This window comes from Sinohyriopsis cumingii, chromosome 3 (assembly GCF_028554795.1).
Source record: "Sinohyriopsis cumingii isolate HCF-2022 chromosome 3, ASM2855479v2, whole genome shotgun sequence".
Lineage (NCBI taxonomy): Eukaryota > Metazoa > Mollusca > Bivalvia > Unionida > Unionidae > Sinohyriopsis > Sinohyriopsis cumingii.
Window position 1 is genome coordinate 51,309,135 of NC_142963.1, and position 144,179 is coordinate 51,453,313.

Consider the following 144,179-nt stretch of genomic DNA (forward strand, 5'->3'; position numbering starts at 1 on the left):
ATCTGGACTCCATGAATCTGGGTCTTAGAGTGGCTTGATAGCATTAATTTAAATATCTGGACTCCATGCATCTGGGCTTTACAATGGCTTGATTTAAATATTTGGACTCCATGAATATGGGCTTTACAATGGTTTTATTTAAATATCTGGACTCCATGAATCTGGGCCTTACAATGGCTTGATTTAAATATTTGGGCTCCATGAATCTGGGCTTTACAATGGCTTGATTTAAATATCTGGACTCCATGAATCTAGGCTTTACAATGGCTTGATTTAAATATTTGGGTTCCATGAATCTGGGCTTTACAATGGCTTGATTTAAATATTTGGGCTCCATGAATCTGGGCTTTACAATGGCTCGATTTAAATACCTGGACTCCATGAATCTGGGCCAGACAATGGCTTGATAGCATTAGGTTAATATTCAACTTCTTGACCTATTAAAATCTTCCCATGCCTTTTGACTCTCCCTAATTTTCAACTTAATCATTAAAGTTGGTGTGTATTTCAATGTTTCGGTATCCCATCGGTAACTCCAGACCAAAACAGCATAAAAATATCCCATCAGTGTAATTCCAGACCAAAACAGTGTAAAATGTCCCATTTGTGTAACTGCAGACCAAAAGAGCATAAATATATCCCATCTGTGTAACTCCAAACCAAAATAGCATAAACATTTAGAAGAAATTCTTGGCTACAGGATGTATTGTGACAAATTTCAGCTGTGAAGCACTGAAAACATAAGAAGAAAAAACAGAGACATAATGCATTTTTATCAAATTTACTATATCATGCAAAAATGAACAACATGGCTCATTATATTGGTTTAGGCAGTGTTGAAAAAATTTGCAAAGGACATGTTGCTGTTCTAATAAATGGCAAAATTGTCTTGTTATGGATTCACACAAAAGAACTGCACATAAGCTTTGCAGTTCACAGTACTTGTCTGACAACATGAAAACAACAGTCAGTACATGTCTCTGTGTGTGCATGGCACTAAATGCTGACACTTCTAGAATAAGCTTTTCTTTAATCAACAGAGACTGACCAGACCAACATCTCATTAGCTAGGTTACATAAAATGTTTTGATCATTTAAAGCAACAACTATGACATTTTTGTCTTGAGCAGCCTTTCAAAGCAGCATTGTATTTGACCACATATGACCAGACGATTTTTTATTGTTGGGTATGACTTTGACTTGCAAGATGTCAGTGTGCATGCATGAATATTTTTTAAAAATAACATACAAGGGGGAAATCACTACATTGTAACATTTTTATGAATTTTGTATTTTAAAAGTTCATGTTCTTTATTTTCCCAATTCTGCATTTAAAAAAATTATATTATGACATTTTTCATGGTTCAAATTTTTTAATTTGTTATATCATTATGCATATAAACGATATCAAAATTGCCCAATGAAGCAGTCTTCCAAACATTACTAGGTTCCATTTGGTTTTAGTCTGTATATAGAGGCATTTTTTCTTTCTTAAACTGTGTGTGATGAGCATTCTAGACTTTCACCCAGGTATAAATGCCTGATAACATTATTATTAGTAAATTAGGTTAAAATACACTCATTTGATACAGTATAAGGCATCATATTTAAACTAAACAAATGAGACACGTAAAGGTAAATCTAAAAGGTTCTTGTATGTACATCTAGCTCTGAAATTCTGTTAAGAAGCTTACATTATCCTTCAAACTTTGCACTTTGTCCCAAAAATATGCACATATAGCAATAATTGTGAATTAAAAATGTAAAGTACCAGTGGGCAATAATGAGTTATTATGATATCAGACTGCTGAATTAGTTAAATGCATAAATAAGTCATTTTTGCAATCGATTCCTCAACTCCATATTTCTAAATGTACAGGTTGCTGTAACTTCATATTAATTTTTCAGAATGATTGAATTTCCAAAATTGTGTGGGTTTTTATGTAAAGCTTTTCAAAATTAAAACAATAATTTTCGTAATTTTGTCTTTAAAATGGCAATCATTATACTGATTGAACTTAAACACTGTAGTCACCAAAAATATCAAAAAACAGACTTGTGCACAGCAAGATAAAACCTCCTTTAATCAATAATGCTGTTTTTATGAAAATATTATATTTATGGATCATATAGTAAAACCCTACAAACAGTCATTATCTGAAAAATGGTCAAAACGATCAAATACATTCTTGGTACACTATAGCATGACAACTACCTACTGCAAACTATACAGCTGTGCCTTCTTGCCTTTTGATCATATAGTAATTTTTTGATTTGTTGCGTAACAAAATATCATCATCACAAATATTTATCCTAGTATTGTTTATAAAGTTAGGAAAGCACTATATCACATGACAAGTCACTGCCATTCACTATAGACACAAGTATATTTCTTTCACATTTAAAAACATGGATAACATACTCTGATATAAAGAGAAATAAATAGGGTTTGTAAATTATTTACGATCACAAGACAAAAGCATTCACATGCTTCTTACATTGGTTTTTCAAGATTAATAACCAATGAGGATGAAAAGTGAAGAAAAAAAAAACAAATTTATTTTCTCACAGCTTTCACCAAGCTGAAAAAAATTAACTGACTGATGGTAATTCTTTTTTTCTAATTGATATCCAATTTTAAAGAAAATAGATTTTCATGATTAAAACAAAAAATAAACTTAAGTGGAGTATAATGTATTATCAAATCACTTTCACGTGATATATTGTAATTACCATATGTATTCATGTATAAGTGGAGCCAAACTGCAAACTGCACAGACCCAGATCTGCCATCACATAATGCACCTTAATCTGTGCAGTTCATTAGAAGTAATCTGTAGAACAAAGAACACAGATCCTGATCTGCAAGTGAATTATGCTAGAACAGATCAGGATCTTTGCTGTTTGCAGTTTGACTATAATAATTGTAAGTGAGTATATATAGTGCTGAATAATCATAGAAATCATTTCAAGATTTCTTCACGATGACATTATCTTCCATAGTATATATAACAATGCTTTAACCTTAAGAAGCATTCAAACTAAAACAATTTTGTAATTTGGTTCTCATGTATTGTACAAACTTGGTCTTGCAACCAAAATTTCCAATTTTCCAGAACACTGGAAAAAGTTAATTTACTAATTTATAAAAGTTCATCTTTTCATCCATTTAAAAGATAAATAAGAATGCATTACAAAACTTTCACTTTTAGGTCCCAATTAAAAAATAAAAGAATATGCACAGAAAATTACAATACATTTCATCACACAACCCCCACAACATGAAAATCACCTTTAAGATTGAACTTTTTCATGATTGGTTCTTTGAGATCATGTAAATCTTGCATGCCATTATGAAACCCCTCCTCATGAGGAAAATTGTGGTCGCTTAAGTTTTGAGATGAGACATTCATATCCTTATGTAAATACTTCATGGTGTTCAAGACCTTTGAATTGTCAATTTTGACGTTTTCGTACAGAGCACCAGGAGTTATTCTTCCTGACACAGATGAATCTAAATCAGAACAATCCTCTTGTTTGTTTGGGGACTTATTCAACACTTGTTCCTCCCTGATATGATTGCACACAAAATTACCAGAGGTTGGAGACACTTCAGTTCCTGGAATATTCCTGTCTTCCTTGGAATTTTCTGAATTACGTGGAGAGCTGAATCCACTATCAGCCAGTGTTAGGTCTTTTGTCTGCCTAATTAATCTCTCAACTGGTCTATGTATCATTGCCTTTGTGTTAATAACTGTCCCAAAACTTAGTTCACTACTATCTAATGTACTGTCCACAACTGATGTTCCTCTTCCTTGACAAAAAAGTGACCCTGTAGCCTCTTTTTCACTTTCTTGGTCACATGACATGACCTTTACACTATAAACTGGCACTCTTTCTCTTTCCACTGTAAAGTGAACTGATGGCTTATGAGCCTGGTCAACATTTTTAACACGAGCTCTTCTTATATCTGCAGATGATGGGTTGTCATGGTTACATCTTCTTCGACCCTGAACTTGACCTACTGGTAATGGCTGTTGCCATGGCATGTGAATATTTGTGTAAATATGAGTGTCAGCATTATCAGCAAAAGGGTCTCCTGATTTTGTCCCATTATGGGACACAAGATGACTGTGTGAAACAATCTTAGACCTTTGATTTGATACATGATGAGGATGCCTTCGTTCAGAGGTATGATGACCTTGCAGTGCATCCAAGCCAACACAATTAACCCCACTATCCCGCGACATACCACAAGTGGAGTTTTTCTTGGGAAGCTTTCCCCTATACTCATAGCAGATATCTGAGTCCTGTGCATTAGGATGACTGGTTTCAAGCTGAGGCAAGTAGCTTGAGAAACGATCTTGGTACGATTTCTTCTTAGCCCGATGTGATCTTCTACGGTTTGAATGCAAGTCCCTTGGAAGTGAGGTGGGTTGTGGATTAAACTGGTCAGTTGTCAAGTCAAAATGCCTATTTTTTTCAGGCAATAAACTTGGAACTCTAGGGGTGGAGCTGAAAAGTGGGGAAGACATGTAGTGATGCTGAACAGAGTCCTGAAGATTATAGGGCTGTGTCTTCTCTAAATCTGGTCTAGAATCAGCTGGTTTTGATAAAGGGACATCGACACTTGCCAAGCTGAAATTTGCAGCATGCCTATTGTGCATGATGTGACATTCTGATGAAGATGGGTTGTCTTTGCTGCCAGTGTGTTGAGATTTAATCTTGCTCTGTCTAGAGCTGGGAGCACCATTTCCTCCTGTATTACGTCCTGGAAGACTTAAAGCACGCTCTCTGAAGCCTGTGACTTGGTTATCCTTGTGTTGCTGAATGGGTTCAGTGGCTCCCCCAGCTGATGAGGGTGCTACCTGGTGCCTGATTTTAGGGGTGGTAATCTGCTGGTGGACCCACTGCTCAGTGCGCCACTGTTTCTCCAGCTGCTGCTGGTACCATGTCCACTCAGGAGGAGGAAACTGTGCTGAGAATGTGGCATACTCTACTTCCTTCTTGGGTTGTGCTTTCTTCTTTCCCCAACCGAACAGTTTTGCCCAAAGAGACACCTTCTCTTCTGCAAAGAAAAATTATATTACATATATTAATTGAAATGAAAGAATGCCATGATAGAAGGACATGAGTTAAAGAGTGTCCGATGAAAGGAATAGACTAAAGGTTTTCTAATTGTAAAAGACATACAAAATGACCTACAAAAGAAACATTCGTACTTAAACCTTTATATACTGAAGGAAAAAAAACAGAATCGATCAAATTTCCTGAGAAAGAAAATCCACATACTGTGGTAGCTGCCAACTGAAGATAGAAAACCCATTACATTAAATTATTTGTAAAAGAAATACTCCTTAATTGTCTAAAAAGACAACAAAGCAATATACCCGGTAAAAGACAGCAAAATATAAAACTACTGTCTGCTTTGGGTGGTCTTCAATGTAGAGGACACCACCTGGTACTCACAGAATCCACCATGACTGGAGAATCACTGTACCAGACAATAATACTAAGGACCACAGGGATGCAGTAATTTTGAGTGCTGATTTATATTTTGCCGACTGATGAACATGTACACAGTTACCAACAAATACATTTGGCTGTGGCTGTTATGATTATTTTAATAATCAATTAATAAACAGATACATGTACTAAATAGATTATCGAAAAAAGTTAGATAATTGGTGTTTCAAGTAGATATTTAAATGGTATTAATATAACCGTTTTACACTAAATTTAGAACTATAATAACTGATGAGGAGTAGCAATAACAAGATTGTCAAACTTGCCATTATTGTGGCCATATTGTCTGTCATTTTCATTTAGACCCAACTAGACACTGTAAGAAATCTTATGGTGGAAGCCCCAATTTTTTTAGGATGGCAATAACAAGATTTTCAGGATGGCTACCATGGTGGACATATATTGGCTCTCAGATCAACACCATTTTCATTCAGGACCAAATTGACATCACAATTCTTCTTGTGAAATCCCAATGTCAACATGACTATACACCTATGTGGCTAAACTGGATGTCAGATTGGCACCTGTTTCATTTTGAAACAACCTAACATCACAAGTCTTCTCATGAAAATCCAATTCAGTATGACCATCCACCAGAGAGTGGTACCAATAACAAAACTGTCAAGATAAACACTGTGGTGGCTATACTGGATGTCAAATTGGCACCATTTACTTTGGGGACCATCCTGACATCATATCAAGTCATCAAGTGAAAATCTCATATCAATATGGCCTTCTATTTAAAAGCAGCAATAAGATTTGCAAAATAGCAGCAACGGTGGTCATATTAGATGTCAGATAGCACCATTTTCATTTAGGACCATCTTAACATCACATCATTTTAATCTGGGGCAAACTTGACATCAACAAGTCTTCATGTGTAAAAACACAAAAAAATTCAAGACGGCTGCCATGGTGGCCATATTGGATATCAAATTAGCACCTTTTCAATTTCATTTATGTCCAAGTAAACATTAAAAGAAATCATTTAATGAAAAAAATAACACAATTTTTGAGAAAACCATGATGGCAGTCATGTTAAATGTCTGAGCAACACCATTTTTGAGGCAATATTAAAGTCTTCTGAAGAAAATCCCATGTTGATATTTTCTGTATTGGAGGAAAAGCAATAACAAGATGAATACAATGAAGGACATATTTGTTGAAGAGGCTTCAGGCAAAGTAAGAAGTCTCCTTGTTAAAACACCATGTCCATACGAATTTCTATTCAGTGCTTTTCAATCTGGCCACCATGAAAGTCCTAGTGCATGTCAGATTGGCACAATTTTCCTGTATATATACCTCGTACAAAGACATTTAGTGAAAACCTGATGTTAATATGACTACCGGATAGCAGACCATCCCATAAGCTATTCTGATCTACCACCAAAAGGAAATGACAATTTTATGTTTTATCATACCATACAGAAGATAAGATGGCGATTCGTGACTCTGTTCTCGTCTTTCCTGTACTGTTTGATATTATGTTAGATTAACAAATCATTGGAAAAACTGCAACATTAAATATTGTTACGACTACATGAAGCCAAACATCTGTGGTGACATTCAAAAGGATCCTGGTGTACAGTATAGGATGATTTGGTGACATTCAAAAATGTTCCTGGTGTACAGTATAGGATGATTTGGTGACATTCAAAAGGTTCTTGGTGTACAGCATAGGATGATTTGGTGACATTCAAAAGGATCCTAGTGTACAGCATAGGATGATTTGGTGACATTCAAAATAGTCCTAGTGTACAGTATAGGATGATTTGGTGACATTCAAAAGGATCCTGGTGTACAGTATAGGATGATTTGGTGACATTCAAAAGGATCCTGGTGTACAGCATAGGATGATTTGGTGACATTCAAAAGGATCCTGGTGTACAGTATAGGATGATTTGGTACACTCTGTAGGCACATCATTGCAATTTAAGTTCACTTATCCACTCATAAAGTTCATTTGACTACAAAATCAACAATCCCAAGTTTCCATTCTAATCATGCATTCCCTTGTGAGGCAGAATTTTTTTGAAGTGTCAGTTTGATGAAGATGATTTCTAATGATACACCAACTTGAAATTTATCTAGATCTAGGTCTGTGCAATTGGAACAGACTTATAAGCAAGTACACATGGTACATTTGTTGCCAGCTCTACTGAGGACTGGTTCTGAAAAAGCTGTTGTTCTTTTTTAAATATCAAATATCAAAGAGCAACAACAACTGATATGATTATTATAGAATAAAGGCAACTTCTCTATAAAACAAATTTTGTAACTACTTATGGCGTACACATTGCATAAGCCCCTTAACAGATAATTGTTTTTATCAACTAGAAGGGACATGTAAAAATATTTTAAACAAAAAATTACAACACAATGAAAAATATGTTAGAATTACTACAAGCCTTTGTGTTAAAAAAATAGCACAGTAATGAAGGACAGGTGGTTAGAAACACCAGAAGCCTATGTGTTAAAAAAATATTACATTGATGAAGGATAGTTGTTTTGTTGTTGTTTTGGGGCTTAACGCCATTTTTCAGCACACGATAGGCTATACATGGCGGCCAGTATTAATGGTGGAGGAAGAACCCGGGAAAACCCCGGAAAGAACCACCGACCCACGAGAAGCTACTGGCAAGCTTTCTCACATACCCACATTGGCTGAATCCTAGACTCGAACCGCCGCAGACAGAGGTGAGATGGCAGTGATCCGTAACGGAGAGCGCTTTAGACCACTCGGCCACTCGGGGCCCCCGATGAAGGATAGTAGGTTAGAAAGGCAAAAAGTACCCCTTTCATGATTTTTCAAAAAAAATCCCAATTTTAGGGGCAGGGCCAAAACTTGTATTGTTCTAATCATTCATGTACATGTATAGTACTGTCTTTACTCGCTTATAAGTCAACTGGAAAAAAACAATCATCCTGTTCTGTCGTAGAATAATGCCAGTAGATCAGGATCTATGTTATTCATTTTACTGATTAATGCTAACAAAGTGCATAGATCCAGATCTGCTAGTGCATTATGCAACAGCAGATCTGGGTATGTGCAGTTTGCAGTTGGACTCGACTTATAAGTGAGTATATATGGTACATCTTCAATGGTGCACTGCTTTGGAATATTGTCACAAGTGGGAGGTGATAATCATAAACTTTTCTGAAATTTACTTTAAAAAAAGTTTCACAACAACATATGTATTTCAATAAAACCCGTTATGAAAGACTATTACTATGACCTGTCTTTTAAACACCTGATGCTCAATGTAAGAATTTACTGACTGTGAAATGAATGATCTGTCACAAGTATCCATGTCTTTAATGACCATGATTTTCTGGCAGAAAGGGTGGTCTTTCAAGACAGGTTCCATTGTATCTGTTATGCTGTGAATCCTTGATTATTTAATTACACTGGATTGCACTCTGTTGAAATACTACTCAATTACACTTGATCCACTCCATTTATCAGCTTTATAGGTCTCCTGTAGCTATAGGGGTATCTGCAGTTCATCAGGTCTAAATTGAAGAGTAATTGACTGTGACAGTATAAACCTGCACAGCCTGGGTTGTTTCCAACAGTCAGGAAAAGTTAATAGTTGTTATATACAGTATACCTTAATATAATAATCATCTTCAATTCATTTAAATGTACACTGCTTTGCTCAACTGCTGATTTTAATACAGGGATAGATGAAAATACAATATATATATATATATATATATATATATATATATATATATATATATATATATATATATATATATATATATATATATATATAATTTTGATCACTGTAAGGTATTTCTGTTTATAAACACTTAAGATATTTTGGGAATGGAAATTGGTGAATATTTTGGTTTAATTTACACAAAAAAGCATCCTTGTTTCAAAGATTCCTAATAGCTTTTTTGGTTTAAAAAGTGAGATACAAAAATGAAAAGCACACCTTGATCAAGTGCACTTTTGTTTCACAAGAACATCAAAAGTTTTTTGAATGTATATCTGATTTGTCAATTAATTTTAATATATTTTTACTCAAAGATGTACCATCAAGTTTCCTATGATTATCATGTTCTTAATGACAAGCCTATCCCAAACTTGTATCCAAATTTTATTTCAGAAAGCTATCATCAAAAAGGAAAAACAACAGTCTACACTTTTCAAAATCTTTACAAGATGGGTCATTTCAGGGCAGTTAGCAACCCTATGTCATTATAAATCTAACAATTTACAGCCACCTGACCCACACAAATGTCTGTCAACTTAATGTCACAGCAAATAAGCCACCTTTTTCCATGCCCCTGCAAAGTGCAATGTAAAAACTATAGAAAGCCGATTAAAACAGTTGAGGTGTAATAGGTTGAAAGCTCTAGTAAATATGGATGCAATACAAAAAAGAGAATATGAGCACACACACACAAAAAAAAAACAGCAAGGAGAAGAGGGAACAAAATCTTCTTGGTTGGCCACTGTTGCAGTGTCATAGTGTGCAACTACTACTACTATTACTATGACTACTAATTATATTTAAAAATGGTGAAAGTTGCATGGAATCCTCACTGTGGCCCTCTATTACACGTAAATGCATAATTACATATAATACAGTACATGGCTGTACATAAAATAAAGAAAGGCACATAAAACCCAATTCTTTCTATTTAAAAAAAAAAAAACAACAAAAAATTAACAAGTTACATTTATAAATGGACATAATAAACAAAACTTTTTATAAGAACATGCTCCAATTAGGTACATTATGTACATGGCCTCACCACACAATTAGTTCCCCTCGCAGTTGACAAAAGTCAAGAAAATAGTTAAACAGTGTGTTTCACAGCTGACTTGTTTTGAAATGTCACAAGCTACGCTCACAATAGCAGTTCAAAGTTTACAGAACTGTCTTAAAACTGCCTGGTCTGCAATGAAGACACTGATATGTAAAATGTCACTTAATTGCTTGGCAAAAAACATTTTTGTTGCTTCCCTTGAGCCAATCTGTTTTTTGTGTGTGTCTTAATGGAAAAAATGAAGCCAGTCAACCCATGATGAAGCATTCTGAATGTTCATGTAATAACGTGAATTAGTATGCACAGGAAGTTACAAAAGTCTATCAGTTATAGTAAGGAATGAACAATAATGAATTACAAAGACAGAAAATAATTGTGGCCTGGGGCCAATAGAAAATCATTGTGATCGGCGCCATATATCATATATACTCATTTATAAGTTAATTTAAACTGCAAACAATGATCCTGATCTGCCACTGCATAATGCACCTGGAGATCACGGTGAATGTTTTTTTGTTCTACTGATTATTCCTAACAAACTGCACAGATCCAGATCTTCAGGAGCATTATGTGATGGCAGATCTGGGTCTGTGCATTCTGCAGTAGAACCCATCTTATAAGCAAGCATATGTGATACCTGAATTACATCATAATTAAATGCATTTATATTTACACTTTCTCCTATCTTAGAGATTCTGTTCCAAATTAGCAGCCCCAAATAAAAACTTTTCTTGTTAGTTGTTAGCTGAAACTCATCTTAAATTGGGTTGTCTTGTTTTCATGAAGGAAATAGTTCCTTGGGATATAATCAGGCCAAGTATTCATTCACTTAATGTCAACATTTTAATATCACACACTACATTTGGAATGTTTATATTAGGATGAGTCTGCAACTATTTTTTCTAGCAAATAATATGCAAATATTCACATCAGCAGTGTTTCCTAAGATAGCATTACAGTAGTCTAGGTATGGCTGCATATAGCATTTGTAACATATTAACCTATATTTAGTTGACAGATAATGGCTTTACTTTCTAAATAACCTGAGACATGAACTGACCTTATGACATGACCTGAATATGTTTATTCCATTGCAAACTTTTGTCAGTTATCACCTAAAAGATTTTGTTGTGGGTAACCATTTAGTACACTAATTTCATTAAACTTTGGACTTAAACTGAATTTTTCCCCACTTTCCCTCTTTTGCTGGGTAGCAATCATTAATACAATGTTTGCTTTCATGCCAGTTTCCTTACTCCAGGAATCTAACTGAAGTAAGGTAATCTGAAAATAGACCTCTATTGAAATCTAATATATAGGTCTGTAGATGAATACAATTGCCTATTTTCAGTGGTATATCATGTATGAAAGCAAATAAGAGGAGTGGCCCCAAGATTGATCCCTGTGATACTCCATGCCTAACTGATTCTTCTGTAGAATTTTTTTTATTTATCTGACCCACTGTTATCTCTATCCTACATATTATGTAAGCCAATCAATTATGTAATTTTCATCATGATAAATGTAAAATGTATGAATAAGAATATCATATTCAACAAGGTGAAAAACTTTTCTATGATGTATCTTGCATAGATCTAGTATGAATCAAGCTAATTTCACTTGACCCATGGCAGTAATCATTCCAGTTATCATAGATACCAGGCTGTCTTACAGGAGTGGTTTTCTGTGAACTCTGATTGGTTTTGGTGAATTAAGTTAAAGATCAATAGGTACATCATTTGATGGTCATGAACATGTTTTTAAAGTAGTTTGAACAGAGTTGGTAAGAATATGGGTCTGTAGTTACTGACATTTTCTTTGTAGAGTTATGAATGGGAGTAACTTTGGCCAATTTCTGTGTCTGTGGATTGACTACATATGCACTGTAAGCCGTGTTATCAGATATTATATTTGACGCAACTGTCAGAAGACCAGTTTCAATATTATCTAGACCTGTTGCTTTCACTGTCTCATTATGCAGTTTGCAAAAACTTGGAACTTTTGTTTATGTGATGCTGTAGAGCTACAAAAATTGTGGGTTGGCAAGAATGTTTAATGATCAGAAATTTATTAGTTCAATGTAATTGGAGTTGTTAAATGTTTTCTTAATTTTGGAAGCTAAACTGTCAAAAATTCATTAAATGTATTTCTTATTTTAACCTCCTCATCAGTTATCTGGCTTTCCTGGGGAAGCTGCTGGGGTTTGGATGACCTTGTGAAATGTTCACCTGCATCTAATTTGTTAACAAACTTTCCACATGGAATTGTTACAGCAAAAGCTGACTGACAGTAATTCTTCTTTGCCCCATAGATCATTCTGATTACTTTATTTCAAAATGTTTAATATCGTACTCATTGACCAACAGACTTGAAATAACCATGAGTTTTCACAGCATGCAGACCATCTAGCGCTAACCAGTCAAGTTCTTTTTTAATCTACGTGTTTTGAAATGTACATGTTTATCTACCACTAGCATCAAAGTTGGGTCCACATATCAAAGGCTTCGACTACATCATGAAGAATGAGTACCATACTCCTAGATCAGGGGTGCACAACCCCTGACCCACGGGCCAGATCCAGCCCGCAAACATGTTCTGTCTGGCCCTCAGGGCAAATTAAAACAACACAGAAATTTGGTCTGTGAACAGTAATTATATTAAAGAAATTAGTGTTTGCAGCCCTTGAGTAGTCTTAGAAAATGCAATCTGGTCCTTGGCCAAAAAAGGCTGTGCACCCCTGTCCTAGATACATTACTGCGATCTTCCAGAACTTTGTTTTTCATCTTAAATGACCAATACATTATGGTTTTATGAGTCTGGAATTTTATTTCTCAGATAAACAGGGGAGTGGCCAATAAGACCTATCCAGGTCGTAATTAATGTTTACACATATTCTGTACAGTATAAATAAGATTTATTAGAGTTTCTGAGTGTCAGTTTTTCATGTTGGTTGCTATAGTAACTGTTTCATGAAATTCAACCAATTTCTGTTCATCCGATTATCCTTATCTTATATCCTTGCTGAATTCACCTAAAATATACATTTATCTAGTTGATTTTCAAAATGCCCATTCTACCCGACCTTCTCAGAAAGAGGACCTATAGACAAAACCCATGCAGGAATGGCTTTGTGTTTGATTGATTTACCTGGATCCATACAGCTTCAATCTGATCTGATTCTAGATAATTTTTCCTTTCAACTGATAAAACATTTCTTCCATCTACACTCCCACCCCCTTAAGTTACCTCCTACACATGATTGGTGTACCATAACCATCAATAAACAGGATGGTATCTGCATGATTGCCATTCAAGTTTATTTCTGTTAAATCCAGAATATGTACATAATTGACTTTCAGTGAAAAGAATAAATATAGTTGGTCAAACTTATTCATGCCTTGTGTATTAATATGCCCAGTGTGTAGAACATTTCCTTTAATTCCCAGATCCATCATGCTGTTAAAGCAAACATTACTAGGAGGGTCAAACAAGAAGGTTAGTACCACCCTGATATATAAAAAATTTCTTGAAGCATGCATGTATTGGAATGTTAAATGCTTTTACAAACACTTGAGAAACTTCCACATTCAAACCATCCATCACACTTAGGTTGAGAGATATAATGTTTATGTTAAGTCCCAGAGGAAACAACATCATTACCCAGTAGTGTTTCCAAGGCTTGTCTTGAAATGGGGAAAACTATGTCTCAAAAACAGGGCACTATCTTCATAGCCATTAACCCACCATAGGACACAGGGTTCTAGTGATAGGAACCAGCCTGGAAATGGGTGAACATAAAATAGAGCATATATGGGTTTGGCTGACCAGGATTGGTTAATAATGTAAGTTATGGTGTAGGAAAAAGAATATAAGACTTATCCTAGTTGTAAGTGATTTTTTTATATAGAGACATTGTTTTATTAATGGAATTTCAGTCCTTTAACAGTCTTGAGTTTGGAACACTCATTACTAAAATTAGCACCTGACTCTTTGGTGCAGAACTGAAAGCACATGTTTCAAATGCATGCAGGTCCCGAAAATACCGTGACTCATGTCCTTTCCTCTACACTGAAGCTGACATCCAGGTTTCATCTATACTGATAAATATAGGCTTGATCATGAACATTCAGAAATTTTAAGCTATTGAATTTTTAAAATGCTGTTTGCATAGGTTTACTATGGGATGGGAACTGAATTAGTACTGTGAGTCCTGTAGCACCTGTTGCTAGGGTCAAACATTTCGGTGTTTTGCTTATATCCATATTCCAAATAGTCATGACATTTAAAATTTTGCATGAATCTTAAGACATTGCCTTGGTTAAAAGCACACTGTATCACCTCCCTAGCTTGTCTAGTTTGCTGAAGGAGTTACTGTGGTCATATCTTTGGTACATTTATTTGCTTTTGAGTTTTAGAACATGTTCATTTATTGCATACAAAATGTATGAAAGTCCCTTTTTGTTTAAATGGGTTCTGTCCATACCTTAAGCCTTGAGGTGTTCCAGCACCAAGCAAGACAAATCCATTTTCGATGCTGACCATTCTGTGATCCCATTCACTGCATCACATTCATTAAAGAAATGTTGCAAATGAACACCTTACAAGCTGAGTTGTCCAAGTCAATCTTGTTTAGACTGGTCTTCAATTTGTTTGATATTCATGTTGTTAAGACAAGGTGCTACATAGATTTCCCAGCTATGTGTTTCTCTCCATAACTTTTACAGTGATTATAAAAGAGCTGCACCACTGGCAAGCTTCCAAATAAAATCTTTATTAGGTATAGCGATATTTTCTGCCATTTAAAAGCACTTTCTGAATTTATGTTTATGTAGCCATGGTGAAGATACTCAAGTGTCTTTGTGGTGTAGGGTGAGGGCTGGATATACATTTTTTATTTACAATTTCCCACTTGTCACATGCTTTTTCTCTTTGCATGTGTACTGAATACAGTTAAGATGTTTACTTTACTCTTACAGTGAATATTATTTACATAATATTTGAATGTTCAGTATACAATCCTGACAGTGAATCGCAACTTAAATCATCTGTCCCTTGTGTTGACAGTTTAACTCAAGACAAATCTTAGTACAGCATTTAACAGTTACGATCTAAGCCCCACAATTAAAACAACTGAGTATATGCATGTACTTAGATCTACCAAGAGTTTTGTTTGAGAGCTTTTCTGTTATGAAGGGTTGTATATAATGGAAGAAAAGGAACAATAAAGTAGGTGTCATCAGTCAATGTTTCTTCATGGAAGCTCACAAAACTAATGGCCTGAGTGAGATGTATTGTTCTAAAAAAATAGAAGAAATGTTTAAATCTTGTCAGAAAAAAGCAATAAAATAAAACTAAAGGTAAGTTCTGAATATTTTACTGGACTAATTAGCAGAGTTTCTTGATTGAATAAATTTATTAGAGAGACTCTCCAGGCATTAGTTGTTGGGACTACTAATTTGTTAATATACCTGGCAAGTTAAATAAATGCTGAAAGTAAAAATTTAAAAAGGTTAATATAATTCACCCTTATAAAAAAACAGAGTTTAATGTTTCCAAAATTAGACCAAAATTGACACTCGCCAATCTTGTTGTCAAGAAAAAATAACTTTTGCTGTGTTTATAATGTGGAAAAAGAGAAGCATATGGCTAATTATATTCAAGTACATGTATCAATAATATTTTTATAATTTCTTCATTGCAAATGTTGCAACATTATTGCTTCAATTATATGCCTCCTTTCCTTACAAATGTATTCTAGTCAGCATCAATGTTTTTGTATACAATTATTCTAGTTTGATGGTTTAATGATGTTCTGTGTAAAAGTTTCCATACACCTTTCTCTTGTTGTCCTTAATGATTGTACACTGCACATCATAACATAACCTTGTCGATCGTTGTCTTTGATAACTGTACTTTGTACACCATAACATAAACCTGTCTACTATTGTCTTAATGACTGTACATTATTCACCAAAACATAAGCCTGTCTATTGTCATTAATGATTGTACACTGTACACCATAACATAAGCCTGCTTCTAATGTGTACATTGTACACTTTAACAAAAGCCTGTCTGCTGTTGTCTTTAATAACTGTACACTGTACACCTTAACTGTTAAGCCTGTCTACTGTTATCTTAATGATTGTACACTGTGCACCATAAGCCTATCTATTTTTGTCTTAATACATGTAATTGTACACTGTACATCATATGTACAATAGTGATGGGAATCGGTCCACATATCATATGTGATAATCAGCTGGTAATTAATTAAAATTAGTTACTAAGTACAGATTTTAGTTTTCATCTGTTATGCAGTTTTACCTTTGCTCAAGAGTTCAAAATATTAATAAATGTATAGGAGCAATCTCTTTTAATAACATGTATACTTTAACCTGATAAATATATTACATCTTTTTCTATTGTGCTGAATCATTTTGTTCTACAACTTTGTTAAATGAAAGCATCTTTTATGGCTGATCAGTTTTATGAGACTGAAAAACTGTTGCAGTCTCCCTAAAACCATTCAATTATATGTGATGTACCTATCATTTTTAAAGTATAGGAGAACATGGTTTTTTTGTTTGTCATTTAAAAATACTACTGAACTAAGAATTTTACATTTAAACTGAAATAAATCATCAAAATTTGTTTAAATTTATTAACTTGACAATTTAACAGCTTAATCACGTAATCATGATGATATGTTCCTAATTATGAAAGTTGGCCCTATGGAATACTGTATAGCTTTTAATTTGTAAGTTGAGAAGGGAATACAAAATTTGATCAACTTCAGTGGATTCGAAGTCCTATTACCATTTACACTGGAGTTTTACTAACCTTTGTGTTTTGCATGCAACTAAAACAAAGTAGTCTCCCTTTAAGCACAGTTGATTATGGAGTTTCATAATCGATTATCTTATTGGTCAGCCCAACCAAAAGATTATAATTGATAATCAGAACAATACCATTGCACACTGAATACAACTGATGTATGTACCTATAGCAACAACTTTAAACCTAACTGTTTCTGTTTCTGTACAAATATGTTGTTGTGAGGTTTAACGCCATTTTTCAGCACGATAGGCTATACATGGCGGCCAGTATTAATGGTGGAGGAAGAACCCGGAAAACCCCGGAAAGAACCACCAACCCACGAGAAGCTACTGGCAAGCTTTCTCACATGCCCACATTGGCTGAATCTTAGACTCGAACCGCCGCAGACAGAGGTGAGATGGCAGTGATCCGTAACGAAAAGCGCTTTAGACCACTCGGCCACTCAGGGCCCCTGTACAAATATGAATCTACAGTGACATTAGTTTACATCTAAATGTTTCTATACAAATATATTTCTACAGTGAATTCAGACCTAAAAATGTTTTTATATAAATATATATATATATAGTGACCAGCCTACACATGAATATGTTTCTATAAAAATATGTTGATACTTTCAAATTGTTTTAACAAAATCTTTCAACAACAATATAAACTATGCCAATGCATGAATTGTGAACCATAAATTGCATCATAAAAAATGTGAAAAGAAACAGGCATCAATGCCAATACAATTAGACTCACTTATGAGTTGAGCCAGACTCAACTGCAAACCGCATAGACCCAGATCTGCTGATGCACAATGCATCAACAGATCTGGGTCCATGATGTAGTTTGGCAGGAGTAATCAGTAGAACAAACAACACAGACCCTGATCTGGAAGCACATTATGCTATGACAGATCACGATCTTTGTTGCTTGAAGTCTGATGTGACTTATGAGCAAATACATATCCATTGTTTTCAAGTGACGTCACAAAACGTGTACTTCCATATCTGCCATTTTGAGCCCCTAGCCCCTCTAATCGGCACCTAATAACATTGTTCTTCCTGCATAATTACGAAGGCACGTCTCATTTTGTGCATAATAATATAATAATATAATATAATAACACATCACATTCTGTTGTGCATATCAACTGCACGAGACCAAATGCTTGACTTTTCTACTTGTTTTCTTCAAGTCAAACATTAAATTTAAACCATATTTGTTATTCTTTCATAAACAAATAGATCGATCGATAAACAAACGCATAAACAAATGGATACAAAACAAGTAGAAGCATTTAATGATTTTCAATTTTCATGGGCTGAAATAAATCATTTGGTTATCTTTCAAGTTAAAAAGCTAATTGTTAATATATAATTTCATATTCCTAAAAGCATTTCAGGAATACTTCGTTTTGACATTCGACACAAGTCATGTTCCGTTCTGCACGTGTTTCGTTTGAATACACTGAAGATGAAACGTCTTTTTGAATGGTTATCGCTTTCATTCAGTATCATCCTATGTCATTCATCTCCACAACAAATACAATATTTGACCATACTAATTAAACTGGTTTGTCAACTGTCTTGGGCACAAACACCTATTGTCGCAAAACGTATTTGTACATACAAGTTCTGGCATGAAACACATGATATGAAAGTGTAATTCGTAACTGATATTGTATCCCGAAAATCATTGTCCGGAAATACTCTTTCAAGATGACAAGCTTAGGGATATGATACGACACACTTTTTAAAAATGTCAATATTGTAAAATAAGAATGCATTACTATTTGATAGTAATATACATGATTACGGTTCAGATTCACTATTCTGTATTTCGATAAAAGCAAGGGAACTTCCAGCCTTAATTTTATTTTCGTTCTATAGGGCACATAATTTCAAGTTTAATCTACGTATTGTTTCAATGAAGTAAATGTCCTTATCGACAGTTAAATCAGATTATTATCTTGAATATACATGATGACCAATGTTGATAAAGGTTTGTTAGAGACTCAAGATGACGGCACAAGGTGTGCGCGCATTGCATTGTGGGGATTTGCATACTCAATCGTGACGTCTGTGAAAACAACCCATAGTACTAATAGGTCCTGGAAAGATTGTTTTCACTCAAGTTATTGCAGACACACACATCTTTATTATTTAGGACTACTGATGGCCTTTACCCTTGGCATTCACTGACATAATAACTAATGAATTAAAACCCTGGCCTGGGAGTCCCGACACTAAACAATAAACTCAGTTACAGCAGTTTTTGATATTTGCAACATCAAAAATAAGCATAAAAAATAGAAATGATTTATTTGAGAGACAAAGCTGAGTCAGTACTTACTCCACTGATAGTAATGAAGCATCAAGAAAACCCGCACACCCATTTTAATATAATGTCTTCAATGCATTCAAAGCCTACACAACAAGGTACAAAACTCAAATTATCACAAGCACACGTCAAGGAACTATTCCAACTGGTTTATGGCCCGGGTACATTAGCCATGTGCAATTCAACCCTAAAACCTTTATATGATGTATTTTTAAAGACCCCAAATTTGATGTGCCAGTGCTATGCACCAGTTTGAATTTCAAAAATCCACTTAAATGTTCCACAGACCTACAAACTGCCTGTAACTGATACTTCAATCTGTTGTTGTGAAAAGTGCCAGCAGACGATCATGTATCCATCATTAAAATTAATACACCATGCAGGCAATGCGGAAAATAATACAATTTCTGTAAAGTGGGATAATAAAAACATCTGCAGGTAGTTTTTACAGGCTCATCGGGTTCTCCACATTTTTACAATTGTTCTCAATGTACCGATCTTTAATTGCCATGTACCAGTAGACATACAGGACATATTTTAAACAAGATTTTATTAACAGGCTGAGGTACACATGAAGCATACACATTTAAACAAGTTCAAGAAAAAAATGTACTGAAATGTCCATCAAATATTGTTGTAATGAAGGTCCTTATAGTGAGGGTGAGTGTGTGTGTGTGTGTGTGTTTGTGTGTGTGTGTGGGGGGTGTTTTTGTGTGTGTGTGTGTGTTTGTGTGTGTGTGTGTTTATTTGTGAAACTTATATAAAAAGGCAATGTAACAAATGGTAACATAAACTAAGAGTGACATACCTAACTATTAAATGTACTAGAAAATGAACCCTTCATCCAAGCATCTGTGAAGGAATGAGGGGCATTATTGGAGGCTGAGCATGTATACATAGCCAGTTACTATATCACTGTGGGAAACAGGCACTCTTCAAAGAAAAGGAAACTTTTTTATCAGTCACATGATGTGTCACCTGAAGTATCCTATATAAACAAGCCACCTGCACAAGGTATCTCATAGTTTAATGTGAAGTGTTTTGTTGTCTATAAAATAGAGGGAGGGAAAACCCCATTGAAGTAAAACCTCAACATGCAACAAAGAATGGGTGGGTGGGTGTATACAGGCTCAGCCTCTGGCTTTACTCCAATAATGCCCCTCATCCTTCACAAATGCTTGGATTAGGGGTTCATTATTTTCCATAAAACCTTCGGGCTCACATAGCATCTTTAAAGGTTGACAACAAAACATCTGCTAAAAACATCAATAGGAAAAAGAAACAAGTGTTAACCTGTAAATTATAATCAAACAAATTTTTTTATATGCTATTAGTAACAGCTTCAGCAAAATCTTTACTATTAGTCTGAATATCCCTTAGATGTGAAAAGTCTTTACTGATGTCCAGTCTGCTGTTTTCAAAATACTGTGCAAGGAACAGCCTTGTCTGAAAGCAGCTGATGCTGCAGCAGTTCTGTAAGAATGAGCTTTGAATTTAGACATAAATTCCTGATTGTTCTGAAACTAATTTTAACCATCTTGCAATAGTACTAGATATCACGGCTCTATAGGAACAATAAGATAACAGAACTTGAGTAGATTTCCAAAGAATTTTAGTCCTGTTAAGATAATGCAAAAAAGTATGTGTAGCACAAAGCTTCCCAACCTCATAATGTAGCTCCAAATGGAAATTCTCACCTTGTCGTGAAGTTTTCAACAAATCCAAAAAATTTGAATATTATTTTATCTGCCATACAAGTCATGTATTGCAAAATCAAAGATTTGAGAATTTGTGCTCTTGGAGCTGTAGATAAAGAAACGAGAGCAACCAGCTTCATTGTTAATAACCATAAAGATATAGTTTCCAAAGGAAAAAAGGTACACAGGTATTTTAAGACTAGGTTTATATCCCAAGTGTCAATATATCTTGGTTTTGGTGGACTTTTGTTAAACAGTCCTTCCACGCATCTATTAATCAACAAAGGGTTGAGACACCATGCATTATTAAACATTCTCAAAGTAGTAAGCAACATTGCCTTTTGAGTATTCACAACACTATAAGACTTACCTTCAGTTACCAAAAAATCTAAGCATGAGATAACTGTTACCTCAGAGACACAAAAGGGATTCATTTTCCTGATCTTACACCAAAAGTTCCATTCCATCCATGCCAAATTATATTGTTTAGTTGTTCCTGGACTACATGAATTGTTAATGATGTCCACAGCTGTTGTTGAAAGTCCTTGGTTTTGGAGGAATCGCCTGATACAGTCACTGCGATTAAAGATAGGGTCTTCCCTAGAGGATGAGTTTGGCCATTGTGTGGAAGAGTCAGTATATTTTTGTCCATTAGAATTCTAATTGGAAGAGGAATTAAACATGACAAGAATAAAGGAAACCAGGATTGTGATGAATCCTACACTTGAACCCACGTAGAATGAGGTGAGATGGCAGTGATCCGTAACGGAGAGTGCTTTAGACCACTCGGCCACTCAAGGCCCCAGATTCTGATGTCTAATGTGGAACAATTGAGAGTGCTTTACTAACATTATCAACAATAATTTTATTAAATATTTTCCCAACAAGATAAAGAAAGGGGGAAACATTTATGGGATTAAATCATGCCAGGAGAAAGAAAAGGCATCAATTTTAAAAGCACCTGATTCTGGGAACCACAAGGTGAACTTCTTTAACTTAAAGTTTAAACTAGATGCAAAAAGATCCATGTCTGGGACAAAAGCCTGTGCACACAGTTTCTGAAAAATTTCTTTCTTGAGCATCCATTCAGTAGAGTCAAGAAAAGTTCCTGGACAGAAAATCTGTGTGTATATTATGTTTGCCAGCAATATGGACTGCAGATATGAATATTTCCCTTTCCAAGCAACATTCCCAAATCTGTCTGTCTGCCATTCCACCCATATTATTAATATACAAGATAGCACATATGTTGTCAGGCTGAATCTTAATATGGACATTTCTGTGATCTGAATGAAAAGCTTGTAAGGCATAAGAAATTACTAACACCTCTAAGTCATTTATGGAAAAAATGGTCTCACTCTTGTCCCATCTAACAGAGATTGATTTGTTTGAATCAAGTGCATAAGCACCCCACCCTTAGAGTGATGCATCAGTTATCTTGTCTTGTCTGATAGTTTTCCCATTCCTGTCAACAACATTTATATACCACCATTTAAGTTCCTAGATACTTTGTGGAGATAAGTGTATTGTACTATCAAAATTTTTGTTTTCACTAAGGTCTTTTATTTTATCATGTTTCAAATACCTGTAGTGCATTGGGGCTTCCAGGATTGCATAAAAGGTATTAATAAGCATATCAATAAATGATGCCAACTCTTGTACTCAACATACTTTCTATCAATGAGCTTGTTGACAAAGACATGGATCTTTTCCACTTCTCCTCAGTATGAAAAACCTTCAACTGTACAGAGTCTAACACAAAACCCAAAAAGGTGATTCCTCTGAGATGGAATAAGCACTGATTAAGGGTACATGTAATAGCATCTGAAATTAGGATCTTTGCTTTTTCATTAGTAGCAATCTGAGACTTTAGTAATTCTGCTAATTGAACAAATGGTATAATGCTTGCAGCAACAAGATTTTATATATCCCTAAAGGCTCTGTCATAAGAGTGAACTCTAAGGTCATTCCAAATTTCTTGATTGACAAGTGGGGGACTCAACTTATCACAGTTTTCTGGGATCTTGTACTTTTGTACAATTTCATCAGTTGCACATAAAGAAGTGCATGCAGTATTAATCAGTTCTGCTAAGGATTTAGGTATAGGCCCTCCTTTTTGGGGGAGTTTTCAGTTTGGGTAACTGCCACATATTATTAGCATTGGTAGTGGAATTACAGTTGTAATTAGGTTGCAAGACATCAAACAATGCCCCATTTATTTTTCCACTCAAAGAAATTAGCTTGAGTTGTCTACTTGCATAACCCTCTTCTGGGGTAACATCAACATCGCTATATGGCCCTTCAACTTCTACATGTAATTCAGGTAAGCGTTCACCAAAAAGGGCATCAATTTCATTGTCATCTGACATAACAGGCTGCATTTCATTTAGGCCCAATTTTTTCTTCAAAAGCTCAATACCTGTTTCAGACAGGTTATTTATGTCTATGAGACTGGATGTCCTCGGCTGTCTGACATGAACAGGCTTGCGTTTTGCCACGTTCTGAACTTTTGTCTCTTTTCTGTTGTTGTGGCTTCTTAAGCTCTATCTCTTTTGAGGAACTTGCCTCAACCTCGCAAAAAGCTGAAATATCCTCACACCCAAAACCCAAAAATTCCGATTCAGTTTCGAAGTTGTTAATTGAGAGGATTTTGTCCTCTTCACTAGTCATTACAAACAAATAAAAAGAAACTATGACAAATAACACGTTTAGCTTGGACTACGTCCTAAGCTGGCTACAACACCACCTCAATACCAAATGTGTGCCTATTATTGAACTTATTACTCCGCTACAGTGCCAGAATAACTGAGATACCTCGTGCGGGTGGCTTGTTTATATAGGATACTTCAGGTGACACATCACGTAACTGATAAAAAAGTTTCCTTTTCTCTGAAGAAAATCTGTTTCCGCCAATGACAGTAATATGCTATGTATACATGTGAGGCTGAAGGCTTTACGGAAAATAATGCGTCATTTTCATATTTTTTGCTGATTTGGTATTTAATTTTTCAAAAATAAATACAATCCGACTTTGTAACGCTTATTTGTAACATTTCTGGTAAAGTTGGATTGTGAAGTTTTATTTGATCAGGACCACAAATAAGTCTTGGAGGATGATAATAAAAGGTAGTTGTTGCTGCATCTTTTTTTCATAATTTGGTCCATGGCTTCACATATTTTGTTCTAATGGTATTGTGTGCTGACACACTACAATATAAACCACAAGGTGTGAGAGATTAATATGATGTCTATACAGGTACACCACAATATCCATTTATTCACTCTGTGTTTGGGGCCCTGAGTGGCCAAGTGGTCTAAAGCACTCTCCGTTACGGATCACTGCCATCTCACCTCTGACTGTGTGGGTTCGAGTCTAGGATTCAGCCAATGTGGGTATGTGAGAAAGTTTGCCAGTAGCTTCTTGTGGGTCTGTGGTTCTTCCCTGGTTCTTCCTCAACCATTAATACTGGCTGCCATGCATAGCCTTATCTGTGTTGTTTTGTTTTTACCTGGCCAGCCACAAAAGATGTGTAGCTGAAGAATGACAGTGGAAATGATCTATGCGCTATTTGTCATAAAAAGACATTTTCCTGGACTCTTTTATTTAACATGGGCAGAATAATGAGACCTTCAATGGGTGTGTGTTGATTCAGCAGTTAGGTAAAGGACTATACTGAATCAGGGCCATTTTCTGCGCCCTCTCCAAATGTCATACATATGAAATGGTTAACATTTATTTCTCACATCAGTTTTGTGTTCTTGTGTCCATTGCCATGGTTACTGGGCATCAAAACACTATAAAAATAAAGACATGAAAAGTAGTCATCTTTTCCATTTATTTCTCATAAATACTGCTTTACCATGAACTAATCACTCAGTTTCAAATTTGCAATATGCATTTTTAGTATTTAAGTGGTAAATAAGCTCCATAAATAAAGATTAGTTCCTAAAACTACTCCAAAACGGTCCATCGAAGACAAAAATAAAATATCGAACTTATATATCAACAGAAAACATTGACAAAAATGGTACTAAATCATAAAATATAAAACTGTTCCTCAGTTAAATATTGTTCAATATTATTGAACGATGTTTAATATTATTGATTTATTTAAATGATTGTTGATATTATTGAATATGACTGTAAAGGAGGCATTAATAGATGCATGTATGTTAGCTTCTTCGTTTAATATATGGGTTCGTTACCTTCGATGGAAATGACAAGTTCTTTTTGTATTTATGTAATTTTATCCTTTTATTTTCATGGCTATAACACACACACACTACTGTGTTTCACTCTTTAGAAGAAAAAAATAAAAATAAATTGTCTTTCACGCCCCTTGAGGTAATCAAACTATAACCTATTTATAAACTATATATTCATCCGTAATAAAATATAATATGGACATTAAAAAGCGATGAACTTCTGAAAAATGTGAAATAGGTTTTAGAAGTAAAGGCATAGAAGAAACAGAATATAGGTATTGTACTCTCTAGACCTTTTGCATCTATTTTTAAATCAGCATGGGAATAGTGCATTACACTGACTGCATACAGTTGTCTGTGAAATGAGAGGATGTACACGTTCATAAAGAGCATATACCAATAATGTGCAAATGGCAAACACAATCATTTTATTATTCACTTTGCAAGTGCTATATACAGTGTACCACCACTTATAGTCTGCAAAGATGGTGATATGCATTGTACAATATTTGGGGATTTATAGAAAGAATGCAACTTCCAAGGAATTTTTGCAAAATGCAGTTCTAACTTAACATGTAACGATAAGTAGGCAGGTACTGTGCAACTGGGGAAAGAAACAACAACTTTACAAAGACTACAAATCAAGAATTATTTAGTATTTAATGGTAGCGCAACCGTGCTCCCATAAATTAATATGAGAAGAAAAAAAAACTGTCACAAGAAATACTCAGTCAGTAGAAATTCCTTCTTGGAGTGATCAGCCTGCACTCAGATTTTATCTCTAAGTTGCTCAAATGGAGCATTTTGTGCTCAATTTCCCAAACCAGCCCATATTCAATGGTCATGTTTTGGTAAAAAAAAACTAAATTTATAAGCATATTTTATGTTGAAGAGTGTAAGATGTTTATTTAATAATACAAAGAGTCAGATAGTAATGAAAGTTACAAGTAATTATTTTTCCCATAAAAATTGGGACAGAAAACAACCCTTATTAAATACAGTCCTTTAATCCTTATTGGTTAAGCTAAATAAGGCGTGTTTCCCAGATGAAATTCGATGTTTTGTTTCACAAGCCGAAATTCAGTGTCCTAAGTATTCTCTCTCTAACAATTAGTCAGTCCAAGTTTTTCTTTTGGAAAGGGAATATCTTGACTCTGGGGGAGTAGAAAGATTCTCCTGTTATAAGGGTCAGGTGCCTGGAGGTTTGAGGGTCACAAAACTTAGAGGTACAGAGAGATTCGACTATGTGGATGCTAGCAAGTCTTGGAAAGTACAAGGTAATGGTCTCAGTCTCGTGCAATTTTTATGATACTAGTTCATAATTACATTTTTGAATTTATTTCTTTTAAATTATATACATCAATTTTCATTTCATGAGTTCAGAAGATAATTGTTTGCATTCATTTGTCTTGTACGTCATATGACTCATTCAAAGAATTTGTGCAATGCTTTTCTGATACAACTTTGCGAGAATTTTATGAATTTGTATTAAATTATATGAATCATGTATGCTAGGAATCAATATTACTATGTGTGGATATGTTATGACAATGAAGTGTTAGTTAGCAAATACTGTTGAGTTAAGACATGAAGTGAATTTCCTTAATTCAGTTGTATAATTAAGATACAAATTTTGTTACCTGGAAATCAAGAGTATTAGCAATATGAGCTCCTGCCAGCCAACATTTTGTGCAGTTAGTGATTTAAAGTCCACAGCAGGGTGTAGTAATATTTTGTGAAGAGATCTACATTATGTTATAGTTCCATTAGGGATGCTAAATAGCCATTAGGGACAGTTAGTGATGTTGAATAGCCATTAGGGACAGTTAGGGATACTGAATGGCCATTAGGGACAGTTAGGAATGCTGAATAGCCATTAGGGACAGTTAAGGATGCTGAATAGCCATTAGGGACTGTTAGGGATGCTGAATGGCCATTAGGGACAGTTAGGGATGCTGAATAGCTATTAGGGACAGTTAGGGATGCTATATAGCCATTAGAGACTGTTAGGGAAGCTGAATGGCCATTAGGGATAGTTAGGAATGCTGAATGGCCATTAGGGACAGTTATGGATGCTGAATAGCCATTAGGGACTGTTAGGGATGCTGAATGGCCATTAGGGATAGTTAGGAATGCTGAATGGCTATTAGGGACAGTTATGGATGCTGAATAGCCATTAGGGAGTGTTAGGAATGCTGAATGGCCATTAGGGACAGTTATGGATGCTGAATAGACAATAGGGACAGTTAGGGTTGCTGAATGATCATTAGGCACAGTTAGGGATGCTGAATAGCCTTTAGGGACAGTTATGGATGCTGAAGGCCATTAGGGACAGTTAGGGATGCTGAATGGCCATTAGGGACAGTTAGGGATGCTGAATGGCCATTAGGGACAGTTAGGGATGCTGAATGGCCATTAGGGGCAGTTAAGGATGCTGAATAGCCATTAGAGACATATTAATCTTCTGTACTAGGGTTTGTGTATCAGCTGTCAGGCTGCAAACTGACCCATATTAACCTTAGTTTCTCTTGAACTGTGATAAGATATCTGATGTCACAAGCAAGTAGGTAATGTTCAATCCCAGAAGTAAAAAAAGGGACAAATATTTAAGTTATTTATTTTAAAAAGGGAAATAGTTTTATATAAACAGGGTTATTGGCAATTTTCCTTTAAAAATTTCAATGTTTTTTCAAGGCTTTTCAAGGTTCAAAATCATGTTCTTCAAGGTGCATTCTAACATTAACTGTAAAGGATACAACAAATAAAAATGTATGTAAACACAAGTTAACAGTTACTATTACTTCATACAAGGAACATTTCTTGCAAATTTATTCCTAAAAAAACATGAAGTCATGATTATTATTATTATTGATATCATTCACCATTAATACTAAACATACTACATCTGGGCATTAAAATAATGACTGTTCATTTTACTCTGTCTACACTACACTATTTACAAAGTCCAAACTATTTTAGAGGGAATTTTTCAGTTCTTGTAGTTTGCCATCAAGCTGCTTTTCAACAGCTCCAAGTTCTGCAATTTTGTCCTTAATACCTTTCCTCAAACTATTTGATTTTTGTTGTTGTTGTTGTTGTAGGGTTTAACTCCATTTTTCAGCACAAGATAGGCTATACATGGCGGCCAGTATAAATGGTGGAGGAAGAACCTGGGAAAACCCCGGAAAGAACCACCAACCCACGAAAGCTACTGGCAAGCTTTCTCATATAACCACATTAGCCGAATCCAAGACTCGAACTCACGTAGACAGAGGTGAGATGGTAGTGATCCGTAACGGTGAGCGCTTTAGACCACTCCGCCACTCGGGGCCCCTCAAACTATTTGATGATGTGATAAAGGAAATTTTCCAATTGGTATCTGCTTTCAATGCATAATCACCAGCAGCAGCTGCCATTGTATCAATGTCTTTTTCAGTACCTTCCTTTCTTCTTCACCCACCTCCATACTGCCCACCATGTTTTTTTTATATTATCACTTTTTTAAAAAGAGTATGGATATTTTAAATTATTTCTTATCAGATATATTAATATTTGTCTCAGCTTAGCTGTATTCTATACTTTTAGATTTATTGTGTTCATTGTAATTAGTGTCTGTCCTATTTCCATTTAATCCAAAAACAGGGCCAGTGTTCACAGACATAATTTTGTCAAATACGATTTCATGCTGAAGGCTTCCTGTTTTGCTGTATTAGCTGCCATAATAAGAGCTTTGTGGGTTTTTCCAGCTGCATGTGACAGTAAAGCACTCTCTTCCACTGCAGGCAAATCAATATCATTGTGGCATGATTTGCATTTTGCAAAGCTCTCTGAGAAAGATGTCATAATCCAAAATTTACATTTTTCTTTGTCTAGCCTTCGAAGTTGGAATTGGCAGCCAGCCATTTCAAAGCATACAAATGATTCAAATTTAAACCATGGCTTTGTACAGCTGGAAATTCAAAATGAACAACTGTGCAGTGGCCAGTTGTGGAAATGTCCATTCTGGCACAAACTTTGCAAGATATCGTTTTTTTTATATATAAAAATTCCATTTTATTTTATTTAAATCTGTAAAACAAAAAACTATTTAATAATTCATTTTGTTTCAAGAAAGATCCAGGCTTTTCAAGGTCCATGGACATTCTTTTGAATTTTCAAGGTATTTTCAAGGCTTTGAGTTACAAATTCATTTTTCAAGGATTTTCATGGAGAAGACAACTAATTTACATTCAAGGACCTGAAAGCAAGCTGTAGAGAGAGAGAGAGAGAGAGAGAGAGAGAGAGAACAGGAAAGAATACATTGAATCAAACCTGTTACCAATGTTGAATCTGGAAGGACCAGCAACCAACCAGATTATGCAGTCATGCTGGGCAATTGAGTTTAATCATTCATTAGATTTCATGATGACATTTGTCTTATCAGTAAAAACAATGGACAATTGTATTCTTTCTAAATTTTGTAATTTTATTTTTATAAGAGAGTGTATTATTCAAATGTCATTTTCAATTTCATTTTGTTTGCAAAATTGATTAAACTTTTATGCCACATACATAGACTTATGCAGTTCTATTCTCTCAGGCCTGTTTATTCCCACCATGAATTATTTATTTTATTGCTATTTACTTGATCCAGGTAATAACAATATAGATCATGATAACCAAACCACCACTTAACACAGCCATGTTACAAAGACATCATAAAAGAGTATGACTTGATAATCTGACAGATGCAAGCAAATAAATAAGCTGTTGATGTAGCATATATGTTGAATTTACCTCATACAATGGTGAGAACAATTTTTAAAATGGTATAAACTGTGCTTTTTTTACTACTGTACTTTACATTTTTCAATTGAAATTAAAACTATAACACTCAGCTTTGTTTTTGTCTCATCTAGTTGACTTTTTGTTTGCCTGTTCCCATGTACGTATTTTCACCTTATGTTACACTTTTGATGCATGCATGCCTGACATTAGGCAGTGTATACTAATTTTGTTAATAATGATTTTAAACCCAATTGTCACCGGCATTGTCTATAGCCAAGGTTCTGATATGTTAACCTTATCTACACCTTGGCAGATTGATCAGATATTTTGCTGTTTGTCCTTGCAACATCTATTGCATTTCATGAGTTGCCTCCCTTAGTATGTAATGCCAACTAAGTAACAGCGTGTAACAGTAGTGCATTGTATATATGCAGAAAATGGTGGAGGCAATTGACTTGAAAAAGATGCTTGAATCTAACATGGAAAGTATGAATATGTACTAAAAAGAGGTCACTGCATGTGTATTTGAGGGAAATGGTGTATCTGTGCAAACATGTACTGGCAATGGAAAATTCCATTCCAGATACATGTATGTGGTCTCCTCATCTAGATCATGTAGGATCAGTGTTCAAATCTGAACATGATTTTGATTGGATGCAGTGGCTTGAGACTCGAATACACCAAATTCCCAGTCATCTTTCAATAACATACTGCCTAGTTGTGTTAGAAACATCATTTTTCATTGGCTATTTGACTCGCGCATGAGCAGAAGGGTAAAAGTTGGACTTCTTTTTTTCTTTCTTTTTTTTTTGCTAAACGGAGCCATTATTTTTGTATGGAGACCACTGTTTATTCCAAATGACCATCTTATCCTACTTTTTGCAAAGGCTCATCTGTCTATTTGCAGTTCATACCGGTCTGCCTTAGATGTGTGACCAAAAAGTTCAAAATCCGGATACAAAATGGGATTCTGACCATGGGTGAATTTTGCGTCAAAAAAAGTCAGGTCCAAAAATGAGGTTTTTCTATCTGTATTTTGTAGTGCAACTAGATATTCCAGTTTATTTGGTATCATTGTAGAGCTACATCTGTCTACCTTTCTATAATACTACCCACTTTAGTGTATCATGCATGACCATGACGCTACAGAGCTCGGCAGTAGGCTACTACCTCCTGCCCCGTAAAGTCATCGCTAGGGGTTAATGTGTTAACATATCAGAACCATGGCTAGCAAAGATGTGTTGCCAGGAGTCCATATCAGTTATTTTCATGTTTTAAACCAAATGGCAGATAAATATTCCCAAAACAAAATTTGACAGTCCTGGGTGTGCAGAATTCAGAGCTGTCCATCCCTGTGAGTACACAAGCTTAGTCAGCGACACCTTTCATTGACCATCTGACAAAGAAACAATATGCAACCTATTCACCTCAGAATCTTTTACTTCATTCTGTGGTTTTCTTACCACTTTAATCAATAAACATATGAAAGACACATTGATATAATGATATTAAAGACCTAAAGCTGTCTAAATTTTAGAAAACTTCTACCCAGTACCCATAGATCCTAACAATCAATTACCCAGGTACCTCCTCAAAGGGAAAGGAATTCTGAATGTTCAAACCTGAAGTAAATTTTTTTGTAAATTCACAGTATCCAATAAATATCACTAAATATTATGTCATCCAGAACAAAATCCAAGAATTCATCCTCATCTTTTGATGAAGTTCTGAAATCCTCCATTGTTGTCTAGTAAATTATTGTGGTCTAATCATAGTTTTGTTCCGATTATCAATTATAATCAAACAGCAGTTGGATTGAGCAACCAATATAACTGACTGGGAAACTATGGTGGCACTCTTCAGTTTCACATTTTGCATAGGGTTAGAATTTTAAAGAAAAAGAATTTCCCTGGCTTTCCTAACTGGTTATACTGGCCATTCAAAAAAGACCATGTCAATCTTAGGTATAATTCAAAGAACCTTTAATTCCCTTTATTTTGGTGTATGATTGATGGGTGTAATATGGGTTATAGATTATACAAATTGGCCTTACTCTAGATGTGCACCTTTCAAAAAAGTGCTAGCTCCACTTGGTCATTTTCACTTCCTGAAGAGCCAATAACTTTTTTTTACATTTTATATATTTGGTAATTCATTCATTGCTCTTTCAGAAGCTGGTATTGTCTAGTCTGGCAAAATTCATTTTCCCTATTTTATTAGCTGCTATGGACAGTGTACTTTAGACTAATTCAGGCTGATTTTTTTTAGCACATGGGAGCATTCATTTTAGTTAGCCGTGTGCTTAGATCATGTACAACTTCCAAAAGTACAATATCCAAAGAAATATCATCCACATTACATTAATGTAGCATAGAGGTATGCCAACATTCTCTCCATTCTGCATGTTTTAAATGCAAACAACTTCACTTTACATATGTCACTCTCTCAAACGTACATAATAACTGGTGAGCGCCCCATATATAATAAATTGTGTAGAAAGGGAGTCTACTCTGAAGTACTCAGCACAATCTAATTTTTTCCCCCTTGTGTTTGTGAAACGTATAAAAAAATATTAAAATTCACTCTTAGTAATGAATTTTAATCAATTATCAGTTGGTTAAGTGGAACCAATTATCGATTATGAAATTCTTACTGATTCCCATCACTAATTATAAATATTGTCTGACTCCCTTTCATACTTTGCCCTGTTACATTTTTTTCTTCATTTTCTTTTAGATAGTACTGATATTTCATCATATGTAATTTCTCCCTCAGACTGAGAAATCCGGCCATTTTTCACATGTGTATGAATTACTCTTATTTATGTTGGATTGTTTTCATCCCAAGGTCGCCCTTCAAATTATTCCTGTGCCACAGTTAATCACCAATAATTTGCCCAAGTCTTGTATTTATCTAATGCATGCTTTTCCTTCTCAGATCTGTTTAAGAAAAGCAGGCCTGCCTTTCTTCATTCCCTCCTGAATCAATTTTGCAACACATGTGAATATTGTTATTAGATTAGTCACTAATGGAATTTGTTGAATTTACCACATCACATTTTTTTAGCACTTCCAAAAAGGAACTGAACTGTGAGTGACTTCATGGACTGAATTAAATGGTGGCACCACTTAATTCTAAACTGAATATTGTAAAGTCATTTGAACCTAACATCATTATTAGTTCAAAAACGGTCTACGTCAGATAACTTTTCTTAACAAATCATTTCCTTTTTTTCAATGATTGTAAGAATGGTGAAATTTATGATAAACGGTGGCATTGGGGCCTTAAAACATGGCAGATTCATATGCAGATTGTCATGGATGATCATAAGGCATTGAAACATGGCAGATTCAAATGCTTTACAGATGAGTCTATGTTTATTTAATACCCTTGCATTTTCCTGTGGACTGAAATAAAGACATGTTGACTTTCTTTCATTAATTTACATGTAAAGTGTGATTATTGTGCCATGTGACTTATGTGATAGTCCAATATTATATCTGTTGGTTTGGATGCTTGTTTTTTTTTCTTCTTCAAACACTGAATGAAATATTTTAGTATATTACTGCAAAAATTAAAAAGTACAAATTATTTTAGTCACCTATAAATATGCTGATAATACAAAAGTTGCAATGGAATTTATTGTAATTGCTAAATTAATTGTTGTGGGCTATTTTTCAGCACATGATAGGCTATACATGGCAGCCAATATATCTGGTGGAGGAAGAACCCAGGAAAACTCTCAGAAGAACCACCGACCTACAGCAAGCTACTGCTATGACCCTATGGTGTCAAAGAAACAGAAAAATAGCAAAACCTACAATTTATTCCCCTAAAATACAAAGTGAAAATTTAATAGGAACTTACAATGTTGTGAATTAAATCCCCAAAAGTCCTAAAGTTTTATCATAAAATCCAAAAGTTTAGAGCCTTCTTTATGAATTCCAGTGGAATGTGCTGATGTACCAGTAACCCAGAATGTGCCAACTGTCTTGATGTATCACAATGATATAACCCAGAATGTCTTTCAATGAATTCACAATTATTCCAATACAGTAATTTATTCCCAAAGTAATGAGCACTTTGTAATTTCAATGAATAATTTAAATAAATAAATCTTCTCAAAAAAAAACTAAACACAAGGAAAAGACTGATTTCACTACAGATCATAAGATAGGATTCTGTTTATCACTACCTTTATATAAAAGCTAACACATAATAGGGAATCTGGTTGGTGGTAATTTTTCCAGCCAATGTGTCAATAACATCATGTCTGGAAACTTCCTGGGTCAAAAAAGCCATGTAAACATTTTTACCAAATTATCTTGATGTGCAACCCACAATCATGGAGTTATGTAATGTTGTTTACAAACTGACCCTTACAATCTATAATCATAAAAAAAATTAAATACACAATACTGACATGGACCACACTAGTGACAAGCTTTCTCATATACCAAGGTTGGCAGTGCCTGAGACTCGAACCCACAGAGACATAGGTGAAATGTCAGTGATTAGTAAAGGCACGTGCCTTAGCCTACTCAGCCACCCAGGGCACTGTTGAATTAATTAAGTAACAGCCAGAAATCCAACATTGAGAATGAATTTGCTGCAAAACCTATAGAACCAGAAGAAGCTACTTTATTAGCTAAGAAGCCAATTCATGGTAGACCTGTCCAGTGGCATAAAGGTTAGAGCATCCTCCTCGGAGTGGGAGGTCATGGGTTCGATCCCCAGCCGAGTCATACCAAAGACATTTAAAAAAAATGGTACTAACAGCTGCCTCACTTGGCACTTAGCATTAAGAGGTTAGTGTTAAGACTGGTCTGCCTGGTGTCAGGATAATGTGACTGGGTCGGACATCATGCTATATGTCTGTGGTACGATGCTCAAGTGCCAGACATCACTGTAAGCTGCCACACTGCAGACATCGTAGTGATATGACTGAAAAATTGTTAAAGCTACATTAAAAATCCAAATCATACACACACAATTCATGGTGTCAAATGTATTCTAATAATATATTGATAGCTATATCAATTACCTTTCTTTTTGTCTTTGTTGAGATTGCTTTTCTCCATATTGATGTCAAGAGCTGAACTTTTATCCTTTGCAATTCTCATGGACAAACTCCTCTGGAACTTTTCCTTTTTTCTTCGTGGTCGGCTTGTACTCAGGCTTCTGATCAGTCTAGGGTGAGGTAACTCTCTGTCATTACTGCATTCTGAGTGATGAGAAATATCTTCGCTGATTGTCGGCATTGGCTTGTCAATGGATGACAGCAGTGGCTTATCATGAGAGACCTGATCCTCCACATTGACTTGACATGAAATGGAGCGTGTCGGAGCCCTTGGCTGCTGGGAGAAGAAGGCTGGTATGTACATTGGGTGGAAATGCATCCATGTTGTACTCAGAGTTGTGTCTCGTGGATCATCAGTTGGTAGCCGAAAGGTATCTGGTGTCACCACAAAATAGCCACTACCTGAAACCAAATGGGTATATATATATATATATATATATATATATATATATATATATATACTCTCTCACCAGTCTTATCTGATGGCAAATATTCTTAAAATATACAGATGAAATCACTTCCACTTCGAGGCAGAAGAGACACTTGTCAATTGGCAATCAAGCTTGCAGATACCAGACAATTTGAAAATGTGATTTGCTAATACTTGTTTATATGTTGGATCCAACCACAGACAAAACATAATGCACCTGCAGGTCTGGGTCTATGTCATTTGTTTTCTGATTAGTCTTAACAAACTGCAATGACCCAGATCGGCCAGAGCATTGTGTGATAACAGATCTGGGTCTATGCAGTTGCATCAAACTTGTATACGAGTATAGAAGCGAAACACTGTGTGCCATCAATCATTTGAAATAATTGCCTGAACATTCAAATCATAATATTTATCTGCAAATATTCACAAAGAAAGTCGGTACTCGAATATCTATTCATCTAATTAACAAGTCAACTACATGCTGTAAAAGGAACAAACATGACTAAATGAAAAACATGCAAAGTATAATTAGTTCAAAATGGAACAACTTCAAATCTGTGAAATCACCTGAAATTCAAACTTGCACTCACATGGTAATAATAATGTCAAAATTTTGAATATTAATATTGTTCTCAACATCACCATTTCTATGGACTATCATTTGGGTCTTTCTGAAATAATTACATGTAAAATCATTTAAGTAGTTGATAAAGAACATGGCACACAATTGTTCATATTAAAGTCAACATAGCTTTTAGGTATCAATCAATTTACCCAAATTTAAAGTGTGTGTTCATTGTATGCAAATCCCATCCAATTTTTAAATTTTTGTACACAGTATCAGCATTTAAAATAACCAGTAATTAAGAGTTCCTGCCACTCATTATGTATAGCCAGTCTGTAGCACTTAAAGAACAAATCTGGCCATACTAAGCTCAAAGATAACAAAAAAAAAATAAAAAAGAAACTTTTCATTCAATTGATTTTAATGTGAATCTCCAAAAGCTTTACTCCTGACCCTTAAAATGTCATTTAATTAGATTTAGAAGGCCAAGAGATATAACTGTTTTCAATGCAGCAAGGCGGATAGCAGTTATGTAGCAATTGACTATTGTACACTACTAACTGCATTGCAAAGGAAGCTGATGATTGGACAGCAGCCATGAAGCACAATGCAACACCATATGAGAACACTTTGAATCGCATTCCTGGGAGATAAAAGGCACAAAGCAAACTTGACATCAATAATAGTCAAAACTGACACATTATCATTTTCAGTACTAATAGCTATGATAGTCACCACTGACACATTACCAAAATTTCCAGTACCAACATCCAGAGTGAATATGAATTTTGTTCATTCTTTGAAACTTTGCATGTTTAAAGTTATTCAGAAGCTTCAGTTCTCAAAAGTTTACCATTAAGGTTTTATTACTTTTCCCTTATATATCTCGAGTAATCATGCAGGACTAAGTGGAAGTAAAAAGTGTTCTCTTGGTTTTGATAAATAAAGGCTGCATAGTAATAGACAGTATCTTGTTTTTGCTTTTGCAAACGAGGTCTTGTTTAGCACAGTTTGCATGAAACTCAACCCTGAGTACTCACTCAAGTTCATTTTTTTTTTTTATAGCTGTCACTGGAAATACTGTAACTAGCCTAGTGTTCCAAACAACCGGTCATAACATTTTATTGAGATGTACAAATCTGAGTTGTAAAAACAAGAATGTATCCAAAATTTAGTTTCTTTTTATATACATGTAACGTTTTAAAGTTTTTAAAATCATATTACTAAAATGTCTGCAGCATGGCAGTTTATTGTGATGTCTATACTGGGGGATTATGCTGCAGACATGTAGCATCATGTACCAGCCTTACATGCGAGAGTTCGAGTCCAAGGCTCGGCTAGCATTAGTACGTGGGAAAGCCTGCCAGTAGCTTCTCGTGGGTCGATGGTTCTTCCCTGAGTTTTCCAGGATTCTTCCTCCACCAGTTATACTGGCCGCCATGTATAGCCTATCTTGTGCTGAAAAATGGCGTTAAACCCGAGAACAACAACAACAACAACAACCAGCCTTACACCAGTCTTAATGCTGACTGCCAAGACAGGCAGCTGGTATGATTCAGCTGGGGTTTAAACCCATGACATCCCACATTAGTGGTAGACACTCTAACCACTTAGGCCACCAGAGGGTCAGATATTATGTGATAGCTGTGCCAGACTGAGACTGGTAACATAAGTTTCACCATGTACAGAAATATTTTTGAAAACACACCTCAGAAAGTTCTCTCATGTATTCTTCATTTTCATTGGCTGTAACTAATAATGGATGCCAGCTTCCATGGAAATGAATGGGTCAGTATTTCATCAGAAATCTTTTTAAACTGTTTTCTAAAATATCATCCACTCTGCATAAGAGTTATGTAGTTTCGTAAACCAGCAACCTGGAAGACAAGACAAATCTATATATACTGTATGTACTCGCTTATAAGTTGAATCAAACTGCAACCGACAAAGATCCTGATCAGCCATAGTATAATGCACCTGCAGATCATAGTCTATTCTGTTTGTTTTACTGATTACTCCTAACAAACTGCACAGACCCAGATCTGCCTGCACATTATGCAATGGCAGACATGGGTCTGTGCAGTTTGCAGATGGATTCTACTTATAAGCGAGTACATATGGTAAGATTGTTGGCCAAATTTTGATGAAATTCTGTTCTGTAGCTTCTGATTCCACCATGGCAATGACAAAGGTAAATATTTCATAACACCACAGAGAATGTTTTTACATGTACGTGTATATCACTCAAATACATGCAACAAATATGTAACACTGCCCTTAACTTCTTGCCAATTTACATCATGGAGAAAGAAGCAATGGCACTGATCCAAAAACATTTTATGGGTACGAACTAAGCACAACACAAATTAGAACACCATGTGTTTTGAGAAGATGTTAAGGAAAAGCCCCTTTATCGTAGTAAACAACATTCACTATGTAAACAGCAATTCTTGCATCTTAAATGGTTTACAATTATTTTATTTCTAACCTTAAATGTTTCAAGTGAAGGGTTTTTTAAATTATCTTTTTAAATTACCATTTAGATATTTGCAAGAAAGTGTTTTGATACTCTGTCAATTTTAACTCTGTTGTTCTGTATTCCATTTTGATTTTAGTTTACAGTAAAATGTCCCTATGGTTTAATTTTCATGATTGTTGTGACCTGTTCACAAAATGAAAAAACCAAACCTTACAAAAATTCTCTACTCGAAGGGTTGTAAAGAAACAAGATAATTTGGAGAATTTTCAGATTGAAATAATAAATATTTAAATAAATAAATAAATAAATAAATAAATAAATAAACAATCTGTAAACATTAGAAATCTTTGAAAATTTCAGAAAGGGAAAATTGCCCCCATATACATGTACATGTATGTAATGTAAACTTTGAGTCTCTTGATGATAGAGAACATGAAAACCTTGATTATAATGAAGCAACTTCTCTGCACTTGTCAATCATAAAGATCAATGGAATGTCCCTAGGATATACAACTAATTCTTTATTTAACAGTTATCTGAGCATACAATTATGCAAAAAATTTGCTTTTCCAGATGTATGTGGATAAAGCCAAACGAAACAAATGTCTTCTTTTTTAACGTTCCTCTCACTCTCTCTCTCTCTCTCTCTCTCTATGCATGCATGAGATTTTATTTTACATGGTGGAGTGTGTGTGATTTAGATTTTTAATGTAGCTTTAAAAAATTTTCAGTCATATCACTACGATGTCTGCAGTGTGGCAGTTTATAGCAATGTCCAGCATTGGGGCATTGTGTCGCAGACATGTAGCATGATGTCCCCACTCAGTCACATTATTCTGACAACAGGTGGACCAGTCCTAAAACTAACCTCTTAATGTTGAGTGCCTAGCAAAGCAGCTGTTAGTACCGTTTCTTAAATAAGTATTTGGTATGACTTGGCCGGGGTTCAAACCTGCAACCTCCCACATCCAAGGTAGACGCTCTAACCACTAGACCACCGGAGCGTTTTTTTTACATGGGGGAAATAAATTGCTATGGTTAGCAATGAAAAACAGGGAAGGTCAGCTGACTGGAAACACTTTTTCTTCCCCTAATGGAATTTTTCCTACATGTTTGTCTTTAAGATGTACTAAACACTCTATGACTTGGCCTGTATTGGTGCTCAATATTGATAAATTACAACAATTTATCAAAAAAGCAAAGTTTTGGCTCAAAATTACTCTTTGAAATTAGATTGACACTGACAGAGAAAGCTATCATCCTCACAATGTCTTGAATTTTTTTCTGGAAAAAAGTGAGTTAAAAAGCGGTTTCAGAAGCTTCATGCATCCTTTCAATTAGCAAATAACTGAATCAAGTATGTTGAAGAATATTTACAAAATAATGATATAAGAAAAGCAAGAAGACATAATTTAAGTTATATATATATACCATGTGTACTGGTAGTACAAATATATATTTATCTGATTTGTAAATACCAATAAATGTGCTTGAAATAATCTGACCCCCCCCAAAAAAAATAATTAATTTACAAAGAATGCATAAGATCCAAATTTATTAAAGTAGATGTAAAGAGTAACGAGAAACCTATAACGTTGACTTGAGGTATTTGTCATAATGGTGACTTGATATATAATGTTGACTTGATGTATTTGTCATTTTGATATAGACTTGATGTACTCATCATTATAATGTTGACTTGATGTATAATGTTGAATTGATGTATTTGTCATTTTGATTTAGACTTGATGTACTCATCATTATATTGTTGACCTGATGTATAATGTTGACTTGATATATTTGTCATTATAATGTTAACCTGGTGTGCTCATCAGTATAATGTTGACTTGATGTATTTGTCATTATGATGTAGACTTGATGTACTCGTCATTATATTGTTGACCTGTATAATGTTGACTAGATGTATTTGTCATTACAATGTTGACTTGATGTATTTGTCATTATGATGTAAACTTGATGTACTCATCATTACAATGTTGACTTGATGTATTTGTCATTATGATGAAGACTTGATGTACTCATCATTATAATGTTAACTTGGCATATTTGTCATTATGATGTAGACTTGATGTACTTGTCATTATGATGTAGACTTGATGTACTCATCATTACAATGTAGACTTGATGTACTTGTCATTATGATGTAGACTTGATGTACTCATCATTACAATGTTGACTTGATGTATTTGTCATTATGATGTAAACTTGATGTACTCATCATTATAATGTTAACTTGGCATATTTGTCATTATGATGTAGACTTGATGTACTTGTCATTATAATGTTAACTTGGTGTGCTCATCATCATGATGTAGACTTGATGTATAATGTTGATTTGATGCATTAGTCATTATGATGTAGACTTGATGTACTTGTCATTATGATGTAGACTTGATGTACTCGTCATTATAATGTTAACTTGGTGTGCTCATCATCATACTGTTGACTTGGTGTAGTTATCATTATAATTTTTAATTATGTCTGTGGGTTCATGAAATTGTAAAAACCTTTTTATTCCATCACTCCAAATTCTTGTAATTTCTTACAGCAGATCTAGAATTTTTAATATTACTGTTTGGCCCAGTGTTCCAAAAAAGCAGTGAATTGCATGCAAAAAGTATTTTTATCTGGTGTGAACTAAACCAGTGAGTATGGTAGAACAAAGTCTCCAGCAAAACAGTGATGATTTTTTGGGGGTTATTACACAGCAGAAGGTATAATAAATCTCCTCTCCATAAATCCTTTACGCCATCCTTGCCTAAGACTGAACCCTGATTAAAATCTGCACCTCTATTCCCTCAACATGAAGAATGGTTCAACTAGATGCTAGACTGGTCGGCAGACTTCTGCTTTTTTGTTCTGGTGTTTGGTTGCCTCAGAATAAGATATCTGAATACCTGCCAAACTAAGCATATTTTTCACCAGCAAGGGAAATGGTTTTCCTGATAATACCAAAGGCTGCCTGTAATTGATATTAACATTGAAGTCCTGAGAGATATTTTTGTTATCTTGTACTGAGGAGTACTTTGGGAGATAGTTTATAACGAAAAAGATCAGCTAAACGTTTAATAATTAAGAGAAATGTGCCAGCATAACATTCTATAGATTATTTTATGATTAATTAAACACTTTGAAGAAATCAACGGCTAGACAACTCTATATAAAAATAAAAGCTGATGGCGCTTCCATCTTTGAAAGAGTGCCAATAACAAAAGTGTTGGATGAGGATGTCTTTCTGGTTTTTATGAAACACAAACTGAAGAATTTGCAGTTTGAGGCAAGAAAATATTATTAACAAATGTATATGACAGGGAAAATTTTGAGATATCAATCCAGAGGTATCAAAGAAAAGAGATTCACAAATATTAAACAGATACTGAAATTTGAAAACTCATTTTTTTGTTATTCTTTGTTTTAAACTGAAAAAAAACAGATATCGAAACTTGAAAACTCGTTTTTTTGTTATTCTCTGTTTTAAACTGACAAAGCAAGATGACGGAATTATAGGTGAATGTAATAATTAAGTTTGAAATCTTCATAATCAATATTAACCTAAATGTAAATGCAGTTAGTGACATGAATAGCCATGCTCTTCAGGTATTTATTTTCTTTTGAACACGTTTTCTTACATAAAAATTAGCCAGGATAAAGTAGTACCGTATTGCACATCCACACCTATCACATACGTAGCCAACAAAATTCTAGTACATTCTTTAAAGAATATGAAAAGCTGCAAAGATGGGCTCTGTTCTCATGCTATGCCTTTCTGACACATCTAAACAAATGAAAAATGTTGTTTACAATGTTTAAAAATATTTTTGAAGCAGTGCGGGAGAAAATTGCATTGACAAATTTAACTTTCCATCTTTGCTTTTTTTACTATTTGTTAAAAACTGTCTAAAAAATAACATTCTAGCCTACAAAGTTTAAATAAAATCATTCAAATGATGTGGGAGAAGACATAAAGACACAATTCCCAAAATATTGTGGTAAATTATTGAGGGAAAAAGGTAGACTTCAGTGCATGTACACACCTACCAAGTATGTAGCCTACAAAGTTCAAATTCTTTGAAGCCGTGTGGAAGAAGTGAGGATGAATTCAGTTTCCAAAATACTATTTTATTTCACAAATTTTCAACAAATTTCACAAAGAATGGTATTGGGCTAGGAGAACCGTAAAACCTTTTTACATCACATCCACACTTCTAGTCTACAAATATTCAGGTAATCCTCCAGCGCTGTATGGAAGGACGGCAAGCTTTGTAAGGACTACAGTAGGCTACAATATCCCCACTGTTGTTCAAGTATGGGGATGAATTTTTTTTATACTAGTAAGAATGTATCAAATCCTTGAATAACAGTTACAAACTTTAGGTGTATACATGTAGTAACATTGTCCTAAACTTTCATCTGAATATGTCAACTGAACTACAAGTTATCAGACTTTTCTAAAAATGTAATTTGAAATTCTAAGCAACATTGCCTAAAGAAATGTCACAGCTGTTGCTAGCCGAAAAGTGGTACCCATATCTAGCCATTCAGTCTCACACAAGAAACTAATAACAGTCAGTTTAACAAAGGTTTAAGTCAACATTAAACCATCCCCCAATACAACCCATCTTATCAATTACCGGCAGTGACTACTGGTCATAAGAGACTATTGACTCAATATAAGTTGACAATTTTAATTAGGGTTTCCAAATTTAGCTATCATGTACATTTAATATCCACCGATCCGGTGGCTTAGTGGTTAGAGCGTCCACCTCGGATGCGGGAGGTCGTGGGTTCGATCCTCGGTCGAATCATACCAAAGACTTATAAAATGGTACTAACAGCTGCCTCGCTTGGTGTTCAGCATTAAGAGGTTAGTGTTAGAACTGGTCAGCGTAATGTCAGGATAATGTGACTGTGTAGGACATCTTGCCACATGTCTGTGGCATGATGCCCCAATGCTAGACATCACTATAAACTGCCACACTGTAGACATCGTAGCAATATGACTGAAAAATTGTTAAAGCTACATGAAAAATCACATGCACACACACATTTAATATCCCTGAAACTCGTACTGACTTGACATGCTTGTAAGTCAAGTCCAACTGTAAACAATATAGATCCTGACCTGCCACTGGATAATGCACTGGCAGATCAGGGTCTAAGTTGCTTGGTCGACTGATATATCCTAACACTTTATGCAGTTGGACTACACTTATAAGCGAGTAAAAATGGTACCAATATGCAACCAAAAATCAAATTTTGATGAATTCCTTATTTCTGTAAATTTGTGTTTTTATTTTAAAGAATAGCGTATTATAAAATAAATGCAAGTAACCTAAGAACAGTTATTTCAAAGGTAATAAAAGTTTCACATTTCATTGTGAAGGCATTTAAATCAATTTTTATAAAAACTTTGAAAGCGTCAGCCCTCCACTAACTTACACTAAATTCACATTATTCAAATTATCAGTGTAATCAGAGTAAAAGCATTAGTGCTGTTTTTACACCTGACAAATGCTTTTGACCTTCCAATGAATGGAAAATTAAATTCAATATTCATGACACTGATGAAGCGGATAATTCCTTTCAGTGGCCATGTACCACAACAAAAACAGAACACATCTATGATCCAGTGTCAGAATTTTAAGTGATTTGCTAGGGCATTAGAATGTGATCCCTTTGCAAGACACATCTTTTTGTACCATATGTAATTTACACCCAGCAAAAATCTGCAGTTTCTTCCTCATTTTGACATGGTTAACATAAACATTTTTAGGTGTACATCACAAATTTGCCTTTGTACTGTATGTGGCATTTGCTTTGATCATTCTTCTGAATGAGAAAGTGAATAGTTTCCATCCATGTGTGACACTGTACAGTGTGCTGGGAGTGTATACTGATCACTGGTGCCAAATAAACAGTGTACATCCCAATATGCCCTCATACACCATTTTAGAAGGTATGGTGATAACCCTGCCATTCTTCTGAATAATGAAAAATAAACAGCACTGACCCACATCTGCAGGACATAATGGTCAGACTGAGTCTAGGCTGTTTTAGGTCTGATGCAGGTTATGCATGGGGAAATATGTAAAGTGAAATAGTTGTTAAAAGAGATCAAGTTTCTATGGCTAATTACAAGTCAGGACTGGCAAATGGCAGTCTTACCAAGTACTTTTCTTGATTTTGGTGAGTGCCACAAATTACTGCTGAATCAATTACAATGGTCAGATAATACATTTAAAGACTGCTGTCATTAATCAAAGAATAATTGTGACTGTCAATTACTGCAACTCCATACCCAAACTATTTAACGAAAAAAATTAAAACCATTATATATTTCTGCACTTTTCAAATTAAAAATTTGACAAATGATTTTCATACAATCCTACATACAAACAGAAATGTTCATGCCACATTATGTATGGATTCTCTGCTCATAGTTAAAGAACAAATTCCTCTGTGTTGTTTGGGATTATTGTATGGTAGTCACACTGCAGTATCCTAAAAATAGGTGCTTAACAACACCAGATAACAGTCCCTACACCTGCATAATGCTGATAGGTGAACATTTTCAGTCACTGTCTTGCGCAATGTAGGATGTGTTCTGTACACTAACATGCACTGCAATATATTTAAAAAATCTGCAGAAAATGGAAAATGTCATTAAATTAAGTTTGTCTGAACTTTTAACTTATATGAAATATAATTACGTAAGAAATGATTGGGTAGCATCCTTATATGAACATGTGGCAAAGTCCAGGCAACAGAAGACAGATTCCCAACAGTCTGCATTGACCGCTAGAATGGGATAGTGTTGGCAAACACTCAGTTTCTTCCCACACCCTCAAATTTAACATCTGCACTACTTTCATGACAAATGGCAAGGTCATCAATTAAATTTCTATATTAACAAATTTCAACCTAAGCTGATGATTGATTTTGCGGGTTTATTCTGCAACAGCCCATATATTACATCGGATATTCTGTGTTATTTTTATGCAACAGGCAGACTATAATGTGCAGTTCACCCATATTTTGGAGCAGATGCATGTCAGAAATTTATTTTGGGGTTTTAGAACAGATAATAAAAAAAAAAACATTCAAAAGAAACAAAGGCTAAGTCAATGAAACACTCCTACTTCTTGGCAAAGTCAAAATTGTGTTAATACGATTAATAGATTGACTCCAAAAACTGGTACACAGCCAATGAACCATGATACATGTACCAGCAAAATCCATACCACAATATCCTGATATTCTATGAAAACTGAACACCCCTACTCCCAGACAAAGGATAATCTTTGGCAAGGATAATCTATAACAAAAGTCCACCACAGGGACTGACATTCTACTGTGCAACAGAAACTTCCAGAAATTCAAGATTAGAACATTTCTACTTTTTAAGTGCCAAGGGTTGAAACCATCCCTGTTATTCTTAACAAGATTTTCAAACTGGCTGCTGTGGTGGCTAAATTTAATATGACAATCCATTCAGGAGGAAAAGAGACAAGATTTTAAATCGTGACAGCCACAGTGGATATATTTAGGACAAACTAAAGATCATAGGAAGTCTTTTGGTGAAAACCCCTTCTCGATATTAACAAAGTTTACAATATGGACACCATGGTGGCCATATTGAATGTCAGATCAGCATATATTTTATTTTTAAACCAGATGGACACAATAACAAGTGAAAAAGCAATATTTAAAGATTTCAAGATGGTCATCATACTGCAGACAATAAAGTGGACTCAAGTCCACAACCTTTTCAACAATTCGTTACAAGAAGTTATTTGGTGAAACCCTCATGTATACTGGACCATCCATTCAAGACAGGTTGTGTGTGTGTGTGTGTGTGATTTGGATTTTTTAACGTAGCTTTAACAATTTTTCAGTCATATTGCTACGATGTCTGCAGTGTGACAGTTTATAGTGATGTCTAGTACTTGGGCATCATGTCGCAGACATGTAGCATAATGTCCCACCCAGTCACTTTATCCTGACACCATGCCGACCAGTCCTAACACTAACCTCTTAATGCTGAGCACCAAGCAAGGCAGCTGTTAGTACCATTTTTGTAAGTCTTTGGTATGACTCGGCCTGGTATCGAACCCACGACCTCCTGTATCCGAGGCAAAAGCTCTAATCACTAGGCCACCAGAGCGGTAGTAAAAACAAGATCTTCAACACTGCCACTGTAGTACTAAGTAGCCAGTTTGTGTATATATATGTGTGTGTGTGTGTGCATGTGTGTGTGTGTGATTCTATGGTAATCCTATAAGCAGATTAGGGGTAATGATAACAAACTTGTGCAAACAGATGGACCACAAAAAAGGCAAACAGGTCTTGTTTATGCCTGTGTGGCAAGCAATAAATGAGAAATCACCAATGCTGACAATTGTTATCTGGTCTGGTATCTATTATTGGTTTTTGGTTTAACACTATTTTTCAGTATAGGACAGGCAATATAAGGTGGAAAAACATCCGTAAGAACCATTGATGCACAGGAAGCTATTGGCAAGCGTTCTTACATACCTACGCTGACCAAGCCTGACACTCTAACCCAAGCAGACCTAAGATGGCAGTGATTGGTAAGGATGCACTTTTGACCACTTGGCCACCCAAGGCCCCATTATTTATTCAATTTCCACTTGTTTTTTTACTGGTGAACTTGCTTTTCTCACATAATTTTCGCAATTCCTCATTAGACATGACACTGAATCATGTCATGCCCTTACCTCGATTAATGATCCTTTTAATAAGAGAATGCAGTTGCACAATGACTTCAGAAAAACCCTTTTGATTTATTATTATCATTGTGATCAAAACTAATTTTCAATTTTGTTATCACTACTTGTTATTACAATGATTAGCACAAAACAAACATGTGTTTCCTACTGAACTGGTTTTAAAATTAGGGTTGTTGTTGTTGTGGGGTTTAACGCCATTTTTCAGCACGATAGGCTATACATGGCGGCCAGTATTAATGGTGGAGGAAGAACCCGGAAAACCCCGGAAAGAACCACCGACCCATGAGAAGCTACTGGCAAGCTTTCTCACATGCCCACATTGGCTGAATCTTAGACTCGAACCACCGCAGACAGAGGTGAGATGGCAGTGATCCGTAACGAAGAGCGCTTTAGACCACTTGGCCACTCGGGGCCCCTAAAATTAGGGTAAGGTATGTGTTTAAAAAAAAAAAAAAAAAAAAACATAATGATTAGTATATATGATGTACTAAGTGTTTCAAGTACTGGGCAGAACTAGTTCAATTAATTTTCGGATTTTTTTCCTCACAAAGGCTAAAAACGTGTCCATACAAATGGATACTCCCACAAATATGAGGAAACTGAAGAAAGGCTGATTGCATGTGCATGGTTCAAGTTAAGATTTCATCAGCTGGCAGAATGTTTTGATAAAATGTTGAAAATGAAACTTAACCTTGGTCATTCTAGAATCAAGCATTAAAACCAAATTTGATTTTAGTCTGTAAAGTCATTAAAACATTGGAAACAAAATTTGTAACAGATGCACAGTGATGGATGTATGCATGTCAACATTACACAACCAATCAACAGAGAGTGGCATGGACATAATAAGAACCAACTCTGTTTCTAAGTTCAAGTACCTGGTGATATGTTACCTTAATATTTACAACATATAGGTGCAAGTTTAGCTCATTTTGCCTGGTTTTAACATAAATGAAAGCCTTACATCACAGGCTTCATGAACATAAGCAAACAGATCAGATCTGAAGGAGTTGTAACAAGTATCTTGTACAAATGTTCTTGCTCAGTCATGCAAATTTACAACCATTTATCCACCTGTGTATACTAGAAGACAGACATATAAAAATTGGAACCTTTAATGACAGCCATCTTTAAGGCTCATGTGCAAATAACAATAAATCTTCCAGGAGAAGATACCATATATACTCACTTACAAGACGGGTCCAACTACAAACGGCATACACCAAGATCTGCCCTCACATATTGCAAGGGCAGATCTGGGTCTGTGCAGTTCATCAGACGTAATCAGTAGAACAAACTACATATACCATGGTCTGCAGATGTACTATGCAATTGCATATCAACCTCTTTGTTGCTTGCAGTTTGACTAAACTTATAAGCGAGTATATACAGTACATGTAAAGTATACCTGTGTCCCCCAAAAACTGTAGTCTGTTTGGTGTCCCATGACAAACCATTAAAAATTCAAATTTCTTCACATTTTTTAAATTTCAAGACCCTTGTGAGTGACTATTGTTAGGCTATTCCAGGATGAACTTGTTCATACTTGATCATTATTTTGCAGGTATGGTCTAACTATCTCCCAAAGATGCCTTTAAATAACTCTGCAACCCTACTGCCGCTTATATGTGCAGCAGATAACATTTGTCTTCTCCCCAATTTTACTTATATGCCATAACTTTAGGGCTGCCAATGCAGCATAGATACACATCTTGGTCTTATTTAAACTTAATGCTGATTGTCGAAAAATACAGAAGTCTACATATTTTATTATCATAACCAATGAGAGGACAGCTGAAATGACATTTTGATTCAAGTTTGTTATGCAATAAACAAATGATAATATAAATGTCGACACAAAGTAATGATGAAGTAAAATATCTGAAGTTGCTGGCAATTGTTTTTAAAAACAAAGTGACTGCACATGTTTGGTTAATGCCGACCAAAATTGAATGAAATACAATTTTTGCTATAAGGCAATGAAATGGGTGTTAAGTTCAGAACACACAAGAAAAACAAATATAGCCTAAATTTCAGCTAACGTGACAAAACTGATAGTGTCAGGCTTTTAGGTGACTAGAAAAAGTTGTTGTAGGGTTTAACGCCATTTTTCAGCACATGATAAACTATAACTGGCGGCCAGTATTAATGGTGGAGGAAGAACCCAGGAAAATTCCGGAAAGAACCACCGACCCACGAGAAGCTACTGGCAAGCTTTCTCACATACCCACATTGGCCGAATCCGAGACTCGAACCCACGCAGACAGAGGTGAGATGGCAGTGATCCGTAACAGAGAGCGCTTTAGACCACTCTGCCACTCAGGGCCCCAACTAGAAAAAGAATATCATGTCTAATGCGAGGGTGTACGACACTGGCCAGTACAATTTATAAAATGTAAGATATGTTAGATATGTTTTATGGACACTGGGAAGATACTTAGAATTGGCTGTAAACAGTGCTAAGTACATTTATGAGAGAATGTGAATTCAATTAATATTTTATATGCAAATATGTTTACTGGATTTGTTTTGTAGAATTAAAATTACAAATCCATTAATTTATTCTCACAGAAGATGTCAATGTTCTATCTGTATAATTAGTTACAGGCAATAAAAATAGAGAATGCATATTTGAGTGGTACTGGCAAAACTATTTTCTTACATCTGTGAAGCATACATAACCATTCTAAGCATAACCCCACCATTCAAAGCATTTTTTAAAATATCTACAACCAATTTCGTCACCAGTAAATTCATAGACAATTGTTTGTAAAACTAAACTATCTGTGATATTTTTGTTGTAATTTACATGTCGGCTGATCAAAACTTGAGTCTTGTGATCATGGTTGAAGATTCATGAAAGCTAGGCTTGACTGAACATGGGAACACAATTCATAGTGTTCTCATAAAGATCTGTGGTTTGTCAATTGTGGCTGTCAGGTGGTCAGCTTTGTGTCACCACTGTTAGTATACATGTAACAGACTGGTTGCTAAGTGATATTACACAATGCAGAGGCAGTCTGAAGGACTAAATAAGTACAAAAATACATGAAATCCTCTTTGCTAGCCAAGGTTTCAAAATTTTTAACCTAGCCACACCTCGGCAGAATGATCCAATATTTGAGTGCTTTGTACTAGCAACATCTATTGGATTTCATGCGTTTCCTCCCTTTGTAATCCTAGCTAACCAACAGTGCATAACAGCCATACACTCACTGTACATTGGCCAAAAACTGTGGTGGCAACTGACTTCAAAAGGATACCTTTTAAGTTCAATACTGAAAGTCCGACAACAATACCAGATAGAAGCTATTTACAGGTGTATTTGAGGGAAAGGATCTACATCTATTTGTGCAAACACTGACTGGCAGTTAAAAAATGACTATTTATGAGTCAAATTCCAGTCATGTGTATCAATCATAGAGGAACAGTGTTCAAATTTGAACAACTTGATTTTGATTGGATGAGGTGGCTTGGCACTGCATTCAATGAAATTCACACACCCAATTCACAGACCCAATTAGCACTGACATATCTGATCAATCCACCACGGTTTAGGTATGTTAACATACTGGAACACTGGCTAGTGAGGATGCATGAAAATTGGATTTATTTCATACATAAGTAACAGCAGATATTTGAGTACCAATTTCCAATTTGAAAATTCACCATAAAGTAATCTATTTAAAATATTCATTTCATCACTATTCTTGTTATTGGCTGTCCTTTATGTATGACAACTAGATGCAATGAAAGATGATAACAAGAAAGAATGAAACTTTTTTTTACTTGATGTTCAAATTTTTATTATAATGTGCCAGTTTGTACTCACAATTCAACTCAAATAAGCACTTAAAATTTTTAAGTATGTCTTGCACTTTCATAATATTGCAATTTTGTGACCTGCATCACAATCAACAAGATGTTACGATCCAATCTACACAAAGACCATCTGAGAGTGATCTTCATCATCAGGTGGTTTTTAGAAGCAGGTAATAATGTTTTATGTATAAATGGGACCAATGGAACATGGTCATTATAAACAGGTGGTCTTAATATCTAGGTTATCACTAGAGAAAGTTTGAATGTAAATACCTTTACAAGCCCCAACTCAGTTCAATGAATATATAATTTATGGCCTTTTAAAGTCTGTTCAACAATAAACTAATTTTCAGAGCTAGACCTAAACACAAAATAAAGCTGCTCGTTATGCTTTAGCCACTTTGTAGGATATTACTGCCTGACAAATCAGATGAAACTTTGCAGGTTGTTATGGGCCACTAAAATGAAGGTTGATGATGTGCTTGCGTCAGACCAGGTAATTCAATTAAAGCACAGCTAATCTCAAACCTCCTTCACCAGTTAACTAAGACATTATAGGTTTAATTTCATGCAGGAAAGGATGGCAACACAAGGTTTTGTCAAGCAGTTCAAACATCAATGAAAATTTTATGGCCCTTCATGCAAATGCAGATGGAAGGGATGAATGACTCCAAATAAACACAAAAGCAGTTATTCACCAAGCTATATCATAAACACATTTTATCAATGAAAAGCAAATAAGAATAACATCAGCCTTGTAATAATTGATTAAAACGACTACATTTATGAATACACATAAGAAAATGAAAGCGACATTAAGAGCCAGTAGCTAGAAGGTAAGGATTGTTTTTTAAATATTATTATGTATATTTAATTTCGTTCATTATATGCTATGGATAATTTAGACTTGACTTTGTCTAAAAATGAGTTCATTTTTTATCCGACCTGAATCATTTTGGTTCTGTAAACAACATGTTTATCTCAGTCCAAGTCCAGAATATTGTTAATTCCCCATTAAATGCTAGGTCTACCTGCTATTTTAACATATTTTATATCTTAATTTTAGTGACAGACTTTCTAATTAGAACAAAGATTTTATTTTGTTGACATATGGAACCTTCCAGAATGAAATTTTCCATTAGATAATCTTTTTTTTAGATGCTAATTATGACCTTAGGTAAAGTAGAGGACTAAATAATCTTTTTATCTAGGAATTATTCATTCAAACTTGTAAAATAATTATTCATTCAAACTTGTAAAATCTTAACAGAATCAGTTGTATAATTGTTGTGTCCAGCATTTCATCTGGGCTGGAATTTATTTATTCAAATTATTTAATTCAAGTTATTCTTCTCTGGAAATACAAAGTCCTCAAAAATGACATTCTTAGAAATAATGGCTTGGATTGATAGTGAAATACAAATAAGGATATATTCTTGGATTGTATTATTGTGATGCAACAAAAGACTGTTGGCACATCACTATGATACAGGCTTCCAGCATTGGATTTAATCTGGAATACCAGTAAAGTTTATTCAGAGCTTTAATCATTAGGGCTTGTGCTAGAAATTCTAGGATTATTTGGGGTTTAATTCACAATAATGTATGTTCTTCTTACATTTTTCACTTTGTTTTCAAGGGAAATAAATTTTGTATTCTAGGGAAATAAATTGTTTATTGCATTTTATAAAAATTGTTTCTTCTTGCTCTTTTCTGCTGCTTTGTTTAAGACCAAAGAGTCATGACAAAGTACTTGATGTTTTTAAGACCAATGAGTCATGACAATGTTCTTAATTTTTTCAAGCTTTGTATCCATCTTGCAAATCACAATTTGCCAAATTTTTTAAAAGAATAACAACAAAACAGAAAAAGAATCATATGTGGTCTAAACTTACCCAGTATATATAAACAGATAAAAGGAATATGTGATATTCTATCTTCATTAAAATGACACATTTCTGTAATTATTAAATCCATGACCTGAACCCCTGTGATCATGATCAGCCTCACCTGTCAACAGCCCAGAGCAATGCTCCCTTCAAAAACTGACTTAGGGCATTTCAATTTTTCTTTCCTGTACTCTCTTGAATTAAATTAAGCATTGTTTTCAGTGGTGATTTTGTCTACTCTTCTTTGCATGCTCTATTAATGATTCAACAGTGTGCACTTGACTAGTTCCCAAGCTATCAAAACTGGTAAAACCTTTCTGTCAGCCAATCAAATAGCTCGACAAGTGCTTCTATGGCAACCTGCACACTCTATTCAGTTAGTCTGGGATGTATTTCACTCAGTCTAATGTCAATCACACTTATCTTTTTTATCTTTATTTACTTTTGTGTCCTAATTTACTTGGGTCATTTTTGTGCCCAAAGGCACCATGGAGAGAACTTGCCTCTGCCAAAGATGAAAAATATGGGCAACTGGCACAATGTTGCAGCACAGAATTAATCCCCATTATGTAAGAAGCAATATATCAGCCAAAATCCATACACAATAACAAACAAAATAAACTTCCAATATTCAACAAGACATTAATTAAAACAAACGCCATTATATTCTAAATGAATCAACAATTCAAGTTCATTTACTGCCTGTGTTATACAGTGTTGCCATTCCTCACAAGTATGCAACATGTTCCACTGTTCCTTTCATTCCATCTTCCATTAGTCCTTACATTCTATCTACGTGTACTTGTTTTCATTTTGAAATGTACACCTTAAATTCCTTGCCTTCCAAACCAATTACATCCAACATAGCCAATATAATTTTAAAACTACTTGCCAAAATCTCTTTCCAAATTTCAAATTTGTTCATTAAAAGTGGTTAGTTTTTTTCTACATCATAATTATGATGAATATTACATACATCTCTACAGGAAGTGGCTTCAATGACAGTGTGAGACACTAACAATGACTCAAGCCCAAAGCTCAGCAGCCAGTACTTTCCATCAAACCATCTGCTGCACAGTATTGTGATTAAAGGGTTCCTTTTAATTGTAAGCTGCACCTTTGAACCAATGACTCTATTTTTCATCTCCAGTATAAAAGAGAACCCTTCATGGCATCCACAGGGCACATTCTTGTAAGCTACATTTAGTAATGAAAAAATTATGTGTGGTGGAAGTAACCATGGTCAACCTGCAATAAATCTGCCAGTACTAACCCGTGTATGGAATCTACATGCAATATCTCTAAGCCACGAAGTCAGTAATTCATTTTCCTAACCCAGAATATGCTGAAACTATTCATCTTAAACTTTGGAACTAACTTGTCACTCTTATCTTTTTTGTTTGTTTTTTTTTAAATTTTTTTTTTTACCTTGGTCTTTGTTAAATATTTCTTGCTTCACTTACATTTCAAGTTACACAACTCATTTCTCATTTCACTCTGTTAGCAAATTATAAAAAATATACCTGATTACTTGCTTATCAAATTACTATCAGTTCCTTAGAGATCATAATCAGTATGAATTACAAATGTTATAAACAGTGTCCTCACCAGCAGCAGATACATACAAGAGTTAGCTCCCTTTGTCTGAAAGCTCTCCACTTTTGTGGTTCATTTTCTAATCCAAGATCATTTTTTTTATACTAATCTAACCGCAAAATATCAGTAATGAAGGTAGGTCCCAAGATAATTGTGACGATCCTGGTAGATTTTTTCATATGCTGCATCCCTCTCACAGAACATGCTGCAATTAAGACATGTGATTGAATGAGGACCATGTTTGTTAGTGTTTACCAAAAGAGGCGTGTTCACTTATTAAGGCATGTTAAAGTATTATGTTGAATACAGTAGTTGTGCGGTGGCATGGATATTTATGTACAATGTTGGAAGCCCACTATTTCTTCTTTTATAAAATCTATTGAAAAGATAATTCTATGATAATAGGTACATAAAGTTAATTTATACTATCATATTTACTATTCACCAATTAAAACTACTATTTTCAATTCACAACTTAAAACTAACTACTGGGTCGTTTATAAAGCCTATATCAATTTTCTTGAAATTAGTAAAATTATGCTCTGGCCTATAATGTTATAAAAGGTAATAATACAGAGGGTGTATTTTCCTTTGCATATATAATTAGTACAAGTAACATAATCACCATTATTTAAACCTCTTAAATTCAAACAAAAAAATCTTAAAAGCTTTGTACGCTCAAACCTTTTTGTTCAATCAATGCATAGTTTAGAAAAAGTCATAAATTTTTTTAATGTGGGCATGTCGGGTGAATGGTAATCCTTTCTCATAAGGTGTTCCAGTGTCAACATCACAGTAATTTAAATCTGAGGGACTATTTATAAAATGAAGACTGAAATGACTCAAAGCATATTTCCAAATGAATAAAGCACATAAGCACAAAATATATCCTTCACAGAAGGAAATGTTACTGACAGCATGCTGAAATGCTTGTTCATGTTACGCATGTATCTTTTAATTCCGACAGAGTCTATTCTGGGATGCACTACACTGCATGTTTCGCACTACTTTCTACAAAATCTCAATGGAACATTAACCTTGCACCAGACAACAGATCACTACACCTACCGAATCGCATGACATCATGACCTGTTAACCTTTAACAAAACATTCACTATTTGGCAAAGAAGTACATTTCAGTGTCAGTGAAATGTTCATTAAAAAACAATTTTTTTGATCTACAAAATTTAAAATTACCATGTTGTATAAATTATACTGCAGTAGGCAATATTTATGTCTGTATTTGAAGTTGGTATGGTAATAACCTATATATTTTATTTCAATAAAATGTAAAAATCAATTTTAAAACGGCTTGAGAACGTATTGCTGTAAAGGAAATGAAGATGTCAATGGAATTAATATAGTCTTATCTCTATTAATTTTAGCCGACTTTTGTTTATGCTGCATAGAAGTAAATAAATAAAAAATATAAAACAAAGTCAAATAGTTATTGCATAGAAGCATAATGTTAACAATTTTATTTGAAATTCTACTCTGTTTATGAGATTGAATTTGGTATTGTGATCTGTGTCGATGTAATCATGTAAATACCTACTTAATACAGCTGAGGATAAATTTTTAAAACCAATGTTTTTTTATTTCTTTATTATCAATTACAGTTTTCATCCCCCAACCCTACTTCAGCTCAATGTGAAGAGTCACTCAAGAGTCTGAAACATAAGAGGATGAAACATAATTTTTGAGACAAACCAAAATTAACATATCAATTTTCAAACTTTAATGCCATCTGGGATTCATTGTTTTCTGTAAAATAAAAAATTCAACAAAGCCCGAAATAAGGGGGTTCTCCACTCATATTCAACTCATGTTTATTTTGATTACCTTATAATGATTAGTATATATAATATACTAGGCACATCAGGTACTGGGCAAAACCAGCTTAATTAGATGCACAAATAAATTTCAGGATTTGTTTGTATTAAACCATGGGGGGAAAAAGTGCAAGGATTACAATGAGAAATAGAGATGATCGGCCGACCAGAAACATTTTTTCTTGCCTTATCTGGACATTAATTGTTAGAATGGCCAAGTCCCCATAGACTCCTTTTCACCATTATCAAACAAAACAATGAACAATTGAAAAACCAATTCATTACTGCGACAATCTACTTACTGGAGATAAATGGCAGACAAACAACCACTGCAAGTGTGTCTAATTTACGACTACTGATTAGTTAATAAGACGGTGTGATTGACAAGTGGCGAAAAGTGAATTAACCAACTGTGCTAATTATATTTCTTCATTAAATTAAGAAAATGTTCCCCATTTACCCAAATAGAGGGGGAGCTGAGACTTCCACTAATTTTCAGTTGCAGAATAGACCATTTCTCTTTGAAAATTTTAAAAGGCAACTGATTAAAATGGTTGTTGTTGTTGTTGTCAGGTTTCATGCAATTTTTCAGCACACGATAGGCTATGCATGGCAGCCAGTATTAATGGTGGAGGAAGAACCCGGGAAAACCCTGGGAAGAACCACAGACCCATGTGAAGCTACTGGCAAGCTTTCTCACATAGCCACATTGGCCGAATCCTAGACTTGAACCCACGCAGACAGAGGTGAGATGGCAGTGATCTGTAAAGGAGAGTGCTTTAGATCACTCAGCCACTTGGGGCCCCTGATTAAAATGGAATTCTACACATATTTCCATTAGGTACACTGTGACTGAACCCTGTCTTACAGCACACTACAATGAGTATAATATACTGCATTGATAATACAGGACAACATTCACCAGTGCAGGCATTTCTTCACTTAACTATCATATTCAATTTTCAATGAATATCCTATACGAAAAAGTTTCACTGTTCACGTTTCCACAATTGTAAGTGTGCAAATAAAGATTCACTTTGATAAAAGCAGTATATATTTATGGTCTCCACTATCTTAGTTCACTGACAAATGCACATTCTCACCAAACTTTTAGAAGATTATAAATCACAAATTTATAACTAGTTCATCTTACATGATATTTTGCTTATTTGAAGAAACATCCTGCATTATGTTATTATGAATACTAAATCATCTCATTTTACATGCATAACATTTTATAAAACTATATGATGTACTATCTTTCAGAATACTAAGCCCAAACTAAAAAATGTTTCCAGTTGCACAGGTTTAAAAATTAGGGTAGGCAGGCAGTTGTTTTCAAACATTAAATGTATTTGATTTCTTTTATAATATTTTGTTACCATGGGGAAAAATAGTGTTAGAGTCAGCAATGAGATACAGGGATGGCTGGCTGATGAGAAACGTACATATTAGTTTTGGCCCAACCATGTATTCTGGGATTTTTTTTCTATCTACATGACTTTTTTAAGTAATCATATCTTAACATTGTCTCAGCAAGAGCAAGATTGTTGCTTTTCAATGCATACCCATTTAATCTGACACCATTAATCTGGCACTGAATATAGAAGTTCATTGTTATTTTTCTGTATTGTGCACTCATATCAGAACAATTTACATGTTTTCATCGACATCAGCATGTTGATATTCTTAGATGTACCAAACTTAACTGGCATTAATCTTAATGAATTTGGTAGTAATTTACAATGCATAGCTAAAAATAACAAATTGGAAAGTGTAAAAATGGGATATAAAGGGCTGAAAATTCCCTTGCCCTAACATTAAAAGGCAAGTCCTGATTCAGGGCTGTCACCAGAGTTACCTTTCATGAAAAGGATGTTCTAATCTTGAAATTTCATTAGTGTGAAGCACCTTATACTCGCTTATAAGACAAGTCCAACCGCAAACTGCACAGACCCAGATCTGCCGCCCAATAAGGCACCAGCAGATCTGGGTCTGTGCAGTTTCTTAGGAAAAATCAGTAGAACAAACAACATCAACCCATACATGCAGGCATATGATGCTATAGCAGATAAGGATCTTTGCTGTTTGACTTGACTTGTAAACTTCTACATACTATAGTCGGTAAATCAACTGTATTTACAGCTGACTGCAACAGTTAACACCAACTGAAATTCTCTTTTTCTGACTAAACAGTTATCAGCTCGTTTACCTATTCCATAGTCGTACCATTCATACTCACAAGTCAAGTCAAGCTGCCATAGCATAATGCACCATCAAATCTGGGTCTATGCTGTTTGTTGTATTGCTTACTCATCATTCAATGGCAGATCTGGGTCTGTGCAGTTTGCAGTTGGACTTGATTTGTAAGTGAGTATATACAGTACTACTATTCTGATACCAAGTTTATGGCTGCATAAAAGCCAACATGAAAAAGAACAACAGCTTACCGATAAACTGAGGCATCAAGCATTCATAATGTTCTGCACATTTTGTGCCAATAATGAATCATGTAACCATGTACTAACTGTAAGGCTCTAATGGTTACAAGATACAAGTACCATAATTTTTGTATGATAGGCCACAATTTTTTCAAAGAGCTAAATGGATAAGGCTTGTGGGCCCAAAGTGGCCAGGAGTAAAGATGTCAACGGGTACTTGGGTACTCGTGTACACTCTTGTTGATAATAACCCAGGTAATAAAATGGGCACCTGGGTATCCATTAAAATTCTGTAAAAACCCATTTCCAAATTGAGTTCAAAAACATCTGAAGTGAACAAGTAACAGAATAACGATTACAGTTTGAGGCTTGTGTCAAGTGACTACTGGCTGCTGGGATATTCCAAACACTCGAAAAATCTCTTGTTCATTCATATGCTTCACATTACAATAACTTTTTTTATCTACAATATAAAAAACAAAGTGTTTGTAATCTAAATATTCAAAAGAATTTAGAGTTATTTCTTTGTTTTTACCCCTTTTTTAGAACAAAGTAATTATGTTTTATCCACCATTTTAGCAGAATCCCAGCTGCAAGACAATGGTATCATTCAAAACCTGGACGCAGCAATAATGTCTCATCAATACAATTGTCACATGACCTATAACATGTAGCAATACCAGTTGCAATGACAACATCAGCAACAAAAGGGTATATAAACTTCCCACAGCCAAGATAAAGTAGTTATTTGAACAAATGTATCAATTATATCAATTCCCTCTGATGTTTTACAACAGTGACAAAACCAGTAAAGGACCTGGGGTGACTAGACCCACCCCCTGCAGATGGAGGGTATGCATCCACATCCTTTTAGTCATCATTTTCTAACAATTAATATCTAATTGGAAGTGACAGCGACCCTCTACTGGATACATGTCAGACAGATCACAAAACCACCATGAGCCCGATGTATCTCTATGGAAGTGCATTAGCACTTCCATCCACCTCCTCAACAACTGTAATAATTAGAAAAGAACACTAACCAAAAGAGAAAACTGGACATTCTGGACAGCTGGTAGGGATCAACCTCTGTTTAAATGGGAGTTCATGTATGTATATATATATATATATATATATATATACACACACACACACGATTTATAGGCAGTTAATCCATAATGCTGCAAAGTTTCAATGAATTTCTGACATTTCAGATTTAAAAAAAGCATGGAAGATAAAATAACCAACTGTCAAAAATTCAACAAAATTTAAAATTTTGGTTTAATTTTAGGAAATATGGTTTGGTTTGCTATACAATATCATTATTATGAACGACATATACTTGCTTATAAGTTGAATCAAACCACAAAAACATAGATCCTGATCTGCCATATAATAATGCATCTGCAGATCAGGGTCTATGTTGTTTGTTTTACCGATTACTCCAAACCAACTGCACAGATAATGATCTGCCAGTGCATCATTATGCGACAGCAGATCTGGATCTCAGTGTTTTGTAGTTGGACTCATCTTATAAGGAAGTAGAGATGGTGGCATCTGAGAAAACAACACTGCATCTGGTTATTTGATTTAAGAAACATAACCTAGCACACAACAATAAAATAAACACCTGATGCAATGCTGCACATTGAGTACAGGATCACAAGTTTCCTGCAATTGTTTGTCAAAACATGACCTTGTATGCCACCTGGGCACTTTTGTCAGGAAAAAAAAGTTGAAAATACACTCAAATTTTCCTTGAGTCAGTGTCCATCCACACATCCATGTGTGTGTGTGTGTGTGTGTGTGTGTGGTTAGGGGTTAAACGATACCACCTCTGCCATGAATCGAAAGGATTCACGATACACAGCCCATGATACAATATGATACAATTATTAACTTGATGGTCTTTCCATCTTTAGGTCTGTCAGTGGTAGGTGGTACCCTTTAATGTGATTTAATGGTTGTATTTCCAATATGCTGATTACAGACAGATATACACTTAATGTCTATTTGTATGCAATTCTCATCCATGACAAGGTGACAAAAATGCTTCCCAATAGACTACCTGTTAGTTGTAGTGGTGTTTATTCAACATTCTAGGTAATTTACAGCTGCTTCATTTGATCAGATGCATGACTCATCACCAGACAGAGGTATTTTGATCAAATAAATATCTTTACTTCTTGATTTAATTTTCTTTTCATTCTTATTTATTCAGTTTATCTTTGTCCCAATAGGAATATATGGTTTTGAAGTACAAGATCCAGCAGGTCTAAAGTATTTGAGAAATGAAATGAAAATTGCATTCTGCTTTTAGATTGTCAGTATTTTAATTTAGACTGGTATTCTGCCTTTTGTACATTTATTGAAGGGTGATTGACCAGCATGCTGTCTATTTTTGTCCATCCACCATGTACATCAGACTCGTATTTAACTCCATTTTCGGGCTCTAAATCACCCACTGGTATCTCCAATGAAAATGTTCCAGCTCCAATATATCTGATATATCATAACTTAAAAAATTATTGTCATCATAACTATCATCAGCAAGTATTTGCTGAACGAAAAGATCGCCAACTGGAGAAGATGCACACTGGGAGTCAGCCATTTTGGGTTTTCTAGGTAGTCCATATCTTAAATGTGCATTTGTAAATTTGTTGTTGTTGTTGTTGTGGGGTTTAACGCCATTTTTCAGCACATGCTATACATGGCAGCTAGTATTAATGGGAGGAGGAACCTAGGAAAACCCCGGAAAGAACCACCGACCCATGAGAAGCTACTGGCAAACTTTCCCACATACCCACATTAGCCAAATCCGAGACTCGAACCCATGCAGACAGAGGTGAGATGGCAGTGATCCGTAACGGAGCGTGCTTTAGACCACTCAGCCACTCGGGGCCCCTGCATTTGTAAATCTTAATTGATTTAAGGTTCAAACCACAACATATTGCTTGTTCCCCTGCACAATGTTGGCAGTCAAATTTAGTTTAACAACCATTCATGTCAAACAAAAGAGTCCAGATATGTAAGTAGCTGCCTACCTGAAAACAGATGTTGTGACAAGCACTACCTTTACTGTGAAAAGCATTTTGACGGTGAACAGTTAATACAAATTTTATATTGTGCCAAGTACATTTTCATGTGTGTGACTTTCAATTTGTGGCAGTTCTTGCTCATCACAGCTGCAAGTGCATGAATTCGTACAAATATTGTGGTTCGCACACCCTGGCAGCATCGGTTTACATATTTTCCAGAATGATTAATAATGAACTTTTGCACCCAATTTCTCTGTAGTTTTGCCAATACTTCCTGACTGTCATGCAGTGAATAAGCTATCTTAAATGCCGATTGGTGGTTATTGCTTACCCTGGACTGGTTATATATATATATATATATATATATATATATATATATATATATATATATATATATATATATATATATATATATATATATATATATATATAAAATGCAAATGCAGCAATATCTTTCCTTGGTTAGCATGGCTAATTTCAGTCCATTTCTTGTTAGTGATGATTTTTCCCCCACAAATTTTGTCTTTGTTTACCAAAATTGTAGACACTGGACAATTTCCCAATTAAACAAGAAAGTGATGGGTCCAAACCCCATTACCTCTTACCAAAAGAAAAAAAATCATTCATTGCTTTCACATACTATAAATTCAGAAATTGTTTGGACAATTGAGAAAATGTTTTGACACAGAAATGAATGAAAGTAATGTTTACATAATGTTACCAATAACAGTCACATTAAATATTTGATATTTGTTTCTGATATCTTTTGCATTACTTTTGAAGTTTTAATTGTTTGATCCCTATCTCTCTCTGTCTCTCATGTATATATATATATATATATATATATATATATATATATATATATATATATATATATATATATTTATTTATTTATCTGTGTGTGTGTGTGTTTTGAAACTTAATAAATGATTGCACCTTGATTAAAATGACAAGAGACTTTCAAATAGATAAATTCTATTTATTATAATCAAATATATTTATGAACCTGTCAGCGTAAATATATTTAACTCATCATCTGATAGGAAGTGACCTTTTTCTTTGTCGCTGTCAGCAATGCTCAACTTGCACTACCTGGAAACAGTAGGCCTACTCGTTACCTATATGAATATTGTGTCAGTAAATGTTTTCAGAAAGGCCTACGGATAAAATACTATCATTCCCCAAGAGTCCTGAAAATGTAATTATTTATGATTAAAAAAACATCCCTTAGAACTGATTAATTTACATCAACCAGGGGTGAAGCTAAAATTTTCCCAAATGAACACTAAACAGAACTCTGATACATGTGATAAGAAAGCCCAGGTCAGGAAAGATCAGAATATTTCCAATGAGGGATATTTTTAATGATCCAATTTTTAACATGCAAATGGATAAACAATTATAACTACTGAACTAATTTACATTTTTAAAATATTAAAATATACACATCATCAATGCAGACTTTTCTTAGTTATAAATTGTCAAGAATACTCTTCTTCTGTGTGTCAAAATCAGTTTTGGCAATTTTTAGATTGTTAATGATGATAAAGTTGACACTCCTGGTTATGCTTGACCTTGACACTTAGGAGATGATGTGTTGTTACTGGATCCAGGTTTCCTCTAGAATCAGCCTGAATTTTCCTCACCCTCTAAAATGTACTTTTTGTTTCTGCATTGGAATGTGGCAATGTTTGTACAACTACAGATTCTACCAAGAAGTTAAAATCATTTCCAGACTGTTGGTAGATTGAGACTGCTAAATGACTGACAGAACTATCCGATTAAAATCAATCTCCAGTGTCCAACATGAAGATCTGACAGTGACTGCTTAGGGTCATGTTCTGTCGACCTATGTTATTACGATAATCGCTAATTTTATCAGCCAATCAGATGAAGTCTTATACCTATCAATTTGGGAGACTAAGCAGTATGGCTGTGAAGCATCAATGTGAGCAGAACAATCTGATTCACTTTCAAATTTCTAAAAGCTGCAATTCCATTGGCTAATTCAAAAGTCACCAGAACATGACCCTTGCTGTCAGATCTTCATGTAGGACAGAGGAGATGTGAATTTAACCAGATTGCCTGCCAGAACTATTCAAGACTGGTACTGTACTATCTGGGTCTAATTCTAATATTGTTTTAATTTCAGTAATATTCTTCAAATGAAGCATAAATGCATACATGGTACCAATGCACCCTTGTTACTTGAAGCCTAATTTGCAGACACCTTTGTTGTTATCATTATCACTACCATCACCACTCCTTAATTCCTTAATAATGAGAATCAAGTCCAGAAAATGTTTATCAGTCCCTAGTATTATAAACTAAGACAAAGATCCCATTCATCCCAGGCATTACCAATTACAAAAGCAATTAGTGACATATTTTAGTCCATTTTACTTTCATTTTTACAAAGGATTAAATAAAGATCAATGGTGTTTGAACAGTTTTTGTAATGTAGTCATTCATAGCACATATAATGTTGAATGCATATTGTGCCTAAAAAGTCTGATGGCTGGTCATATTCTATGGATGGTAACTCCAGAGAGACCATGTTTGGCTATAATGTTGCCACGGTAAATCCACAGAGTCCATGTTTGGCTAGAATGTTGGCATGGCAACTCCAGAGAGACCATGTTTAGCTATAATGTTGGCAATCAGTATATCAGTATATCTGCATGTCTAACTTCATCTGCATCTGGTACAGATTCCAAAAACATGGATTTCAGTGATGACATATTTGTTGTCATGGTCATGCTTTTATGAGATCAGGATTCAACACAACATGTGATGTCCGTCTTGCCACAATAACACTTTAAAATCGGCCTTACAGGAAGAGCAGAATGCATATTCAAATCCCTCTGAATGTGATTGCAATCAGTCAAATTCCAATTTCCAACCATTATTGGATTTTGTTATTTCTCTTGCAAGAATTCTGGTGTTCTGACATTGGCATGCTTAGAAATCACAAATAAGTAAAACCACTAAGACATCATGACAAAAAAACACCAAATGTCAAACCTACCCCATTTTATGCCACTTGAGCTTTTGAGCTCAAGAGTAATCCAATCATAATCCATTAAAATCTTTAATCCTGTCCAAATTACTTTGGATAATACATAATATAGACTCTAATGCATCACCACACAAAATCAGAACATTTATTGCAGATAGATTTTATTTTTTGTTTTATTGTTTGATGCTGATTGGGTTCTTTCATAATCCAGCCATAATCAAATGTCTTTAATCCCTTCCAAATCACATAATACCCCACCCTGAAAAGCTACAAACAATGAAGCAAGCTGACCATGCATACAGGATCAAAGGGTGAAATTAGCTACTACATGCTCTTGCCCTGGTAAACCCAGTTCAATCATGTAATCACTAGCAGTATTACTGTAAACATACCATACTGAAACCAGAATGTGAAGAAAAAAAAATTAATTTCCTTTTCGCTAATAATTTTGCATACACTGGATATTTCACTGAGCGACAGGAGAGATGGGAGATGCCCCTAAACTCGAGAGAAAAACCCTTGTATGTGGGTGTTTCATATGTATGTACTCTATGGATGTACTTATTTTACACCCAAGGCTGCACAAAGATGTCTAGAATCACTTGCCACCTGACTGATATACTAACACAGCTCACATGTAATATTCCAATTAAACACTTTTCCATCAGCTACTGTAAAATGTGTCAGAACCAATGTTTCATTACAAAAATGACTTCCTTCTGTCAATCAAACTTTGTTATCTTTCGAGGATCTTCTCTATGCAAAGTGACACCTTGACCACTGTCTCCATTCATGAAATTTAACTGGTTATAGCAAATGATAAAAGGTGACACTGGTGTGGTACTGAATCAAGATCAGTCATTATAACAAAAATACTTGTGGTCATTTATATGCTTTTATTATGAACTTCTATGAAAACGTACTTCACATACATTCACTGCTGTACTGACCATAAATTGGCTTGTCTAGATTCAAAATCGAGGGTCCATAAAATCTTAACCCAATTGGGAGTTGTCCAAGCCCTTTTGCAGCACTACTGCTGGTATATCCAATGTTTTTCTTGTTTTAAATTGCCAAAAATGGCTCATGCAGCCATTGCCCCATAGTAAATATCTGTGGTTCATGACAATCAGTTTCATAGCATTGACAAAATGGCAAAATACAAGTGCCTTGAGAAACTGATGCCAAACAAGCTGAGAAAAATTTCCTGCAAGCCAAGAAAATATCATTTTATTCAATTTAACTACTAAGTGTTGAAACCATCACTGATACTGCTTAGTGATAACAATATTTTCAAGATGGCTGGTCACCACATTTGATGTAAGATTGGCACTATTTTCATTTACAACCAACCAGATATCATATAAAGTCTTTTAGTTTATTGTCAATATTCCCATCCATTCAGGAGAAGTAGCTATATCATGATTTTCAAGATTACTGTCATGGTGTCCATACTGGCTGTCAGATCATCATTCATTTCATTTAGGGTCAAGCAGACCCCATAAGCAGTCTTCGGCTGACAACCCCATGTCAATACGACTTCATTCTATTAGAAGTAATGCTAATAAGGTTTTCAAAATGGCTGCTGGCCAAATGAAAGATGACAGACAACAGAAAACTCCTTAAACTCCTCGTCTTAAAACCAGTACTTAAAAATGAGGAGACTGTGCAAAAGTAATACATAACAAAACACTCCCATCTTGTTTTATATGGTAACAAAACCCCAGATTTCAGCTAGTAAACATTAACATAAAATATAAGCATTCTACAGCAATTACATATAATACTGCAACTTAACATACCTGTATGGAAGACTTTACGCTCTCGGATAAGAGCACCCAATGTATCATAGATCAATTGGTCACTTGGGAGTTGCATCCCCTGATACCACTGGTAGAGCCGTTCACGCACAACATCCAGCGTAGCAAGGATTTGCCTGTTATTAAGATCCATGATGATAAGACACAAGGCCTCAGGCAAAGGGATAAACTGGGTCTGCGGGATCACTTGCATGTGAATACCATTTATGTCCCCTGAAAAGAACACAAAAAGACTTATTACCGGTATTAAACATCAAAATCTGTGAGATCTCTTGCATGTGACACCATCTGTGTCCCCAGGAAAGACGCCCCCCCCATCAATTGTGCCTTTAATGTACCACAAACCTAAACTACCACTGATACTCTCTTATAAGGCGAGTCCACTGCAAATTGCACAGACTCAGATCTGCCAGTGCATAATATGCAGGCAGATCTGGGTCTGTGGAGTTTCTTAGGAGTAATCACTAAAACAAACAACACAGACACTGATCTGCAGGTGCATTATGCTATGGCAGATCAGGATCTTTGTTGCTTGCAGTTTTACTTGTCTTATAAGCAAGAAAAGACAGTATAAAGCAACTGAAATTGAAATCATCGGAAGTAGAATCTAGAAAACTAGAATATCAGTAATTTATTCAGGACTGCACCCAAATTATTGATGTGTACCGCTAAAATTAGACATCTGAAGATGCAAATTTGCCTACCCACCAGCAGCTGTGTTGGTCTTCAACTAGAATATAATGCTTATTGAAATACCAGGAATAGAACTGTACTCCAAAATGCAGATGACATTCATCAACCTGATAAAAGCCTCTGACAAAGTCAGTAATGGTGGCCTTTGGAAGATCAATGTACAAACTGGTGCCCAGAGAAATTCATCAGGATGGTTCGGCAGTTCCATGATTTAATGGTCGCTTGTGTCAAGGATGATGGCAAGTCATCTGAACCATTTCCAGTCACCAATAGAGTTAAGCAGGGCTGTGTGTTGGCCCCTGGCAACATTCTTCACAATGTTATTCTCTGCCATGCTTACTGGTGCCTTCAATGACCATAGCATTGGGATCGACATTAGATACTGGAGTGATGGCAACCTCTTCATTCTGAAGAGACTACAGGTTAAGACAAAATTATAAGTGACTGTTCATCATCTCCTATTTACTGATGACTGTTCCATGAATGCCAAATATGAGTTACTTGCAACACATATAGACCACTCTCACATTCAGCACCTACAAAACAAAGATGATGCACCAACCTGTGCCAGGAAAACCTTACGTAGAGCCTACAATCACCATAAATGGCAAACCTTCATGGCAGTGGACAAGCTCACCCATCTCAGCACTACAATGTTAGATGCAGTCTGCACTTATGAAGAACCCAATGACAGAATTGCTCAAGCAAGTGTGGCCCTTGGCAGACTCAGTGTGTGGGAAGACAGAGGGATCTACAGAGCCACTGTGTTGCTAACCTTGCTGTATACATGCAAGCCTGGATGGTGAACAGACACCATGCCAAGAAGCTGGATCATTTTCACATGTGCTGTGGATGGTGTATAGACAACATGCCAAGAAGTTGGATCATTTTCACATGTGCTAAGAAAACTGATCAGGACAAAATGGCAAAACTGAAGTTCTCACACAAACAACCATCCCATGTACCCACACTAATCTGCTAATCAAATCACAGCTGAGATTGGCAGGCCAAGTCACCAGGATATCAGAAGAGTGACTACCAAGTTGTCCTACGGTGAGTTGAAGGAGGGAAAGCAATCTCATAGTTGTCAGAAGTCCAAAGAAATGCTTCAAGGATTCCTTCAAGTCATCCTTGAAAAACTTCAACCTTGACCCAGAGTCTTGGAAAGAGCACATGCAGGATCACTCCATCAGGATATGTCTCATCCATACTGGAGCCACAGACTTTGAATGAAATAAAATTGCAGAGGTAGTGCAAAAGTGTAAACAGCAGAAATCTCAGAAATACAGCATGACCTCTACTGACCAAACAAATCCTATCAGCATCTAGTCAAACATGCCACTGATAGCTTAGAGCACAAAATGGCTTTATCACTTATTCACATAAACCAAACCAGTTAGTAACAATTTGGTCATCTTCAAATGATGAACAAGTCTTATTGATTTTCTAGGGGAGGTAACTCTACAGTGTTGTAACAAATGCATCATCATCATCATTTTTACCATCCATGATGGTTATGATAATGAAATATGATCATATTCCACAATATTATTGCAATACTATAGCAATTTTTGACATATAAGGTACAAAAATTTCTTGCATCACTCTTGAAGACCTTACTACAGCATCTTGCATTCTATCCCTCTATCATATGATTCCATTCCCCTTCTCCCCAAACAGGCATAAATGATTTCAATACCCAGAGAAATACCATAATGGATAGGATAATCATAGTCAAAATTCCTGGTAAGATATTTACCACATTCAATTACCAGTTGAATAGGTGTCTCTCTATACCATCAAGTCAAAATTTTACAGAGCGCTATGTATCTACTGAGTATTTTACTAAATAAAGAACATTAAGAACAAAACCTGACCTATGAAATATCTATATAAATCATCACTGTACAAAGTTAATCAAACCAGTCATTCAAAATTATTGAAAGGAACTGGGAAATAACTATCACTACAGAAAATCCAAGCTGAACAATGGCAATCACTCAGTAAAATGTTGAATTTAAAAATAAACTCAAAAAAGGTTTTAGTTCAATCAATATTTATACCAAATCTGATATCAATCCTTCAAAATGTATTAATGAAAAAAGGACATACTGTTAATTAACTGATACACAAAGTACAAATACCTACTGTATATATTTACTTATAAGACAAGTCCAACTGCTAACTGCACAGACCCAGATATGCTGTTGCATAATGCACAGGAGTAATCAGTAGAACAAATGACATACACCCTGATCTGCAGGCATATTATGCTACAATAGATCAGGATCTTTGTTTACACTTTCGTTCAACTTATAAGCAAGTACGTATGGTATATGAAACATGGAAACATTGATATTTTGTACATGTGTCTATTTTGTGACTCTTACATTGAATGCGTATACCATTTACACTCACATAGAAGTGAGAACCAAATGCGAACTGGATACCACCCCGATCTGTCATTGCATACTGCACTGGCAGATCTGGTTCTGTGTAGTTTCTAAGGACAAAATAAACAGAACAAAAAATACAGACCCTAATCTGCTGGTATATTATGTGACAGAAGATTAGGGTTTATGCTGTTTGTAGTTGGACCCAATTAATAAGTGAGTACACAATGTAGATCATTTTCTTTCCTAGCCTAAGATCAGATTTTGCCATTAAAACCATCAGTCAAGTGTCATAAAAAAAACACTTTTGTTTATCAAATATTTAAGACACTAATGTCTAAATGGCAAGGCTAGTGGTTAGAGCATCCGCCTTGGATGCAAGAGGCAGTGGGTTCGATCCTCAGCCGAGTCATACAAAAGATTTTAAAAAAATGGTACAATCAGCTACCTCGCTTGGCTCTCAGCATTACGAGGTTAGTGTGTTAGGATGGCCTAGTGTCAGAATAATGTGAATGGGTGGGACACCATGCTACATGTCTGCAGCATGATGCCCCAGTGCTAGACATCACTATAAACTGTCACACTGAAGACATCGTAGCAATATGACTGAAAATTTGTTAAAGCTATGTTAAAAATCCAAATCACACACACACACGCAAGGCTAGGTGGTTCCAATTGTTTTTGTGTACATGTTGGATCCAAATGCAAACTGTACAGACAAATCTCTCTCTCTCTCTCTCAGTATATATATATATATATATATATATATATAGCAAGACTGAACCTTGTAGGAAAAGAAAATATATGGCACACGACAAGTTCGACTTCGCCAAGTTTGCATATTCCTTGTATAATTAATCATTTGTGCATCAACTCTGCACATAATTTAAAAATTAGCCATTCCTTGACATTCTGTAAGAAATTTCCAAAACCCTTGTTAATGGGTAAAGTTTGATGACATCACGAAACCCTTGTTAACAGTATGAGCAAGTGCACAATATACTGTGAGAATAATCGGAATTATAATTTTAGGACAGCTTTCCCAAATTTAAAATAAAATTTCCTTTTTTGATCAAAACATTTCTCAGCTATATCCTGCAAATGGAATCATCATATATACTTGCTTACAAGTCTGATCCAACAATAAACACAGACCCTGATCTAGTGACACATAATATGCAGATAGTTCTGGATCTATGCAATTTGTTAAGAGTAATCAGCAAAAGAAAACAACATATTCCCTGATCTGCCTGAAAATTATGCAACAGTATACACCTATCAGGATCTATAATGTTTGCAGTTGGACTTGATTCATTAAGCAAGTATATATGTAATGTGTTTTTTTAAAATTATATATTAAAAGATTAGATTCATTATATTAAGTTGTTATGGTATAGACAAGGCATATCAGTTTGATGAGTTAAAGCAAAATTAGGTCCAAACTTACTATATATGTCTACAAGTCAAATCCAATTACAAGCAACACAGACCCTTATCTACCATCCTACAAAGCACTGGCAGATGAGGATCTATGTTGTTTGTACTACCTGATATCCGTATCAGAGTGCAGAGGCCCAGATCTACCAATACATTATGCGATGGTAGATCTGGATCAATTTAGTTTGCACTTGCTTCCGACTTAGACATGAGTATATATGATATATCCCACTGATAAAAGCTGTCATTAATATCACTTCTACTGAAATCTTATTCCTCTTCAATCTGTTCTCCATAGTTCTGACATATCCTCCAGTCCTGAACAATGGCATTGCCACTGATTTAAAGATATCCCTGGGATGGTCCAGTATCGACTTGCAAGAAAACAAATAATGTTCAGTGGAATTCAATTTCAAGTGGGCTCCCTATATGACCGATTGAAATACAGCAATATTAAGAGCTAATTGGCCCATCAAATGTTCAAATGGCCAATTGTTTTTCTTAATATCTGAACTGCTTTACATCAGAAAGTGGACCAGTGGACCATCATCTGGGCCCACAGACTTTCTGAGCTGGGGGCAATCTCTTCCAATTTATGTGACAATAGGTAAATCCAAAACTCTCAATAGTTGTAATTGTAAAATGGCTATCAATAGCTGGTTCAAACATCTTCAAAATATAAAATCCTTTAACCATTTTCCCACATATCTTGTATCTCATTGAATTCCTGACATATACTTGATAGCCGACATGAGATTAAAAATGGAAAAGCAAAGTCCTAATTTAATGAAAGTCACATGATCAAACTAGTCTAATGTCATAATCTGTCAACCTTAAACAGAAACACTAAGTAATACAATTTTAGTTATTGTGATCCATTTTACTTTTTGATACAGTCAATTACCTAGGCAAACTGAATTACACTATGTCAATACTAAAATTAACAAGTGTGTACACCACTTAGACACTTGACCATTTAATAGCAAACTTCTCAGTTTGCCCATAGAAATTGAATTTTTGTTATGAAGGACCCTCTTGAAGAGGAGACATTGAAATTTCAAAAGGATTATGTGGATTGATTTTCAATATATCAGTTTAACCTTTAACTGCTTCTATATAGCCTTGATTTCAAAACTCCTATTTTATTATATTCCTAGGCTGCTTTTTTTCTGTACTCTGATATTAACTTCTCCACTAGTTCATTAGACTGTATCGATACACCAGGTTTTTTGAAAAAGTTTTAATACTTGTATTGTATACTTCTAATGTGCTGTGACTGCAAGTCAGTTAAGTGCAGAGTTACCTATATGCATGGGAGCCATCAAGTGACCCGTAAGTGAGGAAATGTACTGATGGATGCTCCAAGAGAGCCCTCAAAATAAAAGGGTTTATTCTAGGAATCATGATTGCAGGATTTACATCAAATTCTAAAAAGTGTGCTGAAAAATCAAAAGAACGCAAAAAAATTGCAAATCATATTTTTAAGCCTACCTTTATTCCTTCTATAAATCACTCATATATTCTGAAAAAACTCTACTTTTCTTCAAATGGAGAAGTGAATTTCCCACGTACATTTTTGTTTCTAGAATACATCCAGTCCATTAAATCAGCCCCCAAATCAGTACTGATATGATGGATGTTTTTTTCAGTCTGATCTTACCTATTCATTAAATCATGCAACTGGTGCAGACAAATGTGTCCACAACACATCAGTGTATATTTTAGACACTTAACAGTATTTCTTGCAGCTCTTACATCACGTTTGCTTTAAGGGTGATATATATAGAACATAACCAGATCAAATCCTGTTTAACAACCTGTAAATCCAAATGAACTAACCCAACATCCTGTGGCATTTCAAATTCTGTGACTACATGCTGCTGTTCAATCAGATATGTCAACCTATCAGATCAGACATTCACTCACTTTAAAGATTTATTCAACAAAATCCTCATCTTCACTAGCCAAGGTTCCGGATAACCCTATCAGAACCTTGGTGGATTGAACAGCTAGATTGGTGCTTGTGGTCTAAGGCACCTGCCTTCTCAGATCACTAGCACAACTCTCCACGGTCCTCATGGGTTTGAGTTTCAACTTTACCAATGTGGGTATCTGAGAAAGCCTGCCAATAGCTTTCCATGGGTTGGTGGTTCTTCCTGCAATTTTCCCCAATTCTTCCTCTACCAAATATACTGGCAGCTAAATATAGCCTATCAAGTGCCAACAAATGACATATAGCCAACAAATGACATAAAAAAACACACCAAAAAACAACAACAAAAAAAACATTCATAGACTAATTATGTCAATATGTCATGCAAATAGCCACACATAACAAATATGTAATGTAATTTCTTTAAGCTCTAGGCTTTTTTGTTTTGCAATTTATATTTTGGAAACTATTTTTTTATGCAACGGAAATGCAAAATCACTATGAAGAATTGTCCCCATAGCATATCAATCTAATGGTTTGATTAGCATCTCCAGTACATTTGTCTGATGCATTAAATTAAGACAATTGACATCAATCACTGATCAATCTAAGCATGCCAATAAACATAAATAATGGTAATAAACTGACAAACCTACATGGCTGCCACAACAGCTACAGCTGCTCTTTGAGAGGTTCATTGTCCTTGTAAGCAACAGCAGCAAGCTACCTTAATGTAATCAATCAAGTCTGTGCACCAGTCTGCTCAACTGGCAGGTCAATCATAACCAGTCTGGTCATTTTGACCAGAGACTACAAATGAGCTATCACCTGAGCTGAAATGATAGCCATTCCTATTCAATAACATACAACAACATAAAAAATCTTTATTGTTTCATTTGACAATTACATCATATCAACAAGCAGGTATGAATGCTAGGCATAATATGAAATAATTAAAGATCAGCAAGGTACCATATATACTCGCTTTTAAGAAGAGTCAAACTTCAAAAAAGCAATGATACTGTTTGGCCATAGCATAATGCACCTGCAGATCAGGGTCTATGTTATTTGTTCTACTGATTACTCCTAACAAACTACACAGACCCAGATCTGCCAGTGCTTTATGTGATGGCAGATCAGAGACAATGCAGTTTGCAGTTGGAATCGTCTTTTAAGCAAGTATAAATGGTACCTATTCCCTGGGGCAATGTACCTAGCTCTATATTGCCTACGGAAGTTGAAGGTTAAGTTAGGTATTGTATTACTGTTAATGTTTTTCTAGGTATTGTATTACTGTTAATGTTTTTCCTGTTTTTCATTCTTACTCCAAAAATTAAATAAAAACTCATTAAAACTGGGATAAACAGAAAGTCAATTACCATCTGTGCATCTTGGTGTATTTTGTTTGCAACAATCTTAAAATGAATCTACAACATGAAATTAAATGGTATCATGATTATCCCAAAATGTGGACTGTTACTTTTTTTAAAATGGGAAAAACAATACAAAAACATAAAATGTAATACAAGAGCCCCTTGCAAAGACAATAATTGCTCTAATGTCTAAAAAGGATTTCCTGTAATACTGGATAAGGTTTTTTCCACTTTTTTAAAAAAAATTGTTCAGTGCTGAAACCATCTTTTAAACAAGATTTTCAAATCATCCACTCTGGCAACCATAATGGATGAAAGATCAGCACCATTTAATTTAGGACAAACCAGACATCAGAAGAAGTCTTTTGGTGAAAATCCAATGTTGACAAGACTTACCATCTAGGAGTAGCAGTAAGATTTTCCAGGTGACCTAATGTGGTGGCCATATTGGACATTAGACTGGCACAAATATTACTTGAGATCAAATGGGAAACAAAAGAACTCTTCTGGTGAAAACCTAATACGAATTTCCATTCAGGAGGAGCATCAATAACATGATTTTCAGGTAGGCTCTTGTGGTGGCCATACTGAATGTCTAGGCAGCACCCTTTTCATTTAAGACCAACAAGACATTACTGAAAAAGGGTTTGTAACAGTGAAAACCCCATGTTGATATGACCATCCATTCAGGTGAAGTAGCAATATACAAGCTTTTCAAGATGGCCACTCTGATACTGGATGTGCAGACTGCAACATTTTCACTGAGGACCAACTAGACACCTGTACAAGACTCTTGGTGAAAACCCCATATTGATAAGACCATCCATTTAAAAGAGTAAATTATATTCACTGTGGAAGCTATACTTGAGGTTAGATCAGCAGCATTTTCATTAAGGACCAAACAAAATGTCATAGTTAGTTTTTATTATTGGTATGATGACAGCAATCATGTGTTATGACAATGACCTATATACTGTATGCATTAGTACCGCATTTACCAGCTGAGACGACACCACTAAACACCTCAAACTGCATATCCACCACTGAAACAACACTGAAGTGTTGTTGGAAAAATACCTTTATTTAATAGATAATTAATGAAAGCCTTTCATTGCTCTATTGCAAAAAGTCACTTAGTAAATAACTAATTATGGCAGTTGCTCATTTTCAAGGGGGAAAATCATTAAATCTAGTTGAAGCTGTTATTTACATATGTTCTGCTGCCAGTGTAAAAGAAGAGGCCCAAGTGAGCTTGATATTATTCACTGAGCAGTATATGTGTGTGTGTGTGATTAGGATTTTTAACGTAGCTTAAACAATTTTTCACTCATATTGCTACGATGTCTGCAGTGTGGCAGTTTATAGTGATGTCTAGCACTGGGGCATCATGCTGCAGACATGTAGCATGATTTCCCACCCAGTCACATTATTCTGACACCAGGCCGACCAGTCCTAACACATACCTCTTAATGCTGAACACCCAGCGAGGCAGCTGTTAGTACCATTTTTGTAAGTCTGGTCTGAATTGGCCAGGGTTCAAACCCATGACCTCCTGCTTCTGAGGCGGATGCTCTAACCACTAGGCCACCAGAGTGGTCACTGGTTAGTAAACACACACATACTGAACTGAACTATAGAGGGAAAGAAATGCTTGGACCACATAGTTGCCTCATTGTTGATTAATGTCAGTAACAGTCACTGATCTTCATTCCAAAACCATACACACAGGATCACCTTCCCTGGCAAAAAAAAAGACAATGCCGTTTATACAATGAACATTATCCCCTGCATCTCTCCCTACCGATGGGGTCTAAGCCTCGATTCACAACTTAGAAACTGTTCAAACTTCACCTTTATAAAGTGCATTTACTTACTATTGGGAATTAATCTCTGCAGTCAGCATGAATAACTGGGTCTGTCCCTACCCACCAAGGGACTCACCACAGAGTTAGAACTTGGAAACCATGAGATCCCCACTAAAGGGAGCTGCAATGGCTAAATAGTAATGTGTGTGACCGGAAGACTGGAAGTTTGATTCACGCTATATATTCAAACCGGATCCTCATTAATAAACATGGCTATCACTCATAACTGAACTCATTTGACATTCTGATATCAGTCTGTATACTAAAGCTATTAAACATTTGATCAGAAGTATTGCCTCTGGAGTGTTCAAAAGCTCAGCCAATCATATCCAAGATCTCTAAATTCATGTAAGTGGCTAATGCTCATAATCAAAGATCTTGCCGACATACAGGTAAGCTTACATACTAAATCTGATTAAATCTGAGTAGAAATATGGCCACTAGGGTGTTCACAAACTCAGCCAATCAGATGCAAGTTCACTGCAGTAGGGATGTTGCTAATAAGCTCGCATACCAAAACTGATAAAAGTCTGATTAGAAATATGGCCTGAAGTTTATTAACAAGCTCAGTCAATCAGATACAAGATCACTCCATTAATACATAATGATGCTGTTCATACCTGAACTCATCCAAGATCTTGAAGAAACATACTAAATCTGATAAGAGTCTGATCAGAAATGATGTAAGATGACCTCATTAATGCACACAGCTCTTGCTCATATTCCAACTGATTCATACAATTTATGACACTCAGGTAAAACCTAAATTCCAAGTTGAATTTAAATAAAAATCAAAAACCTGGCCAAGAGTAACAAGAAAATGTTGATGTACAACCATAAACTCCTACGCCTTACATACAGTTTAGCTTACACAAGACCCACTTTTGTCAAGCTTTGAGTATTATTTAGCAAGAAAATAATGTACATCAAAGGGGGGAAAGTATAAAACACTGAGCTTAATTGAAAGAGTTTTAGCACTAAGTCTAATAAAAAAGAGCTTAATGTGGATAAAGAAGGATGCATGATAAAATTATATACTTCAAAGGTAAGTAAACAAACAGTGAGCTTAAGCTAAAAAAAAACTTGAAACACCAAGATAAATTTAGGATGTAGAAGGATGTATGGATAGGTATGCACATGGACACCAAAGTGCTCACAATGTGAACTTCTGCCAAGGTCAGCATGACCCCAAAAATGAGATTGATACAGTATATACTCACTTCTAAGACAAACCCAACTGCAAACTGCACAGACCAGATCTGTCATCACATAATGTGCTGGCAGATCTGAGTCTGTGCAGTTTGTAATGAGCACTCAGTAGAACAAACAACACAGACCCTGATATGCAGATGTATTATGCTATGGCAGATCAGGATATTTGTTGTTAGCAGTATGACTTACAAGTGAGTATATATGGTAAACCATGCATGAACTAATGAAACAATATCATTTGGTATAGTATTTATTTAAATATTTAAATAGTTTTTTATGAATATTAAAATTTACTCTGGCTTCTATCTGGTTTGATACATGGTATGGCACCTCTGCCAGTTTCTATGACAGATACCAGGATAATGATGATATAGTGAAGGTTTGGCTTTTTTAGAATTCCTGAGTGATATTATTACATCAGCATGAAGATAAGGAATGAGAGTAATCCATGCCTCAGAATATTGGGAGGCTGATGGATCTATGACATGGAAGATGAAAAGAAGCAAATGGCAACTGTTTATGAGTCACAGGTAATAAAGTGCAATGCAGTAAAGCACAGTCTCATGTATATAATCCCCCTTCTTTCCATTATCTCCAAATGCTAATCTTAAAGATATTTTACTAACACCAAAGAGAATTAAATGACACTGCCTCTAAACAACAAAACAAAATTAATGTAAAGTTTTCCGTAACAAATTCATCAAAACACATAAAAAGCTATGGAAAAGTAAATATTCTTGAGTAATTTTATTTTAATAAATACATTCAGTTTGTTATGCCCTAACATGGCAGTAGAGGTCATATGTTTATGTGTCTATCTGACAACCCATCCTTATGTCCATTCATCTGTACATTATAACTTGGTTAGGATTTGCATTTTAGGTTACTGTTCAGGCACTGTAGAAAACCATAAAAAATATTTATATTTATATATATTCTTGGAATGGAGCCAAAATGATGTGAAGGAAGATCTTTCTATATCCAGTGAAATTGTGTTCAGTGAGATAGACACTTGCTTGTTTGCGCACTATGATTGAAGAAATAAAAAAAGATGCAAAATCTTGGGAGATGGTTAGGTACATGTCACATGATGAGAAATAATACATAGGTAATTGGGTAAATAGGTAGTGGGTTGGGTAGATAGACCAAAAGATTGACATACAGTCACATGTGCATACTAGCATGCATGAACAGTTCACGTTTACACAAACACCCACAAAACCTTTATGTAACAGCTGAAAGCATATCCAATTGTGATTTCCTAATTTTGAAAATGCATGTACTAAAATCTGCACAGTTTGGAACAGGAAGAAAGTGATAGTTGAAAGTTTGCCCACAGATCTAATGATGGTTTGGTTTTACTGCTTCTCACTGTCAGCCTGAAGTTCCCTACCATAAATGCACAATTTTTCACATGTAATAGAAGCAGTTATATCTCATAAGAAAGAGGGTGGGGGCTGAGTATGATACTGACATGAAATTAAACCAACCTCCTGGCATCACAATTGTCAAATACCATCTTTACTTGCTTATAAGTCAAGCCAAACTGCAAAGAACAAAGATCCTGATCTGCTGTGGCATATTATGCACCTGAAGATCAAGATCTATGTTGTTCAACTGATTACTCCTAACAAAATGCACAGACCCAGATCTACCAGCTATTGTGCAATGGACTTGACATATAGACGAGTATAGATGGTACATAATGTTCTGGACCAAATTTTCAACAATGCCCATGCCCTGTCAAAATGTTACCAAGGAAAAGGTAATGTGACTGGTAAAATACAGTATCAAATTAGGTAATGTGATTGGTCAAATGCGAGTATCAAATTACTTGGTTTTCCACTTCACTCACTGGGTAAAAGCAAGAAAGATGTTCACAGAGTGAAATTTGTTTTTATTATGCTGTATGTGTTAATATCAAAATTCATATTTATGCCATATATATATATATATATATATATATATATATATATATATATATATATATATAGATAGATAGAGAGAGAGAGAGAGAGAGAGAGAGAGAGATAGAGATTAGAACTTAAAACAATGGCTACTGAGGTATGTGTGTTCTAGCCAGTTCAAGAATTTCTTAAACATTTTCCAGCAATGATCATGAACATCCTTGGATATATATTTGAATTTACTAAGTAAAAAGAAAATCTTTCTCTTGCCTTCCGATAACAATTATACAGACCTTTTCCAACCAAGGCCACACAAAACTGATTGCAATACATCTAGCATGTGGTAACTAATGCTGTTGCAGAAATCACACTGCACATAAATGCAGTAATCAGCACGTCTGTGTTAATGCATTCACAAAAATGAATAGTTTTCTTTCATAGGTATGTTCCTATGATTAATCACAAAACATATTTATTTAAATGGCATCATAATATGCATAAAGAAACTACCTGCTTTGTCCTAATTATCCTTATTAATTGTCATTCAGGGCAGTGAGAGTTCGCTTTGACCAGTATTTACTACTAGTCCACATCGTGCTGATTACATTAATGCCCTAACTCAATTCTAGGCATTTTATGCAAACTGTAAGCAGTTTATTTAGTGCCAATGTAACTGAAGTAAAGTGCCTTGCCCAAGGACACACCACGGCAGTCAACCTAGGCTTAAACCAATAGTAGGATTTGAACATGCACCCTGTCCTGAACAGTAACCACTGAGCCTCCACATCTCCTGCCTTCATTAATTGCTTCTTACCAAATACTGGTGGGTACATCAGGCATTCTACTCATGGAGGCTGGGATGTGGGGTGAAGCTTTCAGGATATCTCCCAGCAGTTTTTGTGTGTTTCATGGTCAAATATATAAAATTGTAATTATTTTTGTTTTAGTGATACAACTTTATACAAACAGATTTTTAGCATAAGGACTCGCATGTTAGCCTAGGTCAGGGGGGTTGGGGTGGGATATGTAAGAAACAGTGAGACTGAGCTCAGGTTATCCCCAAACTTTCCAAACAAAAGACAGGAATTCTGTTCTTCTACCTATCTAGACATGTGTCCATGTGTCACACAAGAAAAATGTTACTCAGTTCTAGACTGATAAATTAAGACCTTGGGATATAATATGGAAAGGCTTCTGGAAGTACACAATGGTTTTTGAATTTTGATCCATTCCATCTAGGAAGTGAGAAAAATTCCCCTTAGGACAGATGGCTGCTGAATAAACATTAATTTCCACAATATCCTGGTTAGGGGATTGCTTAAGAGGTGACCCTTCAAAGCAGGTTTGACTTATTATTTATATACTAGTAAAAAAATATTTCATGAAATGTGTATTGTTTATTGGCTGGTTTTTAATGTCACTTCTCATGCAATATTGGCTGTATGATGCCAAGGAATGAAAACTGAGTGCCTTTCCAAATGACCCACTGAGATCTGGGCTGGCATAGATGGGTATTGAACCTGTGATCTTTGGATTATGAGTATGACTTTACCCAAGATATAGATAATATAGGACCTTCAATTTCCTGTCAGACTAAACTTTCCTCTCATCCATACAATTCGGGGGTGGGGGTGGGGTGGGGGGTCAGGGTGATGTGACCACAGTGGCATGCATATATATAAATCACCTAAGTCAATGAAGATAAATTACTGTTTGTATGTAAAGTTCATATCCATAAATTTCTGTCCACTGCTACAAAGTTAATACACAACCAACTTACTACATTATTTGCAATAAGAAATGTCTCATCACTCAACTTATTTTCTCCTACTTAATCCCTGCCATTCCCTCCTCTCCATATCTACATATACTATAGCAAAATATACCACACGACACACCAACACTAACTTCCCTTATGCAAACCTTTCCTATCTGAGGGGCTGAATGCTGACCCAACATCTGAACAGAATATGACCCCTTTCACAAGATCGTCACTGATTTCTGACTTCCACAATATTTATGTTATCAAGTGTCCATAATGTTTGATATGATTCCAATTTCCTCCTCGGCACTTGTTCCTGACATGAAACAGATAATGGTAACTGCTTATTCTGTTCACTTGATTCATCTGGCTCTATATAACCTTATGCAAGCTACATCAGTTCTCATCCTAAAATTCCTTACACATTAATAGTCTTCTCCAACCAGACTCCCACTTAACTCCAAGATATCTCTGGCTAGACCAACAAATTGTTCTCCACAATTTTCTGCTTTCTGATTGACTGGTGGCAGAGAACAACTGTCTATTTGTAATTCAATTGGATTATCGAGCCACTTGCTGCTTATAAAATTCCGGACCATAAGTATACTCCCTTTTCTATTTCTCCTTTGCATTAAAACATTCACTTTTTCATATTAATCCTGTCAGAACAGAAGACCCATGTAACCAATGGCTGTTGACCTCAGATCAGAGTTACTAATGCATGCATGAAAAATAACATCACCCCAAGGCAAGAGCAATGCGTCGTAAAAGTCGCACACTAGTCAGTTCCCTGCGATACAGGCTTTGCCATTCCGTTGCAGCATGTTGCCCTTGCTTCATGATAATGTTGCTTTCCATGCACGTGTCATCAAATCAGCTCTGGTGTCAACAGCTACTGAATAAACAGATGTACTCTTCTGACTGGGATTAATACAAGAATGGGTTCCAACGGATTCAACACAATGGGATTATACTTATCGTCTAGATACAAAGATTAGTTGAAATAAATGTATTAATTAGTATAACGAGTGTTCCAATGGTTTGACTGAATTAAGAAGTGGATGCAACAGTAGAATCATTGCTTTACCAGTTGTTGTCTGCCAATGGTCATGTCAGAAAAAAAAGACTGCAGAGAACAACTTGTTGGCCCTGGCATTCAAGGATCTGGTAAAACATTTTGCTTATTGTTAGTAGCAATAGAAGGGCTTTTGGACAAACTTTGAAGAAGTTAAACAATTAAAACATTTCTTGCTGATCTCAGAATTTATTTATACATACTTTTTGCAATAATTCCAGCCAAAATTCATACTATTGTAGGTTCAAAAGAATGCCACAAAATGTTCCCCTGTGAACAGAAGCTGATGCAGGAGGCATGTCACAAGGTATCCAGTGAAAACAGTCCATGCTTATACAAAACACTGCATCATCTCACCAGCCAATCAAATCACCTTAACAAAATGTGAAATTAAGGGTAGACCATGTGTTTTGCTGGGCTATACTTTGATAGAAATATCATGGAACCATGTGACTTTAAGTCTGATCATTCAGGTCTTACAGTAATTTTATTTTATTTTACTATCAAGTCTTCCATTATCATGGAAATTTTTATCATCAACTTATCATGGCTAGCCAAACCCATATATACTCTATTTTTTTTTATCTTCACCCATTTCTTGACTGGTTCCCATATCATTAGTACCGAGTCCTGGATTACTAGTGTGAGAATTAAGAACCCTTATAAAAGTGTCTACTATTGGTAATTTCTTGTTTTCAGGTGCAAAGCATGATAAATGAGTGCCAAGACCTTAAAGATAGTTACCACTTCACACAATATTGTATTGATATTTCCCCCAATCCATATACACAGGTTAAACCTGTCAAATATGGCTATAGACAAAATTAATCCAAGATTTGACATCAAATTGATTACCAAGTTTGTCCTGACAACCTCTTGGAGATAAGAAGGAAATTGTGGATTACATGACTTCAACAACTTTCTCTTTATTAAATTTGATTGATAGAATTATTCATTAAAAGAATCAGAAGTTTAAACTCTCTTGTGCATATCTGACATTTGCAACATACCATATCCAAGCATGTCTCCCTTAGGTTTTTCTGTATTTGCACAATGATTTAATAAACAAACAAAAAGAACTGAAATCACATCCTCTTAAGGCCTGACTGGAAGCTTTTCCACAAAAGAAAATTAATTTATCTTACTTTTATACATGTTCAATGTACCAGGTAAATTTTCAATGTTAAAAATACGTGTACTAGCCAAATTTGCAATTGTAGTGTGCAAATATAAATGTTAAAAATATCACCATAAAATTACATGTATGTACCTCTCTTTATTCCTTCTATTTATCATTTTAGAGAGCTTGAAATAAGCCACTAGCCCAAGACTGGTAAATTTTATGTTGTAAAAGTAATTTTCATTATTCCTATAGTTATATTGCAAGTAAATCTTGATATATGTATCTGACCGTGACACCTTTAGAAAGGTCACATGAAAACAGTTTGCAATCGTCTGGTCCTTATGGCCACAAAGAAATTTATCTTAAATTCAAGGCCTGTTTTAAAATATTTATTGACTTTTGTACAATAAAACACCACCACACATATCCATGAGTTAGAAGAAACAACAATTTCTCAGTGAGAAATGTAAAATGAATACAACAAGCACGGTCTATTCTAGGAGGCAAGATTATGTGATTGATTTTTGAAAATACTGCTAAATGATTTTACTAATGTGCACAAAACGCATATATTACCATAAAAACTCTAATAAATATCTCATATTCAATTATCCCCAATAATTACATCAAAATGGACCATTATTCAATCAAAATATGCAGTTTCTACAGCCTTTAATTGACAACATCCAATCGAAATTGAGAGATTCAAATCTAGGTCAGGGTCTCAATAAGCAATTTTTTTTGGGACTAAGTCCATTTTCCCTGTACATGTACAAATGTCCCCTGATGTGGATCATAGAGCAGTTGAGAGGCATTAGACTGTACTCCAAGTAGCCAAAGTTGCACTCGTTAAATGGCCGGAAGGAATTCTAGGGAAATTCTAAGTTTGGATTGGAAACAAATGCTTCTTGAGGTAACTTATCTTCACCCAAAATTGTCTTACTTTCATAACTAGGTGTTGTAAGACTTATAGATTATTATGGGCATTTTATTCATCAGAACTGGAATCCTAAATGTATAGCTGAATTATCAACATAATGTAGCGTATAGCCAATTATTAATCAGCAAGATTAAGGTATGTCGATTGTTGGATTGTGTAATTTAGTTTGGTGCATCGTAATGCATGACTAAATTTATTAGTGAATTTGTCAGAACTTGTACTTGCTTTATTAGTATATGAATATACAGATTGTGAATTATGCAAAGTTAGTCACTGTTGGACATGTGCACATATAACTAGGTATTTGTATATTTGTACATGTCTTTTATAATTCATAGGGTGGAGAGTGCATATGATTTCTGTTGATGATGATAGTTCTCTATAGCATTAAGCTAAAGCATATGTGGAATATTTAGATGTGAGTACCTGAGTTAACCTGATAATTTACTTGTTATCATTCTGATAAAAGGTCTGTGAGGGTGTGAGTGCAAGGAAACAAACTTGTACATCACTTCTAATTCCACAGGAAGTTTTCCCTGTGGGTGTGAAAGGCGACACTCAAGGATTGGAGAGAGGGAAGACATGTTTAGAGCACGTGGGAGGTCTGCTGTGATGTCAGCGGTTTGTGTGGAGGTGCAGTGTCAGAAGGAAATGTGGAAAAGAGTTCGGAAGTGTCGGAAGGAGAGCTCTGGAAGTGCCAGAAGAACATGTAGTCAAGGGTACTACAAGTAACAAAAGAAAAACAAGAGGCTGACAGATGAGTAACAGAATCAACACTGAAGGGCAGCACTCTCATTTAAGACCTTAAAACTCATATGATGAGATAGTAATTGGCACTGTGAATAGGTCATTATTAATATTTGTTTGAAAGAAATTGCATTTGAGAATTTTGTTGATGAAATAGTTGAATGCATTTGATATATTTTATTGAATTGTTATACCTTTCACCTTGAGTTATTTATACACCTAGACCATCGGCAGTGATGACTGGGGGCTCATAACTATTTAAATTTCAATTGTCCACCTTCTCTGGTGTTAGAAAAAATACCGTAGGAGGCAAGTGACATAATCTTTATTTATTTATCAACTAAACTAACATAATAAAATTGTTTAATGATTTTAAAAAAATCAATGTCAACAATCTTCATAATATTCTGTTGTCATAGCAAAAATGCATCATTGTCAACAGTTTTCAATTTCTACCCAAGTGCAGGTATGATGGATGGATGAATGGATGGATGACAGATGGGCAGATGAATGGACGGACAGATGCATATATGTATGTATGTATGTATGTATGTCTGTATGTATGTATGTATGTATATATGTATGATAAATTTTGGTATTCCAAAAACAGCATACTGTAAGTCGAGGCAAACTGCAAACAACAAAGATCCTGATCCAACATAGCATAATGTGCATGCAGATCACGGTCTATGCTGTTTGTTCTACTGATTGCACAGACCCAGATCTAACAGTGCATTATGTGACAGCAAATATGGGTCTGTGCGGCTTGTAGTTGGACTCATAAACATGTATATACAATACAAAACTAAGCTGAGGGCAGAATAGAGGTAAAATTAGTAAATGACATCATCCTGGGATAAATCCCAGTTTGACAAGGTTGCCTCTAATAGTGACATCTTACCATGTAGAGGATTGCATGAGACATATTATATACCCCTAAGTCTGCAGGGTAAATGTAAACTAAAGTGAACTTTGGAATCATTTACTCATTTACAGGACCTGAGTACCAGACTTGACTGCAAATGAATTCAGGTTTTTCCCAGCTTTTCTTTACTGACTCTTTTGAACGTTGTGTTTGATTTTGCAGAAATTTCAAATGAATTTCATCAAATTGTACATACACAAACGACTAATACTGGAAAGTAAATAATTTATTTACCAAGCTTTTTCTTTCTGCATGTTGAAAGAATATAAAGCAAAAAATTACCAAATTCTCTAAACCAAAGCCCTCTAAAATTGTCAGGGGTGCAGGCACTGATATTGGCTCTTACTGACCTAAGTGATCCCTCTGCAACACCTATATGCTGCAGGGACCAACTTTCTTTCTGGCATAAGGAATAAAACTTTATACAAAATAAACTGTAAATATCATCTCAGCAAGCAGAAAAAAGGTGCAAGTTTAAGGCGTAAAATAGTACATATATGTGCATCTCAAAATTGCTTTTCAACCTTTCAATTCTGATCAGATATTTAGCTTTTTGTTTACCTTTCACTGTCTTGAAGATCGGGTGGAAAGTTGTATGTATACAAGTTTAAGCTGATGTATTGACTGTCAGTGGCAAGCAAGTTTACACAGTGAAGAAAAATTGTCACTTCCCTCTACTAACAACAAATGAAAGAGGACATTCAAGGGTTGCCTAGATTCACCTGTCATCACAAATCCATTTAGTGTTTTAAGCATACCTTAATCTGTTTGGTTTGTCTGGAAATTTGGCAGTGATTGTATGAAAAGTAAATCTTGAATAATTTTGCTGTGTATTGGTTCTAGGTATGTGTACATTGTTTAAAATTTGTCTCATCAGCGAAGTAGAAGAATTAAACTTTCATGATTATCCTCCTTTTTGCTAACCAAAGGTTGTAAAATCCCATCCCACATAACCATCTTTACTCACTTATAAGATGAATCCAATCAAAACTGCATATTCCCAGATCTGCCATTGCATAATGTGCTGGCAGATCTGGTTCTGTGCAGTTTGTTAGCTTGATTTTAGACTTAAAAGCGAATACATATGGTAGGCTACTGGCCAATAGTAGATAGTAGATAGTTCCTTATTTTTATCTAGGAAAATAGTTCTGAATAATAATAATGGTTTCTGTTCTTAGCAATATGTCACATAGGTTTAGCCGTGAGTCAAGACCCGTGGTTCTGTTGAGATCATGAAAACACCACTCCCATGCTTAAGTATAACCAATTAATTCATAAACACAAGTATAATGTAAAGGCATGCATGGATCCTAAGTTTCTTTCAAATAAGACCAAAAACAGGCATCATTTTGCTAAATATTTTAAAAATTGTAGTCCATGAAAGTTCAATATCTACTGCTTGCTTTATCACAAAAAATGACAGTGCATATAAATTTCAAATCATCATCGTAAAATTCATAAATCTGATTTAGAAGTCCTACATTTTATAAGATTTTCTTGGACAAAAACATTGTCAATAAATAACACAATATATATAAAAAATATCAAACAATAAAATGTTAGTAAATGTCTAATGGTGACAACACTGAATAAAATAAATAATTCATGTCAAGAGAAATTCTTGTTCTAATTTTCTTTAAATCTGTTTTGAATGTAATCATCATTACAAACTTTGTGTGCTAACATCAACTCAAACGTGAGCAGTCAAGCCTGTCATGTGATGTCTGCAGGTGTTCCATGAGAATGTAGTTAAGTGCTTACTCAGGCGGGCCATTCTATATTTTTGACAAATATTGATAACTTGTTGGAATTACAGTTACACGAAAATTTCTGACATCACAGTTGACACCTGGGTGTCGATCAGCATTATTTCCTGTTAAAATCACACTGCAGACAACACCAAAGTTTTTGCTTTTGACTAATCGGTGATGGTTCTATAAACTTATAAGTCACGCAATCAAAAAAGTAAATGAAACAGATTTCCGATTTCTCATTTTCTTTTGGTCCATATTTAGCATTTCTTTACATCTGGATGTTGTGCAATGGGTAAAACATTGTTAAAGCTATGTTAAAAATACTAATCACACACACACAAATTTTGCTAATACGTGTTAAATAGATCTTTATTAAATATCCGTCATCAATTTATTAACTTCAAAGTCATAAAATTTAGCCATCTTCGCTAGCCAACGTTCCAATATGATAACCCTATCTACATCTTGGCAGATTGAATAGATATTTAAGTGTTTTGTTCTAATGACATCTATTGGATTTCAGGAGTTGCCTCCCTTAATAGGTAATGCTGATTAACCAATAGTGTGTTCCAGTTGTGCATTGTACATCGCCGGAAAATGGCAGAGGAAATTGACTTAAGAAGGATACTTTCTAAGTTTATCATCAAAACCCTGACTATGTACCAGAGGAAAGCCATTACAGGTATATTTGAATGAAGGGTATTGTACAAACACAGACCTGCAGTGGAAAACTGTTTATTTATCAGTCCAATCCAGCTGTGCTTCCCTCATCTTGAACAACTTAATTTTGATTAAATTGGATTTAAAAACAAATACAAATTTCAAATTTAAAAATAAAATTGCAAAAATGTCTTCAGTTGGAAATGGGGGCCATTATTACATTAGTTTGAATTTATTTTCAGCATGATAATGCTTACAGTGGCTGCTGGAGACCAGTGAAAATAGAGGGGAGCTAACTGTGGTTGTTGATTACATTCTGGTTAGCTCACTTGTCCAAGGGTGCATATGGCATGGTCCTGAACTGTCATGGATTGTTTATCTGTTCATGTCTGTCAATTGCTTGTTTTCAAACTAGGAGCATGGGTTTATATCATCAAAATTTTGGACAAGTTCAACAATGTTGTTGTTGTTGTTATAGGGTTAAAGCCATTTTTCTGCACAAGAAAGGCTATACATGGCGGCCAGTTTTAATGGTGGAGGAAGAACCCAGGAAAACCCTGGAAAGAACCACTGACCCACGAGAAGCTACCGGCAAGCTTTCTCACATATCCAAGTTGGCCGAGCCCGAGACTCGAACCCATGCAGACAGAGGTGAGATGGCAGTGATCCGTGACGGAGAGCACTTTAGACCACTCGGGGCCCCAGTTCAACAATGTGCATAATCCATCCATATTAATGAGGTGATCTTGCAACCTGATTGGCTAAGCTTGTTACCACCCTGGAGGTCACATTTTCTGATCTGATTCTCACATAATTTGGAATATATGCAGTCAAATTCTCAGACGAGTTCGATAATGAGCAAAAGCCATGTATATTAATGTTATATTCTTGAATCTGATTGGCTGAGTTTGTTACCACTTTGGGGGCTTTATTTCTGATCTGATTTTGATCAAAACTGAAATATATGCATATCTCATCAAGATCTCAGAAATGTTCAATAATAAGCAAGATCCATACATAAAAATGAGGTGATCTTACAGCCTACTGGGTGAGCTTGGTGTGTGTGTGTGATTTGGATTTTTAGCATAGCTTTAACAATTTTTCAGTCATATTGCTATGATGTCTGCAGTGTGGCAGTTTATAGTGATGTCTAGCACTGGGGCATCATGGTATGATTCAGCCGGGGATCGAACCCATGACCTCCCATATCCGAAGTGGACGCTCTAACCACTAGGCCACTGGAGCGGTCGAAGACTACATTGAAACATATATTAAATGCTGTAGGATTTGTGAGCTTGGCACCCATCTGCAAAGCCGTTTTTTTCAGTCCACATTGGATGCAGGAGGTCGTGAGTTCGATCCCCGGCCGAGTCATACCAAAGTCTTATAAAAATGGTACAAACAGCTGCCTCGCTTGGTGCTCAGCATTAAGATGTTATTGTTAGGACTGGTCATCCTGGTGTCAGAATAATGTGATTGGGTAGGACATCATGCTACATGTCTGTGGCAAGATGTCCCAGTGCTGGACATCACTATAAACTGCCACACAGCATACATCATAGTGATATGACTGAAAATTGTTAAAGCTACATCATAAATCCAAATTACTCACACAAACACACACTCATCCAAATGCAATCAACCTTGAATATTGTTACCTGCCATTTGCAGTTAATGCACCTAAACATCAATACCTTTCTGTGGCAAAATAAGAGGGAACCAGTGTTGAACCATGATTCCGGATCGTAACTTCCAGCCTTGTGCTGAATGATTTTGTCATGTGATCAACATTTATTCTGGTGACTCCAGTCCAGAAGTCATTTCTCTTATGAAGACCTTGTGAAATGTCAAAAGTTCAGAAGTCAAAAACTTGTTTTGTAACAGAAAGGTATGGATAACATAGATCAATGTTTAGTTTTGAAATGTAAGCCTACATCACAAAGGTCTGGAATATGTTCAACAATGAGTAACATCCTTAATTAATGATTTAATATTTGATCTGGTGGGCTGACACTGTTATGATCAAAATTGAAATATTCGCTTACATATCATCAAGATCCCTTCCACCAATCAAGATCACTTCCACCAGTTTGATAACGAGTGATATAAATCCAATTAAAGAGGTGATCTTGCATCCAGTTGGCTAAGTTTGTTACACCACTATGAAGGCCATATCTAATTTTGATAAAACATGCCTTTAATATGTGAATCTCAAAGTGTTTCATTAATGAGCATGACTAATGGATAGTAATGAGGTGATCTCACATGTGATTGGGCTTCTTACCATTTCTGATGATGTCATTATCATCAGTTGGGTTTATCATCAATATCTTGACTGGTTTTCATTAAGAGCAAGAAACTGCACATTTTAATTATGCCTTCGTCTTTTAGTTTTCATCAGAATATAATAAAATTGGCAAAATCAATATAACATTAGGTTATTGTTGTTGTTGTTGTTGTAGGGTTTAACGCCATTTTTCAGCACACGATAGGCTATGCATGGCGGCCAGTATTAATGGTAGAGGAAGAACCCGGGAAAACCCCAGAAAGAACCACCGACCTACGAGAAGCTACTGGCAAGCTTTCTCACATACCCACATTGGCCGAATCCAAGACTCGAACCCACGCAGACAGAGGTGAGATGGCAGTGATCCGTAAAGGAGAGTGCCTTAGACCACTCGGCCACTCAGGGCCCCTCTAACATTAGGTAAATAAGTTTATATAACCTGTTCTTTACACTATACGCCAGAGGAATCAAATCAAAACCAACATGGGTCTTTTGTATAACTTGCTATTCATATTTTACTTTTCATCTGGAATCTTTCACTTCTGGCTGCCATGAACATGCAAAGTTGCTAATACATGGAAATGTTTTTGCCAAACATTCAGTTCTGGAAACAAAGTATTGTCTGCAGTCTGACAACTAGTTTGCAGAGGGTTTTGATAGTACATCAACCAGATACTTGACTGAACCAGATGGACTGGAACTACAGCTGGTAAAAGGAGTGGAGGTGTGTAAATCTTTAACTGGTTACACCAGCTGAAAGGTGGCTACTGATGACTGCACTTGATAATGAAGCTATTTTACCCTTCACCCTATTCACTAGGGATTTACTGATAATACAGCCATTTTACATTCAGTTTGTCACAGCATGGTGTTTCATTGTTCTATGGAGATACAAAACTCCCATGCTCACTTGAGATAAAGTTTCTTAAATGTTCTGGGGTTTTTTTTATTCTGTCTTCCAGCTCTCTGCCTATCTGTTACATGAGATAAAATCTGGAGAATTGCATGAATGAATGTTCTGTACTGGCCAGTGAATCTTATCTTATAATGTTTTATGTATACAACCTAAAATTCTTTTCCAGTAATTTGCTTGAACAAATATTTTTGTAATCACTTGGATAAATTTATATGACTTTCATTTGGAGATGGTGGGGGGGGGGGAAGGGAATTAGGTTCCTATACTCACTCTTTTATAATTAGTGTCCAACTACAAACTGCATAGTCCTGTGGCATATTATGGCCACATATAATATTCGTGTACAACATAATGCTGTGGCAATAAAACTCTTAAAATAAAAACCAGCAAACCTCCTGCACAATGGCAAAATCCAGATATCAAATAAAGAACCAGTTGTCTGTAAACCAGTTATACGTTTGGACAATTAAAAAAATTATTTCAAAGAGTTTTACATATTTATTATGTCTGTGCTTAGGTGTCATTTATATTACACAAAGCTATATGACATGTAGTACAGTCCTAATTGCTGCCCAAAACAATTAATTAAAAGAAGTTTCATATTTGGACAATTGATATTGGATAATTTAAGATCCTGCTAAGGAAAGGTGTCATTTACATTATACAAAACTATCCCACTTGAAGCATCATATTTAGAAGCCCCTTTTGTAAATCCTCATATATCTACACATCTTTCTGACAATAAAGCAAAGTAAACAAACCTGATTTACTGACTTGGTAATAAAGACAGAGAGGGATTTTGTTTTGGATATGAGTTGTGGTAGTCCCAAAAATCATATAATTTATGGCAATAGTGCAAGATGTTTCTCCTTTGTTGGAAAATAAAATCTGAAACTCTTTGATCGCAAATTAGCTTTCACATGGTGGGAGATGATTCACCTTGGAATCATGACAATATTCATGTATTATTTATTTCAGAAATCAATTGCAGACAATGAAGAAACTTCCATGTTTAATTACTTGGGTCTAATTGAAATTATTAAATATAATGCTCAAAGTTAAATGGCTTCCTGTTTTATAAAAAAAGTATATATATATAATTCTTGTCAATATTTAAGAACTGTTGACAACAGCTAATATTTTAATTTCTTTGGAACAGCTGCAGAAATGGAACTGTTCCTGAAAACCTTGAGAGAAAAAAACATCTTGCTCAGATTCATGCAAAAAAAATGACCTAAATCTATATTTTATTATACTCGAGAAATAAATTGTCTTGTAATGAACGAAAACAAATATCCCAGTCAATTTAATGATTAGTCCCTTGCTCTTCACATGCCATATTGCATCAGAATCCAGCTGGCTCAAAGTTTTGTAAAATTCAACTGCATGAACAAGTGCTTTGCTGACAGTGTATGCTGCCATTACTGTACTTTTTAAGGACTTTGCACATAGTTTGCATTACAGTTTAAATTCATTGTTTTCTGTTCTTTTCTTTATTTTAAATGGCAGTTGTTCTCCTTTGAAACGTAACTGTCCAAATCTCAAAAAATTAACTTTCTTTTGTAACAAGGGTATGAACCTGTGCTGTTCAAGAAAAGCCTTCACAAGTAGTTCAGATTGCTTTGAATAAACATTAAATTCCTATAAGTGTCTGCTTTCCACAAATCATGATGTAAAAGTCTTGGGTTGCAATGTTTAAACTGAACTGGGAATATATATATATATATATATATATATATATATATATATATATATATATATATATATAAAAATATAAATTTTAGACATAGGCAATAACTACAAAAAGAAGTATCTTCCTGAGAAGCTAATCAACCTATTTTAAACATACAATGTACAGGACTCTTTTGAAATTATTTTTATTGTCAAACATATAAAATAACACAAAGATGACAAATTCTTCAAATGGTATCTAGAGTTGAATCACACTGACATCTTTCTATCCATGGGTGGTCTTCATGGTCTCAAATGTCTTTCTGTAATGTCGACCAGTCTCATCCAAGGTTAAGAAGCACAAGACGTGCATGCCAAGTTACGGTGAATATTTGTTCACATTTATTCCTCCAGAGCTGAGCTGCAATGCTGACCAGGCATGTTGAGGATTAAATGCCCACGAACACGTGAATAAAAGAACTGCAAGAGCTGAAATGTATGTGATTTATGAAATATGTCACTGTATGAAATATAATGCAAACAATGATCAAAGAAAATTGGAGGAGGAATTACATAAGATAAAGTAAGTACATGTAAATGCACAAGATACAGTAAGCAACTTCATGGGACTTAGTCAGCCATTGTATGCGATACCATAAGTAACTGTATAGGATATAGGAAGCAATTGCATGGGATATAGTAAGCAATTGCATGGGATACAGTAAGCAACTGCAAGGAATATAATAAGCAATTGCATAGGATACAGTAAGCAATTGTATAGGATATATAGCGAGCAACTGCATATGACACAAATACAAGAGACCAAAGACAAAAATAGTCTAATTTCAGACTTGTCTTCTCTAGACTGGGGAACTGAAGAGCACATATCAGATTTAATAAAAGTGTTCCTGTGAAATAAAAAAATCAACTTCTGACTGCTGCGTGACACATTTTTCAGCAGCCAGAATAAGTACTATCCCCAAAAACATTCTGTAACTTGTTAGGTCTTGGGGCTTAAACCATGTAACAAGACAAGGTAAAACCCAACAAGCGTTAGAGTTTCCAAACTATATATTTATTTCCCTAAACTATAAAATCAAAGTGAAAGAAATAAAAATAACTTCGTGTATGAATTTCTAGAATTTTATCCCAAACTGTTGTATCAATTTCCTATTAATCTGGAAAATATCTAAAGGTATTCCCAATGAAGGTTCTAATGTGTTTATGTGCTAACATGCTACCACCTCTGAAAAATCAGTTCTAAATCCAAAAGTTTTTACTTCATGGTAAATCTGTGACAGTAGAATATCACTGAAGTCCTTTAAAAGTTTTACATACTCCAGGTGAATTATTATTTAAATGTTCAAATCCTTGAATAATTTCGTACAATCCTAAACATACTGTCTGCTTTAGAAATAAATGTATTCTACTCTGCAAGTACAATGAACATACTACATATAAATCATGATTTTATCAAACAACTCTTGCAAAACTGGCATATAAACTGAAGAATTAAGCGCTGCATATTTAATTCTTTTATATAGTCCATATGTGTGCATGAAATCAACAAAATCTAAATCACTAAAAAGATTCTCAAACAATATGCACTCCTAGTTGTCTTCCATTCAAAGTGATGTGTGGTTTACTGGACCAAAATAGTTTTTAACTTGACCCTGGCAATCAGTCTTCATTTATTAATGAAATTTTACATGTACTGTACATGTACTTTTACTATAACAAAAAGAAAACCACTGAATCTGAAGAATTGAAATATATACCCAATGACTTACATAAAACTATATTATCAATAAAAAAAATACAGATATCCAGTGTATCCCCCAGGGGTGTAAAATTGAGGGTACAAAAAAACCCAAGGTGTCAAAACTGGGGGTCAAATAAAAAATGTGGGGGTCAAAAATGTACTGACAAATTTTCATACGACTCATACTTTTTCAGCTTGAAATAGGATATTGCAACTTGCACAACATTCTCTCTCTCTTCCTCTAAACATACAAATACACCAACATGCACAATTAACAAATAAATGCATTGTCCATTCAAAAAATAATTTTATTAATTCATTTTTCTTTTAAAGTCGTACTTTTAACAGTCTCCTCAACAATATTATTGCCCAACACATTACATATAAGCCAATACAAAAGGCCAAATAAATCTTTTTAACCAAATGGGAGTTAATTTACTGCCTTTCATCAAATGTGTACTATCATAGGTTTCATTGTACTTCGTCCTAGAACACCTTTATCCAAATATCAAGGAGGATACTGATTCATCTTCTTTGTAACAAGTTACACTTGAACTTTAAGATCTTTCTTTTATTGCAGTAAAAGTTAAAAACCAACAAAATCTGCAATGACCCGCTGATTTTGTAATCCAAATAACGCATTTGTCTCTGCAAGTTTACTGATTTCTATGTTGTGAAATAATGTCTTAGGTTATAATGTGTTCTCCAGATATCTTATGGCGAACGAGGGCCTATTTTTTAACATTCTAAACTCCTGTCACGAAAGGATTATTCACTTTTGCAGTCTTTGCAATCACGCGATCAGAAGTCACACCGGTAATCATAATGAATATTCCAGTCAAGGGAATAATTTTCTCCATTTTTCATTCAAGTCAGATCCACAGTTACTCTTTTGTGTTCTGCTTCTTTCACTTTCTTCGCTAATGTTTTTAGTGCATGACGTTTTAATCTGGTGATCACTTTCTAGTGCAATGAGGCTTGATGTTAAATATCTAGAACAGCTTGCTGAGCTTGATGGAAATCGCGAGAAGATCGCGAGATTAGGGGAAGCTACTCTGTCATAACATTGCCTATGCTAGTCTGGTTCATTGTTTTATATGTTCCCTGCGTTGCACTTTGCTATACGAATAGAGGAGTACAAGGAAGGGAGCAAACAAAGCGGGGAACCAGTCAATGCCTATATGCGAAGTATATACGATGCCATCCACCGTCCAATGCATTGGGTATTAAATAAATCATGATCATATTATGAAAATCCTTTGTGTCAAAAAATCACACGGTAACAAAATGTGTGCGTCAATTTTCTGCAGTGTGCGTCCCTGATGCACAAATGTGTAAAGGGAAACACTGGATATCTGTAATAAACTAAAAAGTTGGAGAGTCGGAAAAAAACATTGGTGAAAGGCAAAGTTAAAAATGTGTCAGTAGTAAGTATGTAGCACATATATGTACCACATATAAACTATGTAGGAGAAAGTCAGTCAGTCCAACAAAAAGATGTTTTTCCTATTGCACTGGTTTTAAAATTAAAGTAGACAGGTATGTATTTTGTGTATATATATATATATATATATATATATATATATATATATATATATATAGATATATAATGATTAGTATATATATAATGTAAATGTACTAAGCACTTCAAAGTACTGGGCAAAACCAGCTCAACTGGATACACAAATCAATTTTGGGAATGGTTTTTTTTTTCCACTGAGGGAAAAAAAGGCTAGAGTCAATAATTGAGAAACATATATATTTTTTTGTATTGCCTTACCTAACCAGTGAGTCATGATAACAAAGCAACTAATTACCATAACTCAAAAGCCATTTAAGATTGACAGGTGGTCAATCACATGTTAAACTACACCTGTCAATCATTGTGACTGTAAGTTTCCAATGTCTAACAAACAATCTGACCCCAAAATATGTCCCTCAATGAAAGACTGAAGAAAAGTCAACACCTTTCCTTCCATCTTGTTTCATTTCAGTGATTTTAGATTTGTTCTTTATACTTATGCCTTTAATGTTCAATTTATCTCAATATATTAGTAAGACTGGATCAAACCTTAAGTACAGCCAGATCAGCTGACTAATGTGTGGCAAACACCTGACACAGACACTGAATCCATTGATAAGCACTCTACATCACAGGTTTTTGACTTTCTTTCATAAATGTGACAGCCCTTCTTCAGAGAGCACAAAGTGATCACTAAGTTCTTTTATTGTGGTTTATAGCAAGGGAAAGTTCAAATACTTTCATGGGGAAACCCATTACCTACAGTGTACATGGCAAAGGAACAATGGAGGTTCCTGACAGGAACCCTGCACTTTTAAAGAGTGACTGGCAGAAGAAATGGATTACATGTACTTAAATTCCCAATTCAGTTGCAGCCAGCAAATTCAGACAGAAAATTTAGCCTTAAATTTATATTAAAAGAAATAAAAATCATTCAGAAAATTGGAAAAATATTCATAGAATCCAAGCACATAAATACCATATTTTTAAAATCTGTAATAAATTCTAATAAATTGTACATAACACTGTTTTAAGTCAAGTATATTTTTTTTACATAAAGCCAATGGAACAAATTCAAGTCTGAACATAAACAAAGGAATGTTTTGCCCATACTCAGAAACAGAGGTTTGAATAGATGACAGACATTCAAACCACTTTGATTGCCTGGTTCCTTGTGCTCGTCAAGCTTTTCTTTCATATTTTCACAGGTGGAACTGGGAGGTAAAATATATATATATATATATATATATATATATATATATATATATATACTTACTGGTATATTTAATTATATTTATATATATTTGCAGCATGATTTCGGGGGGTCTGGTGACAAAACAAAAACAAAAATGGCAATATGGTAGTTTTGATCTTTTTTGCAAACAAATCTTCTTAGTAGAAATTGTATGTCCAATAATTTAAAGGATTTTTTTTCAAAAAATACAAAGTGAAATGTATGAAAAATTATTATACATTAAAAAAAATTATTATTTTGAAAACTGGATTGTGTACAAAAAATTAAAGGGTACGAAAAATTACATGAAATAAATTAAATAGTCTCTTTCTAACCAGCATAGATCGTGCCAGATGCATAGTACACAGTACAGATTCAATTTTTTGGACAAGATATTTTGGAAAAATATTCCTTTGCACACATATTATCCATCCAATGAGAAAAGTAATTATTTTTAATGATAAAAAATTGGATAAACCATGGTACATGACAAAACATGAATCTATTTTAATGCTTCATGCTTTTACATGTATCAGCTACAGGATCAACTGTATTATTATCATTTCATTCAATCTGCTTGCATGTAATTCCATCAAAGAAGTAAAAAAAATAACATGAGATACTTGAGAAATTATCATCTATCCTGCAACTGATAGTTTGAAACTGACCCTTATTCTACTACTGAATCGTTCCTTTGGCTATCCTTGGATAAGAGGCATGATAATGCAACTGCCTTGATTTTAAATAATATACATATCTTGCTGTAAAACAAGAAACCAAACTTTATGAAATCCAAAGTCAGTGATTACATTTAAATAAGTTTCAGAACTGATAAAGTACATATCATTAGCAGAAGTCTATACATAATACTGTAAGTACAAAGAGACAACAGAAATCTATACATAATACTGTACGTACAAAGAGACAGCAGAAGTCTATACATAATACTGTAAGTACAAAGAGACAACAGAAATCTATACATAATACTGTACGTACAAAGAGACAGCAGAAGTCTATACATAATACTGTAAGTACAAAGAGACAACAGAAATCTATACATAATACTGTACGTACAAAGAGACAGCAGAAGTCTATACATAATACTGTAAGTACAAAGAGACAACAGAAATCTATACATAATACTGTACGTACAAAGAGACAGCAGAAGTCTATACATAATACTGTAAGTACAAAGAGACAGCAGAAGTCTATACATAATACTGTACGTACGAGACAGCAGAAGTCTATACATAATACTGTAAGTACAAAGAGACAGCAGAAGTCTATACATAATGCTGTAAATACAAAGAGACAGCAGAAGTCTATACATAATACTGTAAGTACAAAGAGACAGCAGAAGTCTATACATAATACTGTAAATACAAAGAGACAGCAGAAGTCTATACATAATACTATAAGAACAAAGAGACAGCAGAAGTCTATACAAAATACTGTAAATACAAAGAGACAGCAGAAGTCTATACATAATAATGTAAGTGCAAAGAGACAGCAGAAGTCTATACATAATACTATAAGTACAGAGACAGCAGAATTATATTATACATAATACTCTAAGTACAAAGAGACAGAAGTCTATACATAATACAGTAAGTACAAAGAGACAGAAGTCTATACATAATACAGTAAGTACAAAGAGACAGCAGAAGTCTATACATAATACTGTAAGTACAAAGAGACAGCAGAAGTCTATACATAATACTATAAGTACAAAGAGAATGGTTGCTGTTGTTGTTGTAGGATTTAACGCCATTTTTCAGCCCACGATAGGCTATACATGGCAGCCAGTATTAATGGTGGAGGAAGAACCCGGAAAAACCCCGGAAAGAACCACTGACCCACGAGAAGCTACTGGCAAGCTTTCTCACATACCCACATTGGCCGAATCCTAGACTTGAACCCACGCAGACAGAGGTGAGATGGCAGTGATCCGTAACAGAAAGCGCTTTAGACCACTCAGCCACTCGGGGGCCCCCAAAGAGAATAGAAAAAGATCTATAAAATACAAACTTTCTTTTTTCTAAAGTGCATTCCTAATTTTGAAACCAATATTTAGATGTCTATCCCATGCAGAACCCATTCAAACCTGGCAATGTAACTGGAATAGCCTCAGGATAATGAAACACTGCATCTAAGTACTTGGAACTTCATTACCCAAGAGAGGCAATGGTGTAATTTCTATAAATTAATGTACCAGAAACACCATTGAGTACAATTTGCAGACTAACGTTTCACAAATTCAAACTAACAAGACTCATGCAAGGTCCCTGGCATGCAAGGTCCCTGGAGGACCTTGTCATGGCAGTGGGTTGCTGCTGTGGGTTTAAGGCTATCTTTCAGCACATAACAGGCTGTACATGGGGGCAGTATAACTGGTGGAAGATCAACTGGGGTAAGAAACACCAACCCATGGGAAGCTAATGGTAAGCTTTCTCACATACCTGGAGCCTGAGACTTGATCCCATGCAGACACAGGTGAGATGTCAGTGATCAGCAAAAGCAAGAGCTTTAGATCCCTCACCCCATGGGGCCAAGCAACAAAATCACTAATAAATTCACTGTTGAGGCAATGTCACTCAAATGGCATTAACAAATATGCGTTAAAAAGACAGAAACAATTTTTGTTTCATTTAATATTCATGCCAATGCAAAAAATTTTATTCACTTTTCTGGCACTGTGTATGTTAACACTTTAACCCCTAGCGACGACTTTACAGGGCAGGAGGTAGTAGCCTACTGCCGAGCTCTGTAGCGTCATGGTCATGCAAGATACACTAAAGTGGGTGGTATTATAGAAAGGTAGACAGATGTAGCTCTACAATGATACCAAATAATCTGGAATATCTAGTTGCACTACAAAATACAGATAGAAAAACCTCATTTTTTGGACCTGACTTTTTTTAACCCAAAATTAGCCCATGGTTGGAATCTGATTGTGTCTGGATTTTGGACTTTTTGGTCTCCGATCTAAGGCAAACTGGTATGAACTGCAAACAGATAGATGAGCCTTTGCAAAAAGTAGGATAAGATGGGCATTTGGAATAAAGAGTGGTCTCCATACAAAAATAATGGCTCCGTTTAGCAAAAAAATAAAAATAAAAGAACTCCAACTTTTACCCTTCTGCTCATGTGCAAGTCAAATAGCCAACAAAAATCGGTGTTTCTAACACCACTAGGCAGTATGTTATTGAAACATGACTGGGGATTTGGTGTTTTTGAGTCTATTCAGAAATAGCTTTCAAAATGTGTTTCCTACTCGATTTTCAGGCAAAAATGACAAAAAGCTCCAGGGGTTAATGTGTTAAATGTTCCATGGGTATACTGGGGTGAATAAATCACTAACATGTGAAGCAGTCCAAATGCCCACCAAAAGGGAAACTATGGTAAGGCACATTTTTTAATGGAAAAGCATTTCCATTTAATGTACCATCAACATGTAGAAGGATAAAACTAAGATGGCAAAAGGTTCTATAAAAGAGAAATACTCCAAATACATAAAATAGTTTATGTAGCTGTGGGGTTTTATTTCTTTCTAAATTTCTGCAATTAAATATCTGTAACTAAAACTTGACAATCAAAACAAACTGTTATTTCCCTTTTGCTACAAGAAAGTATACTACACATGCTTCCGAAATTATATAAATCTATCCTTTTTTGTGCATAAATAAAAGAGAAGAAAAGTTTACCTTAAGTTATAAATCAAATGAAAATAAAGCCAGATGAAAACACCTGTGACTGTGTACAGCTTGGTCTGTCTCAGATCTGTCCATCATAAGAAAAGTATTTTTTTTTTCTTCCAAAATATAAAGTTTTCAACTTTCAAGGTAAGTTTCAAAGAGGATTAAAAAACTGCAAATGCAGTTTCATTTTTAAATGAAGTACACAAATAAAATCAAAGAATATTCTGCAAGAGTGATTAGCCATATTTGTCATATTCATTTTGTTAAAGAGTAACCCACTCTGGCATACCTTGGTTAAAATCACTCTTCAATAAACAAACTATGGATAAAAGAGTTTAAAAAACTCAATCATTTCATTGTATTCCAAATGGTATTACAGTAAGTATAGTACAACTAAGCATTTGATTTTATTATGTGCAAGAGTGTCAATATTAGGTGCAACCTATGTGAGATGTTCTTGAAAACCTGGCCTCTAGTTCTGGGGCTTGTCTGACCCAGGGTACATTGAGTCAAGGCACTGTTTATTAAAGCAGTAAGACTTTGACCTCCCATATCATACATATCAGGGTTGTTATCTTTGTAAGAATAAAATTTATAGTTACTGCCAACAAAATCAAATGTGGCCAGTGGTCATATGGGCTTAAAAGACCGTTACAGTTAAACAGACAAAAAAAAAAAACAAAATCTGGTACTTCCAGGCATGTGGGCTGCTGATTTGGAATTCAAGACTGATGATGCATGTGTAAAATATAACACATTTTAAAACTAATGTAGATAATATAGTCATGACAAATATTTCAAGCACCTGTTACCACAGCATGACAAACCACATGTGAATATGAAGTAATCTTTTTTTACCCATGCATGCAATAAGAGTTTCTAATAAATAAGAATAACCTGCTTCACCAATCGCTGCAAGCTGGGGTATAATTTTCATGGAAAGTTCACGCATGACTTGCCTTAATGAATGAATGAGCCAAGCAAAGCTTCCTTTCCAAACACAGTTGCTAATCTATCACAGGTCACTTTTGTGGACATACAAGAGCTTGTTTCATCATGTCTCTGAATTTTATAAGCATTTATGAGAAAAGAGGACATTTTGTTGCAGGCAGCCGCGGGTGGAAAAGAAACAGTAGATAATTATTTGTGGATTGCAACAATGATGTTAACAATGCTGATGATGACAAGGATGACTAAACTAAATCCTCTAAAAATATGTACCAGGTGGATTTCCAAAACATGAAGTTCAAGTATTCACCTGTCACCCCCCCCCCATGATTAAATGGAAGAAAAACTGCACCAAATTAAAAAACTAAATCTGATGTCTTTACAATTTATATGAATATTAATAAATGTTAACATTCCAAACCATGATTGATTACAATAAGGTATTTAAAAGCATATAATCTTAAAAAATAATAAACGTACTCTCAACAATGTATATGTGTGTGTATGTGTGATTTGGATTTTTAATGTAGCTTTAACAATTTTACAATCATATTGCTATGATGTCTGCAGTGTGTCAGTTTATAGTGATGTCTATTACTGGGGCATCATGCTGCAGACATGTAGAATTATTGCCCACCCATTCACATCATCTTGACACCAAGCTGACCAGTCCTAACACTAACCTCTTAATTTGAATACCTAGCAAGGCAGCTGTTAGTACCATTATTATAAGTCTTTGGTATGACTCGGTCAGGGTTCGAACCCATGACCTCTCCTCAACAATATATGAAACAAAATGAAATAATCCTGGAAAATAAAATTAAGTTGAAATTAAGTTGTATGTATGTGTGTAATTATAATTCTTTAAGTCTTTCATATGACTCATCTGAGATTCGAACCTGCGACCTCCTGCATCCATGGCAGATGCCCTAACCACTTATCCACAGATCAGTTCAAATTAAGTTGTATAGCAGTGTTGTAGAGCAGACTTGTATTAGGCCCCCCCCAACCCTTTTAAGCAAAAAAAAAAAAAAAAAAAAAAATACACATACAACTTTCATTAGTGGATGTAAACCCAAGATTATGCTGGTGTTAGCAATGTAAAAAGTCACAGAAAGGTAAGAATACCAGAGATGGGAATGAGTACTTGAGTACCTGTCCACTGATAATAACCTCGGTAATAAAATGAGCCATCAGGTACCCATTTACTGAACACAAATTTTCTACCAGCATATAGGCCGCCCACCCCCACCCACCCCCCCAAGTGGCAGAGTGGTCTAAAGCACTCACCGTTATGGATCACTGCCATCTCACCTCTGCCTATGTGGGTTCGAGTCTCGGATTTGACCAATGTGTGTATGTAAGAAAGCTTGCCAGTTTGCTTCTCCTGGGTCGGTGGTTCTTTTCAGGGTTTCCCCGGGTTCTTTCTCCACCATTTATACTGTCTGCCATGTATAGCCTATCATGTGCTGAAAAGTGGCGTTGAACCCTACAACAGCAACCAGTGCATATGGCTGCATAAGCCCTTGACTGACTTTGTAAAGGCAGCACTTACTTTTGTTTTCAAGATGACGACCCTTTTGATGGAGCCACCAATTTAATACATGTACTTGTACAGCGATAAGTCGAGTTCTGCCTCTACCAGTAAATATTTGACCACAAACTCTAAGCTTGTTTTCCCACATGACAAACCTCTGATTGGATTTAAAATGTCAAGCATTGTGGATTTTAGTAGATTAAATTAGAACAAACTTCAAGTCAATTTATTTCTGACATATTCTGCTCAATAATACATGAATATTACACACTGCTTTGTTATTTATTTTCCTATCTACTATCTATTAGTTCAGTTGTACCTAGTTATTTTTTCAAAATGCAAATCTGACCCACTAATAAGACACCTCTTCATACAGATCGACTTGTAAAATACAACAGACTTGTATGCTCAGACCACTGAAAAAATACACTTTACATGCCATTCATGCCAGTGTCAACCTACAACAAAGCAGTGCAGGTTTTTACATATTTAACATAATTCCATTTGATCAAACACAAGGGTACCAATCATTCATTAAGATTCACTGGTACCCAGTAGATGTGTACTAAAATGTTCACAGCTTTACAATGAATATAAATTTTAAAACAATGTCCCTGGCATTGACAACATTCAAAGTTTATGATAGTCACCTGAGTGGCAATGTTAAGTGATTGATGATGTTAGTGTAATGGATTTTCAAGGTTAAAGTTACTCCTATAGAGAAGATTTAATTTATTCTGAGGGTGACAAAAAATGACTAATTAATTCATGACTTTTTTGTTATGAAATTTGAATTCAGAAAATATAGGCATTTATTTTAATAAATGCAGTTAGTAACAAGCAAGTGTATACGCTAAAGTTAAATGAAAGAACATATCCAGACTGGAAAAATCCTGGGTGTAACTCATTTCAGGTTAACTAGGCATTGTTTTCAGAGTTACAAAATGAGCACATAATTAAACTTTTATTGCAGTAATGTAATCTGATAAAGCACAACATTATATAGTGGCAAACTGTTGAAGCAATTAATATTATCTTATGGGCATGGCCAAATTAGCATGTGTAACACTGTTGTATACATCATTTTGTGATGCTGTGGAAGTTTTATCAAAAGTATTTAAATCTGTTACAACTGATACATGTATTTATTTGTGTAAATAGTGAGTGACCAACCCAAGTTAACAAACTTTCAAGATCTACAAAGACAGGGTCAACACCATCCATATGTTTACAAGACATCTGAGCTTGTCAATAAAATCATGTTACATCATGGAACTATATTACTGGAGATTGGCACTGCAGGTGTTCCCTCACTTTACTCTAACGGTGTCATAAGAAAGTTACATAATTAGCCCAATTGTACTGTCTAGTGGTGAGACTTGGGACAAAAGCTTTTATGGCATGTCCCCACCCCACCCCAAGTCACCTGGCTATATAGTTATCTACACAACAGGAATAGACTTTATCCTGCCATTCAAAATGAATTCAGGAAGAATGGATAGAAATAATGGCAAATCCTTCATACTTATAATGTAACTGTAAACATGTACTTGCTTACAAGTCAAATCCAATAGCAAACACAAGACCCTGATCAATTAGTGCATAATGCACTGGCAGATTGGGGTTCAAGCTGTTTGTTATAATGATTACTCCAATGAAACTGCACATTAATGGCTAGAAGATCTGTGTCTGTGCAGTTTTTGATGGACTCAACTTGACTCAATATATCCAATACCAGTAATAACATTTTTATCTGGATTTTCAACTCTCTACTTATGTAAGTATACAGCAAACTTTGCTGTTTGCATTACCGTATAAAAATGTTTCTAAGTCGAGTCAAACTGCAAACAACAAACATCAATACTATGCTAGTATATCATTCAGCTGCAAATCAGGATCTGTGCTGTTTGTTCTACACAGACCCAAAATTGATGGAGCATTATTTTGCAGTTAGACCCTTCTTATAACTGAATACATACTGTATTTTCATTCTGAACCAACGTCATAAAATTCTCAATGAAATGTAAGAAATTTCACAGTTAAAGAAAGGGTGGGGGTTTCAAAAAAGAAGAGATAAATTTCTTACCAACAAAAAAGAAATGGCTAAATGGGTGACATCTGGGCTATAATTGACACAGATGAAGATATCAGAGGTTTTTGGCTTAACTATCAGTATGCCCTTGGGCAAGGGCAAGATAATTTAAGATCACCTGATCAATACAAGTGTAAGCCCATTAGATACATCTCTTACTGTTACATTCATGAAACATTTCTCTAATTAGTAAACCACTAGATTCAAAGCATTGTTGCTTTGCATTGACAGGTTATCTATTGGGGCAAGTGGGAAACACCACTGTATGGCACATACCTGCACGGTGTGACTGGTGCAATAAATCAAAATAGGTCATCATCTTAGCTGATTCTTTAATACTAATTCATCTGTGACCTTGTTTTTAAAAAAACTTACCAGTGACCAAATTGTACTGAGAGTTGATTCTCCCTGTTCAACAAAAGTGTATTGCAAAAGGTAAAAACATTCTGTAAACTGTGAAAGCAGGATCATCTAGTATTCCACCTGTCAAGGCCACTGACCCATAAAGAGTATCAAAACGGAGTCCAAACATTTGACGTACGCCTCTATTTTGTCTTCACAATATGGCTAGCAGTCATTATTAGAAAACAAATGCACCCAAAAATTATGTTTGAAATATAAATTATTCCGTTTTAATAGCAGAAAACAATTTTATTTTGTACACAGAGTACGACTGAATAAAAATTCTTTCATTAAAAAACAATTTAAAAACTGATTATTCTGGAAAAACAACATGAATTGCTAAATAAATAATTTCTCACTAAAAGGTTTTACACACTGTATAAGTAATACAGATGAATTTGTCACCCATGTCATTAATGACGTAAGCTTTATTAAGAGATCAGAATGACTTGCTTTAAAAACTGTTCAAATACTTTCCTTACTTGTACGTAATAATTGTGCAGTCACACAGGTTTTGTAAACTATTTTTATTTAAATTTTTCTCACATGATTTTGTCAAGTTCAAATGATTAACATTTACTGGTTTAAAAACAATGTGAGGAGTATGTTACTATAGTCTAATGTTCTCATCCACAGGTAAATTACATGATGAATCTGCTGACTTAAGCAAAAAATAACACAATGCATATTTATCTGCTCTTCATTTTGGATTGCTGCTTGTTTGCACATTATAATACATGCAATCTCCATATGGTATACACAAGTGAGTGGACATGATATATTTCAGAATCTGACTTGTTACTATGCAACTAGCTCATGTCATAAAACCACGCTTCATTTGTACATAATTGTATAAGCATCTCAAAAATGAAATGCACATTCAAATATTGGTAGTGCATCATCAATGCCCCTGACAACATTTGGACCTGTTGGGTATTTTACTAAGATTTTCAAAGAATATTGAATTAATTTTTCATTTTTAAATGATTCTTTCAAAAAGCAAAAACTAAAAGAAATAATTTAACCAATTCAATTGTATGTCTAGTTTATTACCTTTTCTTTGATAGGTCTCAATTTCAAATGATTCAAATGGTTCTGCACTATATGAACTGGAACCACAAATATCTTTCAAAAATATAACTGGATACAGTAACTGTAACTTTCTTAAAATTGTTCTTGCATCTTTAACAAACATGTTAGCATCGAGTCAAGTTCACATTACATGATCGTACCAGTAACTACTGATGGAAATCATCATCTCCACAAATCAATTTTTGACAAAACTTGGTTTCCATCATGATTTTGGGCAAATTTAATAGAAACCAATTCAATGGATTTATCAATTATATCTGACAGAATAGTGCCCACTACTGATGCTGAGGACAGATTGCAATTCAGCTGGAAAAAAGCCAAAACTGTTGAATTTGCCAATTTAATTTTCAGGCACTTAAGATTTTTCTCACCCATTTTCCATAAAATCCTGAGTGTCTGTCTAATACTATCCGAACACTTGAGTTTATGCAATAAATGAACAAGCCATGTAACCTAGATTTTGACAATAAAAGTTAGACTGGTTTACTGTTTACACAAGAAGCATATGCTTCTTCAGAATGTTTAACTGATAATGCAAGCAGCACCAGAAAATAAATTAGACATGGACTTTAAATCAGATGTCTACACAAAGATGTGTGCACAAACAACGATCTTTTTGAATAAAACAAAACCAATTGCACATCTGATATGCATAACGAAAAAAACTTGGCATGTTACTATTTTAATTTAGTGAAATACACATCTCCTGTGATAACACATACAACAGGATCAAAAAAGACAATTAGACTGCATAATAAACTTCATGCGAGTTATTGACAGACTCGAAAAAAAAAAAATAATGCCATCCCAATGCCCACTGCCATAACGGGGGGTGGGGGGGGGGGGGAGTAACAGGGCTATTTAATTGCTGAATAATTATATTGGGAATAACTGTTGATAAAAGCTTTTCTAATGAAGCAGTTCTCTTTTACTAATCAATTACCTTTATCTTCAAAATACACAACCTCAGAACATTCGTTAACAACATTATTCGAACTGGTCTAAACAACCATCATGTAAATTCCAAAATGTTTTGTTTTACGTGCTTTCTTTCTTTTGTTGCTGATTAAAAAGAAATCACAATTTTTTTTCAAAAGAACATTCAAAGTCAAAGTTCATTTTTTTATGTTCTTTTAGTAAAATAATAATGCTGTGACTTCATTGCAAATAACAGTGAAACTTCTCACCCTTGAGGAAATCTCAAAATGCCAATTCAGGAATTTTTAGTTCACTACAAGCTCTGAAACTTGAAATGAATCATATCTGTGAAACAAAGCTTTTTATTCACCAAGTACTAGTTTCACTTGGTTGTCTTGCTATCTTTGATCCCAATGCACTTGCTAGTAGATTGCTGTAAATTACCATCCAACAAGTCCATCAACATAAAACCAGTTATTTACTCCATTGGGAGATCAAATCACTGCTAAAATAATTGAAATAAGAAATAAATGGATGCATGATTAGATAATGTACACTATACTTTACATTCCATTCACCAGTATGCATCAAATATGAAGACTCACCAAAACTATTCTGATTCTGTAAATAACCTATTTTTAAATTTAGTTTACATACACCAGCCCCTGTAACCACTGAGTCTGGTCCACAAATTTAATTTACAACTCAAAGCCTGAGGTGCAGTTTTTCCACGTGACCATTATCTGCAGGGCTTGGATCTTGAAATCAAATACACTCATGCAAGCAAGTACAAATTTTTGTACACACAGAATAAACTCTTTATCAACCATTAGAGAAATATATATAAAAAATGTGTTTCCTATTGTACTGGCTTTATTGTAAAATTAGGATAAGTAGGTTGTTGTTCTAGGGTTTAACGCCATTTTTCAGCACAAGATAGGCTATACATGGCGGCCAGTATAACTGGTGGAGGAAGAACCCTGGAAAACCCAGGGAAGAACCACCGACCCACGAGAAGCTACTGGCAGGCCTTCCCACGTACCCACGCTAGCCGAGCCTTGGACTTGAACCCACGCAGACAGAGGTGAGATGGCAGTGATCCGGAACGGTGAGCACTTTAGACCACTCGGCCACTCGGGGCCCCAGGATAAGTAGGTAGTTTTATTATATAAAAAAACAATATATATATTATGATGATTAAAATATAAAATGCTTCAAGTACTGGACAAAACTGGCTCAATTAAATCCACAAATCAATTTTTTTTCCACCTTAGTGCAAGGGTCAGTGCCAAAAATAATGGATACTGGTAGTCGACCAACCAGAACCATTTTTTGTTGGTCTAATGATTTCAATTTGGCTGTTTTTCCCAACTTATTGTGTAACCCTTACAACACCAGTTATGAATAACTATTTACAAATGGAGTCCAGAGTGTTCATGGAGTTTGTTAGTAATGAAGAGCATGCACTTGTATGATCTTGACCAAAAACAAAGGAAATACAAACTTCTAGAAAATATGACCTGGCACCAACATTGTCAACTGAACATTAATAAAGAGATCACTGGTCAGCCCTGAATCAGCATCTGCCAAATTGGAGAATTTTAAAAAATTCATTCATTTGCCAGAAAGTTTTCATTTGGGTACATGAATCTCTAACTCCTGATTTGCATGTACAGTATAAGGTACATACTGAAATCTGTTACATCCCTCTCTCATCTTGTTTTAGCAGTTTCTGCAAGATTCAGCGTTTTTACAAACAGAAAATAATGGTATAACATGTTTTTGAAAGTACTTATAAAATTCACTATAATAAAAATGGAAAAAGGGTAACTCAGGCACAACATTAGAACAGAAAAGGGTCAACATCACTCCAATAAATGACTGATTACCAATACATTAACTTATTCACGTTGACTTGCCAAAAAAACAATCAATTCATGATGCAATTATCTCATATGACATATTTATGCCAGAAATGCTATTAAGATGAATGCCTATAAATCAATACATTCATGGGCATCTGCTGGTGGGGGGGGGCACTTCCCTTTATTTTCAAATATTTCACTGATATAAAACTTTACTCAAGAGGACAAAATATGTAAATCCTAAGATCATTGTAAAGTGTCGAATTTTGAATTGTATTGAACCTTAAAGTTGAATGCATTGAGCATTAAAATTTTATCACATTTAAGCCAGAAAAGTCTTTGTGAAGGGTTTTTCAACCTTTCTTCTTTTTTCCCCCTTGTCAGTGCTAAAACTTGAAAGGCTTGAATTTATGACTTGGTGAGACTGACCAGGGCATTGCAACTCTGTCCTGAGAAAGTAAACATTTGAGCTACTAGCCATAACCGCCTGATAGGAACCAATGTCAAATTATCATTTTCAAAGGGAAATTGTTATGCCCCGTACTTCACAGATTCTATGCTGTCTGAAATCTGACGAAAAAAATGATTATCTTGGGGAAAACTTTGGAACCGCTGCTTACGATTGAGTAAATTAAGGTATACACTTTAGAAGTAATGTAAATTTAAAGTGACGACCTTAGTCAAAATTCTTTAGTCTGAAATCCTGAGAGAGGAGAATTGGCTTCCAAGAATACCTAAAAAAAATAGTGCTTTCCTCGTTAAACAAGAAAAGGGAACCAGGTGGCTGTCTTCTAAGAAAAGACAGGGTTTAGTGCTAGGACGCACAATTTCTGAAAGAGAACAGCATTAAGGTATGCAATTTTAATTTTCCACATAATTTTCTATTTTTGATTGTTTGTTTTATGCAAATGTGTTTAATATGACTAGGATCCATATTATGTATCGTTTATTCAATTTCATGGAAATCTGTTGATGCTAGAGTTGTTATGCAATTTATCTCTTTAATTTTACAGTTACTAGTATATTGACAGAACTGACGATTGCATGCTATCCAAGTTCTCATATGTGTAGGATTTCATAGGGTTATATGAAACAATTTCCTTTGTCTGCTAGGACAATACTGATTTGTAGAAAGTGATTCAGGGGTAATTTTGTCCTTTAAGGAACAGCTTTCCGAAAAAAGGACTAGGAATTCCAGGAAGGGGTAAAGTGTAGAGAACAGGAAGGCTCGAGGAAACAGGAAGACGTTGATACACAGTCAAGGGAAGAAGGTGATGCAATCAGTCGTGGACATTGCACTCTTTTCACCACTTGTTATTATGATGAATAAATCCTAATTAGACACTGCTATTAAATTGTTTTCACATAATTTAGATTGAATAAGAATTTCCGCTATTAATTTGTTTTGATTCAATTTGTTTTTTTTTTGTCTAAGGGGGTTCGTATTGTATTTTTTCTTCCCAATATTTTTGCTCAGTTCTCTGCTGAAATTCATTCTTTCAACTCCCACCAGGCTGTAATATTGAGGGAGGTCATCCTCTAGATAATGCCAGCCAAATCCAAATAACGACCCATCTTACTGAGAGGGCGACATTACAACCATCAAGTCATCACATATAAACAATAAACAAATCTGAACAAATTTCACCCCTTGCCAGTACTACTGTAATAAATTTAAGAACTGACATTAGCATCCAGGTAACTGAATGGAGACACCATGTTTCATTTTACTGCACAACAACACATACAAGGTTACATCATGCCAATGCAGAAGAATAAAGTTCCATGCTCAAGGACACGCCAAGGTTTGATGATTCAGGTTCATTTGATGTGTTGAATCTCACATGCACCTATGGCAATGAGTTCAATGTTTTAACTAATTAGCCACTGTGGCTTCCCAAAGAGGCACAAGACATATATTTTTCCCCACCCCACAGAACCCCAAATGCTTCTGCCTGTTTGTATGTAGAAGGCAAATCAATATCAAAAGCAGCTTAGAGCAATATGATTAATCTAACTTGTGGGAATCGTATCTGACATAACTAATCAGGTTCAAGTCAAGATGACAAGCCATTTGTCCCCATTTTAATACTACTTGTAAACAAGTTGAAAAACTGTCATTGAAATCAAAGAATAAACACTTTCACAGGTACAGTTTGAATTGTTGGCTTGTAAACCTGACTCATTCTCCTTTTCTACCATCAGCTTACATAACTATTAAAAAAAAGACAAAAACGGCCTTAATCTGTTGATAATTTATATGTAAACATTACAAAAGGCTCCCAAAGGCAGAATACACTTTGTTTCCCATTCCACCAAATCTAGGGACAGAAAATTTCAAAGGAACAAAGAAAAATACATGCTATTTAACAGTGGCAAGATTATTTGACTTGACAGGTTTGACACCCAAAGTCTGCTGTCTGCACTCACTGTCATAATTTCCTTGGACATTATGTTATTGTAAAAATGTTTTCCATATTTTGTTAAAAAAATACCTGAAATCAGCGGCACTATGGAATTGTTCTGGATCTTGCTCTCATTTAACAGGTTCAATCATTATTAACAACTATTTTTTTAAATAAATTCCAATTTTGTCTGAATTATTTTTGCTTTCAAACCAATTATGTGCTCACTAAATATCAAAATTGTTTTACATTCCTCGGCAATGCACCACAGCAGACTGCAACAAACATGAAACGTTTTGCTGCCAAATATTTGAATTTAAAATGCATAATTGAAATTAACTGTCATCTGAATGATTTTACCTCTGAGTCCATTGCTAGCACCAAAGACAATGGATAACATGTCTTGAAGAAAACAAGTAGACATTTTTTATTTATCTGTCCATGATAAAAAAGCATGCCACAGAGGCAAAATGAGTCAAGATTTGAATCAGAACAAAACTGATTGTAAGATCATTGAGGAACTTTCGATGCTTTTATTTTTAAATATAAACAATTAAATAAGCATGCCAAATTTACAGTCTCCACAAATGACCATTAATATTCAATGAAAACAGTTGTCATATATGCTTGCTTATACTACAAGTCCAATGGCAAACTACACAGACCCAGATCTCCCATCACATATCACACTGGCTGATCTGGGTCTATGCAGTTTCTTAGGAGCAATTAGTAGAACAAACAACATAGACAATGATTACAGGCACATTATGCTATGGTAGATCAGGATCTTTGTTGTCTGCAATTTACTTATACTTATAAGCAACTATAGATAGTAATTCAGTCTACACCTACAATATATCTCTAATTTCACTTTTACTTAAGACTCATGCAATGAATACAAAAATTAAATGAAGCATAGTAAATACTGAGATTAACTGAGCATTTTGACATGGATTTTTTCCCCTCCTGGTCACAGAGGTAATTTATAACTCATATACAGGATATCCAATTACTAGGCATGAATTCAGGTAAAGGGAAATAGGACACTCAAAACATTGATATATATGCTGAGGATTCATTTTAGGAACTTCTAATGAATCAATGACCATTGGTGAAAGACAATTTCCTCTATGGTGCCAAAAGGCAATAAAAATATGTGTTTCCAGATGGCTGATCATCCCTAATTTTCAATGACACCCTAGCACCGCCAACACAAAAAATCTCTACACTAATGTGTGCATCTAACTAACTGAACGGATTTAGCCCAGTACCTGAAGTGCTTAGTACAATTTTGATACACACCATTCATTAAAATATAATGTTTTAAAAAGCCCACCTACCCTACCCTAATTTTAAAACCAATGCAATATGAAACATTCATTTTTTTCTGGTCTAAAGGTTCATAAAATAGACCAAAAGAATAAAGATAAAAATCGCTGCATCTGATTTTAAAATGAACAACTCAAGCACATCCCAGGCATTGAATCCAATTGGCTGGGAGAAAAAGTGTTCAACAGTTGCATTAGTCACCACACATTTTTTATTACTTCTTGAAAATGCACAGAGAAAATAAAATCTTCTGCATTTATTTCAAATCAATGCACATGGTTTAAAAACAATGTCAACTAAAATGATCAAAATAATTTATACTGTGGACTTCCAAATGCTAACTGGACTGCCACAGGAGCGGTTCATGATGGTCACAGACACTCAAAATTGTGGATTTATTACTTCCTCAATAAATATTCATGTTTCCAATACAAATTACTTTAATCATTCACTGCTGAGTCAGACTGGTGTGGTGTTCAGTAATTTCATTGTCCAGTAAAATAAGGGTTGCCTGAACTGTGGACATGATTACTTGAAGCAGACAAGAAAACTAGAAAACCATGCTATAGCGTAATAATTGATTCAAAGAATATACTGCTTGTAAAGTGAATATTATGTAAGAATATATTTGACTTGCATTTTTTTAACTGACCCCCCACACACACACACTTTGTAGGAACTTTTGGGTACCACTGTTTCCATTTCCAGACTGAACACAATTATATATATATATATATATATATTACAAGTAGAAATTTGTACACAGTATACTGTTGAAAAACTAAAATGATGTAATTAAAACTAAATAAAAACTCAACCTTTCTCCAGCTCTACATGCTGACAGCTGATGTCTATTAATATCTAACTTATTGATTAACTTGGCAATTCTTTGGTTTGGTGTACATCTTTAACTCTTATTATGACTGGGTTCAGTATGTAAGACCTGAAACTTTGGTAGAACTGCCTTTGGATTGCAGTGATATCATTTCCTACTACAAAATATATAATGGAAACATTAATAATGTAACTGGACACGCCCATTGTCAACCACCAAATGCACCATGCGCATTCTGTCATGTATATTTAACCTGTATAATATTTACTGTCTTTTTTTTAAAATGGACATATGTTATATACATTTGTATCTAGTACCTGGCTTTGTCCAAGATCATGTTTACTGTGTACCTGACCAGGGACATTTATTTTGTAATCAACATAATACACAGCTAATACTTCTCTATAAGTGTGGATTAAATGTTCAGATCATTATTAGTGTAATCATGTTTATCTGATTTAAGTTAAAAGATACAAAATCTTGATTCTGACCTTATAATTTTTGATTAAGTGGCAGTGTATTGTCAGACAATGGCCTATTACAGGGCTATACACTGTCACCTTGCTTATCTTGCCTTAACACCTTGAAGCAAAATCAATCTTACTGTTGTGTTCGGATTTTCATTTGAGTGGATTTATTTATTCATATTAATATTCACTGGAAATACAAAGTGCTCATCTTGGACTGGAACATTAATTTGGAATTATAGTGAATTCAGATAAGAACATTTATTGTATTGCAGTTTAACCATTGCTAATTCCACATAAGTGATATAAAGTTACCACAGGTATACTGGCATATTATTTTTATAGAAGAACAAAAGCTATTGATGAGGAAGAAACCATTACTCACTGATAAAAAAAGTGGCACATAATCACACTGAAAAGAAAACAGTATTTTTCTGGTTTCCATCCCATCCTTATTTCTGGCATGTTGACCATTTTTTGTACTATAAAGGAATAATTAAAGGGAAAAAAAGAAGGAATTTCATATATTCTACATGATGTGTCCAAACCAGATAAAAGCATGGTTCACTTTTGGTACATGGAGAGGGGAAATTGTTAAAATATGTGACATCATAGAATCTAATTAAAATTCCTTGCAACCAGAAGAACTTAGCAGATTGAGAAATCCCAGTGAATATTCACTAGTCCTAGATCTCACTTGCAACCAAATCTTACCAGCCAGCCATTTTGGTGAAACAATGTGCTTATGCCGCTGATCAATACATACCACAATATGCAATCTACAACATGATACATATCAATACACAAATAGAGACCAACAACTAGAAATTAATTATGACCATTTAAGATTAAAAATAACTTTTAAAAGATAAATATTATTTTAAATGGATTCTTTGTTTAAATACTGATGTCCGTACCCCTTGCCACTGGACTACCAAAACTGTGATAACTACAAGTGGGACAGGAAATTTACTATCATTGGACTAGCAGACTAATGCTAATTTTAAACCCTGATAGAAACAAGCAAGATCTAGTATCCCACATTTTCATTCAAAATGTTTTTAATTCAAAACTCTACACAAAAGTGATTATTGTACAATGATTGTATCGGACTCCTCAATCATAAAATATAAATCAACTCTGAGCAATAATTTATTATAAATGTATCCCAGACTGGGAAATCTTGTTCCAAATTTACAAATGCATCTTTTCATTGGTCAGTAAAACTTTCTAATTGATTGAACTGATTACACATTGTCAGGATATTATCAGAGTAGATCAATGAATGCACAAGCCTGTGTCAATTACTTCCTTGTTCATCTGTCATAAAGTTTCCACCAAAAGGTCTGTGTGGACATAACCAGAAATCATTACACCATAGATCACATAAGAAGGACAGTTTAATGTTTAGTCATTGTTGCATGACACATACACACACCCCAACACAATACATGTAATATGTGTAACTTAAGGTTAAATTGCAGAGACACACATTACCTAAACATCAACTTTAGGCATTTCCATGGGATGTGCCAGCATCAATTTGCAGTGAAAGTGTAAACAATACAACAACAAAAAATGAATTCAATCTTAACTGAACCACTATAAGACTAATTTAAATATACATTTTATTTTGTTCCAGGAGTAGTATTAACAGATACTGACGCAACAAACTTTTTGGTGACCCTGTAAGTTTTCAAATGGCCCCTTGTATTCCCACACTTTATATCACTTATACATAAAAATGTTGGCCACTAGCCAAGTGCAAGAGCCCACTGGTTTTCTGAGCAAGGAAAGTCCCCAAAATTGTCTGTCTGGAGGTTAGTCTTTGATCACTAACCCCATAAGATGGTTTACATTGATCACGGAATGCACAGGCAAGTGCAACATTATCATACAGGTAAAACCACTCAAGTTGGTATTAACTAAACCACAGCAGTGAATGATGATGAACTACTGTATCATTGTGTACACAATGATCATATTATTTAGATGAAACAAACAATTACTGAGGATTTAATCATTTACAGATTATTATTACATACTGTATATGTTGTTCCTCATTACTCAGATTCCTTCTGAACACCACAGCTCTTAGTGTCTTACAAAAACAAACATGCATTTAAAAATCATAATGCATCCTAAGAATTTACTTTACTTTGCACTGCAAGTTAATGGAATGACAAAGAATATTATCAGATCTGGTTGGCTGTTACGGGTACAAAAACAGAGCTGCATTTATCTATCCAGTAGATCACATATTTTAAAACTGTACTCATTAAGATTAAATGGTACCAGTCCAAGGTTCCTTGTTCCCTTCCCACCCCAATGTAAATATTTTGACCTTTCACAACCCATCAAGACCAAAATATCTAAAATGTGGTGGGAAGGTCCAGAGGAAACGTGGACTAATGGTCTAGCATAACAAACTACAATGATAATGGTCATCAGTGTGATGCCACACATTTCTTCAATTTGGCAGCAACATTTTAAAAACATATTCTGCTGTTTTGGGTTTAAATTGTTTTGTTTATGTATTACACATTTCTATGTTATAAAGGTGTTTTCTGTGATATGTAACAAATTATTTCATTTTGAAATGTATAATACATAAACAAAACATGAATGAAAATATTTGATGGTAATGACAGAATATATCAAAGTATGTATAAGGCTAATTTTAAATCAGTTCAATAGGAAACACTTGGTGGGGGGGGGGGCTTTATGTGTGTGCTTAGTTGATTTTGTGACTGAAAGAAATTGTTGTTCAAGGCTTCCCGTACATTTTTTTAGAAAGTGTGAAAATGTGATATTTAAATACATACGTCCAATATTTTAGAAAATTTTAGAACTGTGTATATGGAATCCTCTTCACAGCCAAAAGTTGCGTTAGAAGAATTAGCGAAGGGATCTGTCAGGGACATGATAATGACACTCACGAAAACATAGTAGAGGAACCGCGAAGTACCTGACTGTACAGGGCTAATACACTGTATTATCGAAAGCCGAGACAAAGTCTAATGAACTGTTCGTCCAGTGCTGCCATATCTTAACTGGGCAATTAGTTGTAAATACTCCCCTAGGGAGTCGGGGCAGGATGCCCGCGAGGATGACACTTTAATCTTTAATTTGTTTATGTGTCCTCTGTCAATTTCATTGGTGGCCTTTCACTTATCTAACGAAATTTTAAATGACTGAAAATTTTTTTACCTTGGAATATATAAACAGTGCCATGTAACATTGCACAATTACATCAATACTACATTGTTGACTTTACCCTCGCCAGTGGTTCCCCTATCTACAGATCGGCTCATTTTCTCTTTCGTGAAGCGAAATTACAAAAATGTAATCTACTGTCACAAATAAGTAAATAAGGGACTAAACTTAAAGGAATTAGTGCATCGGTGAGAACGAAATAATGCAACATTTGAAGGTTTTCATAGTATAACCGTGATAAACTTAAGAAAAAAATAGATCTCAATTAATTTCTTTTATTTACACACTAATAAATATTTGAATTTATTTGTTCGCAATTTTCTTTAAAATAAATCATTCAGAAAAAGACAAATTAATAAAGAAAAAAACATACCTATATTTTCAATTTTGAAATTAGCCGGATCTTTGAGTACATGTCTTCCCCAGGCTGTCCTTAGGTTCTCTAAGTGGATATCATTCCCTCCAACCAGAATTGTGTATGGCTCCACAAATCCAACGTACTCGAGGGAGCGAATGCTTTCCACGAGTGCTGGGTTCCAGTAACAGGTCTTATTTCTCAGTTTAAAATCCTCAAAAAGCTCCTTAGGGTTAAAGTGAGCACTCTCAGTTGCATGTCCGTCCGTACAGTCGCTATGCAACTTTTCAGTATCGTGATGTTGATCATAGAGTTTACCTCCGATCGTTTCCTCCGGAGTATCTTTAACCGGCGAAAGTAAAATTGCTAAACATTTTGAACTAACTGATAGTCTTTTTGATTGCTTCCGATCGTCTTTTTGTGGCTTTGAAGGCATGGCTACACTGACTGAACGTTTACATCTATAATCCAAACTGCCCGCCACTATGCAAGCGATTGATAAGAGTGAACACAAAGTTCACTCATCGTTCTATTAGTCAGCTTTGTTCACAGCAATGTCAAGCTTTGATGGAGCGAAACACAGCGCCCTCTTTCAAACAGGTGCGTGCCATCATGGGCACGAACTCTGATAAGGCGTTTACTTAAAGCTGAAAGAGTTACCTACCGCCTCAATCCAGTCGGCGAACGAGCCTACCAGATAAATGTACAATATCCTTATAAATAGAAGATTATTTAAACACTTTTGTTCTGAATTTTATAGGAGACAAATATACAAGAAAATGGGAAGTCACTACTCAGTCAACCAATATTTATTGATTAGCAAATACGCCAGCATAAATTATGTCTCGTCCATATATAAATGAACATAATAATAATATATATATATATATATATATATATATATATATATATATATATATATATATATATATATATATATATATATATATATATATATATATAGAGAGAGAGAGAGAGAGAGAGAGAGTATATACCTGCAATTTACGGACTGGAAGTATATATCTTAGCCCCCCTCCCCCGCCCTCTACATATGTGTGTTTCCTATTACTCATTGTACTGGACTTCTGAATAGCAAAAACGATTTTTTTTCAATGAGATTATGTTTATCGCTATCTACAGAGACATTTAGAACACATTATAGAAGTCTTTGCTATCTATCACACACACACACACACACACACTGTGACAAGTAATACAAGTAATTTCAACCCATGACATAAGTAAGCACAGCTGATTGTGTAACCTTAAACTAAAATCACTCCTGCTGTTCCCTTGATCCTATTGCTGGAGCAACGACTGGGAATATCATATGCTATTCAGAAGAAGGTGGGATATATCTGATATCCTTGTGGAGTTACCAATCCCAAATTTTACTGACAATACCGCAAATTATAGTTTGGGTTTCTTTTACAAATGAATTCAATGATCATCTCTGTTATTGTTTGAGTGTCTTCTGAAACGTTTATCCTGCTTTGTTTTTCCATATTAGTCACGTATATCCGGTTTGAGAAATATTACATTAAAACTCATACAAAGTACACAACTATTCAAATATCCATACTTTGATATATTCATACATCCATATTAACTAATCTTACACACTTGAACCATTTTCCAAAGTCACAATTCAAGCATGTGTAAAATCTAACACATCACATGAATAAATGCACTAGTTTAATACGAAGTAACCTAATAACGAGTTACAAAATTAATTCTGACCACAAGCTAACAATCTACATAATTCTCTACATAATACTCAAGCTCATTTCTCAAGTACGCATTTAAATTAAACACTACAAAGATAATTATACATACTAAACGATCCTATTAATTAAGTATTTGTTGTTGTTGTTGTTGTTGTTGTAGGGTTTAACGACATTTTTCAGCACATGATAGGCTATACATCAGTATTAATGGTGGAGGAAGAACCCGGGAAAGCCCACGGAAAGAACCACCGACCCACGAGAAGCTACTGGCAAATTTTCTCACATAACCACGTTGGCTGAATCCGAGACTCGAACCCACGCAGACAAAGGTGAGATGGCATTGATCCGTAACGGAGATCGCTTTAGACCACTCGGCCACTCGGGGCCCCCTAATTAAGTATACACACTACACATATTACAATTACAATGCCGCAATATTCTGCAAAAATCGAGCAAATAACATACTGACCTTTACGAAGCTTTGTCTTTCCTTAGAATTTCCTAAGTTTTACCGCCAAATTACGAGTGGCTCTCTCGGAGTAACTCTATATCGCTCAGCGATCTTCCTAGGCGAGACAAAAATTTTGCTTGCTAGTTAGAAGTTATAATTCGGATCGAAATTGTTATCACACCCTCCGTATCAATTCCAATTGGATGTCGCTTTGACCCGATCCAATCAAAACTTAGCGGAAAATGTCCTTCTCTCTGTCTGTCCACTTGGGGCGGATTTAGAACGCGTCCTGTTACTCGCGGGTTCCCCTGATCTCTGGACAAAGGTGTACCACATGGGTGGGAAGTCGCTCGATCTAACGCCTGTGCCGATTCAAGATGACCGATCTTCTCTCTGGTCACGGTAACCTTGCGTAAGAGATTAACTCTAGCCTGCGGCTATGTTCAGACATCAAATCAGAGCTTGTAATAATACCTTAGTTTATACACAACTTACTAACTGGGGCTGAGCACATGTGACACACCGCATCAAAACCTATTTGTATGCGATTCGCGATTAACACACCATCGGGTCCTAGTTTAACATTCTATTAAAGTTTTAATGGTGTTAGCTTTAAACACGAAGGCTATTGCCAGTGTTGTCGGAATCATTCAAATCCTTTTAACTGATTTTTTAATCATTGAATATGGGAAGGAAAATATATGTTTTGGGTATAAAATGTTTATTACCGTTTGATCAAGAACCCCCGTCCAGAAGTCTACTACTCAGTCTACCATTATCTACATACTAGTTTTTTTTTCTTTTCTTTTCTTTTCTTTTCTATCTCTTCTCAGGTCACAATTAACATTTTCTATTAAAAAAATTACGTAATGGAAAATAATCTTCTGGAAGGTTCATAATGTTTACAAAATAAAATCTTAGTTATGATTAGAAGTCTTTTATTAAAATTATAACATAAAATGTGTCGTAAACAACAGGTAGACCCGGCAATTGATAAGGAATTTCAAAAACAGCTCTGGAAAAACTAGAGTCAGCAAACAGCACTTATTGTTGAAATTGTTGAAAATATATGTTACATAGTAATTATGTAATCTAAAGATACATAAATGCAGTATTATTTTTTTTACGAGGAAGAGAAATAAATTTATTGTTATCTTTAATTGCACTTCTATTGCGAATCCTCTTCACTCGATAAATGTTTCATATGTTTCGGGGCCCCGAGTGGCCGAGTGGTCTAAAGCGCTCTTCGTTATGGATCACTGCCATCTCACCTCTGTCTGCGGCGGTTCGAGTCTAAGATTCAGCCAATGTGGGCATGTGAGAAAGCTTGCCAGTAGCTTCTCGTGGGTCGGTGGTTCTTTCTGGGGTTTTCCGGGTTCTTCCTCCACCATTAATACTGGCCGCCATGTATAGCCTATCGTGCTGAAAAATGGCGTTAAACCCCACAACAACATCATATGTTTCATAAGATAAAAAAAAAAAAACCGCAGTACGAGTTTATATCAAATAAAGTAAGAACATGTTTAAAATAAAAGAAAACAAAAGAAAACAACAAGTAAGAAAATAATATGATTAAATATTAAAACCTCAACGATAATGAAACTTTGGTTGGGTGTGGGATGATGGTGATAGGGGATTAAATTATATCACAACTTTAGTTTGATTGCATGCAATAGTATGCGTGTGTTTGTGCATGTGTTTAAAAGAGAACAGTTACTATGTGAGCGAAACAAATATCGTTAGGATACAAACAACATTTCACAAAGGGCAATCCGTACAGTACTTCACGTTTATGTAATGATTCAAGTGTATTCAGCTTTTGCTACAACTTTTGCCTTTTACGTGGTGTCATTTCAGACAGTTACGTCGCCACACGACAAACCCAATTACAAGAAATACTGTCAAATAAAAAACAAATTCCTCTAACTATCGGTACCATGTAATTCTAGCATAAATACTTGAACGCCTCTTCGTCGCTTCTTTAAAGAAAACAGCCCGCTCGATTATATTCTGTTTTGTTGAAGGGGTTCGAAATATAAATATTTGTAGAAATCAAACCGAATTGCTTTCTAATGTAACTTGAAATAACTAGTGTAACTATCTCCTTGCGATACTATAATTACTTTTTCAATCATTCAGCTGAAATGATTGGCAAAAGTTTACTTATTCCCCTGACACTCTTGAACTACCTCGTACGCAATACACCCCTACATTTAGCACCCGTTACCTTTTCGATAATGAAATGTCAACTCCAAAATGTATAGTATGCGTGTTTACAACACTGCTTTTATTTTTTTTAAATATTGAAGTATTTTGATAAAGCACGGCACTATATAGATTAAATTTCATTTTCTTTCCTTCATACAAGTGCATATACATAAACTCAGATAAATTCCCAGGATGTTGAATTTGATAACTTTCTTTTAAAGGCTCAACCATTTAAAAAATACTGTGTACATAAAAAGTAACGAAGGAAGAGCGTGCAGTTGACACGTATATTTAATGATGAAGACATTCATGGTGATAGACGAAAGTGCATATACAGCTAACATTTTCGACATTAGGTTTGATTATTAATATTGCTAATATCGATTTAAACAGTCGGATTTACAAAACGCCTGACATAAATTTTCAATAAGAACTTAAGAACGGGTGCAAGTGGTAAACACTCAACAATGCCGTGTTGTGTAACAACACCAAATCACGTCTTTTAAATAATCACATCTGACTTATCAAATATTTAGGAGACTAAAAATAATGTTTAACACGTCAATCGATTAGAGACTTTAATTAAGTTTACACTAGATTTAAAAAGATTTCGATTGGGGTCACTTATTATGTTCCAAATTCTACATTTTCATTTTCAACTTTCATTTATGTTATCAAAATATGTCATCTGGTACACGGTTTTCGTTCTATACCCATGAACAGGGAAGTCTACTCCATTAATATTACAAGGCACATCACTACCCGTTGTTGAAAATAAAGGAAAATCAACCAGTATATTAAAGAGCATACAATAATTACTAGCAGTCTTTTAGCAATTGTTATATATATATATATATATATATATATATATATATATATATATATATATATATATATATATATATATATATATATATATATATATATATATATACACCGTTCCAGTGTCTAGTGGTTAGAGCGTCCGTCTCGGAAGCGGGAGGTTGTGGGTTCGAGTCGTACTAAAGATTTACAAAAATGGTACTAACACCTGCCTCGCTTGGCGCTCAGCATTACGAGGTTAGTGTTGGGACTGGTCGGTATGGTGTCAGGATAATGTGACTGGGTGTTTAGTTTCTAGTATAATTGCAGTTCAAGATTCATGGTGGTGACCTTTTACTTTATAAAAGGGAAAGTTCACTGGATGTATCAACACGTGTATTTTCTTTATCGTTTTTTTTTTTTTAACAAACTCAATAATTACTAGTAGATGGGACATCTTAGTTCAAGAGCAAATATGAAAATACTTAAAAATCGATTGATCGAGAGAGAGAGAGAGAGAGAGAGAGAGAGAGAGAGTGCGTGAGTCGGGAGGGGAGATGTAGACGTCAGCCACGACAGTCTTTTAGGATCAAAGTTTAAACAATATATAGCTGCATTATCTAATTAAGAACTTGTTAAATGAAATTGAACACAGTTTCACAGCAGAAAGACCTAATGATTTTGAATACATAATTCTATAAGAGAAAAACTACTGGATAACTTTGTATTCGGAAAAAAGATGGAAGATTTACGTAAGGAGATGACTGTAAAACCATATTCAGCTGATTTAAAAAATGTAAACACTTATCATTTGAAAAAGAGAACAATAATGTATGCAAGCTTTGTATCAGTAAGTATAAAAAAAATGTCATAGTAACTAGTAAGTATTCCTATTTACTGATGATCAACAGAGTGACAAGTCCTTATGTATGAAATTGACTACTGCAAGTTAAAATAAATATGGTTTGTTAAACATTGATTTGAAAATGGATTCAGTGCGCGAAGAAATAAAACAAACACTAATTTTTATGACACATGTGATTGCAAGAAAACTGACATTTACAATATGCCTTTAGTAAACAAGACACTTGTATTATTACAAAATGACATGAAAGGTTCAGCAACTCAATAATTGTGAGGTCTTGCTAGTAAGCCATATTCTTTTAGAAGTGACAATGACGAGAAAAGGCATGCAACGGTATTAAGAATTTAAAAAAATTGTATTCTTTTACCAATATATACATTTCGTTAGATCATACCAGTTTAGTCATTGAACACTATTGTAAATAAGATTCCTTTTGTTAATTTATGAAGAAACATATTTAGTGGCTCAAGTTAAACTCTTTTCCTGAACGTTGTAATCAAACGGATATTTTAAATTAATTAAACATTTTTATTTTTTATTTTGGTTTTATCTTTTCAATTATTTCTTCTCTTGGTGCTATAGATGCAACAATGTTTTCCTCGAACTCAGTTTTTGCAAACATTGTTATAGTAATACCGGAAATCAGTGGTTCTTAACCTTTTGGGCGGAAACCTAGATTAGGATTTGTTGTTAGCCTCGCAGCCCATCGAATACTGAAAAGAAACAAATGGGTAGGAAATTTCAAATTATTAAGGTTGATCTCGGCGACCCACTCAAAACAGAATGGCAGTCCAGTTTTCAGTCGCGACCCATGGGTTAAGAACCACTGCCGTAAATAGTGGAGGTCGATAAAAGGGACTACCACGAAATATGGAGGGATCAAAATAAGGATTATTTTGCAAATTGGAGAGACAGAGATACCGAATGATATCTAAAAAGATTCTTTTGACTTGTCTCATCCAGAAGAGCAAAGTCAATGTTTAACTGGACGAACGTACGGTATATGATAGACAGTGATGAGAATTCAATAACATCTAGAATGCTATCTAATAAAGATAAAAGAACACCCCCACCCCCCACACAAGTAGAAGCTTTTAAAAACTGCGAAATTTATTTACGAAGAAATTAAGTAAAGCATTCATAAGTTTGTTCTGTTAATTATTTTGTAATTAAGGTGCTTGAATGTCATCCATCTAGCTCGTACTGCTGAAATAAGACATTTTAATATGACAAACAAACAGTAAATTATCTTATACTATTTAATTTAATTATGTCTGTAATTTATTCAAATCATCAAAGGGAAGAAGTTCTACTAATCACATATGTTGTTGCTAGGATAACAGCATCACACAATGCAATTGATATTTTTTTACCGATTTTGGATTGACAAAGATTTCGTTGGTATTATTGACTTGGAGGTTGAAATATATCATCAGTTTAGGTCTTACCTGTTATCTATTTGTATGTTTTATTTGAAGGACCCACATTTGACTCTTGTTTTCAATTTCACTTTCAGGATAGGTTACGCGACTGTTATTTTTCTTTTCAACGAAATCTATTTTTTTTCTTCAAGTTGTTTCTTTATCATTTAAACAGCCGGAAAATGGCTGAAGGTAGAGAATAGTTTGGAATATCTTATGTACTTTGAAAAATATTACACGGAAGAAATTCGTGGTGCAAACATCGACCGTGAGTTCACTGATAAGTCTTGTTATAATGGAAACAATCTTATACAGACTCATGTCTCGACAGCTTTAGTAGATGGGATTAATTAGAATAATTGAAAAAATTAAGGAAAACACAATGTATTAGCAGATGGTTACACTAAAATACAAATGTATATAACAAGCAGTTTAATTAAACGCTAAACACTAACACAATTTCTACGAAAAGATGTCGCTGTAACTTCCTAAAGTTTTAAGATGGACGAAAAAAGAAAGAAAAAGAAAGGTTGCCACCAACGAGGAAAAGCATATAGAGAGAGATCTTTACAACAGACTAGAATCAACCGATGGAATCGGACATACATTTTTAATTACAGAGGATAATGAGAAGCAAGAAATCAGGACAGATGAATAACTTGACCAGCAAGTTTGCGAAACAGAAGTTTTATTCCATGAATACAAAAGAGAAGAACTACTTCCAGCTAAAACTTTATTTATTATTATAATAATTTATAATTATTTATTGCTGTACATGTTTAATTATTCAAAATATGTCAACACACGTTTTTATTTTTAAAATTTTGCAATCACATTGGGTGAAAATGTCTCCTTTTGCCGCTGGGGATAATGGGGAGTACTAAGTAGAATAGAGGAGTTCGTGGGCCTTGCAAGGTATCTACTGACGTGAAATTGAACTTAGCTGAGGTTGACAATGCTCTTTTTTGAGTCAGTGTCAGGAAAAGAATCACATACACATACTAAACCGGTGTACCGTTTGAGAAGAAAACATACCCATTTACCTATGCCTGCATTTTAAATCCATTAATATCTCCCATACTGTACTTTTAAACATTTAAAACTAAGCAATAAATCAACCGATTTGCAGTGCAGACAGATCGATGACGCAACTGCACAGTAGATATCATGGCTTAGCCTCAGTTAGATACAAGTGATTTCCTAAGGGTTGTACAATATCATTCATATTACGCCAAATGCCTAAGTCGTTCTGTTTCAAGTATACATTAATTTTTCTTAAAAGAATGTATGAACAAAAAGAGGATATGTAATATGTACGAAACCACATAATTGTTTTGTTCCGAGTCAAGCAAACGAATTAATTTGATAAGGCGTAGGATCATACGTCTCTGCCTTTCAACCGTGACATATTCCAACGTCGTATCAAACTTGTTCTTTCTGCCCACACGGAACAAAGCACATATGTAGTTTTTGCCTGCTAACTGCAAATTTGAAGTGAGTCGTAGGACAAGGGAAATGTGATGTACTTGTTAGTTTCTTAAATCTAATGTCAATTGTTATGTATATTTGATTTAATTTATATTTGATTTAATTTAATTGTCTGTTTCATAGTTTTAACTTTTTTAAATTTATTTTTAATTTCATAACATGTCAATGTAATGTAATTTTGTTTACTAGATATTTGATATTTTCCAGAAAATTCAGTTTGACCTGAATCTTTTCATAAATATCTAATAATAGAAAAAAGTTTCTATTTTTTTGACTTAGTTCCTGACTTTGATTTAAAAATGACTGAGACAAGTAAATCACTTTCTATTTTTATTTTATTATTGGAGTAAAATGATTGGTTTTTATGAAAGTCATACTGGGAGTATGTGACTTTAGATTATAAACAGCCCTATTTCGCAAGTCTGGATTTCCGAAATTGCGCAATAGTTAGATTTATTAATGATGTTTAGAGAGATAGTTTTCAGTTTTGGCTCTTACCTTGGACACTGGAAAAGTGTTTCTTTGTGACCAGTTTGGAGTTACATTGTAATTTCATTCCAAATTATTTAGATTCTAAATGATTAATTCTTTTTTTCTGGAAATATTTGAGTGCTCATACAGAATTCTTGGGCAAATACATTTCTCTACATTTTATTGGGAAATTCAAACACCGGAACTTTATTGTTTGTGATTTCAACAAAGAACTGTAGACACAACAGCACAAATACTGACTACAGCATACGTCATCGCCTTCCATTTTGGATTTTTCGTCGGGACTTGAACTCAGATTTTATTAGAACATTTCAATACTAGGACTTCTAAAATTAGATTCGTGGATTATTCTTGGATTATTTTTTGGTTTGATTCTTAAAACCGTAAGTTCGTTTCTTTTCTTTCTTCATTTTTACAGTGTTTCTCCAGGGAAATAAATTATTTGTTAAATTTTTCAAAGCTTGTTGTTTTCACTCTTTCTTTTGGTACTGTTTATTAGAGCCTTAACACGTAACACAATCATTTAATTGCCAAAAATATTAACACGCTTCTTCTCTGATAAGAATTGTTATAGCCTTGTTAAGCAATTCAATATACGGTTCAATACAGTGCTTAGAGATCTTTTATATAGTTACAATCATGTTTTATCTTTGGTTCAATATTTTGTAAGTGTTCTTTACAACGATTAATCGTTTTGGTGATTTAGAAAATACCGACTCTATGGTCTTAAACTAAATAACAGAAAAGCAAAACCAAGTTTAGTAAAATTCAGCAAATAACTTTTTTCCTTAGAACAGAAAGTGAAATTCAAAAACAACTCGCAGTATTGTGGATTAAATCAGAATAAAATCGTTAAAATTATGTCATGTCCAAAACTACATTGATCCCAATTAATTCAAGTGGTGTTCCGAATGAATTCAAATCTTGAATGCGGATATGAAGATAGTTTCTGATGTAGCACAATGATATAATCCAGAATGTCTTTGAATGAGTATTCAGGAATCCACCGGTAGTCTTTTCGTCCAAAATATAATAAGCACATTGTAATTTCAATGAATAAGTTTTAAAGAAAAGATTCTTCTCAAATTGTATCTGAACATAACAGTAAATCTTATACAGTTTGAAATTAAAGAGGAATGAATAATCCTGCTGATCTGAAATTTATATACATTCCCACTTGAACTATGTCGCAACAACATTTTCTGAATAAACTCAATCATCCTAATGGAAAATTACCTCAAACTGTATACAAGTTTGTTCATAGAATCTTCTAAGGTCATAATCAAGGCTGGGACTCAAAACACAAATAAACAACCTATTTATAACTTACAAACAGGAGACCCCCCCCCCCAGTCCCTCAACCATAAACAAGGGGCAAGCGCGCAGAGGAAATTAAAGATACATACAAATACTAATTTAGTTTCGATATTTGCTTCACGTGAGATTTCAAAATGAATAGATGTAAAATATTTAATTTTCCCTTTTAAAAACTAAACAAATTATTATGCACTTATTAAGAACGAAAAATACTTGACATTTATAGTATTTCATAGTTCACTGCGTCGGTCAAATTTATACTCAAATGTTATGTAAATTTATAATGAATTTTGAAGTATTTTGGTTTTGCTTTTGAACATACAGTATCCCAAGTTCTATTACTGTTTGTTTGATCGTTACATTCTGAAGCCCTTCTTTTATTACGATTGAACTGACACTCATTCAAAGTGATTTTCAAATCGAACCACTTAAATCCGTTTGTGTTATCACTTTCGAAAATCATTACAGATAAAATCCCTAGTCACAATGTTTGATAGTGAAAATTGTATATGTGTACGAGTGTATGTGTGCGTTGAAATACAACTAAATACAAAGTCTGGTGCAAATCAATTTATATATGTAACTCTGTTCATAGGCTCATTGAAGTACAAAATCTAGGTAGTGACTTATGACTTTGACCTCATTGGCATGTTAGGTCATCCAACTCATTCACAACAGACTTGGGATATACAAAGTTATAGAAGTTTCGTCGTTAACACGCCATTGTTACAGATTAATTAAGACCAACTGCATGTCACAAGAGGTCAGGGCCGGATGGGGAAGGGGTTTTCCAGGGTTTCCGGCTCCTCCTCCGGCTAAAGAAAAAACAAACTAACAAAACGTACATACACAAACGTCCAGGCACTGATCATTTGAAATTCGACCATCGTTTTATTATTGCGCACGTTTGTTTGGTATTATGCACACTTCGAGTAAATAAACAAATAGACTTTTGCTTTCGTTTTCTTTCGGCTAAAGTCAAAGCTTTTTTGAAATTTTGCCCCCTTCCCACTTGAGCTGATCCGGGCCTGGTTGTTGTTGTTTTTCACATTATTGGGAAGTAGAATTGAGCTTTTCCTCATTTTTTTAAAAAAATCTTAAAGCAGTGGACGTTAGTAGAGAGGGGTCTTATTTTTAAAATATATTTCTGCATGCATTAATATGGAAGTGGCCTTGTCGTTTATGTTTTAATGCAGTAGTAACGTACTGGCCTCGAGATTTTATTATTATACTCTCTCTCTCTCTCTCTCTCTCTCTCATTGCTTAGTCTAAAACTAATACCGAATGTGAAGAAAGTTTTGCCTGTAACACCCTGTTAGAAATTTTGTTTTACACTAAACTGTGCAAGGTAGTTTCGAAACGACTACCTGGAAGTTAGCACATGATATATTCAAGACATTTAATACCAAATCCATAAAAGACCATGACAACTGCTTAAGGTATATTTTCTTTTTAAACTGCCTTATTTTACAAATATAGTCTGTTTGATTCATATTATAATCCGACTGTGAGTGTCTGTGTGTATGCGTGTGTGTATCCATTTTACCAAAAGTCCACGAATTTGAACACAGTTTTAATACCCCCAAAAGTTTATATAAACTATCTTAGTATATACACAAGAAAGTTTGACATTTTTCTTGCAATAACTAAATTTTGTCGTTCACTGTCACGCAGATTTACATGGAAAAAAGGTGCTCCCTGCACATGTTGGGTAAGTGCACCAACTTACAGCAAAATTTGACCTCGTACAGGTGTATCAACGTACTATTGTTAACTAACCTTCACCTGGAACTGACCGGCAGCAAGGACAAGTCAATCAAGTCATGAACTTGTCATGCAGCACGGACAGTACAGACGTACCAAAGCCTGACTGGTTAGTTAGTTTGTTTTAACGACAGTTTTAACACATTAATAGCCATATTTTGCAAGGAAATTAGCAATCAATGCTTGTCCAAAGGACACACCAAGGCAGTAGCTAGAGTATTGGTATATTTTTTCTAATATGACCAATATCGCATTCACAAACATTGATTTTGCACCAATAAAATTTTAAGCTATGTGTTTCACTATATGAGATTTTCAATGAAACCAGTTTACTTTTATTGTATGGTTAAACTATCCTTTTAAATTTTGGAATAATCCCTCATATACATACAATAATGCAGATGCAACATGTGCCCGCCTAGCAACCCACTGACCATGAGTCTGCCAATGTGATGTCAGAACCGGGTGTTGAGGAAAGCGGGCTTGACTTAATGTGAATATAGGGCTCGTATTACTTAGTGAAATATAGATAACAAAAAGAAAACTTTTTAAATAATTCCTAGAAGAAATTTAAAGAATCCAAAACGTAGTTATGAATGTCAATATCAAATTACTGTGAGAATTTTTAGGTTTGTTAAAACAAGTGGATCTTGAGATTTTTTTCTTTTTCAAATAATCATATAGACTATCTATAGATCTCGCTACACTCAAGCTACACTCAAGCTACACTGGAGCGTAAAATCCACTACTAACACAGTCATATGTTTAAGAATAGCAGTGAAGACAATATTTTTCAAATTGGTAGCTTTCGCAGTCAATTTAGAGATCTGATCAGGGCCATGTTCATTTTCAAACAACCCGATAATACCGAAAGCGTTTTAGTGAAAATCCGATTTCAATACAATCATATCTTCTAGACGAGTATCAGTTAAAATATATTTAAAGATGACCAGCATGGAGCCAGATTTGAGGTTGAATGGGCACCATTTTCAGTCGGGATCCACTACATATGATAGGAAGCGTTTATAGTGAAAGCATCATCTTAATACGACGATGTGTTCAAAGAGTTCATGTGGATTAGCGATAACAAGATTTTCATGAGGATTAGCGATAACAAGATTTTCAAGATGATGATTATGTCTGTGGCGTGGTCTTAAGTAGTTGACAGTCGTAAAGTACCTACAGACAAAATATCTTCGTAACCTCTCCTGCTATATGTATAGTATAGGCCGATGTTTCCTTCATATCATAAAAATAATTCTTGGTTGACTTTCGTCCCCTCTTAATCTGTGATCTGAAACGCATCTCCGTCCCATCACGATAATTCTGGTTCTTCCGCATATTATTTTTTTTGTAGCCGTTGTTTGTAGTTCTCTCCATAAGTAAAGAATGAGGCATGCCCTATTCATTCAAACCGCTCCAATGGCTAGTGGTTAGAGCGTCCGTCTCGGATGCGGGAGGTCGCGGGTTAGAACCCCAACCGAGTCACAAGATGTATAAAAATGGTCCTAATAGCTGCATCGCCTGGCGCTCAGCATTAAGAGGTTAGTGTTAGCCTGCGGCATGATGTCCCAGTGATAGACATCGCTATAAACTGCCACACTATTGCACTGCGGCATGATGTCCCAGTGATAGACATTGCTATAAACTGCCACACTATTACACTGCGGCATGATGTCCCAGTGGTAGACATCGCTATAAACTGCCACACTATTGCACTGCAGACATCGTAGCGATATGACCGAAAAATTGTTAAAGCTACGTAAAAAAATCCAATTCCTAGTCATTCGATATTTGTAGTGAATAAAAAAGAGAAAATGCGCGGACCTTCAATACGGCAGGCATTACTGGCTAAGTTTACTTATGCACTTACTTGATGAAATGGAGCTGTTTCACAGGTTTTATAGATTATTATTATTATTTTTTTTATTATTTTACAAATTAGGTCTTCAATTACTGCATATCGTCGTGTTTTCTGTTGTAGTCATATTCCTTCTCCTCCTCTCTTTTTCTTCTACTTCTTCTTCTTGCAGCAACAACTGAAGCAACATCAGCATTATTATTAGTACCATGTGATTTTGTGGCGACGCACTGAATATAAAAAACTGATACATTTGATTATGATAAAAGATGTAGGTGATGTTTGTCCCCCCACCCACCCCATTTTGATACTTTCGTTTCGTGGATGACAAGGAAAGGGCACGTTAATGGTTGGCAGGTAAAGTAAATATCATTTTTGTATTTATTTTTGCCTATTCTGTTAAAAATCTAGTTCTAAACAAAATCGACGCGGTGAGAACACTTTGCAAGGGACATTATTTATGACAGGGAATCAAATATTAATTGCAGAGTTATATCCCATACATGTTCAAGTCTTTTGATGGTCCTAATAGCTGCAACCTATAAACAAGACATACTACCATAATCATTACTGTGCGAATGCTATCGAATAGCTAAACGACTCACGGTATTAATTCAATTTCTGTTGTAAATCTTTGCAAACACCATAATATTGAAGATTCAATAACTTTACATTTCTGAGTACTCATGATCAAACCCATATTTATCAGTATAGATGAAACCTGGATGTCAGCTTCTCTGTAGTGATGTGTGATGTGATTTTGATTTTTAACGTAGCTTTAACAATTTTTCAGTCATATCGCTACGATGTCTGCAGTGTGCCAGTTTACAGTGATGTCTAGCACTGGGGCATCATGTCGCAGACATGTAGCATGATGTCCCACCCAGCCACATTATCCTAACACCAGGCCGACCAATCATAACACTAACCTCTTAATGCTGAACGCCAAGCGAGGCAGCTGTTAGTACCATGACTCGGCCGGGGATCGAACCCACGGCCTCCCGTATCCGAGGCGGACGCTCTAACCACTAGGCCACCGGAGCGGTAGCTTGTCTGTAGAAGAAAGGATATGAGCAGCGGCATTTTCTGGACCTGCATGTGTTTGAAACATGTGCTTTCAATTCCGCACCAAAGAGTCAGGTGCTAATTTCAGCAAGGAGTGTTCCAAAGTCAAGTCTGTTAAAGAGATGCTATCCTGTCAATAAAACAATGTCTCTCTTTTTTTCTTCAGTTACAATTAGGATAAACCCTTAAAAGATTATTTTTATGAAAATCTAACTTTCATTATCAACCAATTCTGGTCAGCCAAACCGATATTTACTCTATTTTATTTTCACCCAGATTGTTCCCATTTATTTTATACAATTAGCACCGTATTTTCCAAGAACTCTGACACTGTCAACAAGTTCTGGGGTAATACTTTTTCTACACTTTATAATACTGTTTGAGTAAAATATTATGAAATTCACAAGAAAGCTAAGCTATATATTATTGAAATTTATTACACAATTGTTTTTTTCTTTATATATAAAGGTCACATGTGGAAATTTCTGTTTACACCAATTATTTTTGCATTATCAATTCATAAAAACCACAAACCGTATGTTATTATGAAACAAATCTATTGCAGAGCTATGAATTATAGCCCCTACATAAATATGTTGCCCTCACTAAAGCAGGGCCAGGTATTACCCCCTTCCCCAACGATAACATAAGTGCGCTAAAGGTACAGAATATTTGTTCATGGATTCCACAATGGTATACAGAACGAACCGCGAACCTGTGTAAAGTTTAGAATTTATCACAGTTGTAAAAATATTGATAACCTTAATTGATGAAATTGTTTATAAGAATTACGAATGCATAAGTACATTAGCGAAATCTATTTTTAATGGACGTATTTTCTAACGTTTAAATAATATTAGAGAAAACAAGAAAAGAAGTACATCAACCAAATACCTTTCATCAAAATTATTGACAATAACTAGTTGAGTATACAATTTCCTTTCTATTATCTCCTACAGCAATCTTTGGTCAGGTTTACTTGATATTTGCTGCATTGTTGAGCAGAAAATTAAAATAAAAACAAAACAAACTCATTTCAATGTTCCGCATCCCACAAAAGGTAAAGACGTATCTTGCCACGACTACCAAACCGGCATTTCATTTTTCCTGTTTTTATATCGAAGATAATTTGATATCACACTGCATAAGGTTTGATATGTTGCCTATGCCAATAATTAAATCTCTTTTGCATGTGTTAAGAAAAAACCTACAGTGATGATATGATCGTTTATAATGTTTTCAAGAAAATTTACAATGAACATTATTCCCACATTTCCTAATGATATTTCTCTTTGGACACAGTTTAATTACTCGTTCCATATTTTCTGTGTATATTTTTGGAGAAAAAATATATAAGAAAACAATTGCCCCTTTCTGCTTTTCTTGCTTTCTTTTTCTTAATAGCATGTTGTTACCACATCTTGCCAAAAGCTGTTATTTTTACCTGCAATGACCGTTCCATCTATACAAGTTTACAGTAGTCGATGTTTGCGTCGATCTGGAAAGATGTCACAATAGCAGAATACTGGGGACAATCGGAATATTTTTGCGAATATTTCCGGGAATGATTAGAAAAATCAGCTGGAAATACTCACGCTTCTCTCATTGGGTTACGTTCTTTTGCAAAGATTATGCTACTGCTACAGCGATGTAATCTGGTGGCACCAGGAGAAAACCGTTATCTTTGATGACTGTATCATACTGAATTCAATTTGTGTTGTATTGGATCTTTTCTCTACAATAACATCAATGCAAAACGTAAAGATTTTATCTAATGCGAAGGAGAAAAATGTCAGGAATTCTTTACTCGCGGAGGCGTAGCATAAGGCTGACGACGTTAAAAGGTGGCACACGGCATATGTCACAATATATCGGTAACGTCAAAATGAAGCGCGTCTGAACCGCCGTACATAGACTGGTAGTTTATGCCTCTTTCTGGATTTCAATCTGTGATAATATATAAAAGATAGGAACCAGTCAACGTACTCGTACGGACGGGCAATATACTAAGATTTAGATGACCCTGTGCATCAAAACAACATTCAGGCAGCGATATGTCCTGTAAGATTAACAACTGTTAGAAGCATGGGAAATACTACAATAGCATCCATTGCACATACATGTATCATGTAAACAAAATGACATATTAACGTCGCACACCATTGGTGTTCGTTACTGCGATTCGATTGAGATATCTCAGTCTTGGTTTAAAAAAAATCTTATTCTAAGCAAGAACTTACTAAAAACCTTCATTAACTGAGCTTCCACAAATAATTCCTTAACGATATTTTGACATATGTCTATTTTTGTCTGTCATAGTTCAGCGTATGACTGAGTTCTCTGCAATTTGTATTTCATTCACTAATGTTTACATGCTGCTATTCTGTATTATATACTTCCACCTGTTTTCGTTCCGTTATAAAATTCATTAAGAAAAAAATGATTTTGAAAATTTAAAACGGCCAGACAGAAAATGTTTAAAGTAAATAGAACATAACTATGCCCCCCCCCCCCCGTCTAACAGTATACTATCTTGCCGATTTAATCAAGGGACCAGCGAAAGTATATCTATACTGTATTTTGGTATAAAAGACACGATCTGTTACGATTGCACACGGTGAGCCTCAGTCGCAACGCCACCGACCTTTATATCGGACAATAATAATATCCTCATCCCCTTAACAAAAAAATTACAAAAAAGAAGAAAGAAAAGAAAAGCCCCCCACCCCCAAACAAAAACCAAACGAAAACCAAACATAAACAACAACAACAACAAACAAACTCGGATAAAAAATAATGGCCATTTGAAACGCCCACAAGCTAATGGTTATTATTACATCTTATCACATAGTCAGTACACTTTATCTATTGTGTGTGCAGTTTAATATTTTTGACACATGTGAACATATCACTTTATGTGATTATGATTGGTCCAAATAAGCCCATGAAATTATTGTACAGTATTCTCTTGACTGATTAGCTGCGATCATGGGAAACGATTTTTAACACCGCCTTCTGGAATTATTTGTTTTCCTTTAACATATTTGGCCACCATTTTTTGATTCGACTCGCGAAAGGGAATTGGGAACAAATAGTCCTGTCTGTTTCAATATTTCCAACTTAACCCCACAGGGGTTTTGTTGTGTCGTGTAGAACATATCATAACATGAAAAAATAGCAAAACTGCCAAGACGAGAACAATAACAAGTAAAACTACCGGTATTGCTTAGATGATAACATTAGTGGGGGTGGGGATGGACGGGCGGTCAATCTGTAGCATGGAATCCACCCTATATACAAACTTGGTTTAAATGTGATCATACTGAAGTAAATAAACTATCCTTTGTCCACAGAAGAATGTAGATATAAACCGGTCTCCCGAACTGATAGAACATTATCCAACCAGAGCATATTTACGTGGTAAATGTGTGATGCAAGTCCAATTAAAAAAGGGATTTGCTTAAGTCTTCTGTACAATCTAATATTCCAAATCAAATATTGCAAATACATTACAGTAAATATGTGTATTTCTGCATCCATTAATTATCACAAAAATATCGCAACAATGTAAAGTTTAGTTGTGATGTAAAATTTCAACGTAAACATTGACACTGTGTTGTGTAGGCCAACCCAAACCGTTACTGTGCACTGTATCAAACGATGTGTCATCACGCGCATTTGACATTTTGTGTTGACAAATGTTTTGTCTTTTGTAATATGTTCTGTTTATTTAAATGGAAGCTTGTTTTTTTATTTATATTTATCAAAAATGTATAGTATACTTTTACTATTTCAACTTGTCGCGCAACAAATGAAAGGTACAGCGTCTGTCAGAATGAATGAAATTATTCGTTCTTCTTTCTATCTAAATAATTACTACTGAAATAAAAGTAAGTGATAAAAAGAATCTCAAATGGGCAATGATTTAATATGAAATTTATGAAATTCGTTAAAGATTGTCCCGCTTTTGCTCGCCAAAGCTGAACATTAATCAACTTGTTTCATAAATTCAATATTAAATCGTTTCACATTTGAGATCATCTATATACTAACTTCACTGACGTCACAATTATTATACGAGTTACATGACTGACAGCAACATCGGCACTAGTTTCAGAATATTGAAACGAAACGATTACCTCAATTTTATAATTACAAAGTTACATAAATAACATTAAAAAATAAATGTGTCGGTATTTTAATGATTGCTGAAATATTGTCGAGTGTTCTTTTTAAGAAAAACGTATGTTATTTTATAACAATTTGGTTTTGCACATCTTGCTGGAAGTTCGTCCGCGAAAAAGGATACCAGTATGGGACTCGTCATTACGACTACCCAAAGTTCAAACGTTCCGGTGTTGTTCAAAACCAATCACTTCTACTTAGGCATGATGGGACTGAGGACTCTATACAAAATTAAATCACCTCCGAAATTGAAGAGCTTAACAACGTGAAAACTATGCACCTCCGAAACGGAAAATTCGACAACTGAAGTCCTCAGAGTTGGTTTGTGTGGGATAATATCCAAAGTTGGATAGTAAATCGCCAGATAGCAGAGTCGCTTATTTAGCTGCTATGACGCAGAGTGTGCGATTCATCTAAGTCCTTTTCAGTGAGTTAAGTTATTCGACTCGCATCAGAAAGAGACGATGATGTTCCGGAAAGGTGAGCCCAAGTCAAGTGGATCAAAGCGATTTTAGCGCTAATTTCGGGAAATCGAATGGGTTAATTTCAATCGGAGACAGGTATCTTTTCAATTTACGCTCAATGTTAATAAAATGTATGATGAATTTATTAACTGAATATAATTTCAGTGTTATGACTCCTTAAGTAATTTCATTCACGGAGAAAATAATCAATCTATATATATGTAATATACATTACATATTTACATAATGTTTAAAGGGAATTCAACTTGCAACGAACTCGGCAGCAAAGGAACAATGAATTATTTCCCATAGCCTGCCTCGCTCCGGCAATGTCTGAGGTAAATTCTATTCACTCAAATGTTTTTCTGTCGGTTCTTTTAAAATATAATTTTTTAAAGAAACAAAATAATACTCTGAAAGAAGACAGGTAGAAGTTTAAATTTTGAACACTTTCCTTAAACTAATAAGGACAAATAACACTTACGCGTGAAAGAAAAAGAGGGGCAAAGCAAAGGAGAGAGAGAGAGAGAGAGGTGCCTATGTTTATGCATATATTATTGAACACTGTTTGCCAAACCTTTAACTGTACCCATTAAACCACATGATCAAAGTATAAATGAATTTGTAACATATTGGATATTTTAATTGTTAATATTTATCCATGATCTGCAAATCGATTTAAATAATTGTTTTATGGAATAGATGACTGATTGTTTAATTGTAGATTTATTTATTTTGAAAGTACAGGTTTGGGTATTGTTAATTTGATTTGAAATGTATCATTCGAGAGATCTGAAAGCCCCCCACCCCCCCGAAAACTTTGCTTCTACAGGACTTCTAGAAATAATTTAATTACACACTTTGCGGCAAGCTTGATGATCAAAGATTGTGTCTGGCAACATGACAGTGGAAGCGCGAGGATTTTAGGAGGGGCAATTACCCCTTAGCACCAGGCGAAAGGGCTACCACTGGGAGCTTTGATTTTGCAGCTGAAATTTTCATAGCATGTTATTTATTTTCACCTTAGTATAACAGGGGCAATTCTTTATAGAATGTAACCCTTGCACCACCACTGCAACATGTAACAAGCGTTAAAAATTAACGCAAACATATGTGATATCTATCTAGCTATCTATCTCTTTCTGTCTGTCTTTCTCTGGTCATCTTTTTTGCAACAGTTTTCTGTTGACTTCTAATGCTATGATCATCATTTGGAAACAGTTTTCTGTTGACTTCTAATGCTATGGTCATCTTTTTGAAACAGTTTTCTGTTGACTTCTAATGCCATGATCATCATTTGGAAACAATTTTCTGTTGACTTCTAATGCTATGATCATCATTTGGAAACAGTTTTCTATTGACATCTAATGCTATGATCATCATTTGGAAACAGGTTTCTGTTGACTTCTAATGCTATGGTCATCTTTTAGAAACAGTTTTCTGTTGACTTCTAATGCTTTGATCATCATTTGTAAACTTTTTCTGTTGACTTCTAATGCTATGGTCATCTTTTAGAAACAGAGTTCTGTTGACTTCTAATGCTTTGGTCATCATTTGGAAGCATTTTTTTTCTGTTGATTTCTAGTGCTATGGTCATCTTTTGGAAACAGTTTTCTGTTGACTTCTAATGCTATGGTCATCTTTTGAAAACAGTTTCAAAGCAACTATGTTTTGGATAATTGGTTCTGTAATAGGTCGATGTTGATATTTGTTCGTATGTTACATATGTGATTTAATTTATATTTGATTTAAGTTGTGTTTGATTTGATTTTAATGTTTGTGGGTTTTGGAGTATTTTTGTTTTCTTTACATGTCAATATAATGTAATTTTGTTTACTAGGAATTTGATATTTTCCAGAAATTCAGTTTGACCTGAGTTTTCCTTAGATACCTAATAACAGAAACACTTGTTTCTATTTTTGACTTAGTTCCTGGCCTTGTTGTAAAATGATTGGTTCTTATCAAGGACATACAGGAGCTATGTGACTTTTATATGTAGACATGATCACGTCATCCTCTATTTCGCAATATATTTCGCAATTAGGCATTTCCGAAATTGCGATAGTATTAATAGTGATGGAGAGAGAGAGAGAGAGAGAGAGAGAGAGAGAGATCTGAGAGTCCAGGGCTTTTAAACACTTGATGACAAGTTGTTTTCTCCTGTTGTGACCAGAAATGAACTTTTGAGTTATTAGTTAATTTTTCTCCGAATTATTTGGACTCTAAAAGATTACTTAATTTCTCTGGAAATATTATTGTATTCATACAGAATTCTTGAACAAGGACATTTATTGAAAATTCTGTTGGATCTCCCTGACCGAAGGATAAATTATTATGTTTCTACAAGGAACTGTAGACGTCAAAACAGTACAGGCTACAACATACGTCATCACCTTCCATCTTGGATTCTTCGTCGGGATTCGAACTTGAAATCATTAGAACATATCAATATTAGGACTTCAGAAATTTTATTCGTGGATTATTCTTGTATTATTTTTGGATTTGATTCTGGAACCGTAAGTTCTCATATTTTTTCATTTTTACAGTATTTGTCCAGGGAAATAAATTATTTATTATATTTTTCAAAGCTTGTTGTTTTCACTCTTTCTTGAGTTACTGTTTATTCGAGCATAAACACGTAACATAAGACATACCCTTTGTATAATTTACATGTCTTTGTCTGTTTAAATATTGGTGTCTTGTTCATTTTCTAAAATCAACCTAGCACCCTTGCAAGAAGAAGTTGTAATGATTTTTTAAATTATTATTTCACTGTCGTCTTTGTTAATTTTCTTCCTTGCTATCAAAGTTCATCTTAGACTTTTTGAATATCTTGTGTCCTGGTGTAAATATTTGATTCTGTCTACTGAAGAGAAAAAGCAAAAGACACGAGTTTTGTTCCATTTTTATGTTGTAGATGAAGTAGCATATCATCGAAGCGGCTCGATAATATCGAACTAGTAATATCATCGAAGCGGCTCGATAATATCGAACTAGTAATGGTGAGAATATTTAATAACCTGTTTACCTATTCTGTCTTGTTCTAAAGAAATTTAGTGACTCTGAAACGGTTTTAGTACTAATTTGTAAAAATGACAATATGTCACAATATGCCACCTTCTGGGACAATCAGTTAATTACATTTTTCAAAACTAAATAACCAGTTGTCATGCCTCAACAAAGCTCCTATGATTCACACTAAATAAGGCATGTTTGGAACTTAATGTAATAAATTGAAAGGAAAGAACCAATCGAGATCGATGAATTTAGCACACTGAAAGCAGCAAGCAAACAAATACAGATATCAAAGGAAAGACAAAAAGAGGATATACAAAGACGGGAATTTGTTCTGTATATCTATACTGTGTTTAACTTGTATCAATGATTTTAGATTGTAAAGATGATTGATAATCAACATATTACATAGCTTAAAAGGAGAAAAGTGAACAATTATTTCAATTCTTATTTTTATTTCTCTTCTTATTTTAGTTACGGTGTGCAGAAGTATTTTATGTTGTGTTTATATTTAATTTTAGAGGAATCATTTAATTAAGTAATATATTGGAACTGCAAAGGCCTCATATTCCTGTTTGGACTAAACACTATTTTGGAATTATTGTGAGTTCATTCAAAGGCCATCATCCCAATGTCGTTGTGATACATCAAGACTGTTGGTACTTTAGCACATCCAAGGCTATTGGTATATTAGCATATTTAAGGCATGGAGTTCCTTCTGACCACTCTATTCTTTTGGACCTGTGATATAACTTTTGGAATTATTTTGGATTTTATTCACAATACTGGAGGTTCCTTTTAAATGTTTGTTTTATAACTTAAATTATTTGTCCAATTTTACAAACCTTGCTGGTTTTGCGTCTTTCTGTTACTTAGTTTAAAACCACAGAGTCAATTTAAAAGCTTTGTGGAAGGCAACTTGACTAAATCAGAGATATGCAAAGATTTGAAGACGTAGGCAAACTTTGACAACTGAATTAAAACGTACGCAAGCTTTGGCAAATGAATTAAACCCCAGAGATAAAAAGTTTGACAATATGTTTGACAACTGAGAAAGAATTTAAACAGATTCTTTATTTTTAAAAGGTACATGAAAATAGAACTGAAAGAAATATATATTACAATGTTAAACCAATGGTGGAGAACATGGAAAAGGAAATAGAATCAGAGCAAATAAAAGACGAGTGCTTAAAGATATGGAAAAAAATGAATGTAAGATACTGTGTGGAACACTCTGTATATTGGGTTTTCTGTTATTTATTGATATCTGCTATACCATTTAGAAATTGGATTCATGATCAGATTCAAAACAAACTGTACAACAAAAAGAGAAACGGCAATGACTGAATGCAACTTTAGAGACAAGGCCTAGACTAAGCTTAATTTAACTTTTTTATATAGCACGTCAATGCCTGAATATAATATAGAGACAAAGCTTGGATTGAGATAAACACAAATTCCGATGCCAGGTCAAAAAGTGAAGCGGCAAAACCTAATGTCACTTAGCAACAGCTATTACATCTCTCAGATGCTGTGGTTTATGTTCAAATGGAATGTTTGTGAAATAAAAAATGCCGTAGTCAGTTTCATTTACAATACGCATTAATAATAATTTATCTTGGATATTGCAATAGAAACTCGAAGACTATAAAGGAGGATCAACGTCATCGAAGAGCTGTTTTAACAGGCATTGCCTTTATCCATGTTCGACCTTACCGAGAACATTATAACCGTGGATTATGTTTTACCGAATACAATGGTACCTTATGTAAAA

General features: G+C 34.8%; 1 protein-coding gene across 2 annotated transcripts; it reads right to left on the bottom strand.

The window, feature by feature from the left end:
• Positions 1 to 765: 765 nt before the first annotated feature.
• Positions 766 to 119,818, bottom strand: LOC149802847 (uncharacterized). 2 transcript variants are annotated; one of them, XM_089952303.1, is made up of 4 exons: positions 119,300 to 119,817; positions 66,914 to 67,144; positions 35,191 to 35,628; positions 766 to 5,068 (listed from the first exon to the last, which is right to left on the bottom strand). In XM_089952303.1, exons 1-4 carry the CDS (start codon positions 119,715 to 119,717, stop codon positions 3,264 to 3,266), a joined length of 2,892 nt encoding a protein of 963 aa, XP_089808429.1. In that variant the 5' UTR covers positions 119,718 to 119,817; the 3' UTR covers positions 766 to 3,263. The 2 variants fall into 2 exon arrangements, with proteins under 2 accessions (XP_089808429.1, XP_089808431.1); XM_089952305.1 differs by lacking the exon at positions 35,191 to 35,628 and having other exon boundaries at positions 119,300 to 119,818.
• Between the last annotated feature and the right edge of the window lie 24,361 nt (positions 119,819 to 144,179).

Excerpts from the sequence above, each read along its gene's own strand:
- LOC149802847 (XM_089952303.1), bottom strand. The coding sequence starts at position 119,717 with ATGCCTTCAAAGCCACAAAAAGACGATCGGAAGCAATCAAAAAGACTA. Across the intron at positions 67,145-119,299 it reads TTTCAAAATTGAAAATATAG|GGGACATAAATGGTATTCAC; the intron begins GTATGTTTTTTT and ends TGTTCTTTTCAG. Across the intron at positions 5,069-35,190 it reads CAACAAAGACAAAAAGAAAG|AAGAGAAGGTGTCTCTTTGG; the intron begins GTAATTGATATA and ends TTTTCTTTGCAG.